At 46.6% G+C, this 121,896-nt stretch overlaps 3 protein-coding genes across 6 annotated transcripts; 2 read left to right on the top strand and 1 right to left on the bottom strand.

The window, feature by feature from the left end:
• Positions 1-1,973: 1,973 nt before the first annotated feature.
• On the top strand, positions 1,974-108,752 carry Aldh-III (Aldehyde dehydrogenase type III). 4 transcript variants are annotated; one of them, XM_077644263.1, is made up of 13 exons: positions 1,974-2,258; positions 2,730-2,776; positions 2,842-2,985; positions 13,683-13,778; positions 28,865-29,086; positions 48,622-48,785; positions 65,453-65,683; positions 72,820-72,946; positions 74,899-74,969; positions 75,149-75,264; positions 80,518-80,813; positions 94,442-94,503; positions 106,425-108,752. In XM_077644263.1, the coding sequence occupies exons 2-12, from the start codon at positions 2,756-2,758 to the stop codon at positions 94,475-94,477; spliced, it is 1,524 nt and encodes a 507-aa protein (XP_077500389.1). In that variant the 5' UTR covers positions 1,974-2,258; positions 2,730-2,755; the 3' UTR covers positions 94,478-94,503; positions 106,425-108,752. The 4 variants fall into 4 exon arrangements, with proteins under 4 accessions (XP_077500389.1, XP_077500392.1, XP_077500390.1 ...); XM_077644264.1 differs by having other exon boundaries at positions 2,017-2,258; positions 94,442-94,494; XM_077644265.1 differs by lacking the exon at positions 1,974-2,258 and adding an exon at positions 2,299-2,322.
• Positions 30,089-32,252, top strand: LOC144111119 (uncharacterized). The gene has a single exon (XM_077644262.1). It carries the CDS (start codon positions 30,215-30,217, stop codon positions 32,120-32,122), a length of 1,908 nt encoding a protein of 635 aa, XP_077500388.1. The 5' UTR covers positions 30,089-30,214; the 3' UTR covers positions 32,123-32,252.
• Positions 108,753-111,518: 2,766 nt separating the features above from the next.
• LOC144111123 (cytochrome b-c1 complex subunit 7-like) lies at positions 111,519-112,018 on the bottom strand. The gene has a single exon (XM_077644267.1). The coding sequence runs from the start codon at positions 111,894-111,896 to the stop codon at positions 111,570-111,572; it is 327 nt and encodes a 108-aa protein (XP_077500393.1). The 5' UTR covers positions 111,897-112,018; the 3' UTR covers positions 111,519-111,569.
• Between the last annotated feature and the right edge of the window lie 9,878 nt (positions 112,019-121,896).

Genomic DNA, 121,896 nt, shown 5'->3' with positions numbered 1-121,896 from the left:
GGGCCACGGGCTGCTGTTGCCAACTGCTGTTTTCTTTTCTTTTTCAGTTGTTCTTTCTGTAGTTTTAATTGGGGTGCAAAGGTAGCGGCGGCAGCAGACGACTGTATGGCGCGGTTTCCTGCCGAACGCCACGGGCAGTGTAGACTCGGCCGGAGGTAGCGTTCTGTGGCTACGCGTCCCCCCTCCAAGTTTAACCGGCACTTTTTTTTTCTTGTCTTTCTTTCAACTTCTCACCGTCGTTTCCGGCGGCTGTTAGATACCGCAGCGGCGCGCTTGCTTCTCGGAGCACGCGCAGCGCGCCTGGCGACAACGACGAGGAAACCCGTGAAAGGAAAGTCAGGACGGCCAAGGTCCGCGAAGGCAGGCTACCGCCAGCTCACGTTACCGTCTCCAGCGATCGGCGAGGAAGTGTGTACACAGCTCGGACGAACGTGCCATTAATTACGTGGCAGACGTCGCTTTCCGCCTTTTCTGAGGCTGCTCGCGTCGCTGGGGCATCGCTCTCTACTCGTCGTAAACTGCCTTATTTGTCGATGTCGTCGATATCATGTCTTCGGGGGCCGCTTAGATGTCCACGCATTGTCGCGAGCTCCGCTGGCGCGGTTGCTGCGAAAAAAAAAAAACGGGCAGCTTAATGCATACGACCCAGAAATAGAGTTCGCGAAGGCGCTGTCTCTCTCACGCACGTTTTTCCTCGTACATAAGTACTGCCATGAGCGGGAAAGAAAAATCCAGTTTTCTTTTCCAGAAACACAGCGTTCAGAAATGAAGTGCATGTTACCTAAGCACCGAAGTGTACTGCTTCACAAAAATACGCCACAAAGTTCAGCATCATCGTCATCAGCCTGACTACGCACAGTGCAGGACAAAGGCCTCTCCCATGTCTCTCCATTAACCCTGTCCTTTGCCAGCTGCGGCCACCGTATGCCCGCAAACTTCCTAATCTCATCCACCCACCTAACCGTCTGCCGCCCCCCGCTACGCTTGCCTTCTCTTGGAATCCGCTCCGTTACCTTTAATGACCAGAGGTTATCTTAATCGCCTTCGCATCACATGCCCTGCCCAAGCCCATTTCTTCCTCTTGATTTCGACTAGGATGTCATTAACCCGCGTTTGTTCTCTCACCCACTCTGCCCTCTTCCGGTCTCATAACGTTACACCTATAATTTTTATTTTCATGTCGCTGCGTTGTCAAGCTAAACACTTTTCGTTAGCCTTCACGTACGTTTCTGCCCCGTATACGTAGGTGAGTACCGGTAAGATACAGCTGTTCACTTTTCTCTTGAGGGATATTGGTAAGCTGCCATTCATGATATGAGAGAACTTGCCATATGCGCTCCACCCCATTCTTGTTCTGGTTATCTCTATATCACGATTCGGATCAGCAGTCACAACCTGCCCTAAATAGACATATTCCTTCAGAAGCGTGAATTGCTGGGCGAGTTGGTACATGTTCAAGGAAAAAAAAAAAAAACGAAGAGGACGCCGGACCAGGAGAACCGGCGACAGTCTGTGTGTGTCTTCTGGTCTTGCGTCCTTTATCGCAGTTTCTTTTTTTTTTCTCTTAAAAATATTCCTTTACCACAAGTTCATTTGATACCAGCGAGTTGTATCAAATTATCAATGTTGAGCGTTTTTGTTCGGTGCACCGTTAAAGAAAACGAGAATAGCGAAGAGACCGGTCGCCGCTGCAGCTGATGAGACGTGCAGCACGGCGCCGCGTCGTATCACTGTAGCAGCAGTACTGTGGCGAAACAAAGCGCTGTACAGGTAGCACGTACGGGCACCGCTAAACGAGCATCTCGGCGACGGCAAAGCTCGAGCCATTCGAGGCAGGGCACTGCCAACCGCCGCTGCGTGCGCTTCGTTGCAGAATGATTTGTCGCTGATTTTTTCGCTCCACCACCACCTAGGGGAAAAGGCAGAGGAGGTCAGTTGGTGGCCTTGATTCGCGCACGCCTCAAGCCGCCTTTGAAAACGCGCGTGTTCTCAGTGCTGACGTCGGCCGCCAGGCTCCCGCGAGGCGCTGCAGCGCCCGGCAGCGCTGATTAAAAATAGTGACAAACAAACGTCTCCACCTCCTCGATCGTTCTCGTCAGTTGCCTCAGTCGCATGCCCGCCTGTATCTGGGAGTACACGCGTCCGCGGCAGCCAATGTGCAAGTGCGCGACTGAACTGCCACTTTTGCGAAAGAGGTTTGCGCCGTCGAACGAAACGTCCGGTGATCGTCGTCTTCCACCCGACGGAATCGCCTCGAGGTGAGGGGGGCGTGCGCCAGTTCACTCACCGTCATGTGTACTACGTGAGTCGGCGTGTCTCGCGGTAACCGGACTGCTCGTGACGCGTGTTGTTCTTGTGATTGCTTTCGGTCTAGAAAGAACGCGATCTAGGTTACGGCGGCCTTGCCGTCTGGCGCGGCACTTTCTTCAACGGAGCGTCCGCACGCATGCCATATCTGCCTCGACAATATCGTTTCGGAGGGGGGGAATGGTGGCTTGGCGACCGCGTTTTGTTTTCCCTTCTTTTATTGTCGCCAGGCGAGTGGCCGATCGGGATTTCGCTTGCACACTTCCCTCGCAGCGCGCAAGAAACTTTCGCTCGACGCGGCGGACCTTTCGAACTCTCCTCTCCCTTTACTCTTTCGAAAGACTTGCAACTAGTCGCGTGCTCCGGCAGCCTTCGTAGGGGACAGCGGCGTTTCTACTTATGCTTTCTTTCTTTGGACGCAGCTCTGGGCCTTGGTGGCGGTGACGAAATGGCGAGCAGCTACTCCAAGGTATGTTGATCATCTCCCACCGACCTTTTAGTCCAGCCGCGTAACACTGCTGGTCTCTCTGCCAGCGGCTGGATGAATTGCGCCGCTCCTTCAAGCTCGGAAAGACTCGTCCCACGAGCTATCGCGCCGAGCAGCTCAAGGCTATGGACCGATTTCTGCGCGACTATCACGACCGTTTCGTGGACGCCCTCAAGGAAGACCTCAACAAGGTCAGTGGCCGCTGCTCTTGGAGTTAAGTTGCCTAGCTTGCATCTTTGGCCACTGATCCAGTGCTCTATAATGAATAGCGACCAGCAGAGACCATGTTTGTCCTCACCTACATTTTTTCAAGCCGATAAACAAATTTGTGCCTCCTGGCCCAAGACAGTGTGAGACATATGCTCATCTACTTGCTGGAATAGCAAGGTATTTCACTTGTGTTTACTGTGTTTGTTTTTCTCATGGGGGCTCTGAATGAGATTCCCTCCCAATCCTATTGGCGCTGGCGACACTGCCCAGATTAAAGGCTGGTATTCGCAATAGCTGATAATTGATGGTTTGGCGACATGCAGTGTGGTCAGGCAAGACAGCTGGAGAAGCTCCCACATTACTGACCAATGTCAGAAGAAAAATATACATTTCAGAAGTACCATGGCTCCCTTGTTCACACATGCCTCCACCTTGTTGATTCATTGGAAGCAACGGTGTAGCTCTCCCTAAATGTTTTTTTGACGCTGGTTGATGGCCTGTGATTTTCTTCAATACAGGCTAAGTAACAAATTCGTAGCACAAACAAGCCTGGTGGGTGTCTTCGAGCTTTAGGCATTTTTGTGAATATTTGAGTGTTGAATTTAGTTAGTTGAGAAGAGGAAACCTTTATGGTCACAAAAGTGGGAGTTCCCAGTTGCTCCAGTAGCCCCAAGGATGCTTGTGCTGGGATGGCACATGCTTCCATTGGCCGCAGCATTGCATGTGCCATGGTTTGATTCGTTGAGGAATAAGAAAGCAAGTAACGTATCGAGTAAAGGTACTGCGCAAAATAATACAAACACGGATGAGGAACGAGGAGGGCACAAGAACGGGCGCAAGTAACATAACGAGAAATGTGCTGTACTATCAAACTTGACCAATGCAGCCCACAACATTGTGCCATCACGTGATGGCACTCACGAAGGAGACTCAGAATGCAACGTACTCATTGCAGGAAGCTGCAGAAAGTGCTTTTCAGTGGTGTCAGACCACACTCTTTAATGCCCAGAGAGCGGTGTAATGATGGTGAGGCCATGCCATAAAACAAACGTCATGAGCAGTGCTACACAAAGAGGGTTGCTTGCAGCCATTTCCTGCAGTGGCGCCAAGGGAATTTGCAGTGCGCTGGCGAGTAAACCCCTTCCTTGTCAGCGTCTAAATGCAACACTCGGATACTTTTTATATGGCACAGCAAATATCCCTCGCCTGCCTTTGATGCCCTCAGTGGGCACCTTATGAGCCGGAAAGGAAGCCTCTCATCGAACGCCACCAAGCTTTCAGAAAGCACTGAACTGAGGCCACACTTCTTGAACACTTTAACCATCATGTTAAGTCCCCGAAAATGCACCGAGATCGCCAAATTGTTTGGTATTTCTTTTTTTCGAAAATGACTGTTTTCAGGCTTAAAACACAAAATAAGGTTGCAAAACAGTTATCATAGACTACCCTCTAGTGTTGAAAATTGCATACAACGCAATTTCCAACCTTTGGCAGTGGGAGCGGCACAACATTAAGCCGAATGAGTGTGACTCAGTCATTGGTAAATCTCCCATGACGAGTACAGTGTGGGGTTCAATCAATCAATCCTTTATTGAGCACCAGTAGAAGTTGCTTGGAGCACGGTGGAGAAGCCAGCAGAATTGCTGGCTTAGGAAGAACTATGCCCCAATGTACAGTGGCAGCAGCATAGGCATTAAGGCAAAAAATTAGTTTAAACTATACGTGAGTGTTTAGTGGAGAAAAAAAAAGAATAGAATAAAAATTTAAATAAAGGAACACTGTTGTTAGCATTCTCAATAAACTATTTGTTGCTTGCATTAGCAACAAGCAAGCTTTGCAATTACAGCACATGTGAACAGATATGCTTCAGATTGAAAAATACATATCACACACTTGAACATCAGAAATACATCAATATATGGCAATGTATAAGCAGAGAGAATCATCAGACGAAATACAGCTAGGTTATAGCTGTAAGAAGGCTGTATGAGGTAAGGCAGTGAATTTTCCAAACATGTGGTGTGAGTGAATCAGCGTGAATATTCTATAAATGAAGTTCATTTAACATATATGGTAGTTGATGTTTGAGTCTTTGCTGCCCGTATGCAGTTCGACTGAAGGGAAGATGCCATGGAGGTATGTACCGCAGTGGTCTTCTTTTTGTATTTGGTGTTAGTTTTTAAATTTGTTCAAGTAATCTGCTGTGAGCCTTTTTTTTTTTGATATAATGAAGTATTAGGGTATATTCATACAAGCGGTTTGTAGCCGCCGCGGTGGCAGAGTAGTTACGGCGTTCGGCTGCTGGCCCAAAAGACGCGGGTTCGATCCCAGCCATGGTGGTCGAATTTTGATGGAGGCGAAATTCTAGAGGCCCGTGTACTTGCGATGTCAGTGCACGTTAAAGAACTCCAGGTGGTCGAAATTTCCGGAGCCCTTGACTATGGCGTCGCTCATAGCCTGAGTCGCTTTGGGACTTTAAACCCCCATAAACCATAAACCATCATACAAGCAGTTTGCGGTTATAACTTTTGAGTTCATGTACACTTGGTGAGTCATAGGGCATGCAGATAGCTTTTTTCTGTAAGACTGCGATCTTATTTCGGTTTGTTTGTGCTGTAGTGCCCCATACTAAGTTCCCATGTGTCAGGTCACTGGCGATGATTGAATTGTATATAAGCAATTTGAGGTAAAAGGTGTCTGAGTTTGTGCATTATACCACAGCTTTTGGATAGTTTAACTAGAAGTGAATTGATATGAATGTTTCAGCAAAGTGCTCGTTAAATGTTACTCCAAGTATTTTCACACCACTCATGCAGGGTATTTTAGCAATGCCGAGAAGTAAGTGTGGCGTATTTTGAAGTGCATTATTTCGCGTTCGGAATACAGTTGCTTTCGTCTTTTCAGTATTTATAACCAGTGAGTTAGGTAAGCTCCATTCATGTAAGCATTCTAATACAGTGTTACCTGTATGGAACAATTTTTAGCTGTTAGCTCCAGTAATCAAAAGGCTAGTGTCATCTGCGTGTGTTACGAGTTTGACATCTGGGCTAATGTTTACAACGTCTTTGATAAATAGATTAAACAGTAGCGGTCCCAAGATACAACATTGTGGCACTCCTGTTTTTATGGGCAGGAATCTGGTTTTCATTTTGTTTATTTCTATGCACTGAGTTCGAAAACTTGAATAGCTTTTTATTAGGTCTAATGCTGCACCACGAAAGCCCTAGCGTTCTAGTTTAGTTAGTAGTATAGTGTGATTAAGCCTATCAAATGCTTTGGAGAAATCGACAAATATACCAAGTGTCAGTAGTTTCGACACAAAGCTATCTAGTATGATTTCTTTCTGTTGAAGAAGTGCGTGAATAGTTGACCTTCCATGTTGAAATCCAAATTGTGCTTCAGAGAAAATTTGAAATTTATCTGAAAAGTCTGATCCTTGAATAAAATAATTTTTCTATACCTTTGGAGAATACTGATAATGCTGATATGGTTGTATAGTTGGAAAGGTTATTTTTGTCTCCGCTTTTATGAACCATGCTCTCTTTGCAACTTGCAGCTTTTGAGGAAAGCTTCCAGTACACGGGCAGCGGTTATAAATATAATATGCCAGAATAGGTGCCAAGATGTCCAGAGCAAATTTAACGTGTCTAAGCTGGAGACCATCGATATTTACACTGCTTTTATTACGCAGGGAGTGAAAACATGAAAATACTTCTGCCTCTATAGCGGGATGGAAATGAATACTTTGCTCGTCAAAATCGGGGAGGTAATTGCTGTCGACTTGGTTAGCATTTTCAGATATTAAGTTCACAAATTATTTGTTAAAAGGGTTTGTAAGCATAGATCCTGACAGAACTTCACCGTTTATGCTTATTTCTAGTTACAGGTCGTGTGACTTGACGCGGTTCATGAGTAAGTTTAATTGCCTCCACGTTTTTTCCGGTCTGGATATTTTTGTAGGCGAGAATAGGTTATTTAAGTAGCGTTGCTTTGATTTACGAAGTGCTTTCACCAGTTTGTTCCTTACCTTTTTGAATCTTGCCAAATCGCTTACTTCCTTCATATGCATAAATTCTGCGATGAGTTTGTCTCTTTTACGCATCATGCTCAGGCATTCTTTTGTTACCCAAGGTTTTTGAGCTTTTGTGGCATTTTTTCTGGCTACTAGAGGAAAGCATTCATCGTAATACACTTAAATTTTGCAAGGAATCTATTGTACAACTCATCAGCGGTGCTTGCATGGTAAGCATCGTCCCAAATAGCAGCTGTTATTTCCTGATGAAAATTTTCAATTATAGCTTGATTAATGTTTCAAAATGAAGAGATAATTTCATTTTTATGGTTTTGCAGGGTTTTGTGCACAATAATGTATATAGGTATATGATACAAGTACAAATACCTTTATTTCAACATCAGGAATGTCAGGGGTGCACCCAAAAAGCCTATGACTGGCTTGACATAGGGGTGCACCCCCGTACACAAAAACCGGCAGCAACAGAACATGGATAAAACAATAAAAAAAAAGACTACAGTGCATAGGTAAACGTCTTATTCAATAAAAAATTAGTGGACATCCTCTTGCAATAATAAGTAAGTGAAGCCGGCAGAATTAACACGAAACGCTCCGGAACATTGAAGAATGCAAACCGAAGAATAACAAAAAGAAAAGAAAAAGGGAGAAAGGAGGAGAAAACTAGCAGCAAGAAAAAAAATCGTATCATCAGGTCCTCAGGGCTCATTGTGCTGATTAAGAAATGTTGGAATTATATGTCGGAGCATTTGACGACCGTAATTAGTACGAAAGGATGGCATATACCAGACGTCGTTGTTACGTGTTGGGTAGTAATTAGCTTTGGGCCATAAGTTAGCTGTGCCATCAAAGAATGCGTCATGATTTTTCCATTTTCTTTCATATCGTTTACTTAGCAATAAATTATATAGGTCGTTAATTGGATTTACTTTTGATGATGCGAAAAGAGTTTGAGTGTGAGCAGTAAACACGGCATTTGCAATGATACGAATAACCTTTTTCTGTATTTTCTGTAACCTATATGTATTTGACCATGTTGTTGTACCCCACACCAGATGACAATATGAAAGGTTAGATAAAAATAGTGCATTATAAACTAGAAGTCTAACACTCAGAGGTAGTAAAGAGCGTACTTTGTGTAACATGCCTACGCATTTTGCAAGTTTTTTAGCCAGATTGCCGATGTGTATGTCCCAGGAAAGATTGCACTGCAGTGTCACACGTGGACACTTTACTGACGCCGCTCTTTCAATGCTTTGAGAACCAAGCGTTAGTGTAGGTAAATGTTCTAGTTTAGGTCTAAAAAGTACAGCTTTAGTTTTGGTAGCGTTAATTTTCAATAAAGATTCAGCGCTCCATTCGACCAATTTGCACAGAGTATCATTAGCGTTTAATGTCAAGTCATTAACTGTTTTAGCCCTAAAAAATATACCGACGTCATCTGCGTACATTATACATTTAGCACTCTTGTCATTGTTCACAATGTCGTTAATATAGATGTTAAACAGTGTAGGTCCAAGAATACTGCCTTGCGGCACGCCAGAATGAATGGATCTTAAGTGCGATGAAGAATTGTTAATTTAAACCCGTTGCTGGCAGTGCTCTAAATATGTTATTGAAAGCTGAAGGAATGTGCCACGAAATCCATAGCGCTCAAGTTTAAGGAATAATATTGATACGTGGCGGCAATGATACGTGGCGGCTAGAAGCAGCAGTAGAAAGAGCAGAGGTAACCTGCTACGCAAGGAACCGATGGCTTGGAGAAGACTCTCAGCACACAAGCGCGCACCTCAGCGTCGTCTTCGTTACCAACCACTTCGTCGTCCTCCCAGCGTCCGTAGCAATATTTTGTGATTTATGGAGTCGAATGCTTTGGAGAAATCCACGAAAACCCCGGGAGTTAGTTCTTTTTCTTCAAATGACTCTTATATAATTTCCTTCATGGTTAGTAATGCTGTTTCTGTTGATTTTCCTGCAACAAAACCAAACTTGGAAGCTGATATGACTACGTGTTTGTTAATAAAGTTTGCAATGCGCACTTGTAGAAGCTTTTCAAAACATTTCGAAAAAACTGGCAAGATCGATATAGGTTGGTAGTTGGAGAAATCATTTTCGTCTCCTCCATTAAAAATTATGGTAATCTTGGCAATCTGTAGCTTTTTGAGGAAAGTTCCCGAGGAAAATGCCAAGTTTATTATGTATTCTAATATCGGTGCAAGTATGTGGTATGTGTACTTCGCTGGCAATATTTGGAGGTCGTCAATGTCCTTACTTTTACTATTTTTCAGCGACTGTAGGACCGACAGAATTTCGTTAGTTGTAACAGGGGCTAAAAACGCGGTTTCGCTAACCTTTTTACTCGTGCTGTTGAGGTATTGGTTGGGCTGCGTGCCCTCTGCAATGGGCACGAAGAAATTATTGAAAGCGTCTGCTAGTTGAGAACTGGACAAGTGAGTGCCATGTGTGACTATTTCATCTACTACAGTCTTCTCTTTTAGGTTCAGCAAATTATTGAGCCTCCCCCAAACAATATCTGAGTGCTTCATTACTTCGTCGTTAAATTGGTTACTCATATAGTTTCTTTTGGCTTGCCGATTGATACTGTTAGCTTTATTTCTCGCAGCCTTAAACTTCTTCAGATCGTCAATATCTTTTGTTTTAAGAAAGCGCTTAAAAAGTATGTTCTTAATTCCTATCGCCTTTAGGCATCCCTTAGTTATTCACGGCTTACGCGCCTTCGAAGCTCGGACTCTTGTTTTGTATGGAAAAGACTCACAATACAGCTGCTTGCAGGTGGAAATGAAAATACCATAAGCGTCATCAACATTAGTTTCCTCATAGACGCTGCTCCAGTTTACTTGCGACAGTTTATCATAAAACGTTCGTAAACTAGTCAGGGTTATGTCTTGAACATGCATAGCAGACCTTTTTGCAGGTTTGTTAGGGGGGACTGTGAGATTTGTAATTAAATAAATTGGCAGGTGATCACTAAGATCAGCTGCCAGTGCACCGGATATTGACAATTCATCACATGCATTAGTAATGAAGGTGTCTAGTAACGATCATATTTCGGGCGTAATGTGTGTTGGTTGATTTATGCTATTGAACAATGCGTAGGTCTCTGGTGTAGTGTAGAACTCTTGTTGAAGTGTTGAATTTTCAAGCAAGTTTATGTTCAAGTCTCCGCCTAATATAAGTGTGTATTTATGATCCCAGCTGAAGTACTCGTCTATGAAATGGAGGAATTTGTTACTGCTTCCTCTGGGTGGGCGCTATGTGACAGTAAAAAGCAAGGAATCAGATTTTAGGGTAAGCACCTCGTAGTCATCGGTTACAACACAGAAATTGTCAAGTAATTCACATTTTAAAAACGTTTTAGACAGCATCGCAACCCCCCCACCTCTCTTAGTTAGAGCTCCGGTTAAGGAAAAATGTGGAGTATTCAGGTAGATTGAGAACAGCAGAGTGGCTTTCGTACCATGTCTCAGAGATCATGACAACGTCAAATGTTAAGCTAAAGCTGGAAAGAAAAGCACGTATATCATCACTTTTGTTTCGCGCTGATCGAGCATTCAGACGCAGAAATGAAATGTTACCGCTTTTTGGCTTATAACGGGTGCTCAGCTCGTAAGGTGTCAAGAAATCATAACTTGAAGCGTTCACTGATGCCATGATCTCGGAGATACGGTATGTTGCAATCTATTAACGATAGCCATAAGAAAAAGCCAAAAGAGTTAAAAAAACGAAGCTTTGAAAATATGCAAATGTAAACTGCAATGGGCATACTTATAGCATGGCACAGAAACTGTTTTTTTGACCATGTCTGTGCACAAGTTGTGCAATTTACAGGGCACGGCATAAATTCACCAAATTTTCAATCTACATCGAGGAAACAGGCAGTACAGACCCTCCCAGTACAGCCGTCACACAGGTATTTACATACCTCATTAATGGTTAGTCTAGCATCGCTGGCAGAAACAAGGGTGTTTACTGCTGTTTACTGCTCCTGTTTATATGATGCAGGGCTCCAAATTTGTAATGAACAGATCGAGTATGGACGATGCTGATGCCGTGATATGTGGAGGGCAGTTTATTACACTTATCATGCTATTTGCTGATAGTGTGCTTAGTAACTACGTTTTCACAGTTGATATTATAAGAAGGTGGATATTGATGTCACCCCCGTTATGAGTGTGTATTGGTTGCAGGAAACATAGTCAAACACTCCTTCTAAATAATCAATTAAATTTTGTACACAGCCATGTGGTGGGCAGTGAACAACACAGATGACATTGGTTGAATGCTGGATTGTCAGTGTCTCAAATCACATGTTGTGCTTGAAAGCTCAAGTAAAATATAACAAGAGAGCACATTACGAAACGCAATAAAAACACCTCAACTTTGTTCTCGCAGCGGTTTAGGTTAAAAGAATTGCAAGCAGGTAATACCATAACATCACTATCATTAGTAAACCAAGTTTTAGTATGCATCACGATGTCAAAGATAAATGTGAATCTTTGTAACATTTCAATTAACAATTCGTATTTTTTCTGAGCGGACTGTGTGTTGACATGAAAAACTGTTAATGTGCAGTCTGTTTTCGGTTTAACATAGGTAGGATCGCAAGGAAACTGGTAAACTTCAGCCATATTAATAAATAACCATTTAAGAGCTACATCACAAAGCTTGCAAGGTCATCCGGCACCTTATCAAGCAGGCAGTGTGGCCTTCTGCCTTACGTACAGAAACCTTCCTGTTCCTGTGCCAAGCATATTGATAGTTGTTTTCCTTTGCCCATTTCTTCGAGGATGAGAGCAGCCCTTTATTGTCCTTTGTCATGTTCTCAGTTATAGACACTGATGCTTCAGTGTCCCTCAGTGCCTTGTTTTTTGATATCCAGTCATCACGCACTGATTGCTACAGGAACTGAACAGTAATACCCGGCTCTTTTCCGCCTTTCACAGGAAATCTGTGCATTGCTCCTACCGCCGCGTCAGTGAGTTCAGGGACCTTGATTATCTTCGCCACCTCATTAACATTGCTGAGCAAATCCTCCTTATTGGTCTTGGGAACACCGTGAATTTCTAAGTTCAGCCACCTTCCTCGCCATTCGTGGTCACTTACTGTGTCATGGAGCTTCGCTATCTGTTCATATGCACCTGGCCTTTCAACGCACGTGTTCAGCTTTTTTATGTCTTCATCTTGTCGTTTCACAGCCTTCAGGATTTCGTCATACTTCTCGGGCATGGGGACAATACTTGCCTCAATTTCATCGACTTTTTGTAACAAAGGACCTAGGGCTTCTAGTTGATGCTGGCGAGGATAGCCCTTCGAGCTCCTGACCTGGTATCCTCCTCCCCTCACCCTAGCACTTGCACATACAGATGACTCCCTTATTTAAACACCGCCTCTTACGCCAGAGCATTTGCCAAGATGGTACTGGTTGTCACACTCCATGCATTTAACATGATCCTTGGGAGAAAGCAGCTCAGTGCACACGAGACTTGTGCCATCAGTTGTCATGTTACGTGTGTCAACATTGTAAACACAATCCCCCTAGCAAGTTGCACAACCGAATCAAAACACCAGCAGCAGCGTAGCGGCAATTCAGGCAATGTGGTAGTGCAATCGAGAGAAAGCAAAGACTGACCAAACTGTAACAGTGCAAGAATTCACAACTGGTTCAGAAACCTGTCCGTCTTCCGCCGTCGCTGCTGCCAAAGTGTGTGGTTTCCAGATTTTTTCGCCAGTCGCAGGTTCCTCCGGTAGTTCCCGTTGATTGCGCAAAGGGGGCGGAAAATCATGATACAGGTGCACCCGGCTTTTTGCTGAATGCCCATCACTGCGCAGGCCGTGGATAGCAGCAGCTCGGAAAATGATAACATGCAGATAAGTGATCCACGTATGTGAGAGGGCAAGAATTCACAAGGGGTTCAGAAACATGTCTGTCTACCGCCGCCATCGCTGCCAAAGTGTGATTAAAGGGTTATATCGCATTAAGAACCAGCGCTAAAAAACACACACAGAGGACGAGACGAGACACACGAAGACACACGAGACGAACACAACCAACTCGCCCAATCCTCAGTTCTTAAAGGGTTAAACTGCAAAAAAAAAATCTGTGAATGTAAACAGACGAGTTACTGTTTCAAACTTGCACATCAAAAGCATGATACTGTTTGCCCAGGCAAAAATGCGGGAGCTACTCGTAATCATTTTCTGAGTGGTATCAATGTTGCAATCCCCACAGCAAAACGAGAGTTACAATAAAATGAAAGACTTTCTAAATGTGCGCCATCTGAAAAGGGGCTGCACATTATGTATCTGTGCTTCTGCTTGCAGTGAAGCATAGAATGAAACTGGTCATTTGTGTCAGCAGAATGCACTGGCCCTGCCTGTGACTACTTTCTTTTACTTCAAGTAGGACTTGGCTCCATCTGCATCTGCAAAAGCTGTACGTGGGACATTACTTTTCGGGAGCATTTCTGTGATACGTTTGCTCAAGGAAAAAGTTGCCAGTCTTGGCATCATTTCAGCTCAAATGCTGGCAGACACTGTCTTGCGTTAAGTGCACGACTGTTGTTTAAAATTAAAAGGCTTGCGGACCCATTCCTTGTTATGTGCAGTGTCAACTTGGCCTCTTTGCAGAACAAGTTTGAGAGCATCCTCTTTGAGATCCAGTACACCCGGAATGAAATCAAGGGCACTCTGATGGAGCTGGACCGATGGGTGAAGCCCGAAAAGGTGGGTTTCCCATCCTCTATTCGTGCACACCAGGGGAACCAACAGTCGTTCCCGAAAGCTTGATGTTCCGAGCTTGTTAGGTGCACAGTTACAGCAGAAAAGGAAGAGAGGATGGTGCTACTCCCTTTCTGCTCATTTTCTCTACAGCCTGGTGTTCAAAGTGCTCAATATCTTAGCACTGCTGTTGGAAATGCCTCTGGTTATTTTTTGAAGAAATCAGTGGATGCACTCATTTTTTTTGTCTGTTGATGCTGGAAACAATGTTAGGCGCATGCCATGGCAGTTGGATGCTGGCGAAATTGATTTATTTTCAATCATTAAAGACGTGCTGAAGCACCTTCTGAGGAGAGTACATAAACCCACTCAATCACTGCATCCTCGCATACTTGCACCCTCCTCCATTTCACTCTCCTGCCTCTGTCAGTTAAGAGATTGGTTCAGAGATTCTTTCAGGTGTCATGCAGCTACCATGGCCAGTGGGTTAGCAGGCTGGTGGGGCTGGCAGAGGAGTGCCGACCTTTCAGTGTGCAAAAAGTGACAAGAGGGAAGGCAAAGGCTCGCAGGTGCTGAAATTCAAATTTTGACTGCAGATAAGTGGGCTCCTACAAAGCGCATTAAAAAAAAATTCTTGCTGAAGGGTGTTTGTGAAGTGGCATCCTTTAAATACCCTTTAAGTTCACCCTGCCACACCTCAGGAAGCAGTGGGGCACCTGATGTGAGAGCATAATCTTGCATTGGACCAGTTCATTACTGGCCGGCTAATGCATGCATGTGCACTGTCGGGGCTGCTGTTCATCATCATGAAGGCGGTTTTCGACACACTCATTCTCTTCACATCAGAACAGGCACTGAAGGGAACAAAGTGTTGTGAAATATTTTGTCGACATCACAATTACGTATTTAGACATGTGGTGTAATGCACCGATAGGGCAACTGTTCACCACAGAACATGGCTTTGTTTATCTAAAATTTAAAGACCTGCCCAAATAAATGGTAATATATCTTTAGGCTTGGCCAATACAAATGAGTTCTTTTCTCCTCATTGTTGCGTCAGGGATCTGCAGAAGTGATTTGGTGACCATTACATAATTGACTTGTGTGTGTTTGTAACAGTCACCTCTATGATCAAGATGGTCTGTAGGATCATATCCCATTTGATTATTGCGTTACTTACAACTGAGGGTTTAATGAGAATGTGTACACAACGCCAGAAGGACAGTGCTTGTGGTTCTCGTTCTTTGCTGTTGTTTACCCAGGTGCTTGACTAACTAGCTCAACTGTCTGTATTACAAGGCAGCAATGGAGTAGGCTAGTTAGCTGTGCATTTTTGATGGAATGAATATGCTATGCTAGGACAAAACCGGGTATACGGGAAAAGCGTGCTTTCCCGGTTTGTCTTGTCTAATTTCTATTGTAGCATAGAACTTCAGAAAACAGCACTTGTTAACACTGGGCCACAGTGTCCTGTATTACTCCGCTGGCCAGCCACAACGAAATCAACCTTCTAATGTTTGACTTCACTGAACAAGCCCAGTATCAAAATCCTAGAGATTATCATTTTTTTTTTCTTGGGATTAGCTTCTTGCAGAAGTACTTGCTGTTGGGCTAGTTGGTTCATCATAAAGTTGAATGGCGCAAACGAACAAACACAGGAAGACACAGAGACAGGAAGAGCGCCTACTACCAACTGAGTTTATTGCAGAAAACACCACCTTTATACGCCATTACATTATCACCATCAGTCCGTTATCATAGCCAGGACAAGCTAACAAGAAAAAAATATAGAAAAAGGTTACATTTATGCATAAAAGCTAGAGAATCGCTACTCACAGAACAAGGCATGAAAAGTTTTACGAACATGATAAGATGGAATGACAAGATCTACACATGGCCATCTAAAATATCCAGTTTGACCGACGAAGTGCTTATGCACGTGGGCCCTCCTTTCTGTATGTGAAATGCTTCGATGACTTTGCCCCTTCCAGCACCGGTCTGCAATTTGTAAAGATTGCGGACCAGGGATCCAAAGTGATCAGGGAGGTTCCGCCTTTCATTGCTTTTTATGGTCCGTTTGTGCTCACTTGCTCTCTCGTTGAAACAACGGCCGGTCTGCCCAATGTAGACACGCCCACACTTGACACTTGAGCGGTATCTTGTAGATGACATCAGACTTGTATTCTGTACAACAACGGCACGTGCTAACATGATGAGTCTTACCTATACACTAATAATATTCTATTAGGAAGTGTAACATCACATCAATACCTGGGGGTTCACATTGCCAGTAATCTGTCTCGGAAAACACATAGTATTGATCACATAACGTCTAAGGCAAGTCGCACACTGGGGTACATTTGCCGCAGTTTTTCATTCACTGACACCAGCATAGTTAAAAATATTATTGTACACAACTTACATTCATCCGCAGCTTAAATATGCATCATCAGTTTGGAATCCCAGGCATGTCACACTCACGCAGACCCTTGTAGCAATACAAAATCGCTCAGCCTGATGCATCCTAAACAATATACAATAACTGCCAGTGTTACTAACATGAGGGCATTCCTACTGCTCCCACTGTTGTCCGTCATCATCATCATCAGCCTGACTGCGGCCACTTTTGGGCAAAGGCCTCTCCCATGTCTACCCAATTAGCCCTGTCCTTTGCCGGCTGTGGCCACCTTATCCCCGCAAACTTCTTTTAAACTCATCCGCCCACCTAACTTTCTGCCGCCCCCTGCTATGCATTGCTTTCTCTTGGAATCCACTCCATTACCTTTAAGACCGCTGGTTGCCTTGCCCTGCCCGAGCCTATTTCTTCCTCTTGATTTCGACTAGGGTGTCGTTAACCCGTGTTTGTTCCCTCACCCTCCCTGGTCGCTTCCGGTCTCTTAACATTGCACCTATCATATTTCTTTCCATAGCTCGCTGCGTTGTCCTTAACTTAAGCTGAACCCTTTTCGTTAGCCTCCATGTTTCTGCCCCATAGGCGAGTACCGGTAAGATACAGCTGTTGTACACTTTCCTCTTGAGGGGTATTGGTAAAATGCCATTCATTATGTGAGAGAACCTGCCATATGCGCTCCACCCCATTTTTATTCTTCTTGTCATCACTCTCATGATTCGGATCTGCGGTCACTACCTGCCCTAAGTAGGCGTATTCCTTTACCACTTACAGCAGCTCGATACCGATTGTGAACTGCTGTTCCCTTGCGAGACTGTTGAACATTACTTTGGTTTTCTGCATATTTATTTTTAAACCCACCGTTCTGCTGTCTGTCTAAGTCATTGATCATGCTTTGCAGCACATCTCCTGAGTAACTTAACAAGGCAGTGTCGCACTACACACCCACAATGCACATACTATAGCGCAACAGCACTGTATATATTCATTTTGTGAACGGATGTACGTACATACAAACAAACAGAAATGGAACAGATTGACATTGATCAAGAAAAGGAAACAACATTGGCTAGTAGCAATGCGGTTAACTCTTTTTTGAAAGTACCCAATTCGTGTTTTATTGCTGACTTTATGGTAGCTGTGCAGTTGTTACAGATATCTTTTAGTATTTCCACTTGAGATTCCACAATGCTGCATGACTGCTGAGGTTTCCACTGAGTTAAATGCTTTCTCGTCCACCCAGAGCAAAATATCCCGCCTGTGTCTTTGTAATAAAATATTTTATCACCACTCATACTTGACTTGCATACACTTTGGGTCCAACCGCCACCATACATTTCGTCTTGACTTAACTACCGCCAAAAAGTAAACATTCCGCACTGCAACGCATTCAGCTATTCATAGTTATTCCTTCCTCAGACCAGCTAAGAACGGAACTTATCTGCATCACTTACTAGTGAAACTAGCACTGATAATTTTAGAATAGCTCTTGAAGGTTATATTTCATAAGTTATTGTAGTTATTGACATCTTATGTGTAATTAGTGTGTTTGCTGTGCGTTGTATTCTTATATTCCTATTTCTACTTGCACTACTATGTAACACTTCTGGGACCGTTATGATTTGTATACATTATTTTTCATGTTTGCCTTTTCATCTTTGCTTAAATGTTTTTGTTATTTCTTGTTCAGTATTTTTTAGTATTGGTTCAATTTTTTGTGTGATTTGCCTCTTTTGTCTTGTATCATACTGCTGTCCAGATATTTGCTTGTCAATTTTTTAGTCCGCTTTCTTCATTTCATATCAACATTCCTTATGTACAGGTATCCGAAAACTTTTCTAGCCCACTGCTTTTCCCCCCATTTTTCTCAATCGCTCCTCAAACGCTATCTTACTGCTAGCTTCTCTGCTCTCGAACGACGCCCATCCCCTAACACCCTGTACCCCCTGATTTTGTGTATTGCAATGTGCTTCCAAAGCTAGCCTCCCTACACCGTGTTATTTGATTTCTAACCTTGCTTGAACAGCTGGTCTCATGCACAGGACCGCATTACCGAAAGTCAGGCTTGGGACCATCACCCCTTTCCAGATCCCTCTTACCACTTCATACTTATTGCAACTCCACAGGGTCCTATTATTCATGACAGCTGCATTCCCGATACTTTCCTGCTGGCTAACCTCAGCCTAGTGGCTCCATCTGGTTTTTAGAACGGAAACATTTTTTGTCAACAAACCGATGCTTCTTTTTAGATCTCGGAGCAATGGAATTGTCACTCTAATGAGATGAGATGAGACAAAACAAAAGCTTGACGCTTTATTTATGACCTGTGGACTTACTGAAAAACCTACTAACAAAACTGAATTCTCTCCGAGGCGGGAGGTCCTGCTTCGAAGTGTGCCTCCTTTTGAAGGAGTCTTAGCTTAGGCAAGAGTCACGCATGCTAAACTCAGGAATTTGTGTATGTAATGAGAGAGTATATTATGGCCCATATTGAAATAGCATTTGGTGCATGCGCACTTTTATACTAGCAGTATATTCCACGGCGTCAGAATATCATTAGCACTCATCGCAGCCTTGCTGAAAGGAACTACTAGAATGGAGCTGTGAGTTGCATTGAGGTGGCATGCCTGTTTTCTTTTTTTTTTTTTTCACTTTTGCCCCAGCTGTTTTCCGCAAATGTATTTATGGTCATAGATAAGACTGTTACATGGGAAAATGTAATGCGGGCTTTGTTCAGACCTAGCAGGATGGTCATGTGTGTATACACTAGGCCTGAGCAGATATGAGAAAATGGCTGGAAGGGAGAGCAGCAGCAGGTGGCCATTAGAAGATCGGTGGCAGATGTGTCTCCTGGCTCAATGTTTGCTCAACAGATTTGGCAACATTTTCATTGCCAGTATATTCTGATTAGCATTTTTTTTGCCAGTATATTCTGATTAGCATTTTTTTCCGGCAGAATTTTTTTTTTACTATAATAGTACTTTAATAGCTCAGCCCTCCATTTTGTCTGCCTATAAAAGCAGGCAGGCCCCTCCCATTGGCCCTGCTCCGCGCTAGCTGCCGCGATCGTATAGAGTTCCCAATGTCATCTCTGCCGCATCCTGCTGCGTTTGTCTTGGGAACCACTCTGAAATATGTATAGTCGCCGAGTGATTTTGAGTGTCGGGGGACCGCGAAAACGTCCAAAAAATCGGGCAGTCTTCTCAGCTGGAAAATCAAATTTTGACGAAAAAAATCGTTCCAGCTTTTATTTTGACGCAGTTCCCGTAGCGAATGCATTGCTGCGGGAACTGCACTGCGCTGGGCAAGCGCGTCGGTTCGCAATTAGGCCTAGCAGTTAGAGCCGGGCATTGACCTCGGAACCAAGGATACAACTTTTTACACACAGTATATGACAGTTTACCTATCATCGAAATGGCTGTAGGAAAGAAAGACTGGGCACAGCGGTGCGTTAATTGTAGCAGATGCTTGCTGTGGACAGCACCGCTTTTTTTTTTTTCTACTGGCCATCACCGCATAGCCATACACGTCCTATGCACTTAGCTGCTTCGTGTACTCGGGACGAAAGTATTCGACACAGGTGAGTTCCACAAATATTGACCAGATTTGTGCAGCGGACGACGTCCGTGATACGCGCCCTCGATGCGAAGCATGCGCAACGTGCCGGCCACCCGCGGAGAATCGCCACTTGGGGACGCTCCCGTTAAGCCTGAATTCTGAGTTATATTCGAACCGGCATTCCATTCTCCTTGAAGTTCGACTTCCAGGTGAAAAATTGTTATTGGGAATCTACTGGTATGTGCTGGTTTCTGCTGGAACCCTCAGGTTCTCGGACCACGCTGTACCAGGTAATCATTCTCTTAAATTCAAACACCCAAATAAAAGGTCTTGTAACAGTAGCTTGGTTTGGGCTAGTTGGTAACAGTTCTTAGAAAACATAGCGCAAAAAGGACACGGACGACACAGAAGTGGACAGGACAGGCGCTAACTTGCAACTTTATATTTCGAAAAGCCACCACGTCTAATATATATGAGCCGATCACCACAATCAAGCGATGAGCATGCGCAAAGAAGAGCACAATCAGGATTACAGCGTGTGAAAAATAAGCAAAAAATTTACGTTAAAATAACAAAATGAAAGCACGGTGCCGGGGGAACACTGAAAGAAAAGAGAAGAAACATCGTGTACTGAAACTTACTGCAAAAGCGCTTTACAAGCTTGTCAAGGTTAAGAACCAAACAAATAACGCAGCAAAAAAGGAGATAAACAGATCGACTAAAAGATGAGGGGAGTGTACAAGGCTCCACACTGAGACAAGCACGTGGTGAAGAAAGACAGAATGACAATGGGGAAACTACATTTATGGGCATGGCAATGGAAGTAAAAGATAGCAGAAATTTAGGTCAAAAACAGATAAGGGCTGTGATACTATACATAATCAAATGAAAAAACTTGAAAAAGTTTGAAACTAGGAAACAATGAAATATATGTATATGAAAAAATACAGAAAGACCTAAACAGAAAAAAGGATAAAACCAGAAGTATAAAACACGAGTGTAGAGTCGAGTCGATCTGTTTATCTTCCTTTTTTGCCGCGTTATTTGTTTGGTTCTTAACCTTGACAAGCTTGTAAAGCGCTTTTGCAGTAAGTTTCAGTACACGATGTTTCTTCTCTTTTCTTTCAGTGTTCCCCCGGCACCGTGCTTTCATTTTGTTATTTTATTGTAAATTTTTTGCTTATTTTTTCACACGCTGTAATCCTGATTGTGCTCTTCTTTGCGCATGCTCATCGCTTGATTGTGGTGATCGGCTCATATATATTAGACGTGGTGGCTTTTCGAAATATTAAGTTGCAAGTTAGCGCCTGTCCTGTCCACTTCTGTGTCGTCCGTATCCTTTTTGCGCTATGTTTTCTAAGAAAGGTCTTGTCTATAAATACTCAAGCAAGCGCTTATTTAGGAAAAAAAGTTATAGAAATGCTGTTTTTTATAACTCATAAACTTATGCTTTGTCAAAATAGTTGCTTGTCACTGCTGGATACGTCCGTTTTTATTTTATTCCTCATCTTAGCATGTATTGGTAATTTACAATTGTAATATTTGTGATATTTGTATGTGCAAAATTGTACATGTTCTACGACTATGCATATTGTTGTAGGTGGGGATTTAGAGGAATGGGCCATGGTGCATATTGTTGTAGGGGGAATGTAGGGTGATCGGCCATGTCGTGCTATGTATGCCTTTTGTCCTCCCCCTCAAGTATGTGTTCATGCTTGGTATAAAGATCTGGCTAACCAGCTGATGGTTCTTTGCTGGTTACACTGGCTCCAGCAGTGCACCTACTGGTTTTCTGTTGGTTATGGTGGTTCTAGCAAAGAATTTCTTGCTGTTTAGTTTGGAGAGCTTTTTTCTTTGTGTGGTAATATTCTTCAGCTAACAAAACGTTGCAACTAAATCTCTTCAACTATGAGTGCTAAAAATTCAATAAATAGTGTCAAAATTTAATGTGAGAACATTGCTTTTTAACCATTCCCCACTTACACCTGTGGAACAGCTATAATTTATTTCATTTCATTTTATTACCCTGAAGGCTCAAATGGGGGGAGGCGTCATTGAAACATTACATCGTGTCATACAACTTAACAATGAAAAAAGCAAACAGAAAAGTAATAAAACAATGCATGAGAAAGACTTTACACACACACACGCACATGCACACACACACACACGCATATATATATATATATATATATATATAAATTCAGGGAAAAAAACTTCTTGGCACGGTCAGTATCGAATCGAATAAATGGCAGCGGAAAGTAAACGAAGACATCGAAGAAACACACAAACGAGGACGATGCTGCACTGACAACTGAACGTTTATTGGAAAGGCCGCATATTTATACTTAGAGACCGGCCAGTGCTTCGAATGATATCTTATCGATTCCTGCTTGCATCCCGGCACAGATATCTCACTTCTTTTTTCGATAGGCCAACCGATGGCGTGCTGACGCATTGCTCTCCGGATTCACGGATGGCCCAGGCTTCCAGGATTTCTCTTGTCAGCTTGTCTTTGCTCTTTTTAACTACCTGCACGTGGTGAAGGTCAGCAGGGCTTGTTTGTTTTTTGCAAGTTTCGCAATCTCTGCAGTGTATCGCAAGGTTGGTGCCAGACTTGCCTGCTATGGCTGTTGCGTGCTCTCTTGCTCTGTCGTTGACGCATCTCCCGGTTTGGCCTCTGTAATGCTTCCCGCAGAATAGAGGGATACGATAAACAATGCCCAGAAAGCACTGAGAATACCTCGTTCTGTGTCCGATTTGGCAATCGGATTTGTTTTTCTGCCCATTCACTCGCGCACACATGCTTTTCGCCTTGTTTGGCGCCGTGGGAATGATCTTGATGTTGTGCTTCTTCCCGATCTTTTTGAGATTGTGGGTCAGCCCATGAATGTAGGGAATAACGGAAAACTTCTTTCTTTGAGTCGATGCTTCAGGGGCACTTTCCTTTTCCCTGCCAAGCTTCTTCGGCAGCACGAGGTCTTCTGCTATGCTGCAGAGCAACGCCAAAGGATATCCGGCTTCCTGAAGCCTAGCAACTTGCCTCTGAAGGCCCTGGCTCATCTGGTGTGGACACGACTTCTTTAGAGCAGATTGCAATGCTGCCCTCACAATTCCTCTTTTGACCGTCTTAGAGTGGTTAGAGCTGAAAGGAAGAAACTGCTTCTTTGCTCGAGGTTGGTATGTCCAACATAGGTGCCCCGGCGAGAACTCAAGGCGTATGTCTAAGAAGCGTAGGACGCCGTGCTCAGGAAGCTCCCATGTGAACTTGAGCCTTGGACAGCTATTCTGAAAGGTGGTCAGTGTGTTGTCTTTTAGGGTGTCCGTGTCCTCTTTTTTCTGCTCGCATAGAACCAAGTAGTCGTCGACGTACCGGACGATCCTCACGATGCGTCTGTCCTTGGTTGCTTCCTGTATTCTTTTGTCGCAGGCCGCGAGGTATAGATCACTCAGGGCTGGAGCGACTCTGGACCCGATGCACACTCCACTCTTCTGAATGTACAGGGTGTCTTCATGGGAAGCGATGGTAGACATAAGGTAGGCTCTCAACAGCTCCAGGAAGGAGTCCACTGAAACTCTTGCGGCGTTTTGAAACGACACAGCTCCCTGCTTTTCTATAGTGTCTCGCAGAACGCTCATCAATTCATCATGTGGGATGGAATAGTACATATCTTCAATGTCGAGTGAAAATCCATAAGAGATGTTCCAGTTGTTACTCTTTATCTCAGAGATTAGCTCTTCAGAGTTCTTGATTCTAAAGGGGTCATCCACGTTTACGTTGCTTAGTTGCTTGGCAAGATAAGCCGAAAGAAGCATCTGCCAAGTGTGTGCTTCTGACAGAATCGCCCGGAAAGGGATCCCAACTTTGTGCGTTTTGGCACTGAAAAACACGGACAGGGTGCTTTGTCTTGTCGCTTTTACCTTGAGGTGGAGCGGCCCTAAGTTGGCGATTTCGAGCATCGATAAAACCTTCTTTTTTGCTGTTGTGAGATGCTTTTTGTGTACTTCACGGAAATTCTTCTTCATGGCATCCAAGGCTCTCGTTTTGTAGCTGCAGGAATCCAACACCACAAAACCCCCTTCTTTATCCGCAAGGCACAGCTTCAAGTTTTTTCCTTTCAGTTCCTTTATGACTGGTTCGAAACTTTTCTTGCGTCGTTCACCTGCATTTGACCGACATAAAATGTCAATTCCTTCAGCCACAATTCGGCTGGCGTCTTCATCATCCGCTTTGGCGGCGACATGTCTAGCGATGGCGAGCTTCCCTGCAGCGTCAAGTTTAGGTGGAAGCGCGAACTTAGGTCCGTGTTCCAACACGTCATTGGTTAAAGATGATAACTGGACGTTCCCGACGGTGACCACGGGGTTTTTTCTTATTTGGACGCGTGTTCTCTGCTTCTCTGTGCAAGCCTTTACAAATGGGAGGAACCACACATTCCACATATGCTCGGTGCAAAATCGTGTGGAAGCGGAATAGTGTCGAAACGAGGTTTCGTCCGAGGCTCTCACCTTGAGAAATTCGTTGAACAGACGAATCTGCCTCCATACTTCTGAACGTAGTATCCTCATCATCTTTCTTGCATTCCCTTGTGTGGGCGAGATCATCCCGAAGAAGGCTCTTAGTTCGTGAGCCAGAAGATTGTTCTGAAGGCAGCGTGACAACATACGGGCCCGGCAGGTGAAGAGGGCGATGTATTGGCACAGGTGTTGTGGTTCCAGTTGATGCGGGTAACAAGTAGAAAGGCTCAAGTTTGTGGAGATTAAGGCTAATAAGGTGGATTGTTGAGCTAGTTGGTGCATGATCGAATAAATGGCAGCGGAAAGTAAACGAAGACATCGAAGAAACACACAAACGAGGACGATGCTGCACTGACAACTGAACGTTTATTGGAAAGGCCGCATATTTATACTTAGAGACCGGCCAGTGCTTCGAATGATATCTTATCGATTCCTGCTTGCATCCCGGCACAGATATCTCACTTCTTTTTTCGATAGGCCAACCGATGGCGTGCTGACGCATTGCTCTCCGGATTCACGGATGGCCCAGGCTTCCAGGATTTCTCTTGTCAGCTTGTCTTTGCTCTTTTTAACTACCTGCACGTGGTGAAGGTCAGCAGGGCTTGTTTGTTTTTTGCAAGTTTCGCAATCTCTGCAGTGTATCGCAAGGTTGGTGCCAGACTTGCCTGCTATGGCTGTTGCGTGCTCTCTTGCTCTGTCGTTGACGCATCTCCCGGTTTGGCCTATGTAGTGCTTCCCGCAGAATAGAGGGATACGATAAACAATGCCCTGAAAGCACTGAGAATACCTCGTTCTGTGTCCGATTTGGCAATCGGATTTGTTTTTCTGCCCATTCACTCGCGCACACATGCTTTTCGCCTTGTTTGGCGCCGTGGGAATGATCTTGATGTTGTGCTTCTTCCCGATCTTTTTGAGATTGTGGGTCAGCCCATGAACGTAGGGAATAACGGAAAACTTCTTTCTTTGAGTCGATGCTTCAGGGGCACTTTCCTTTTCCCTGCCAAGCTTCTTCGGCAGCACGAGGTCTTCTGCTATGCTGCAGAGCAACGCCAAAGGATATCCGGCTTCCTGAAGCCTAGCAACTTGCCTCTGAAGGCCCTGGCTCATCTGGTGTGGACACGACTTCTTTAGAGCAGATTGCAGTGCTGCCCTCACAATTCCTCTTTTGACCGTCTTAGAGTGGTTAGAGCTGAAAGGAAGAAACTGCTTCTTTGCTCGAGGTTGGTATGTCCAACATAGGTGCCCCGGCGAGAACTCAAGGCGTATGTCTAAGAAGTGACTAAACAGAGATCAACGTTTGAAACAATGTAATTTGACGTTTCGGCCGTGGAACGGCCTTCATCAGAATAACAGAATAGGAACGGAGGACACAGAATACGACGGAGGGTGCACAAAAAACGAACAAACATATGATGCACAGAAGATTAAAAACGCATCACACACGTAACTAGAACGCGAATGTGGGTCACAATGGCTGAACAGGAGGGCTATGTTGCGAAATTTAGTGCGTTAACAATCTTAGCTACAGAATGCGATGACAGATGATTAAACGTGTCATGATTACAGTGCAAAGATGAGAAAACAAAATTACTGGGCAGCAAAAACTTAATTAGCCAGAAGTTGTACACTCTAAAAACACTAAAAAACACAGGTCACGGTAAAGCAGCATAAACTGTAACAGCATTAGCTTTTATTACATCCTGACAAAATAACCCAATGACGCTATCTGCCTGTTCTGTCCGAGCACAAGAAGAAGCATACCCGTGCAGTGATGTAAAAAGGTGAACGTAGCGAAATTCTAGCTATATGATGCAGCAGCAAGTTAAACATACAGGCGCGATTAAACGCAAACGCGGGGTGCGATATACATGAACAAAAAGCAGGAACAGAATAGCACTTAACATCGGTGGATATCAGGGTGATTGAACTGGTAGGGTGCTCAATTTCCCCGTGCTTTCGTTCAAACAAGAAGATACTTTATTAAACTTAAAGATCAGGAAAGACTCTAATTTCTAGGTCGTGATTAGATTTAAATGCAGATTCTAGAATAGTAGCTGTAATATGATCTAATGAATGGCCTGGGAGCTGGACATGTCTTGATAGGGGCAGGTTTGGGAGGGATTTAACATGGGCTCTGTGGTTATTGAAGCGTAACCTAAAGGGTGTTTCTGTCTGGCATACATAGTGAAGGTTGCATATGGTACACTGGAGTAGGTAAATGACGTTCGCACTATCGCAGGTGAAGTCACCCTGAATTTTTAAATGAAAGTTAAAACCCGTACTGGCTAACGCTCCGAGACGTAGTCATATGCGGACAAACTTTACAGCGGCTCTTGTTGCAAGGGTGGCAGCCTGTGGGTTGCGGAGCAGTAGTTTTTGAAGAAGTTAGTATGTCCCGTAGATTTCTCGATCTTCTATAAACAGCCCTTGGTGGCTCTAAGAATATTTCCTTCAGGCGAACACTTTGCATGAGAATATTATAGCGTTTTTTTAAGATTGCTGAAACTTTTGGTGCGGATGCAGAATGAGCGAGGACAAGGTTGGTATTCGAGTAGGAAGTATCTTGTTTTTCTTTAGCGAGTAGAATCCTTCGGGATTGTGTATCTGCGCGCTCTATTGCATCATCGATCAGCTGAGCGGGGTAATTTTGTTTAATGAGCTGGCTGTGAAGTGTGGTGTAGTTGTTTTTAAATTCAGATTGTTTCGAGCAGATACATTTGAACCGAAGTTTTGACTGTAGAGGATGCTGGTTTTAACATGTTTGACATGGCTACTATCAAAGTGCAAATATTGCTGGCTGTCAGTAGGTTTTCGGTACACCGTTGTAGTCAATCTGTCTTCGTGAAGCGAAACGGTGACGTCAAGAAAATTCACTTTACCTCTAGAGTACGTATGGGAAAATGATATAGAATGATACGGGTTGTTGAAAACGGCTATAAATGAAAGCAGCTCGGCTTCGCCATCGGGCCAAATAAGAAATACATCATCAATGTAACGCCTATAGTAAAATGGTACTAATGACCGGCTTTTCAAAAATTCTGTTCCCAACAAACCCATAAATATGTTTGCATAATTAGGGCCAATGCAAGTGCCCATAGAAGTGCCACTAACTTGAACATAATGCTTTCCCTCAAACTCAAAGTTGTCATGTTCTAATATCAGTTTAAGTAAGGTGGCCAGTGTACCACCGTCGACTATCTTTTCAATGCGAGCTTCATTGTAGATGGCCACGACTGCCCGGATACCATCTGCATGCGGAATGTTCGTATATAGTGAAGTGACGTCGAGGGTGCCAAGCAAAGAATCCTGAGGAATGACAAGATCAACGATATCGGACAGGAAGTTAGTAGTGTCCTTTATGTAGGACGGAAATGTTGGCGGAATTCTATTAATTAGCGTATTGACGTAACAGGATAGATTTTCCGTAACAGTGCCGACACCAGAAACGATGCGTCGACCCGGAATGTTTACTTCATGGATTTTTGGTAACAAGTAAAATCTACCAGCAACTGGGCTTACTTAAACTGATATTAGAACTTAACAACTCTGAGTTTGAGGGAAAGCATTATGTTCAAATTAGTGGCACTTCTATGGGCACGCACATTGGCCCTAATTATGCAAACATATTTATGGGTTTGTTGGGAACAGAATTTTTGAAAAGGCGGTCATTAGTACCATTTTACTATAGCCATTACATTGATGACATATTTCTTATTTGGCCCTATGGCGAAGCCGAGCTGCTTTCATTTATAGCCGATTTCAACAACCTGCATCATTCTATATCATTTTCCCATACGTACTCTAGAGGTAAAGTGAATTTTCTTGACGTCACCGTTTCGCTTCACGAAGACAGATTGACTACAACTACACTTCCTTTCTTTCTTTTGTCTGTGTGTGTTTTGCACTAAATAAGATGAATATAATGGCTGAAAATAATAAACTTTTCTGGCGGTAAGCATGCAAAGAGCAGCCGAGGTGTTCGAGGTACAAGTCGAAAAAGTGAAAAATAAGAATGAGACAGAAAAATAAAGTGAGGGAGGGAAAGCCCTGCCAAACCCTTTAAGGGATATATGGTATTAGAATGTGAGTGTATGAGTTCCACATGTAATTTGCATATATTGTAGTGCTTTGTTGTTGCTCTAGTTGCTGCTTTTCTTGTGGAGTTCAAAGCTGCACAGGTGTTCCTACAACGGGCAGATCTGCATGGTCCTGGCGGATGACTTGACCATTTTATCATAGGTTGCAAGTGTTTTTTTTTTAAACATTTGTTTTTAACCCTTCAGAAAGGTTATAAAAGGAAAACACATTGTATGAATGGTTTATCCAAAAAGAATTAAACGTGATGTTTCGGTGCTACCATGGAGGCCAATGGTTCCAGTAGCTAGTGGCTCCAGCAGCTTCTGGGAATTTTCTAATAAACTAGTACTGCTGGAACCAGCATATTTCCAGTCAGAAATTTTTGTCTGGGAAGCTTAACGATGTCCCACTGTGCGAGTGCAGATGATGTCAATGGGGCATGTGGTGGTGTCGCAAACAAGTCCGAATTTTGGGTGAAAAGCCTTTCTCTGTTCTTCCGGGTGCTGTTTCATCATGTGTGCACATGCAGGCCCCCAAGAACATCATGCTGGTTATGGACCAGGCGCTGATCCACAGCGAGCCGTATGGCGTGGCACTGGTTATTGGCGCTTGGAACTACCCACTCCAGCTGACGCTGTGCCCGCTCATCGGTGCCATCGCGGCAGGCAACTGTGGCGTCATCAAGCCCTCTGAGCAATCACCAGCCACTGCCAAGCTGCTCCAGGAGATGGTTCCCAAGTACCTGGACCCCGTGAGTCACCCCCCTGGTCAGGCTCCCTGTGGTGTGCTGCTGATTTGTCGGCATGTTCAGTGTTGCAGGCTCTGCCCACCCTTTGCAGCAAAGGGGTGTTTAAGTGGGTTGTGACAGTGAGGGGGGAGCGGCCCATTAAATAGTGTGCAGTGCTGAGTGTGCCACATGCTATATCCCTGGCACATTGTAGAATGAAATGTGACCTTCCATCTGTTCACTTTGTGCCTGAGAAATCGGGATGTCCACTGAATGCCTGCACCATGCACTAGAAAGAACATTATAGTTAAGGGTTCGACAGAAACCCGTCTGGCGAGGGAAATTCAGCGTATCCAGAAATGAACGCTCACCAAAGTCATATAAGAAAAACGTAAAAGCATTAACGTTTCGGCACAGCTACGGGTGCCTTGTTCACAACAGGATGAAAACAAGATGGGCTGCTGCTTATGTAGGAAAAACGTTACGTATCGTGCGGATGTATATCTCTGGTAGATTGCCCCGTGTCCTGTTAAGGGGGGACGCGGCTTTCAACTCTCGAAAAATGGTCAAAAAAGTGATTTTTTGAAATATTTATTTTCTGCTTTTACAAGTCATATTTTGTGTGATTACAAATTTTCATCGTCGAAAACCATCAAGAAGTGCGCCAAATCATTGTTTTGATGGTCAAGGGTGGCGGAAAATTTCTTCCAAGTAGCGAAAAAACGCCGCTTTTCAAGCCCCGATCTCTCGGCAACCGCCCAACGTAGCGCGGCCATCTTGGTCTCTATGGAAAGCGCGTTCCTTCGACTTCAAATTTCCCACTTCAGCGGTCTCCTCAGAGCAGAAACAAACGAATAAAAAGCAAAAGTTTCACGGTCGCGCGGTGATTTCCGATTGGCTCCGCACGTCACATGACAGCAGCGCGCTGCGCAATTGGTCTCCTTGGCGGGTGCGTCGTCTGCTACGCGTGCCTCTCGACTCGGCGGCTCCGCTGCTCGTCGTGTCCGATGGGGTTTAGTCATTTGAGCAGAGAACCTCGGCTCGCCGTGACTGTCTCTTGTGCAGAGCTTAGTTTCGAATACGGATTACGCGGCCGCCATGTTCGTCAGTACGCGCGGAGCATAGTTTCGGAAGCGGCTTTCACTGGCGGTCATGGGTCGGCGACCTCTGAAGTACAAGACGGCGCGTGCCTATGGCACCTGTAAGCGAAAATCGCCGATGGTGAAGAAGAAGAAGTCGTCTGCTTCAATTACTTCTGATGTGCAGCGCACTGACGAAGTTACGGGCTCGCAGGCGAGTACTTCGTGCGCGGCTACGACAGTTGGTGGCGCCGCTCCAGAGCCGCTGCCGAGCACTTCACACGCGGACGAAACATCGTGTGCGAACACGGGGGACTCTTCTGAACTTTCTACTTCGCGCTCAGCATCGCCGGAAGCATCAAGTGATGAAGGCACCGCGCGTGTCGCGGGTTCTCTCGGCACTTCACGCGATGACGCCACGCCGTGCACGAGCACCGGGCGCACCATTCAGGCACACCTGGAGCCGCGTTTTGTGTCGGAAACATCAAGTGATGAAGGCACCGCGCATGTCGCGGGTCCTCTTGGCACTTCACACGACGACGCCACGCCATCCACGAGCACCAGGCGCACTATTCAGGCGCACCTGGAGCCACGTTTTGTGTCGCCAGAAGCATCGCAGGAAGCCGCCGCGAAAGTGCAAGCAAAGCTGAGTGCCGTGCCCGCGACCGCGCGCAAAATGGAACTGACGGGTGGCGGCGAGGCGCTTGCTACTACAGAACAAACGGATGAGTTTGTTGTTGTGCAAGTCACGGCCCTAAGCGCGCTTCTCGAGAATGCCAAGTGCCAGCAGTGCTCTCAGCCAGGACTTTCGGTTCAGCTGGGAACAAGGTTTGGGTTGGCAGCACAATTGGAGCTAACATGCGCTTTGTGCGGTACCGTCGCAAAGGAGTGGTCATCACCGCGGAAAGAAGGCCGCAGAATTTTTTATGTTAACTTGAGGGCTATACAAGCTGTAAAAAGCATTGGCAAAGGAGCAACAGCTTTGAATGATTTCTGGTCGATAATGAATGTGTCTCAAAGAGGGTTATACCACAAGACATTTCAAAAACATCTGAAATCTGAATTCCGACTGGCCAGTGAGACGGCTGCTGCCAAAAATTTTTCTGATGCTGTGGCAGCTGTGCGCACTGTTTACAGCGAGATGGACCCTACCTTTAATAATAATATTACAGTTGTCTACGATGGGACATGGTTGACACGTGGCCACACGTCCCACATAGGTGTTGGTACCGTCATTGGGTTTTACACAGGACTGGTGCTCGACTGTGTCGTACTTTCAAATCGGTGCCACGGATGCACGATGGGCCCCAAAGAAGGAAATGACGGTTATCAAGAGTGGAAAGCATCCCACATCTGCCAAAAAAAAAACACTGATGTTAAATCTGGCAGAATGGAAGTTGAAGCGTCCTTAATCTTATTTAGAAGGTCCCTTCAAAAGCATGGTTTGCGATACACAAACATTGTTTGTGATGGGGACAGTAGAACCTTCTTGGCCCTCTGCGAAGACAAGACATATGGTTTTATCCCCTTCACAAAGGAGGATTGTGTCAATCATGTCAAGAAAAGGATGGGCACAGCCCTGCGTGCCCTTGTCACGAAAAGCAAAAAGGGTCGGCCTATTGGTGGGAAAGGTGGCCTCACTCAGGCTTTAATTAAGAAGTTAACAAATTATTATGGCAAGGCCCTGCACGATCACGACAACGTTGAGGACATGCAGAAAGCTGTGATGGCAACTTTTTATCACGTAACATCTACCGATGAACGCCCACGTCACAAGCTTTGCCCCCAAGGACCACAGAGTTGGTGCCAACACCAGGCTGCAGAAGCAGAGGGCAAACCTCTGCCCTCCCACAAGTACCAGCTTGCAAGGCATGTCACAGATGCATTGTTGCCTGTTTATCGGCGGCTATCGGATGTCCAGCTCCTCAGCCGTTGTCTGGGGAAAAAAACCCAGAATGCGGCTGAAAGCTTCATTCAGTAATTTGGTCGCTGCTGCCAAAAGATAAAAACGCATCTTTGACTGCAACAGAGACAGCTCTCAACGAAGCGGTTTGCAAGTTCAATGTAGGGACCCGCCGTGCTTACACAGAGTACTGTTCGACACTTGGGCTGCAAACTGGCCAACATGCTCTTCGCAGAGCAGCGGAAAAGGACGCCTTGCGGAAAAGAAAGTCAGCGAAGCACTTCAATCTCGAGGCAAGGCATCCAAGAAGCCCCGTGTTAAAAAGGACACAAAAGACTACAACCCCGGTGCCTTTTGATGAATGAAATACAAGGTGCAACTTCGGAAGCCATTTTCTCAAAACTGTTTTTTTTTTTGTCATTTGCTCTGATTGTTCCGCTGATTTCTTCGCGACTGCTGGGGCTATTTTGATACGGTTTTTTTCGCTGCATTCCTTGAGAAATGTTTCAGGTCGTGACATTCTTGGTTTTCCGGCATCCCGTTTGCTGACTTACTGATTCGACTAGTTGTTCACTGTTTAGATGCCCATTGTAATGTCTGCTCATAAAATATTGAAACTAAAAACTTTTATATTGTAAATAAAAAAATCTAAGAATGTCACGACCTCATCCATTCATTTTGGAATGCAACACACTTTGAAGAAGTCTTCTATCTTATTTTGTAAGTCGCTCAAGCCTGGTACAAGATGAAAAGGAGGAAAATTTTTTAAATAAAAAAGTTGTTGAGATATCAGTTTGAAATTTTTATGGTGATATCTCAGAAACATTACCAGTAACCCTGCCAATTTTTATCAGAATCCATGAAGAAATAGGAAAGTTGATCCCGAATGCCACGTCCCCCCTTAATCGCTTGGCTTGTCATTTGTATGTGAAGGGATTCCTTGAGCAGGCGAGTAGACAATGATTTTTCTTTCTCAAGTATGTGCGTGGAATCCTAGTCAGTCAAGTGGCCAGTGTTTTGCTGCTGTTCGGCGAGAGCGTTAGAAGTCACTTTTTTGTTACTGACTTCACTCTGCTGTTCTTTGAAACGTCTCTTGAGGTCTCCTGTTTCGCCTATATAGGCTGCAACGCATCTTTTGCAAGGAATTTTGTAAACTACCTCAGGGTAGCTTGTCTTTTCAAGTGGGTCCTTTACTCGTACCAGATGGTTTCTGAGCTTCCTGGATGGGACATGGGCAACTTGGATATCATAGTCAGCCAATACCCGGCACAACGTCTCGCTGACACCAGGGGCATATGGGATGGCTGCACATGTTTTCTTTTTGGCTGCTCTTATTTCGGCTGGAGGGGCCGCAGCATGTCATTCTTGTGACTGGAGAACTTGACGCGGGTATCTGTTCTTTGTCAGCTCCTTTCTTGTGCGGCGAACTTCACGCGTTCTCTTGCATGGTCTTGAACAAAGCTTGAAGCCCGATTGTGAAGTGCTGCGGCAACTGAGCGTTTTTGCCCTGTTGGGTGTGCAGAAAGAAAATTCAGGTACTTCCCTGTATGGGTGGGCTTCCTGTACACGCTCATCGTGATGCCGTTTGCTGTTCGCTCGATGAGGACATCAAGGAATGGGGGGCGCCCATTGTTCTCTTTTTCCGCAGTAAATTGTACGCTTTCTTGAAACGAGTTTAGGTGCCGTAGAAATTTTTCCTCATCCTCGCCGAACACCAGCAAAACAATGGGCCACTTGACTGACTGGGATTCCGCGCGCGCTTAAGGAATCCCTTCACATACAAATGACAAGCCAAGCTATTAACAGGACACGGGGCAATCTGCCCGAGATATACATCTGCACGATACGTAACATTTTTCCTAGCAGCAGCCCGTCTCGTTTTCATCCTGTTGTGAACAAGGCACCCATAGTGGTGCCGAAACGTCAATGCTTTTGCGTTTTTCTTAAATGACTTTGGCGAGTGTTCGTTTCTGGATATGCGGAAAGAACACGGCACCTCTGCTTTGCCTGGATGCAGCCATTGCCAGTCCCTCAACTGCCACTTCTCTGCAGCTTCATTCAGTGTGGTCCCACTTTGAGTGGTGGGCGCTGCCATTGCAGCCGTAGTACAACCTTTATCCGTAAAGTTTCGAGACTGATTTATTTTCTTCTCTGGAAATGATTCCCCAAAACAAATGTTGGTGCATATGTGTAGCGCCATCTTGTCGGGATAACCTGAGCTTTTTTTTTTCCTTTATTTGTTTCTTAGAACATGTCTGAGGGGGGGCCGAAGCTAAAGGCGTAACAACGCCTGACGGGGCCTCGGCCCCCCAATACAAATTCATCACACAAAAAATGAATTACTACAGTTCGGCAAGTGGCATTGCATATTGTGAGCCACACAAATTTTGGATCATCAGAAAAGGAAAGTAAACAAATAAGATCACATGAAAAACACATATGCAAATGCACATTCACTGATTAGAACTTATGTTGTACAAAATGAACATTTTTTTTTAGAAAACAAAAAAAAAGCAGACAACAACAGAAGTGGCAAAGCTATTGCGCCAGGAACGAAAAATAAAACAAAAAATACGTCTCATTTGACAGAAAACAAAGGAACGCACAGAATATATATTATTGTCTTGCGTTTCTTCTTGATAGAAAACTACACGCACACGAAATCACACACTGTCTTCACAAAGCAAAGAAAATACTAACAAGAATAAAAGCGCAACAACACGACACAAAGAAGGAGGAAACCGACAGGACAGGCGCTAACTTGCAACACTTTACTGTCTTCATAAACCGCCGCGTATATATCAACCACAGGGGGGGGGGGGGTAAAGACAGATAGGGGGGAACACAGTTGAAAGCACGTGCGTAGAAAACTCGAATATGGCACAACAAGAACAGGTGATTCCGCAGATACTATGCCATATCTAAAAACTGACATTCTTTTTTATACATCACGATCGACGGGGTGCTAACACATGCACTCCCACTCTTACATATTCTGTGCGCTTCTATCAATTCGCGTGCGATCGTGTCTTTACTTTTGCAGATTACCCTTGTTTCCAGAAGTTTTGCTCCACATGCCTTCTTTCTTCCTTCTTCTTCTTTCCAGCAATCCTTACAGTGAATCGGTAGATTTGACCCGGTCCCATTCTTTAATGACAGACTGTGTTCTCTCAAACGGTCATTAATACATCGCCCCGTTTGGCCGATGTAAGTTTTACCACACGTCAGTGTGTATAGTGTGTATAGCATCCCACTGACGTGTGATGATGATGATGCCGGATGATGCCTCCGGATGATGCCTTGGTTCAGGGGTTGAATGACTGAGGTACAGTTCGGCGGGAAGAACTTCAGCTCCACACTTGAGAACTTGACGTTGTCAATGCGTTGCGCTGAATAATTGTCCAAGAGCAAACAAACCTTTCGATTTTGTCTGCTCATGTCGCGGTCAAGTGCCACCACCCAGTCAGCAAAAATGGCACGGGTCATCCACGACCGGCTGTTTGCCATGTACTTGACAGGTAGGCTCCTGTTCCTTTTGAAGCAGCGCGGTTTTGCACTTTTGCCAATAACTAACGGGGGGCGTTTGTCAGACCCATCCAGATTTGTGCACAGCAGCACAGTCGCTTGTTGCTTGCTATGTTTGCCTCCGTGGTAACGCTGCCCTTTAAAATCAAGCGTCTTCGCTGGCAGCATCTCATAGAAGAGGCCCGTCTCGTCTGTGTTATAAATATCAGATGGAGTGTAACTGCTCATTATGTCAGTCATGTTGTCCGCCGCCCATGCTGATGCGCCGTCAACGTCCGCAGATGACAATTCACGGCACAAAACCTTGCCGACGATGTTATGCCTTTTTTTAATGTGATTCAGCCATCCTATGCTTGCCTTAAAGTTGTTCAGCCCTAGCAAACAAGCATAATTTAGGGCCTTCTGCTGTACAATTTTACTGCTCATGGGCATGTTTGTTGCTTGCGTATTGACAAACTAAGCATAGACAGCCTTGTCGAGCTCTTCATACGTTGGTTGCGTCACTTTCTTGTGCTGCGCTGAAGTGCTTGATGAAAGTGCCTTCCTAATGTTGTCCTTATTCTTCAAAATCGTCGATAGCAAACTCGGCGCGATGCCAAAATCTGCGACAATAATTGCCTTCTTCTTAATAAAACTTAAAAGGAGGATGCCGACCAAAAGTAAAAAACAAAAAACAACAAAATGACGTTTCGGCTCCCGTACGGGAGCCTTGTTCACAATGAGAAGGATTAGAAAGTGCATCAGGATTAAATACGTTTGAAAAGAGGGTGCAGGGAGCGTGCGTATACAGGAGTTAGATTTCCAGTGTTGCGATTGAGGGTGCGATTAGTCGTTTGAATGAATAATGATTCGAGGTGAAGGCGACGGTACAGATTCTTTTCAGTTGCCAGCACGTGTGCCCTACCCCAGTCAATATCGTGGCCAGTTGATACGGAGTGTTCGGCGATAGCATTAGAGTTCACTTTATTGTTTTTAACGTCATTACAATGTTCTTTTAGGCGTCTATTAAAATCACCAGTCTCGCCGATGTAGACGCTGTCACAATCAGAGCAGGGGACGCTGTAAACAACGCCAGGGTACTTTTCTTTGGGGAGAACGTCTTTGACGTTAACCAGCGCATGCCAAAGTTTCCTTGTGGGGACATGGGCAACGTGAACTTGGAATGTGCGCAGAATACGCGCCAAGGCTTCGCTTATTCCAGGTGTGTAGGGAACAGCGGCACGTTTCAGAGGGGACAACACTGGAGTTTCACGTGTCGGGCAAGATAACTGCTTTTCAGCGGATGCCACAAAAGCAGCTGGGTACTCGTTTCGCGCGAGTTCTTGCCGTACAGTACCAAAGCCGACTGCCCGATCTTCAGGAAAACTGCATATGTGTTCTGCACGTTTGAACAAGGTTGTGGCAACAGATTTCTTTTGATTAGCCGGGTGCACAGATTTGAAGTTAAGGTATCTTCCAGTGTGGGTGGGTTTCCTGTAGACGCTGAATGATAGCTTTCCACTGTTTCGTTTTACCAATACGTCCAGGAAGGGCAACGCGCCATTAATTTCTTCTTCGACGGTGAAATCAATCGCTTCTTCAATGGAATTTAAATGGGACGAAAAGGCCAGCAAATCACCTTTCCGAATGAGGCAGAACCAGTCATCTACATATCTAAGAAAGATTCTTGGCGGTGATGGGGATGTTTCAAGGGCACGGCGCTCAACAAATTCCATAGTCAGATTCGCGACAGTCACTGAGATAGAGGCGCCCATTGGTGTGCCCTGAAGTTGTCGGCAAAAATAGCCTTGGAAGACGAAATAAGTGTTGTCCAGGCAGAACTGTAAGAGCCTGCGAAGATCTGGAATGTCAATGGGGGTCCTTTGTGGTAAACAATTGTCAGCTTCAAGGGCAGCAGAACACACTTGTACGGCGAGGTCAACGGGAACGCATGTGAAAAGCGACTTGACGTCAAACGAAACCATGTACTCGTCATCGTCCGGTGATACGTCGCTTACCTTCTTGATGAAGTCAGTCGAGTTGTGTACGTGTGTTGAGACGAGACCGACAAGTGGCCTGAGGATCCGGTGAAGGTAGCTGGATAAACTGTGAAGAGGAGAACGACTGTAGTCTACGATGGGCCGCATCGGCATACCAGGTTTGTGCACCTTTGGAAGCCCGTAAAGAGGGGGGGCGGAAAAATTCGTGCACAACAGTTTGAAGTAAAGTGCTTTGTGAGAAGGAGCAACGAATTTGAACACGTCAGAAAGAAGTCTTTGTAAAGCGCGCTGCACCTTTGCGGTCGGGTCCTTGTCGAGACGGGAGTAGGTGGCGTCATCTTGCTGTAGGCTTTGCATTCTGCTTATGTAGTCATTGCGGTCCAGAAGAACTGTCGTGTTTCCTTTGTCTGCTGGAAGTATAACAAGATCCATGTTCTTGCGAAGGCTCCTCACAGCTTCACGCTGTTCAGTGGTCAGTGGGGACGTGTGATGCTGCGGGTGGTACCTGGAGAGGACGCTGACAGCACGAGTCCTTGCTTCATCTCGGCGCGAAGTTTCAACCTGGTTAACCGCGTTTTCCACGGCACACACAAGTTTTTTGGCATCCAGGGTAGGTCCAGTGTTGAAATTTAGGCCCAGGTTTAAAACAGGAAGCTCGGCGCTGTTGGGTTTATAAGAAGAAAGGTTATGGACAACCGTTGAAGGCGCAGCTTTCTCTGTAGTTGAAGGGAGCGGAAGGAGTTGACATAACTTGTTATTGTGTGCACGGTCAGCGGACCGGGACACCATGGTTGCTTTATGATTGGCATGGAGCTGAATGCTATTAAATTCCTTCGGGTAGCGGGACTCCAGGCGGCGGCGGGTGAAAAAGGCTTCATATTCCATTGCTCTAAGCTTTTCTTTGCATTCAAGTATCCTGGCTTGGAGGAGCGAACGTTCAGCCTTCGCAATAACGCTCAGCCCGAAGGGTGTGCAGACGGGACGAATCAAACAAAGCGATCGTGGAATAAGTGCTAAAGACTTGCACGTCAGGTTGAATTGAAGATGGCCTTTGAACGATGCGACACGGGTGACCAGGGACACGTACTGACGGATGCATGTGACGATGGGTTGGCCGTACGCGCGGCGAAGGTTGATGAAGTCGAGAGTTGGACGAAAACTCGTCTGGTCGGGGACGATCATAATAAAACTTAAAAGGAGGACGCCGACCAAAAGTAAAAAACAAAAAACAACAAAATGACGTTTCGGCTCCCGTACGGGAGCCTTGTTCACAACGAGAAGGATTAGAAAGTGCATCAGGATTAAATACGTTTGAAAAGAGGGCGCAGGGAGCGTGCGTATACAGGAGTTAGATTTCCAGTGTTGTGATTGAGGGTGCGATTAGTCGTTTGAATGAATAATGATTCGAGGTGAAGGCGACGGTACAGATTCTTTTCAGTTGCCAGCACGTCCCCACTGACCACACGTCCCCACTGACCACTGAACAGCGTGAAGCTGTGAGGAGCCTTTGCAAGAACATGGATCTTGTTATACTTCCAGCAGACAAAGGAAACACGACAGTTCTTCTGGACCGCAATGACTACATAAGCAGAATGCAAAGCCTACTGCCAGATGACGCCACCTACTCTCGTCTCGACAAGGACCCGACCGCAATGGTGCAGCGCGCTTTACAAAGACTTCTTTCTGACGTGTTCAAATTCGTTCCTCCTTCCCACAAAGCACTTTACTTCAAACTGTTGTGCACGAATGGTTCCGCCCCCGCTCTTTCTCTGTCCCTTTGTCCCGTTTTGCGCTACTCTCACTTTCCATGGATCTTTACGGGCTTCCAAAGGTGCACAAACCTGGTATGCCGATGCGGCCCATCGTAGACTACAGTCGTTCTCCTCTTCACAGTTTATTCAGCTACCTTCACCGGATCCTCAGGCCACTTGTCGGTCTCGTCTCAACACACGTACGCAACTCGACCGACTTCATCAAGAACGTAAGCGACGTATCACCGGACGATGACGAGTACACGGTTTCGTTTGACGTCAAGTCGCTTTTCACATGCGTTCCCGTTGACCTCGCCGTACAAGTGTGTTCTGCTGCCCTTGAAGCTGACAATTGTTTACCACAAAGGACCCCCATTGACATTCCAGATCTCCGCAGGCTCCTACAGTTCTGCCTGGACAACACTTATTTCGTCTTCCAAGGCTCTTTTTACCGACAACTTCAGGGCACACCAATGGGCGCCTCTATCTCAGTGACTGTCGCGAATCTGAGTATGGAATTTGTTGAGCGCCGTGCCCTTGAAACATCCCCATCACCGCCAAGAATCTTTCTTAGATATGTAGATGACTGCATCAGCCTCTTCGGAAAGATGATTTGCTGGCCTTTTCGTCCCATTTAAATTCCATTGAAGAAGCGATTGATTTCACCGTCGAAGAAGAAATTAATGGCGCGTTGCCCTTCCTGGACGTATTGGTAAAACGAAACAGTGGAAAGCTATCATTCAGCGTCTACAGGAAACCCACCCACACCGGAAGATACCTTAACTTCAAATCTGTGCACCCGGCTAATCAAAAGAAATCTGTTGCCATAACCTTGTTCAAACGCGCAGAACGCATATGCAGTTTTCCTGAAGATCGGGTAGTCGACTTTGGTACTGTACGGCAAGAACTCGCGCGAAACGAGTACCCAGCTGCTTTTGTGGCATCCGCTGAAAAGCAGTTATCTTGCCCGACACGTGAAACTCCAGTGTTGTCCCCTCTGAAACGTGCCGCTGTTCCCTACACACCTGGAATAAGCGAAGCCTTGGCGCGTATTCTGCGCACATTCCAAGTTCACGTTTCATTTCATTTCATTTCATTTATTAAGTCCTCAAAGGCCCCATTTAAGGGGTATTACATGAGGGGTGGGCGGGGAGTACGGCAGTTATGACAAAAAAAAAAGATTTTCGATGGCAGTCTTGAATTGTTGAAGATCTTCAAGGGAAGCGATATGGCCGGGAAGGTTGTTCCAGTCCAGGGCAGTACGGAGGAAAAATGATTTTTGGAACGTTGTGGTATGGGCGCGCTGGGGGTAGACTGCTTTGAGATGGCTGTGACGGGATAAACGATGGGCTGGGCGGATGAGTGCGTTGTTCGGTGGCAAGCTGTGAAAGAATGTATGATAAAGAGAAAGGTGAGCTAGTTGACGACGGGATGCTAGGGTACGAAGTTCAAGTCGAGATTTTAGTCCAGTTACACTAGCGCGATATGAGTACTCTGAAAGAATAAATCGCGAAGCGCGATTTTGAATAGATTCCAGTAAATTCTACAGGTTGGTTTGGTGAGGATCGAATATAGAACTGGCGTACTCTAGTTTAGGTCGGACAAGTGATATATAGGCAATTAGTTTGACGGAAGGGGGTGCTAAGGAAAAGTTACGCCGTAAATAGCCAAGGACGCGATTGGCTGAGTAGCTATATTAGTAACATGACTGTGCCAGGATAGGTCACTGGAGATATGGACACCTAGGTACTTAATATTGTCGGTTTGAGTTATGGGACAACCGTAAAGGAGGTAGTTGGGAGGTGAGTAGTTACGTCGGCGGTGAAAAGAGACTAAAAAGGTTTTATTGACATTTAGTTTCATGAGCCAGGTATCGCACCACTCTTGCACTTTAACGAGGTCGTTCTGTAGGACGGCAACATCTGATTGGTTATTTATGGAGCGGTAAATCACACAATCGTCGGCAAACAGGCGTATGTTCGATGACATGTTATTTGGCAGGTCATTAATATAAATTAGGAAAAGAAGGGGGCCTAAAACAGTACCTTGAGGAACACCCGACCGGACATGGGAGAGAGCGGATGAATGGGAGTTGGCGACAACAAACTGGAGACGATTGGTTAGAAAACTGCTGATCCAGGTGAGCACACAAGAGTCTAAATTAAGGCATGACAGTTTGAGTAGCAGGTGACGATGCGATACTTTGTCGAATGCTTTCTCGAAATCTAAAAAAAATGCGTCAGTGGGTGTATTAAGGTCAAGGTTGGTGTGAATGTCATGAAGGAAAAGAGCAAGCTGTGATTCACAAGAGTGACCTTGACGGAAGCCATGCTGATTGGGGTGAAAAAAGTTGACCGATGAAAGGAAAGATGCAACCTGGGAATAAATAATATGCTCCATGATTTTTGAACAAACACTTGTGATAGATATTGGTCTGTAGTTGGTGGGGCATGAACGGTTACCTTTTTTGAAGACAGGAACGACCTTCCCAATCCTCCAGTCAGCAGGAGTGGCACCACTAGTTAGCGATTGCTGAAATATGAGTGACAAAACAAAACTACTGACTACTTTAGTATTTTTAAGCACTTTGGCATTAATGCCATCTGTTCCCACGGCGGATGAATTTTTTAGTTTGTCGATTACATTAGAGATACCGAACAGGTCGAAAGTTATGGGATACATTTGAGGATGAGCATAATTCGGGGGTGAAGGGAGGTGCACAAAAGTCTTATTGGTGAAGACAGCGCAAAATGCATCGTTTAGTACACCAGCAACTTCGTGTTCAGGAACATTGTAGCCGTCGTTATGGAACAAAGAAATACTGGTTGAAACTGAAGGATTGATTGTTTTCCAGAACTGTTTTGGGTCGTTACGCAGCATAGAGGGCAGAGTGTTGTTGAAAAAGTTGTGTTTGGCGGTATATAAAGATTTTTTGTACTCGCTGGCGGCGCGAAAATACTTATCCCATGCAGCGTCGTTGTTTGAATGCTTTGCAATGCGAAAGAGCCTTTTTTCTTGTTATTCAACAGGTTTAGTACAGAATTGAACCATGGCGACTGTGCACGCTCTGTTATTGTGATAGTGGGGATGTACTTTGCGATTAGACGGAGCATTTCGGTTTTAAAAAGTTGCCAGTTAGTATCAACAGGACGCTCTTTATAACTGGCCGCGAAGGTGTCGCAAAAAGATGCCAACTCTGTATTCATACCTGCATAATCACCTTTACCATAAAGAGTCAGTTTTTTCTTGTTTTTTTTTTGCTTTTGAGTGAACTGCAGTGGAAAGAGCCACAGATTACAGCGTGATCGCTCGGGGACGGGAGAAAGATAAGCGAAGAAAAAATATCGGCGTGGGTTGTTAAAATGAGGTCCAGGATATTAGAGGAGTGGTCTGTAATGCGTGTAGGTTCTGTGACCAGCTGTGATAGACCGAAAGTCAGGCACGTGTTCATGAATTCACATTCGTTGTTGCACTTTGACAAGGTGGAAGCAGGGTTAGTCCAGTTTATCGAGGGATAATTGAAGTCACCAAAAAGAACGACGGGGGTCTTATGATACATGGTTGTTATAGCTTGCAATGATTCGTAAAATAAAGCTAAGAAAGAGTCGTCTGTAGTTGGGGGTCGATAGCAAACACCAATTAGGAAGCGCGGAAAGGTAGCATTGCAACATATCCAGATTATTTCTAAAGGGGACGAGATATTAACGAGCGTGCAGTGCAGCGATCGGTTTGCGGCGATTAGAACACCGCCACCGCGCGCATTGCCGGGTCTATCTTTGCGAAAGATATCAAAGTGAGGGAGTGAAGGCAATATTTCGTGATCAGTTATTGATGGATTTAGCCAAGTTTCTGTAAGTAGTACTAAGTCACTCGAAGAAGAAGAAATGAGGCTGCAAATTTCATCACGTTTCGGTATAACACTGCGGATATTAGTGTACAAGAATTGCACCGGGGAATAATTGACGTTGGTGATTTCGCGTTGAACTTGCACTTCGCGCTAGGATTTTTCGACAACGTTTTGGCCAGCGTGATCATAAATGTATGTTTTGTTGTTTGCGATAAGCTTGTCATTTCTTAAGTTGATTTTAAGGTTACGTTCCTTCGCAAACTGAAAAAGCTTTTTCCGCGCAAGACGAGTTTCAGGCGAGAAGTCTTCACTGACGCTGTAAACGGTTCCCTTAAAATTTTTGCACAAAGAAAGCACAAGGTCTTTGTCTTTGTAGCGCTCAAACTTAACGATGATTGGCCGCTTTTTTTCTTGTGTGGGCACGTGCAATATCTCGTGGCTGAATGTCGACATCAAGAAACTGATGACAGTGGTCAATGATCAACTTTTCGGATTCAGACCAGGATTCGCTTGGGCTGTCCGTCAAACCAAAAAACACTAAGTTGTCGCGACGAGACCTATTTTCAGTATCCACAACGCGGGCAGTCAGAGCAGATACCTGAGCCAAGCACTGATTTGTTGCCGATTGAACTGCGCTCAGGTCGGACTTCAAGGCTGTAAGCGACGTAAACTCGGACTCAATTTTTCCTAGCCTGTTACTCAGGTCCTCGAACGTTTTGCCGTGGTCAGATAGCTTTTCGTTAATTGATTTAAGCTCGCCGAGTATGGTTGACTGCCCGCACTGTAGATCCTGTAACATCTTGACCAGGTCAGGAGATGAGATAGCGTCAACACTATCAAGAGGCCCGGGGTTCGTCTCTACATCTCCCGCTAACAACAACAAGTTCAGCAACATCCGTGTACAGTCATATGCAATTTTGCGCCAACAGCGTGGGCTCGGCAACACAACAATACCCCTATAGCTAGATTTCGTAGCAAAAAGGCAATGCCGGTTGGTTACCTGTAACATGAGGACGAAATGTCGGTAAGCTGGAGCCATCACTGTGCTGCCGAGCCCACTGAAAGGCGCTTCCGGGTGAACTGGCTTTATATCCTGATCGGCTGTGACGCTTGTCGAACGGTAACGGTGAGGCAATCGGGTTTCCAGATATGGGGATGATTGTTGGTCAGGCTGGGTTGGTCGTGACGAGTTGCTCCGCAGTGCGCCGTAATCCACCGGTAGTAGTTCGAAAGGGCACCACGTTCCGGGAGGTCGAGACAGCAAGGTAGGTGACAGGTAGTCTTTCGGGCTGGCATCAGCAGGGCAAGGCGGAACACCGGCCAGGCAGACAAAGAGCGGCAACCAAGGTACCGCGCTGAGGAACTGTAACATGAGGACGAAATGTCGGTAAGCTGGAGCCATCACTGTGCTGCCGAGCCCACTGAAAGGCGCTTCCGGGTGAACTGGCTTTATATCCTGATCGGCTGTGACGCTTGTCGAACGATAACGGTGAGGCAATCGGGTTTCCAGATATGGGGATGATTGTTGGTCAGGCTGGGTTGGTCGTGACGAGTTGCTCCGCAGTGCGCCGTAATCCACCGGTAGTAGTTCGAAAGGGCACCACGTTCCGGGAGGTCGAGACAGCAAGGTAGGTGACAGGTAGTCTTTCGGGCTGGCATCAGCAGGGCAAGGCGGAACACCGGCCAGGCAGACAAAGAGCGGCAACCAAGGTACCGCGCTGAGGAACTGTAACATGAGGACGAAATGTCGGTAAGCTGGAGCCATCACTGTGCTGCCGAGCCCACTGAAAGGCGCTTCCGGGTGAACTGGCTTTATATCCTGATCGGCTGTGACGCTTGTCGAACGATAACGGTGAGGCAATCGGGTTTCCAGATATGGGGATGATTGTTGGTCAGGCTGGGTTGGTCGTGACGAGTTGCTCCGCAGTGCGCCGTAATCCACCGGTAGTAGTTCGAAAGGGCACCACGTTCCGGGAGGTCGAGACAGCAAGGTAGGTGACAGGTAGTCTTTCGGGCTGGCATCAGCAGGGCAAGGCGGAACACCGGCCAGGCAGACAAAGAGCGGCAACCAAGGTACCGCGCTGAGGAACTGTAACATGAGGACGAAATGTCGGTAAGCTGGAGCCATCACTGTGCTGCCGAGCCCACTGAAAGGCGCTTCCGGGTGAACTGGCTTTATATCCTGATCGGCTGTGACGCTTGTCGAACGATAACGGTGAGGCAATCGGGTTTCCAGATATGGGGATGATTGTTGGTCAGGCTGGGTTGGTCGTGACGAGTTGCTCCGCAGTGCGCCGTAATCCACCGGTAGTAGTTCGAAAGGGCACCACGTTCCGGGAGGTCGAGACAGCAAGGTAGGTGACAGGTAGTCTTTCGGGCTGGCATCAGCAGGGCAAGGCGGAACACCGGCCAGGCAGACAAAGAGCGGCAACCAAGGTACCGCGCTGAGGAACTGTAACATGAGGACGAAATGTCGGTAAGCTGGAGCCATCACTGTGCTGCCGAGCCCACTGAAAGGCGCTTCCGGGTGAACTGGCTTTATATCCTGATCGGCTGTGACGCTTGTCGAACGATAACGGTGAGGCAATCGGGTTTCCAGATATGGGGATGATTGTTGGTCAGGCTGGGTTGGTCGTGACGAGTTGCTCCGCAGTGCGCCGTAATCCACCGGTAGTAGTTCGAAAGGGCACCACGTTCCGGGAGGTCGAGACAGCAAGGTAGGTGACAGGTAGTCTTTCGGGCTGGCATCAGCAGGGCAAGGCGGAACACCGGCCAGGCAGACAAAGAGCGGCAACCAAGGTACCGCGCTGAGGAACTGTAACATGAGGACGAAATGTCGGTAAGCTGGAGCCATCACTGTGCTGCCGAGCCCACTGAAAGGCGCTTCCGGGTGAACTGGCTTTATATCCTGATCGGCTGTGACGCTTGTCGAACGATAACGGTGAGGCAATCGGGTTTCCAGATATGGGGATGATTGTTGGTCAGGCTGGGTTGGTCGTGACGAGTTGCTCCGCAGTGCGCCGTAATCCACCGGTAGTAGTTCGAAAGGGCACCACGTTCCGGGAGGTCGAGACAGCAAGGTAGGTGACAGGTAGTCTTTCGGGCTGGCATCAGCAGGGCAAGGCGGAACACCGGCCAGGCAGACAAAGAGCGGCAACCAAGGTACCGCGCTGAGGAACTGTAACATGAGGACGAAATGTCGGTAAGCTGGAGCCATCACTGTGCTGCCGAGCCCACTGAAAGGCGCTTCCGGGTGAACTGGCTTTATATCCTGATCGGCTGTGACGCTTGTCGAACGATAACGGTGAGGCAATCGGGTTTCCAGATATGGGGATGATTGTTGGTCAGGCTGGGTTGGTCGTGACGAGTTGCTCCGCAGTGCGCCGTAATCCACCGGTAGTAGTTCGAAAGGGCACCACGTTCCGGGAGGTCGAGACAGCAAGGTAGGTGACAGGTAGTCTTTCGGGCTGGCATCAGCAGGGCAAGGCGGAACACTGGCCAGGCAGACAAAGAGCGGCAACCAAGGTACCGCGCTGAGGAACTGTAACATGAGGACGAAATGTCGGTAAGCTGGAGCCATCACTGTGCTGCCGAGCCCAGGTCCCCACAAGGAAACTTCGGCATGCGCTGGTTAACGTCAAAGACGTTCTCCCCAAAGAAAAGTACCCTGGCGTTGTTTACAGCGTCCCCTGCTCTGATTGTGACAGTGTCTACATCGGCGAGACTGGTGATTTTAATAGACGCCTAAAAGAACATTGTAATGACGTTAAAAACAAAAAAGTGAACTCTAATGCTATCGCCGAACACTCCGTATCAACTGGCCACGATATTGACTGGGGTAGGGCACACGTGCTGGCAACTGAAAAGAATCTGTATCGTCGCCTTCACCTTGAATCATTATTCATTCAAACGACTAATCGCACCCTCAATCGCAACACTGGAAATCTAACTCCTGTATACGCACGCTCCCTGCGCCCTCTTTTCAAACGTATTTAATCCTGATGCACTTTCTAATCCTTCTCATTGTGAACAAGGCTCCCGTACGGGAGCCGAAACGTCATTTTGTTGTTTTTTGTTTTTTACTTTTGGTCGGCATCCTCCTTTTAAGTTTTATTATGATCGTCCCCGACCAGACGAGTTTTCGTCCAACTCTCGACTTCATTGCCTTCTTCTTCCCGCTTTCCGCTACGGCGATAATTCTATCCTTTTCTTGTAGCGAAATAAACTTTCGCTTCTTCGTTGTCCGCGACATGGCAGAGGCGATCGACGAGATCAGACTGCAGCGAGAGATCGACGATCAACACACACCGACACATGAGAAAATGGGTGAAAGGGCTGCGGAGAAGGCGGGGTTGGGAGGCTGGCGACTGGATTTGGATTCGTCTTTGGCTGTCGTACGGCCGGCGGCCTTCGCACGGCGCCGACAAGTCCCCTCGCTGCTTCCCTATGACGAATAAGTGACTCCCAACCAAATTTCTAATAAAGAATACATGAAAATGTAATAAACATACATTCCGTGCATTATTTAGCTGCTCCAAGCCACTGCTTTAGCAGGGAGTAATCTCATACAGCACCCAACTTTTGAAGAATGGCGGGCCACTGACTGGTGAAGGCTCACGAAAAATTCGTAGAAGCGAATGCGTGCTCACAAAGTAATTCGTTTTCGAGGGAATTTTTTTTAATACATTAACTCCTATGGCGATCTCGCGGGGAATGAAAAATACTTCGTTGTGGCGAAAATTTCGTTGAAGCGGCATTCGTTGTGCCGTGATTCAACTTTAGTAGTAGTAGTAGTAGTAGTAGTAGTAGTAAATGCTGACTCGAAAGATGCGGGTTTAATTCCGGCCGTGGCGTTTGCATTTCGGTGGTAGAAGGCCGTGTGCCATGCAGGCGGTTAAAGCTGTCTGGAACTTTGCACTTGGGCATCCCTCAAAGCTTGAGCCACTTTGAATTTTAAGCCCCATAAACCAAGTCATGTTACAGCGACTCCTGTGATGTAGGACAGGATGTGCGGAGAGAAAAAGAGGGAGAAAGTGGCAAGGAAGACCACTACCGAGTGCATCATTCGACATAAAATAGACCCTCTTGAGTGACACTGCTTTGGATGCCATGAAGACACTGGGCCCTGTGAATGCACAAACTATCTGGTGGACAAGTGCAGACTTCACCACACAGCCCCCAAAGAAACCAGCAGCTGAGGCCACAAGCAAGAGCGTGCAAAGACGAGATCCAAACATGTGTACCACTGACAGTACATGTCACCAGAACAGAGGCAAGTGGCACTGCTTAAATGCGAGTTACAAGCTGTGTCTGTTCGATTTTAGTCAAAGAATATGCTCTGGGGGTTTGTGTTATTTCATTTTCTCGTTACTGTCCTCAAATAGTTGTGATAGTGGTAGGAACTTGAGCTGTGTTTGCGTCCTATGTGACCAGCAGGGACCCATTTATTTGTGAAATGGGTGTCCCTGGCCGCAGGAGTGCTTTGCAGTCATCGTGGGGGGCCCCAAGGAGTCTGAGGAGCTGCTGAAAGAAAAGTTTGACTACATCTTCTACACGGGCTCCACCCACGTGGGCAAGCTCATCTATGCTGCCGCCCAGAAGCACCTCACACCTGTCACCCTCGAGCTTGGTGGGAAAAGGTGAGAGCTCACCTTTACATTTGGACCTGCTGCAGTGTCTCAATGGATTGGGGTGCTGATCCCAGGGTCATGGGTTCAAATCCCACCTATGGCAGCCACATTTCGGGGAAGGCCAGCACATGTTAATCCTTGATTAGCTGCAAGCTGTATGCATGTTTGGCGGGTATACGAATGATGAAATATCACTTGAAATGACTCTGGAAACTGAATAGCATCACAACTATTGGTTTTGTGATAAAAAAGGGGGTACCCATTTGTTCCTCTTAAAAATACCACACGTGTTCCATGTCCATGCCTCAGTGTTTAAAGAACTTGCATTAGAATTGAAAACTGCTTCAGTGAGCACTGTGAGCACTCAACAATGTTTCAAAATTTCTTTTTCCCTCCAAGCTGGGCCATGTCTTACTCTACACCCACGCTTGTAAAAGCACACTGAGCACTCAGGGGGCCTATTAGTGAGATAAAACACGCTGAGTGGTTGTTTGATAGTACAGTCGAGCCCACCTATGGGATCCTGATGGCCGCACAGAATGCCTTCATTTAATACTAGGTTCGTAGGAAGTGGACTTGATGCGTTACAGCCAAAATTGAAAGTCTCTAAGCGTAAGCCCTTTATGTCCATCTGCTTATTTGAGCATACAGCGTAATCCACTTGTAACGATACTGGATATAATAATATATTGCTTATAACGATCAAATTATTTAGATTTATCAATTCTCCCATTGCCCCTATGTAAAAATAAACCGTATATAACAATGCAATTTTTGGTGGAATAACAGATACTATAGGATCCTGGCCACCCAGATGGCCTTTACTAGCAAACTCAAAGCATGGTTACGGCTATGTAACGTGAGGTTCAGCGATAGCTGGTGTAGTGGTGACGTGATGCACCCCTGCACTGGCAGGCGGCTGTTCCAAACAGAGCCACCTATGCGACCCAGGTTGACCGTGATATAAGGTGATATAAGGGTGCGCTGGTTACGCCCTCTGGTTACGCCGGTGGCAAGCCAGGGACTGGTACCTATCTCTGTAAAATAAAATACTTCAAGTGAATGAGGTAAAAACTCCCTGAATGGGTCGACCGGCGTGGTGAGGCAGCTTTGCCTTGGGAACCAATCTCTATCCTCGTCACAATCGCTGGAGGGAGGAGCTTGCTTGGCTGCTGCCACGCAACGCTGTCTCACACAGATGGTTGAGAATTCACTTTTTTTTTTACCGTTAGCTTTTTGATGGGAGCTTCGGAGGGGGTGGCTCGCTCAGCGAACTTTGCAAAGTGCCACTCTGTGCACTCTTGACAGGAGCACCGGTGGCTGTGGCTACATGCATGGATGTGTTGTTTTTGCTTTTTTTTTTGCCAGTCCAGATACAATAATCAGTTATACCGATTGGATTTTCTGGTTTTCTCAATATCGTTATAAGTGGATTGTATCCAAGGTTTGTAGGAAGTGGACCTCCTCCTGTGTTACAGCCACAATTACAAAGTCGTACAGTTTAGGCTCTCTATCCTTGTTCATGCTCCTTGCCGCCAGCAACCTGGCAAGGATTGCCTTGGAAGCGATCACAGTGGCAGGCTGCCTCCTCGTCATAACCCTTCAACTTTGCATGCTATTATTTTCGTCGCTATACGTCTTTTTTATGTCGGCATCATCTTCCGCACAAACCAAGTCCCAGGCGACAGCAGATCGAGCCAACTGCACATCAGCAACGCGTTGCCACAAATCATCATGCGTCCGATAACGTCACGTTCGAAAGCACCCTCTGTAGGTTCTGGGTTCCTAAATGTTCTCTCACGGAAGCAATTCTTGATGCACTCTGCAGTCAGTTCCATCCATAGGACCTTATCAGTTCAAGGCGGCAAGCTGAGAAATTCGAACCCGGATGTCGCTGTTCCTGGTCGGTCAATTCCTGTGACTATGCGCTGGTAAGCACTTCCGACAGGACACCTTGAACACGTGAATTATGCCCACTTCAGGTGGCTAGTGTTCCTCGTCGTGTTCAGTGGCAGAAGGGTGTGGTCACCGCAGTGAAGGAAGGTAGCGAGTGGTGCACCGCACAGTTATTAACACGCGAAGGACCTTCCTTGGTTTTTTAAAAAAGCATGCCATCATCGAACTCAACAAACCCCCAGCAAACAAGTTGCCTGTCATCCCCATGCAACTTTTAACTAATGCCTAGTGGTGCACTTCTCCAATGAAAAACAACGCGCATCATCATCATCAGCCTGACTGCACCCACTGCAGGGCGAAGACCTTTCCCATGCCTCTCAGATTGACCCTCTCCTTTGCCAGCTGCGCCCACCGTATGCCCGCAAACTTCTTAATCTCATCCGCTCACCCAACTTTCTGCCTCCCCCTGCTACCCTTGCATTCTCTTGGAATCCCCTCCGTTACCCTTAAGGACCAGCGGTTATCTTGCCTTCGCATTACATGACCTGCCCACGTCCATTTCTTCCTTTTGATTTCAACTAGGATGTCATTAACCCGCGTTTGTTCCCTCACCCTCTGTGCCCGCTTCCGGTCTCTTAACGTTACACATATCATTTTTCTTTCCATGGCTCGCTGCATTGTCCTTAACTTAAGCTGAACCCTTTTTGTTAGCCTCCATGTTTTTGCACCGTAGATGAGTACCAGTAAGGTACAGGTAAGGTATTGCTCAAGAGCGATATTGGTAAATTGCCATTCTTATCCTTCTGGTTATTTATCTCTAAAATCCGGATCAGCTGTCACTACTTGCACTTAGTAGACGCATCCCTTTACCACTTCCAGCACCTCGCTGCCAATTGTGAACTGCTGTTCCCTTGCTAGACGGTTGAACATTACTTTGGTTTTCTGCATGCAAATTTTTAGGCCCACCGTTCTGCTCTGCCTTTCTAACTCATTTATCATCATTTGCAGTTCACCTCATTCAGCATCGTTCAGGCTTTTGTGTCCTACGTGTAGCTTCCACAGCACTGCACCTTGCAATTCTTTCCGATGACAAAACGGCGACCGCCAGTCACTGCCCTTATGCTCATGCACAAAAGGCTGCTAATGCGATGCTTACTGCACGTTCCATCAGCGCTAGGCGTCACATTTCAAGGTATGTGTTTTTATGACCGCATCTAGTAAAAAGTTTTTTTGGTACTTCACACGTCCCGGTATTTGTTTCTTTTTTAAATTTTTATTGTTGCTGCTTTTTTTTTTTGTCACAGCATTATTTTCATAGGAAGTGGGGATGGGGTGACACAGAGGCTAGAAGACTCATTGCTCTCTGCTCCTGCAAGAAGCAGTAGTCTTCGACTACGGTGCCACATTTACAGCACCTCCTCGTTTGCTGTAACCGAGTTGTGTAGTCATCTGTGTTCATTGTATCGTAGATGCACTGCCATTGCTCTAATACAGATTTTGATGGTAGCACCGCCCTCTTTCGTAATAAGCAAGTGTTCGTTATAACTGCATGTAATGCAAAGGCAAGATAACCGCTGGTCGTTAGGGGGAACGGAGTGGATTCCAAGAGAAGGCAAGCATGGCAGGAGGCGGCAGTAAGTTACGTGGGCGGATGAGATTAAGAAGTTTGCAGGCATGCGGGGGGCACAACTGGCAAAGGACATTGGTTAATTGGGGAGGCATGGGAGAGGTCTTTCTTTGCCCTGCAGTGGGCGTAGTCAGGCTGATGATGATAACTGCGGCCGTTATAAGCGGGCTCGACTGTATTCAGCACGCTGACATCCAATATGTAGGTGCTGATGACCATTTGACGGCAGTTGAAGCAAGTGGGACCACAGGTGTCCCATTGTCCTAAAATGGGTTGAATAACCCTGAGTGGCCTAAATTGATGCCTCCACTATGATATCCCTCATAGCCCATGTATGACGCCCCATCTACCATCTGTCCTCGTTAGGCTTAGGTGGTAGTATTAATTGTACAGCAACAGCTGTTAGCACTGTGTTTCCATATATGTGGAGCTGTTGGCGTAACTTATTAGGTGTGACACATCATGCTGTTTGGCCAGCATGGAAAGGCATTGCATGTGACGTCATGACAACGTGCCAGGCTGATTGGTCCAAATGTGATGATGTCACTCGTGACATGCAACTCTGGCTGAAATTCCTATGGCCACAAGGGAGCATGTCTGATAACTTAGTTTTTCAGCTATGGAGTTCGTGTGGCAGCTGTATGGCTGGGCTTGACTGTTACACCCTCACTGAAAATCTTGGTCCAACTTGTGCGGCCTTGGCAGTCTGAGTTATTCTTTGCACCCACCACTGATGGAGCCGGTGCTGGCATCCTGAGTGCAGCTGTGGACATCTCTTTCTATTCTAAAAGTAGCAACAGAGTGCACTTGTGGCTCCAAGGCAAGGATGCATGCATAGCTCGGTAGACTGAAAGCAGGAACAGTGGTTCTTGTATCCTTACTTGAATGACAGGGCTTAAGCAAGATAATAGGGGAGGTGTAAAGAGCTAGTTAGTCACTGCATTGCCATGCGTTCCTTATGGTGACACTTGGGTGGCTGGTGCGTCATTCAAGATAGCATGCGACGCAGACAACCGCTGAGCTCGGGGTGCAGAGTAAAAGTGGCTCTTGCGCTCTTACATCAGCAACCCGGCTGGTCGACTTGCACAGCATGGTTGCCAATCTTGAGGACCTTGGTGCTGGTGCTGTACAGGGTTGGCTGGCGGTCACGGGCAGAAAATCCTTTCCTGTGCAGTGCACATCACTTGACAGCTGCTGCTGTGGGTGATGGTGAATTCGCTGAAAGCCATGAACGGCTGGAGTGTATTTGGCAAGCACTCCAGCATCATGAATAGCAGTGTGCCAGTGTCACTGTCGGGAACAGTTGTCTTGCCAGTACTCACCTCTGGGGCGGAAAGAAGCTTGGATGTTAGCAAGAAGGGGCTACAGCACAGAAGACAGGCAGTTGAACGTTCTCCAGTAAATGCGGTGAGTGCAAGGAAGTAGTCTTTTGTGCAGTGCTACCAGCGGTATCTTTGCCATTCAGTTCACTACGAGGAAAGAAGGCCAGGTGTGCATCGACACAGTGAGGCTAGGCTACACTGCCGTTCACTTCCTCATCAGGGTGTCACAAGTTTGACTCGAGGGCAATTTTTAAACTCACCACGGTGGTTAGGGCACTCGGCTGCTGATCCAGAAGACCCGGGTTCAGTGCAGGCGAAATGCTGCGCAATGTTAGTACGCTGCTCTAAAGGGGTCAAGATTTTTGGAGTCCTTCACCATGGTATCCCATACAGCCCATGTGTCACCTTAAAAGGGAACAATACTGAGTCAGGCTAGACTGATTGGCTAACGTAACAAGATAGCAAGTAATTCATTTTTAACCAAAATAGAGCTTTACTTATTTCAGTTACTTACCGTATAAATGTGTGTAAGGGCCTGTATGGGCCGCACCATTTTCCCCAAGGAAATATTGAAAAAAAAAAAAGATCCCTGTAAGGGCCGCACTCAAACTTTCCACAACCCACACCGGAATAGCCTTCAAAATGCATGCGCACAGGAGCTTCCAGGTCCCGCGGGTCATTATCATCGTTGTCAACTATTTTCTCCGCCATGAGCTCCCGCTATCAATATCGGCATCAGTATCACCAGCTCCAGCTTTTTGTGGTGTAATGGAGGAAGGAAAATATGGCTGTCAAAGGCACGGGAGCTGTGGTAGCATGTTAGCTCACTGTAGTTGTGGCTTTTATGTGCTGCCGTCAAGCATTGCAGTTTTAGCATGATGGGCAAGCACCTTAATAGCTACACGGCTGGGAGATTGCTCTCGAACACGGCAAGCATGCAGCGGGCAGGAAATTCGGCGTGGCGGAGAAGTGTGTCCGACGATGGTGCATCCAAAAGGATGCATTGAGGAACACAAGCTGCAAAAAGCGTGCATTCCGAGGCAAGCCTAGCAAGTTTCCGGAACTGGAAGAAGAGCTGCTGTGGTATGTGACAGAAGTGCAAAACAACGGCTTTGCGTTGACAATAAACATGCTGTGCAGCTTCTTGTCGGATGAGCGTGCACCAGAGCACTGCACCAGCTCGAAGTCTGAAGACTCCGCGAGTGATGATTGGATGCAGAACAAATGCCACTCATTCCCTGATTTTTACTTTTAAAACATTTTTTTCCACACATCGCGTGTATGGGCCTCACCGCAAAAATGGGCCTTCAAATCTGAAAAAAAAAAATACAGCTCTTACATGTGTTTATACAGTGTTTTCTGTTACATGTTTAGACTGGAGATAAGAGTGGCATATTTCCTCAAGAGCATATCTTGGGGCTCTCAAGTAGCACTACTGTCAAGTGCCAGCTTTTGTTGCGCACTTTCTTTAGGGCCGGTAAAAACTGTTGTAAACATGTTGCAAACATTACAGCTGGTGTTTTTTCAAGGTCGTCTGCAATTTTTTTGACACCTTTCCCTCAAAACCACTCAAAGCAATTAACCAACCTTTTATAATTAAAAAGTTCTGCAGGCTTGGGCACACAACTATCAACAGCAGCACTGTTTGTTAACATGCCTGGGCCACTCTTATTTTCTTTTTAACTTGGTAGGGTTACATTTAGCTGGGACACTAAGTACGTAATGCAGCTCAAAGGGTGGCGATACATTTCGCAAAAAATTCATGCAAGAAAACAAAGCGAAGGGGAAGTACACAGTATAAAGTGACAATACAAGGAGCATCAGTACGTTCAGTGAAACATGGTGCAGAGAGAAAAAGGAGAATGATGTGGGCTCTGCTACAACAGAGGGAAACAAAATTGGCAGTAAAGATGAAAGTAAAGGCCATCATGCTTGGCACATGATGACCTTAGCTGGCTATGTGCCGTTAAACCCGACACAAACAAGCAAAGACAAGGAACGCTAAGTAACTTTGCTGGTGGAGCCACTGAACTTTTTCAGAACTCCATTTCATGCATAGCAGTCGACGCTGCCAGAGCTAGCGTGCCTGTTCACACAAGCCAAGTCTGCGTCCACTAAGAATGTCGCACAACCAAAGTGTGCACAGGCGTATTTCCTTGCAACAAATTTTGATTACCATGACTGGCAGCCTCCTGCCACAATTTCGTTCTGCGACTCATCGCGAAGTAAGGATGACGTACACGGCTGGCAGGGCAAAGCGCTTTAGCCTCATCCGCACCTCAAGTGGTCGACCGTGATTCCCTGTACTAGCACTTGGTTTTATACAGCTCTTTTTTGTCCTTCCAAATACACATCAGGTGGTTTTGAGAAGTGTTCTGTTCTAAGCAGCAGACAGACGCTTCAGTGGAAACAACGCAAAAAGCTCTTTATTCGAGGCAGCAGCGTGCTTTTATAGATAACGCTGCATGCTGGCCAGGCACACATCATTGCTGGTAGAATCTTATCAGACCGCCTGGCCGATACAGAACATTCCTTTCTCCTTAATTAAAGCTACACGCATTTTTTTCTGCGCTCATAATTGGAGGCTTGATAGCGATCAGGAGGACACCTTGTGCAATTACTTCTTCGCAAATGGGCCTCTTCGGGTGATGCCATGGTTGAAGCTGCGGTGATACTTGAAGGCTGCACTGCTGAGTGTCTTGCCTCGGGCTGCGATGCCGGTTCCTCAGCTGAAGTGGCGTCATCTAAGCGAACATCCCCAAGCTTGTCCTTAGTAGGACCACTAATCATGGAGTCAGCAGGGAAATCTTTTCCCGAGGGTGTTGATGGAAAGTCTCGCTGAATACGGGCACTTGAGGTGGTCTCAGGATGCGCTTCTTTTGCGGCGTCCAGATGGAATGCTGTCTTTGGGCCCGAAATCCAGCTGGGTCTCAAGTGGTCGATATGCAAAAAACGAAAATGGTCACCGACTTCGACTACAAACGTAGAGTCGCTTATGTGTTGCATTACGACAGCTTCCTCCCATGACAGGGTTTTCCCTCTCGTAGGCTTGACGAGAACTGACGCACAGGCTTCCATCTGCGGGTCCCTTCCTCGGCCCTCGTTGCGATGGCTGGCGTCTGTCTTGATGGCTGCGCATATCCTGCACAAAACTTGGCTTCAGGAGTGAAAGCTTCACTCGAGGTTGTCGTTTCAGGAACAGCTCAGCCGGCGTTCTTCCTGTTGCGGAATTCGGGGCGTTCCTGTAAGCAAGCAAGAAGTCGTTAAGTCATTGATGCAGAGTTCTTTTTTGGCCTGATAGGTTATCATGAAGCACTTGCTTGAGTAGAGTGGCTTTTGTTGTTTGAACTAGCCTTTCTGCTGCCCCGTTCGATGAAGCATGGTACAGTGGCGTACGCGTGTGTCGAATCCCGTGAGAAGAGGTGAAATTGGAGAACTCCTGCGCAGTAAACTGAGGTCTGATGCAGATTGCTGGTCACTGGCCAAAGTCAAAAGATGAAAAGACGTTTCGGGAGCACTACGGCTCCCTTGTTCACTATGAAGCAATCGGTGCACGGATTCGTCCTTTTGTAGCACCCAGTAGCGTTTTTAATGATTTAGCATAGATAGGATGTAGAGTTCCGTCGTTCCTGTTTAATGTGTTAGACGATGTCTGTATGATAAGGGACTCAAGATTCTGCCGTGCTGATGTGTTCTTTTCTGTTGTCAATATCTTTACTTGATCCCAGTTAATCTCGTGGCCGGATTCTTGCACATGCTCGGCGATGGCGTTAGATGCTGCTTTCCGGTTTCGGACGTCGTTCTGGTGCTCTCTCAGGCGTCTCCTGAAGTCCTTTGTTTCACCGATATATATTGATGAGCAATCGGCGCAGTCTATCTCATATACAACACCTGGAAATCTTTCACGAGGGAGCTTGTCCTTCACATTCACTAGTTCTGTTCGCACCTTGCCAGCGGGGACGTGCGCAATGTTGACGCCATGCTTGCGGAGAATACGTGCAAGCGCTTCGCTAATTCCCGCCACGTATGGGACAGCAGCTCGTTTTTCTTTTGTTTTTTCTGTGCTCTCGCGTTCTTCGGAGGTAGGCTGATTCGCTGTCATTCTTCTTTCGGTGTTCCTGATGAAGGAAAGAGGGTAGCCGTTTCTTCGAAGATCCGACTCTATTCTTTTCATTTCGCTCTTTAGATCGGCATCTTGACTGCAGACCTGTCTGGCACGGTTGATCAGGGAGACAACCACAGACCGTTTGTGAGCGACTGGGTGCACAGAACTGAAATTTAAATATCTTCCAGTGTGCGTAGGTTTGCGGTAAACATTAAATACGAGGCCATTCGGAGTACGGGTTACCGTGGTGTCCAGGAATGGGAGGCAGCCGTCGGTTTCTTCCTCAAAAGTGAACTTGATTGAGGGTTCAATGGAGTTCAGGTGGTCTAGAAAAAGGGCCATGTGCTTGCGCTCTAGGACACAGAAACAGTCGTCCACATACCTTAGAAATATTTGTGGTCGCGGCTGGAAAGTGGTTAGGGCTTTGTTTTCGATGACTTCCATCGTGATGTTCGCCGCTGTCACCGAGATTGCTGCGCCCATTGCTGTTCCGAAGGTCTGTTGGTAAAAGGTGCCATTGTAAGTAAAATAGGTGTTAGCGAGACAGAAGCGCAATAGCTCGCACAGCTCTGCTGCGTCGAAAGGGGTCCGATCTTGCCATGAGTCCTCATCTTCGAGACGTTGCCTGCAAGCTTCAACGGCCAGATTGACAGGAACGCTGGTGAACAATGAACAGACGTCGAAAGACACGAGCATGTCGTTGTCTTCAGGGACAACGGCTTTTACCTTGTCGATGAAATCGGACGAGTTCTTGACGTTCGTTTCTGTCTTTCCAACCAGTGGAGCCAAAACACCGTGGAGGTACTGCGACAGAGAGTGCACAGGAGACCTTCTGAAGTCTACTATTGGGCGTAGAGGGGTGCCTTCTTTATGAACCTTTGGAAGCCCGTATATGGCGGGTGCCGAGCCGTTCGTGCAAAGCAGCTGATAGTAGAGGCGCTTCATGGATGGTGGAAGGCCCTCGAAGATTTTTGCGAGCATTTTCTGAAGAGACGTCTGCACCTTTGACGTGGGGTCTTTTGGTAGTTGGCGATAGGTATTCTCGTCCTGTAGCAAGGCTTCCATTTTTTCTTGGTACGAAGAGCGGTCAAGGATTACCGTGACATTGCCTTTATCCGCAGGAAGGATTGCAATTTCATCATTAGCCTGTAGGCTACGAATTGCCTTGCGTTCGTCTTGAGGCAGGGAGTAGTCTGGTGACGTCTTCTTCATACGAGACAGCACACCTATCGCCTTCGTCCTTACTTCGTCTTGAACGTCTCGGTCCAGGAGTCGCACCGCTCCTTCGACGGCACAAGCAACCTTTCGTGGGTTCGGAACTTTCCCTCCGAGACAGCGACACTACTTCCTTCAGCGACACTACTGTAGTTTATAGAAATGAAAAACAAATCTGTCGCGAGATAGTTGAAGCCTTCTACATTGCTAAGGCTAAGGACACGTGTGTGGCTAAGCCGTCGGTAAACCTTCACGCTAAGGAATTTGCCTTTTTAGATAACTTGTTAGTAAGACCCTGACATTGAAAAATTTTTTTGTGTGCCCTTTCACTGATACGGCTTATGTCCGCGCGCATCTCAGTGCGAGTCTTCGTTGTTTTCTTCCTTTCAATAAAACTTCAGTTGTTAGTCCAGCCTCGTCTTGTTTGCTTCTTCCTTTGTGTCGCATCTTCTGGCTGGTTTAAAATGAATCCTTGAAGGTCTTCTGAGAAGGCAAATGAGGCACAGTTATCTTCTTTAGCTCTTAATACACTGGCGCGTCGAGTACGTTCAGAAACATCTTCAGTTTCTTGTCTGCAGAGACATCATTTATGTCTGCGTAGTTTTCGAAGTGTTCAAAATATGACCGTATGTTGTCAATTTTCGGGTTGTATTCCGTCATTCTGCCGAGCTTCGGACCATGTCCGGGTTCTGCCATAATGAGCAAATTTCGATTTCCTCGATGTGCCTTGTCTGTACTGCCGGTTCTTGTTCGCTTGCTCCAGCCAGCCTCAGAAGTCCATGCAAGGGCACACATCATTGCTGGTACAAACCGCAGCGGTTGCCAAGGGGTTGAGCATCCGCCTCGCATGCGGGAGGTGCGGGGTTCGATCCCCAGTGCCGCCGGGTACCCACCGGTGATACAATGAGCACAAGCTTTCCCCTGGTCTGGTGCTCGGCTTCTTTAGGGTGAAATGCTTGGGAAATGAGTCTTCGACCCCACCTTGAGAAATAGAATATACCTTGTGCCATAGCGCTCTCTGGCCTTAGATGCCCTTGCGCCATAAAAATCCATAATCATCATCATTGCTGGTACAATCTTATCAGACCGCCTGACTGATACAGAACAAGAAGAACGAATGATACGGAGTAAAATGCTTTTGAGGGGATGCAATTCCGCAGTCTCCGCAGTGTATGAAACTGAGTATAGTAGTAGTTGGCTGCATCTGCACTATTGAATTTCGTATGCCTTGGGGCTGAGATCAAAGCCATAGTTGCTGCTCATACGTGCCGCATGACCAATTTCACTGTCTGCCACCAGGGTTGCCATTTGAATTGTTTACTTGCCTTGCTGCTGCACTGAGTGCATTCCGAGCATCCCAGGTATTCGGTTTGAGACACTTACACTGAAGCCTGGACATCATGAAGCATTGCCTGTGCTCTGCTTGTGCAGGATCAGCATATGCTAAGCCGCCGCTGGACAAACTCATTAGAGACAACAAGGAACGAGTTGTGGGCACAGAAGCAACTAGCGTAAAAACCTGTCTATAATACGAGGTGTAATCTGGGGATAGAAAAACTGAAAAAAAAAAGTTTTTTATCCGTGTATAATGCGAATGAGGAATGCATTTATTTGCACTTTATTTCGCTCTTCATCTGATAACTCAATGGACGCTTGTGAGGCGTACCATGCTGCGCGTTTGTGCGTCTAGTGCCACCCCATGCCAAGCGTCGGCAGTGGGCACGGGTCTCCGTGTGCCTGTGCTGGCTCACTGCCCTTCTTGAGCTGGCACGCTTGATCAGAGAATTTCACACCGTTAAGAAACGAGCAGCTCAGACTTGCTGTGGCACTGGCTGGAGCCATGCAGTCCTCTGATCGTTGTAAACTGGTGTGCCAATTGAGGTGCATGTGTGGGAGTGCAGTGCGGTACTGATCTGGGCACCGCGTTGGCCACGATCGCATCTCATGCCCCAGAAATGTCCTCACGGTAGGTGGCATCCACGATCCAAGTGCAGAGTTTGGCTGGAGAGCCCCGTTTCAGATGCAGACTGTCCTGCCTCGTCCAGCCCATGCAGCAGCGCTTGATGCTACCATTACTTTCTTTTTAAAAACAGCTGCGTACTGGCTTCGTGGTCCCAAAGTTGGGCAGGGCACACAATCGTCCTGCATGGGTGTTGTGGCCGGGGTCCGTCTAGTGAGGTGGCATCGAAACTGAAACCATTGAAACAGAACCGACACTACCGCTTGATAGCGCCTGCTCTTGCTGGAAAGCTGATGATGATAATGCAGAATGATGTAGTGAGTCTGGAACTGCGAATTTTGGCTAAAAATTGTTTGGATCATTATATAATGCGAGGCTGAAATTTCACATACTAAAATTCGGGGGGAAAAAAAACTTCCTGTTATAGGTAGGTTTTTATGTTTAGTTTTCCAGTGCAAGACTAAAGAAGCTAAGAAGGACAAACAGTTTTCCACGTCAAGGTGTCGCACCTGGCTCACACTTGCACCGCAGTTGAAAGTCAATCACTTTGGGCAGGTGCAAGGCCTGAAGCTCGGCACCCTAGCTCTCATCAAACTTAGCATGTGACTGTCAGTGTGTGCTGCTGCTCCTACTGCTATTGCATATTTTTTTTTTCAATATTGGTACTGCCAGCCCTATCTACCGTAACTTCTTTGAAACTTGAACTTGAAATAAACAAACAGTTGAAAGTTGGCGCCTGTCCATTGTCTCCTTGTTTTTTTGGGTGCGCAAATTTATTTGCGCACCCAAAAAAGCTAAACCAACTAACCCGGCAACATGCCTTACTGAGCTCATCATCATCATCATCATCATCAGCCCTACTACACCCACTGCAGGGCAAAGGCCTCTCCCATGTCTCTCCAATTAACCCTATCCTTTGCCAGCTGCATCCACCCTTTGCCTGCAAACTTCTTAATCTCATCCACCCATCTAACCTTCTGCCGCCCCCTGCTACGCTTACTTTCTCTTGGAACCCACTCCGTTACCCTTAAAGACCAGCGGTTATCTTGCCTTCGCATTACATGCCCTGCCCAAGCCCATTTCTTTCTCTTGATTTCGACTAGGATGTCATTAACCCGTGTTTGTTCCCTCACCCACTCTGCCCGCTTCCGATCTCTTAACGTTACACCTATCATTTTTCTTTCCATGGCTCGCTGCGTTGTCCTTAACTTAAGCTGAACTCTTTTCGTTAGCCTCCACGTTTCTGCCCCGTAGGTGAGTACCGGTAAGATTATGCTGTTGTACACTTTCCTCTTGAGGGAAATTGGTAAACTGCCACTCATGATCTGCGAGAATTTGCCATATGCGCTCCACCCCATTCTTATCCTTCTAGTTATCTCCCTCTCATGATCCGGATCAGCTGTCACTACCTGCCCTAAGTAGACGTATTCCGGCACAATTTCTAGGCTCTCGCTGCCAATTGTGAACTGCTGTTCCCTTGCTAGGCTGTTGAACATTACCTTGGTTTTCTGCATGTTAATTTTTAGACCCATCGATCTGCTCTGCCTGTCTAACTCGTTGATCATGATTTGCAGTTCACCTCCTGAGTGACTCAGCAAGGCAATGTCATCAGCAAATCTCAGATTATTTAGGTATTCTCCATTTATTCTTATTCCCAACTGTTCCCAATTCAGGCCTCGAAATACCTCCTGCAAACATGCGGTGAACAGCATTGGTGAGATCGTGTCTCCTTGCCTGACGCCCTTCCTTATTGGGATTTTATTGCTGACTTTATGGAGGACTATAGTAGCTGTGCAGTTGCTATATATATCTTCCAGTATTTTGACATAAGGCTCTTCTACCCCCTGGTTACGCAATGCCTGTATGACTGCTGAGGTTTCCACTGAGTCGAATGCTTTCTCGTAATCAATGAATGCTATATATAGAGGTTGGTTATATTCTGCGCATTTCTCTATCACCTGATTGATGGTGTGAATATGATCTATTGTAGAATATCCTTTACGAAAGCCTGCCTGATCATTTGGTTGATTAAAGTCTAACGTTGCCCTGACTCTATTAGCGATTACCTTAGTAAATACTTTGTAGGCAACGGATAGTAAGCTGATCGGCCTGTAATTTTTCAAGTCCTTGGCGTCTCCCTTCTTATGAATTAAGATAATGTTTGCATTCTTCCAAGCTTCTGGTACAGTCGAGGTCATAAGGCATTGCGTATACAGGGTGGCTAGTTTTTCTAGCACGATGTCCCCTCCATCCTTCAACAGATCTGCCCTTACCTGATCCTCCCCAGCTGCTTTTCCCCTTTTCATTGCTTCTAAGGCTTTCTTTACTTCATCATTCGTTACTGGCGGGATGACGCATTGCTGTGCACTGCTGTCTTTCTCATTAGCGTTCTGATTACATTGGCTACTGTACAGGTCTGTGTAGAACTCTTCGGCTACTTTAACTATCTTATCCATATTGCTAATGACATTGCCCTGCTTGTCTCTTAATGCATACATCTGGTTTTTGCCTATGCCTAGTTTCCTCTTCACTGTTTTTAGGCTACCTCCGTTCTTTAGAGCATGCTCGATTCTCTCCATATTAAACTTCCTTATGTCGGCTACCTTGCGCTTATTTATTAACTTTGATAGCTCCGTTAGTTCTATTCTATCGGTAGTGTTAGATGCCTTCATGTTTTGGCGCTTCTTAATCAGATCTTTCGTCACCTGAGATAGCTTCCCGGTATCTTTTCGAACTGTCCTGCCGCCTACTTCTACTGCGCACTCCGTAATTATTGATGTCAAGTTATCGTGCATTGAATGAACATCAAGATCATCTTCCTCAGTTAAAGCCGAGTATCTATTTTGCAGCGCTATCCTAAACTCCTGTGCTTTCCCTCTTACGGCTAACTCGTTAATGGTCTTCTTCTTCGCTAGCTTCTTCCGTTCCCTCTTCAAGTCTAGGCTAATTCTAGACCTTACCATTCTATGGTCGCTGCAACGCACCCTTCCGAGGACGGCCACATCCTGAATGATGCCAGGTTTAGCGCATAGTATGAAGTCTATTTCATTTTTAATCTCACCATTGGGGCTCTTCCAGGTCCACTTCCTGTTTTCTCGTTTGCGGAAGAAGGTATTCATGATCCGTAAATTATTTCTATCCGCGAATTCGACTAATAACTCTCCCCTGCTATTTCTAGAGCCTATCCCATAGTCACCTACCGCGTGGTCGTCAGCCTGCTTCTTGCCCACCTTCGCATTGAAGTCGCCCATCAGTACAGTGTACTGCGATTTTACTCTATTCATTGCTGATTCTACGTCCTCATAGAAGCTTTCAACGGTCTGGTCATCATGGCTGGATGTGGGTGCGTAGGCCTGCACCACTTTCAGCTTGTACCTCCTATTCAGCCTAATTACTATAGCTGCTACCCTCTCGTTAATACTGTAGAGCTCCTCTACGTTGCCAGCTATATCCTTATTAATGAGGAAACCCACACCTAGTTCTCGTCTACCCTCTAACCCGCGATAGCACAGTATGTGTCCGTCCTTTAGTACTGTATACGCCTCACCTGTCCTCCTAACTTCGCTAAGCCCTATCACATCCCATTTAATTCCCGCTAGTTCCTCGAACAGCACTGCTAGGCTAGCCTCACTAGCTAAAGTTCTAGCGTTAAACGTTGCCAGGTTCAGATTCCAATGGCGGCCTGTCCGGAGCCAGAGATTCTTAGCACCCTCCGCTGCGTCACAGGTCTGACCGCCGCCGTGGTCAGTTGCTCTGCAGCCGCTGGGGACTGAGGGCCGAGGGTTAATTGGTTTGATCGTAGAAGGTTGTGGCCAAGTACTACACCAGGGTGGCCAAATCCTGCTCTGGTGAGAGAGTGCTTTGTCGGTTCTGGTCACCGAGATAAGGCCGCACTCCAGGCCTGGTTATGCAATTCCATCGACACGCGGATTTTTTTTTTTTTTTTTTAAACCCGGTGGAGAATTGCGCGGCCCCAGGATTTGAACCCCGGTCCTCTTGCACGCGAGGCGGATGTTCTACCTCTACGCCATCGCTGCATCCCTTACTGAGCTAACTAGATTCATCTCACAAGTTGTTTGCAGCACTATGAAAGGTAAAGCTGTCTCGTCTATTCTGTACCAACAAAGACAACAAATAGCCCCTAAAATATATGAGCAGCGTTGTCACTATTTTTCAAACAATTATTGCTATAATTGAAAAGGTAGTTCAGGGTGAATTAGCTGTGGTTGAATTCCAGTGGTTGAATTAGCAGCGAAAGTCCACACAAGCACAGCACTGCAGAGGTTGCCAAGTGGTGCGCAGCAGCTGGAGAGTGCTGGTGCTCATTTCTTCCCAGTGATTGTGGAGTGAGGGGCACATAGGAGTACTCTTCTGATTGGCTTAGATTACTGCAGCACTACAAACAACTTGTGAGATATGTGGGGCCTTTGGGGGAGGAGAACAAATAAAAATGCGTCGGAATGTGTAGAATAGAATAAGCTCGGTTTTAAAGGAAAGTTCTTAGCCAAGGCAGAAGAATGCAGCAGCTGTGTCATTGCTTGCCCCGGGCAGCCCCGTGTATGTGGATGATGCGGTGGACCTGGACGTGGCATGCCGGCGGCTCATGTGGGGCAAATTCGTCAATGCGGGCCAGACATGCATCGCACCCGACTACGTGCTCTGCCACACGGCCATCTACACCCAGTTTGTGGACGCCTGCAAGAGGATCATCACAGAGTTCTACACCGAGCAGCCCAGGGACTCAGCCGACCTGGGCCGCATCATCAACACCAACCACTGCAGGTGGGCCTGTATTTATTCCTAACTGGAGGGGGCCTGCTCGCTATTAACGCAAATGCACTAGTGCGATGGGTGAACCCCGAGCAAGATCTTGCAGTGTTTGCGGATGCTGACACAGAAACAGACGGGACATCAACTCATGTGTCTCGTCTGTTTCTCTGTCTGCTGTTTTATTCACTCTAGCTAACGTGTCGCAGCCAATGTCTCTTGAGTTATGATAGAACGATTCCTTCCTGATTTGGCTTGTATGATTTGCATGCTGTGTAGAGCTTGCCTCTTTTTTATTGAATTATTTAACCCATTTGACAGAGCATTTAAGGCTGTTTCTCCTTCCTCATTTCCTGCATACTTAATGGTTAGTTTTTTAGTCCTTTTCTGCCACTTTGAATCAACGCTCATTCTATATAAGTAGTTAAAAACTTAAGCTGCTCTGCTGTTTTCATCCAGTTACCTCAAGCCCATGTGCCCCTGTACTGCCTGGATTGTGGTTTTGCCGTAGTGCTAATCTTCCAACAGCTCTCTGATTTCTTTCTAGCCTCGACTGAACTTCTGGCCTTAGGCTCTAAAGTGCGTGCTCACAAGTAAGCCCCAGTTAGCATTATTCCTTTCATAGCTGTCGAGCCTCCGTGATGGTTTATGCTTCATTATTGCAGCATCTCTTTGCCCTTTCTCTCAAGTAATTTTTTCGTGCTTTTTCACACCCCATTTTGCCAGTCTCTGTATTTCATGGCCTCATTTTGTAAGCACCTGATAAGTGGAATCAATGAATATCATCCAACCTGTCTTAATTGCTTTAAAAGTAAAGCCTAGAGTGTTTTCATTGACTCCACAGAATCTACAGATCTCCCTGGCTATCACCTGTTAGTACAACATTGTCAGCATACATGGTGGGTGAACAGCACAACAAAGGCGAGACAAGGGCAAGGCAAGACAAGACAGCCTTTGTCCCGCCTTTTTTGCGCTGTTCACCCACCATGAATGCTTACCAACTCGCCCAAATCTCAGCTTTACTCAATGGATAAGAACACAGATAAGGGGGGACACCCCTCATAGAACTGTTTTTCTTATTTCTTGATAGATATTCATGAAACATACCCAGTTTATGTACTTCAATATGCTGATTTCAAATATGCTTTTATTTTTTCTGTGAAATAAGTTGTTCTCAATATATTGTGTAATCTTTGTTTCGAACATGCAGGTAATCTAATTTTGTAACGGTAAATGCAATGGTGAAGTTCAGTATACAGACATGATCTATAATGTCCATGGAGTGCAATAAGACAAAAATGGCCCATTTGAACAGAAGTTACAGCACATTAAACTTTACCAAGGAAAATTCAATATGTCATTTCAGACGAAATGTATTGTTTTAAAATTATGCTGATTGGCAACTGGGCTTTATTTAGTCTTATTTCACTCTCTGTGAATTTATCTTACTAAAAAAAAAGTAAATATGAAGCTAGTCCGCCTAGAACCAGATATCATCCCTGCACTATTGCGATGTGTCAAAATTGGTGTTTTGAGAAAACGACAAAAAACGTTTCCAACCATCTTTATGCGACAGGAACAACTTCAAACTCATAGCAATGCACCAGAGGCATAATCAGGGTGCATTGCATCTCTTTGCTGCCTTTTTGCCATCATAACGATGCCCACAGATAACTGTTGCTTCTTGGTGGAGCCTCAGAAACAGACGCGACGAAAGGCTCAGTCTTTCGCGTTGTCGCTAGCATCAATTCAAAACGAAGTATCGCTCGTTCACGGGCCCTAGTTTCGATCACATTGCTATCGGTCATAATTCCAGCATCGATGCATACGCGGCTGGTGTAGACTCGAACTGCACATCGTTTTTGCCCGGGAGCAGAGCCGGCGGCACTGGAGGTGCACCGTCGTCCATGGCGCGGGTCCGCGACGCGCTTCACGGTCGCTCACAGTGCGGTTGGCAGCGCTCCAGTAACACTTTGACCTTCGCCCTGCTGAAGCTGCATCAATTCCAGCGTCAATTCGAACTGCGTTTTCTTCGTTTTTGCTCGGGAGCGGAGCCGGCGACAGCACTGGTAATGCGTCGTGGACGGCGCGGGTTTGCGACGCACTTTCACGGCCGTTCACGATGCGGTTGGCAGTGCTCCAGTAACACTTTGACCTTCGCCCTGTTGAGGCTGCGTCAATTCGAACTGCGTTTTCTTCGTTTTTGCTTGGGGGCGGAGCCGGCGACGGCACTAGCGATGCGTCGTTGTTGATGGTGCGGGTCCGTGGCGCGCGCCATCTGCACTTTGATCTTCGCTCTGCGGAGGCTGCGATAGTCCAGACTCCTTGTGCCTTTTGCGTTTTCTCCGTTTCCGGGCGCCGAACTGATTAAACGAGTGATACTTCATTCACACACGCCGCGCGGCAGACTCTCTCAAAATGGTGCCGTGCTTCAGGAGCAGACAACATAGAGGCTAGAAGGTTTGTCTAGTGTCGTGAACGTGCCAGCGGAGAGGAAATGATTTGCAATGACAGCTCACAGATGGCGCTGCAGCTAGTAGGTGTGTTGTGCGCGTGCTCGGCAACAATGCCGGGAAACGCATTTCGCTGCGCGCATCCCGCTGTAACAGCTGCGATATTCGTCTGGCCAAAGCACAAAATATAATACGAGTGTCCATATGTTCTGCGGTACATGCGGCGTTGGTCAGCAGCGAAATTCTCTGCAAACCACTTTCGATCCTACTGCTTCAGGTGGGCACAGACTGTTGAAGCTGCGAGCGGTTATATTTTTGCTTGTTTATGCTTTGGTTAACCCATTTTCACGGGAAAAGGAACAAGGAAAAACTGCCCAACACGACATGCGCAGAAACAAGAAAGGCTCGTCATCCAATAGATTGAGCGCGTCTTGTATAACGATCGAGCGAAATTACGGCCTCACGTGTGCAAGGCACCATTCGTGGATGGTCGTTACAGCCCCGAATACATTAATATAATCACATAAATAAGGGAACAGAACACATTAACGCAATGTTTATTTACAGGAACATTTTACTGATGCAGTTTCACTGGCATCCCTTGTAAGAGCGCGGGAGTGCTTGTCGCAGCCGACTTCTTGGAGTTCATGCCCTTGTAGAAAATGTAAAAACGACATCATGCTCCCAGCATGCAGCTCGTTTCTGCTGAAAAAGGCAGTGAATGCAATTTCTAGTTTAGTTATTAGCACTTCAATGCACTTTGAAGCGTACACCAAACCTCCATGGTCAGCCTGCCTCGTCAGTGAGGCATTCTCATTTTTATCAGCCTGTAGGGGCAAAATAGCCAAGGCAGATGCACATGCGGGGCATGGGAATCTTTTCAGTGATTTCCTGACAACGTAACCAGCGACATAAAAAATGAGTCGGCCGTCGCTTTTCTTTTCTACGCAGCCTTTATGGTCAAACATGCTGTCCTGCTCTTGCAGCACTGCTGAAGCATGTGCGAGGTTTCCCTCGCACATGCTTCACCTAAAAACAACCAACCTCACAACGGCACACAACCTCAGCTGGTGAATTTCCGTTCCTTGGCGGCTTTGCAAATTGTAGAAGGCAAGGTTATTTACTATAAGCAAAAATTGCTCTGGAGAGGGGTGGTCATTGCAGTCGAATGATTGTCTTACAATTCCAAATAAATTCTCCACACACACGAAGTCACACGAAGTCCGAGGGCAGTCCCTGCATTGAGAAATCCACCGCCGTACTGAGCGGCATACCGTTCCCATTCATTCAAGAAGGCTAGAAATTCTTCTAGAAATCTCGCACTTGCCGACTCTGGGCAAAGCCCTTTGGAGGGCACCCTTGATGTCATGACAAATATCAAACGTTCCATGAGCTTCACAAATCGTTCTGTTGGCTCAATTGTACGGAAAATTTTGTCTACCTTATACTTGTAAAAAAAAAGTCCTTTCAATACCTCATCACTGAGCAGCTGGAAGGCAAGGTAGACACGCATTTTGTCAAACGCATTCAGCTGCAAATGGGATAAAGTTAAATGTGGCATGACTTTCAATGTAAGCGCGTCTCTGTCAAACTTCCACGCTTCTTTGATAACGTCGACGTACGCATTACCACCTGGGATCAGGACTCCCTTAGAAGTAAATGCATTCCTTATACATTTTACGATGTGAGGAAAATCAGAAATGAAATGAAGGTTCCTTCTTTTGTCCACGGGATGTTGAACCTTGCACTTGATTTCCTGGGCTGATGCTGGAAAGATGGAAATGCACTTCGATTAACACAATAAACAATATCGTGGGCGCAATGCAGACACAGATTAGCGAAGCGGAAGCACACCAGAAAGACGGGCTTTCACTCGACGAGCGACACGAGGAGCTGCGACGGTGGCATCGGTCTTCTCTGCTCGCCTGACTCGCCTGCCGCGACCAGCGCCACCTACGCTAGCATCGAAACAGGCTTCGGCGCGGCGGCTGGCGAGGGTGCCTGCTCACGACCTAGCCTCTATACAGACAAGCCTAACCCGAGGCCTACCCAATCACGAGCGCCATTTGATCACATGGCTTTTCTAACCAATGACAACGCGGCACGCAAGTTGTTTTCTTTGCGTCCGTTTTGTGTGCGAACAGAAGAGTCCCAGCGTTGCTTACCGATTAAAAAAAAGAAAAGCTGGAGGCACGAGCTTTCGAACGAGACCAAAACGATGTCAGGGGAGCGTGTAGGTACCGAGCGACGGCGAGGCATCATTTGACCTCAATTTAAAAGGCAACTCGTGCTCCTTCAGAAATTTAAATAGCTATTACTAAGCAAATACTGGCTATTTCTTTCTAAAAATTCGACGTCAGGCGCAAGATGACCCCGTGAATACGAATATGGCAATCCGAAATGCAACGTCTTATCAGTGTACACATTCCTACTATCACAATAACAGAGCGACCTAGTTCCCCATGGTATAATAAAACACTAAAAAGATTAAACAACAAAAAGAAACAATTATTTCGTACAGCTAAAGCTACTAACGTGGCGCACGATTGGAACAAATATTTCACTGCCTCTGCTAACTATGACGCCGAAGTGGCCAAAGCTAAGGGTAACTTTTCTAACACCTTGCCTAATATGCTGCGTAATAACCCAAAGCGCTCCTGGCAAACTATTACTGCTTCTACGTCTAGCGCAATTTCATTAACTGATCATTCTGGACTTAAATATTCTCATTTAGATGTTCCAAACATCCTAAATGATCAGTTTTGCTCTGTATTTACTGATGAACCTCTCGATAACCTCCCTGAAGTCCACTGTCTAAATGATTCTCCTATGGCAAACATTATCTTAGAGCCCGGTGGAATATTAAAAATCATAGAATCATTACCAAATTCATTATCTGCTGGTGTTGACGGAATCAACCGGAAAATCTTGAAAAATACTAAAGTTCTTTGTAGTGTCATATTATCTCTGATTTTTCAGCAGTCGCTTTCTTCGTCCTCACTACCACGCGATTGGCGGATCGGGAAGGTCATTTCAGTCTACAAAAAAGGTAACCGGTTATCACCACTTAATTACAGACCTATCTCGTTAACAAGTGTTTGCTGTAAAATCATGGAGCATGTAATATATTTCGATACTGCCAAATTTCTATCATCGCATAACTTTTTTCATCCTAATCAACATGGCTTCCGCAAAGGTCGTTCCTGTGATACACAACTTGCTCTTTTCCTTAATGACATACATGCATGTCTAGATCATAACATTCCTACGGATGCCATATTCATAGATTTTGAAAAAGCATTTTATAAAGTCCCTCATGCACGCCTCATTCCTAAGCTTTCATGCCTAAACCTTCATCCTTTGGTTCTGGATTGGATTCGTGCTTTCTTAAGGGACTGTTATCAATTCGTTCACACTAATTCTCATTCGTCATCACTTTGTCCTTTTCTGTCTGGCGTTCCGCAAGGATCTGTCTTAGGCCCCCTTCTATTTCTTATTTATATAAATGATTTTCCCTCTAACATCAGTTCTAACATACGACTATTTGCTGACGATTGTGTCATTTATCGCCCAATAGTCAACCAGTCCGACATTACCATCCTCCAAGAAGACCTGCTACACGTACAAGAGTGGTGTTAAACCTGGCTAATGTCATTAAATTCTGCTAAAACTTTCCTTCTTTCATTCCACCCCGGCGCAACCACCAGGATGCAATTTATAGAATTAACAGCCTTCCCATTAAATCAGTAGATTCTTTTAAATATCTCGGTATTCATTTAAGTAAAAATCTAACCTGGTCGCAACATGTTCACCATGTAACAAATTCAGCTAATCAAGTTTTAGGGTACCTGCGCCGTAACCTTGCCTTAGCACCGCGTTCCATAAAATTGCTTGCTTGCTTTGCTAACCTGATTGACACACTCGAATCAATCCAGAATCGCGCTGCAAGATTTGTTTGTTCTAATTTTTCATACCACACTAGCGTTTCCACACTAAAGTCTCAGCTTAATCTCCCCACATTGGCCTGTCGTCGCAAGGTCGCCCGTCCTTCCTTATATCATAAATTTTTCCATACCTTTAATCACGAGGTTATTCCTATCACACATGCTCATCGTATTTCCCGTAATTGTCACCCTAACGCCGTCTACCCTGTGAAAGCCTGCACCGAAACATATCACCAGTCTTTTCCTCTGAAAACAGCCCGAGACTGGAATGACCTTCCATCCAAAGTGGCAACCATCATCGACTACAGCAGGTTCAAAACCGCCCTCGAACATCATCTCTATTCATGCTAATTGTCTTCTCAGCCCACCCCTCATGTAATGTCCCTCGTGGACCTTTGAGGAGCAAATAAATAAATTGAAAAACCCATTTTTTCGCAAATTTTCGGCCTGAAAGAGCCGTGTCCCCCCTTAAATGTTCAGTCCCACCTGTCCTATGCTGCAATTGAACATGTAAGATCCCCATGCTCAAAATTAATTTATCCTTGGTTTGCACTAGAATTTAATAACAATAATAATCTTTATTCCCATCGTGGTAAATACAGAAATGATGCAAGTGGCAGAAAAAGTGGAGATGATCCGCTGAGTTCTTGCCATGTTTGAGGCAACGGCATGCAGCGAGAAACTCGCTTAGTGGGACCAATATCACTTGCTATCTCTCACCCTCTCTTGATTTTTGAAATACATTCTCCCTCAGGCGGATAGCCAAGCTGCTGGAGGGTGTGCCCATTGCCTTTGGTGGGGAGGTGGACGTGGACAGCAAGTACGTTGGCCCAACACTGGTCACCGAGGTGAAGCCGACCGACGCCCTGATGCAGGAGGAGGTACGTCATGGCTCTGCAACAGACAATGGGCACACACAGGAGAGAGCTGTTTTTCTTTTTATTCCCGAGCCATGCATTCCTTGTTTTCGGCGACTGTTGGCTTTGTTTCGCTTGTGAATCCTGTGGTCCCGTGCCCTGGGTTTTCATTTTCAAACCAAGTGGGTGGATCAAGTCGAGAGTCGGACGAATAAGGCTCCCTTGCGGAGAAGAATTGTTTGTTGTTCTTTTCTTTTGGTCGGCGTTCATTTGTAAGTTTTAAAGGAGTATAGACACCTCACTTTTAGGTGTGTGTTTCTGTGGACACGACGAAGCATGGTGCATGAATGACGCTTTATTGAAGAAGGCGAGCGGTTATATAGGCAAGCGGTTAGATAACAGAAATGGGGGCTGCTTCTGTCCGGCTAGGCGCGTGTGCATGACTTGCACTACGTCACATCTCCCCTCTCTCTCTTTTTTTTTTTTTTTAATCGTCGAATCAAGTAGAGTTTCAGAACTCAGGCGCCGGGTATCTTCGTGGTGGTTGGCGCTTCCGTTCACTCCTGCGGAGTTGTGTAGATTCGGATGTGCCTGTAGTGTCTGGGACTCCCACAGCTGGCAGCGGCGCGGGAGTCTTGTGGTCTGGAGACGAGGGAGGAGGAGCCGGATTGAGGTGTTCTCTTGTGCGCTGAAACTGTTGACCCTCTTCCGTTTTGACGATGTAGGCACGAGGAGTCTCAGCCCGCTGTACGACCGTGACAGGGGACCATGATCTTGAGGGCACATTGTACATAGTTGCGGTCGAGCCAGTGCGAAGCTCTGGAAGAGGCCGTGTACCTCTGTTGTAGAAGCAGCGTTGCTTGCTCCTGATGTCTTCTAGCCTTCGTCGCACGGTCTTGGGTGGCACTGTTTGTGGCTGTAGGTGGCTAGTTGGTACAGGAAGCAGCGTTCTTGTCTGTCGGCCCATGAGCCTCTGCACAGGGGACTTCAGAGAAGAGTCCCGAGGTGAATTTCGACACTCAAGCAATGCGGCACAAAACTCAGTGCTACCGAAACGGAACCGCCTTAACAGCTTCTTAGCTTCCTGTACTGCTCTTTCTGCCATTCCATTCGAGCGGGGATAGTACGGACTAGACCGGACGTGTTGCAGGCCAATCTTATCGGCGTCTGTCATGGCTCTGGTCCGATGAAATTACCCGGGCCTCCCGGATTGCCGTGCTTCTGCCGTCGGTTACGTTGCCCGGTTGCGTTGCGCGATCGCTAACCGGCCACTTCTGACACCATGTGGACACGACGAAGCATGGTGCATGAATGACGCTTTATTGAAGAAGGCGAGCGGTTATATAGGCAAGCGGTTAGATAACAGAAATGGGGGCTGCTTCTGTCCGGCTAGGCGCGTGTGCATGACTTGCACTACGTCACAGTTTCCTTGTTTGTAATGATGCGTAAGGCATTATTATACATGGATTACCACCTGATATTCTCCTGCGACCGCTAAATACTTTATAATCTCATTTCTTTCTTGTGCTGTGTCAGTTTCGGTTTCAACAGCCGAATGAGGACTGTGACGTCAACGTGTGCTTACAGGTCACATGAGATATGAGAAAACTGCAATATAATCACTGCTTCCACATTTGTTGTCATTCCAGGTCTTGACGAAGGCTGCCTTCAACACTGCAGTAAATTAAAATGATGAAGCAGCAATTATATGGGCATTTTTCCATGCCACACGTGACACAAAAGCACTCTGCTAACACAGCCATCGTTAGCTGTTTGAACCGAAATATCATGACGGAAAAATTTTGATTATAAATTATTTAGTGGTCATAGGTGAATACTACATGGTGATTCATGCATAGTAGTGTCTCCCACATCATTGTAGAAAATAAAACATGCCACCAAAATTAGGTGTCTATACTCCTTTAATATAACGACTGGGTGAAGTCCCCCTGACGAGTGGCGGTTGCCTGTTTCAGATATTTGGTCCTGTGCTGCCCATTCTCAGGGTGAACAGTGCCGATGAAGCGATCGAGTTCATCAACGAGAGGTTGGTGATGGCCCATCTGCGATTGAATTGTTTTGCTGCAGGCCTGTTTCTGTACAGTCATTGCTCGCAGCCATTAAAAGGTCACATGCTCTCTCTTAGTGCATTTACTCATTGGGGCAAGCACATGGGGCTCCTTGCCTGTAGGCTGCTTGGCCCCACACTGTGCTTGGTCATTGCAGGGAAAAGCCGTTGACGCTGTACGTGTTCTCTTCGCGGCAGAAGGCCATCGACCGTTTCATGTACGAGACAACGAGCGGCAGCATCTGCGCCAACGACACCCTCGTCCACCTCTCCGGTGAGCTCGCGGAAGAACACTGCAATGCCATGAGAATGTGGTCAGATGCATAGGGCCTGCAAGCAAGCTTTCAATATTGCCATGAATCTTTGTAGAGTTTGTTTGTTCCTTCTTCAAAGCTGCCGCCACATCGCTTTATCACTTTATTTGTGGATGCAAGATGCTACCGGATTTATCACGATTGGTCGCATCCAGGCGGAGCCGATTCTACCCTGTTCCCATCTGTTCTAGTAGCTTTGCACACTTTACCTCGAAAGTTCGCTATCAACTTTAAGTTGAGCACGGCTGAGAGCATCGGGCATTCTGTTCAATGACCGCCGAGCACGCTTGTTGCTTTCGCCGCCGCCGAGTCATTCACTCCATTCTGGGCGCAGGTCAGCTCAATAAACAGTTTTCTTTTAGAAGAACTTTTGGCTGCCCTCCTTCCTTCTTCGACTGTTGTCACCACTACGTGACATCTGGTGGAGGTGCAGGGCACCGTGGACCTGCATTGCTACCGAAGATGGAGGGCGACATTCAACCAATGGAACGATCAAGCAAAACTACGGTACGTGTTTTTCGTCCTGAATGGCCCAGCTGAAACCTGGTACGAGAACCACGAAGCTTCCATGCGAACGTGGAAGGAATTTAGGAAAGAACTCCTGAAAACATTTACAAGTGTTGTTAGCAAAAAAAAGTACAAATTACTGCTCGAGACGCGTATCCGTCTGCCCATTGAGACAGACCTAGCGTACGTCGAAGAGATGTGCCGTCTGTTCCGATGCGCTGACCCTCACCTGACAGAGGAGAAGAAGGTGCGCTTCTTGAAGCCACCCGAGGTTGAACTGGAAGAAATGCTTCACGATGATGTTGTGGTGGTAGGTGCACATTTATTGGACATCCCGGTAGCTGCGGCGGCTGAGACGGTGGAGTGGGCTGTTGACCTTGCTGGCTAGGTCAGTTGCCGAAATCATTCTGTGTTGCACGAGCAAGAGCTTCTGGTTTGCGAGAGGCAGGTCGCGCCAACTTCATCTTCATCAGCGCCGCTGGGGATGCCAGCGCCGCTACAGATGCTGCCCCCCCTAGCGCAATGCGCGATAAAGGAAAAAAAAAACAACGGTATGTACAAGTTTGTATGGGTGAATCAAGTCCAGGACACGGTTAGGTTCGTGAAGGCCGCCAGGTGGGAGAAACAAACTCAGGTGGTCGAGCCTGGCTGCTACGCAAAGGGCGACGGGAGCCAAAGGATGAGGACGGTGGCGCAAGGAACAGGCGGGAGAAGTTGAGGCGAGCTAGGCGTTGGGTTGAAGCGGGCCGGAAAATGTCATTGGAGGAAATGCACCCGCGGCGGGAGTTACGGCTGCCGATATTGGCTTTGCGCTGGCCCAGAAGGTGCAGACGAAGGGATGGCATGCGTAAACTACTGCCATAGAAGAGGAGGGGATGCCTCAGCCGCTGGCGACGGTGAAAAGACTGAACACGACAGTGGGCTGAAGGTGTTCAGCGTGGGATTCGGGCGTTCGCATAGGGAAGTGGTCGACGGGGCGGAGCTGCTTTATGCAAAACCGAGCTCGCTGTGGCAGTGGAACGGGTGGCTGGGGACACAAGAAGCAAGTCCAGGGCGTAGTTGTCGGAATGGCAAGCATACGGTAGGGCTGTCTCGCTTCTCGCGGAGGCACAGGCACTGGTGAAGGCGCCAGGTAGACAGGGATGTGGGGCAGGCGGTGCGGGTGGCGCGTGAGGTGCGACAAGGTCCTCGGATGGCGTGCATGCGGGCCTCGCGACAGGAATGACAGTTGTGCTCACTGTGGTCGGACTTGAGGGAGCAGGCGAACGTGGTACTAGAAGAGAGCCCGGGTCGAGAGAGGGTGCTGCTGGTGATGGCCGAAGGGTAGGCGCCACAGCTGGGAAGCAGGGGTGGGCAGGAGGCGCCGTGGAATGGGGGATCACAGGTGGATGGCCGTCCATAGGGGCCGGCGAAGCGAACTTGAGAGAGACCGGGGTGTTGTTTGAGGCAGCTGGTTGAGAAGGTTGGCAAGAGACTGGCGCGTCCTCGCGTGGCACTCGCCGAACCGTGAGTGGGGGAACGTAGGGTGGCGACGATAGTGGAGAGACCGGTGGGGGGTGGGGCGCTGATGTAGGAGCGGGCGGAGGAAAAGCCGAAACAGCTCGAGTAGGGAATGCGGCCAGGGGTGGTGGTTCGAGTGGCGCTGTAGTTTCTGAGTCCGGAACAGGAGCGCAGAGAGTCGGCAGGAGCTCCAAGCCAAAATATGCCGTCAAGCCCTTCGTGAAATCGGCGTATATGTCGGGACCGAGAGGCGGCAACCGCAGCTGTGCCAGGAGACCGGGTGGTAGTTCGCGGCTGGCGTGCTGATAGCGCAGCAGCTGGCTGGACACATTGTGGACATGAAAGTGCAAGTCCAGCAGCGCCAGCCACAAAACGGAGTCCCTGGCATAAAACGCGGGCATGCCGGGCAGCCGAGGAAGGAAGGGGCGTTGATACAGCTGAAGGAGCTCACTGGATGTGATGAGAGGTGCGTACATGGCGATGAAAAGCTGCCGAAAGCCTGGTGCGAACAGGGGGCGTGCAGCGGCAAGGCCAAGTGGAGGGACAGGACGGGCAGGAGCGGTGAGCCGGTGGGAGCGGCGTTGCGTGCGTCGGGGCTCACGTCCGGTGTCATCAGATGTGGTGGTAGGTCCACATTTATTGGACGTCCCGGTAGCTGCGGCGGCTGAGACGGTCGAGTGGGCTGTTGACGTTGCTGGCTAGGCCAGTTGCCGAAATCATTCTCTGTTGCACGAGCAAGAGCTTCTGGTTTGCGAGAGGCAGGTCGCGCCAACTTCATCTTCATCAGCGCCGCTGGCGATGCCAGCGCCGCTACAATGTCACCTATCCATCGAAGAGTCCCTGGGTGGCACCGGTTGTTCTAGTGAAGAAGAAAGACGGCGCACTTCAATTCTGGCGTTGACTACCGCCGCTTAAACAAGTAGGACGTCTGCCCCCTCCCCCGCATCGATGACACACTGCACTGGCTCTGCAACACCAAGTATTTCTCATCGATGGACCTCAAGAGCGGCTACTGGCAACTTGAGGTCGATGAAAGAGATAGGGAAAAGACCGCATTCATCACCCCGGATGACCTCTTCGAGTTAAGGTGATGCCATTTAGTCTCTCTTTCGCACCAGCGACGTTTCAGCGAGTAATGGATACGGTAAGGCTAGTTGGTAATGCATTGTAAGACGAAAAGCGTGAAAAAAAACGCATGGACGCAAGACTGACGCACTTGTACTTCGTCTTTCTTGCGTCCGTGTGTTTTTTTCACAAAACCAGTTGTTGGGCGAGTTGGTGCTGACGATGATCCATAACAGCGCGACAGACGACAGCGCTGTGTGTTGTGTCTCCTCTTCTTTGTCCCGTCTGTCGCGCTGTTATGGATCATCGTTTTTTTCACGCTTTTCGTCTTACAAGTTCAGCGATCACCACGTACTGTGCTGGCTTGCCAATTTGAAGGACCCCTCCGGCCGCCTTGCTCGATGAAGTCTGCGCCTCCAAGAGTTTGATATCACTGTCGTTTACAAGTACAGGCGCAAGCACTCTGATGCCGACTGGCTTTCACGAGCCCCTGTTGATGCACCGCCGCCAGACGACGATGAGAACGTTTTCCTGGGACCCATCAGCCCCAGCTCTTCTGCACAGCAGCAACGCTCGGACCCCGACCTGAAACGCCTGATCGAGTACTTGGAAGGCAAGGTTTCTTCACCCCCCGCCTCATTCTAGCGAGGACTGTCTTCCTTCTGCGCACATGATGTCCTCGTAAAGAACTTCACTGCGAACAAAACAGCCTGCCTCTTTCTTGTACCTGCAAGTCTCTGCGAAGAAGTTTTACAGGCTTCACACGACGAGCCGACAGCTGGAAATCTCGGGTTTTCTCACACTCTTCACTGCATTCAAGACAAATATTACTGTCCCCAACCGAACGGAACAGCAGCAGAAGTCGCCAAATTTATTGTGGAGTGCATTCTTCTGCGACACAGCACCCCTGATGTGCTCATCACGGACAGAGGAACAGCATTCACGGCAGCACTGACGCAAGCCATCTTGTGTTACAGCCAAACCAGCCACCAGAGGGCAACTGCATAGCATCCGCAGACCAACGGACTGACCGAGCGCCTGAACAAAACCATCGCCGATATGCTCGCCATGTATGTCGATGCCGAACACAAGACCTTCGCCTACAACACCGTAATGCATGAGACCACCAGATGGTGCTGTTTAGGCTCGTTCATGGCAGGGAGGCCACGACCACGCTAGGCGCCATGCTGCCCAATGTTACCGCAGAAGACAATGTCGACGTCGCCGCCTACCTTCAGCGTGCAGAAGAAGCCCGAAGACATGCCCGATTATGGATCAAAGACCACAGTGGATCGACTGCAGATGCTACAACCTACGAAGATTCAACGCAGAATACAAGCCAGGAGACCGAGTCTGGGTTTGGACGTCCATTCACTGCTGTGGATAGAGTGAAAAGCTTTTGCACCGCTATTTCGGCCCGTTCAAGGTTCTTCGTCGGCTAAGCAAACTGGATTATGAAGTCGTCCCTGACGCCATGACTGCATCCCAGCGACGCTGCGTATGACCAGAAGTTGTCCATGTCGTCTGTCTAAACCCCTGTTATGTGCGCTAACTCTGTGTTTCACACTCGGTGTTTAATTTTGCACAATCCATTTTATTTGTTTTTAGTCTCCTTATTTGTTTTAAAGCATTTTGTCGATGCTTCTTTGAGAGGGGAGTAATGCCACGAATCTTTGTAGGATTTGTTTGTTCCTTCTTCAAAGCTGCCACCACGCCGCTTTATCACTTTATTTGTGAATGCAAGGCGTGACCAGATTGCTATCGATTGATCGCATCCAGGCGGAGCTGATTCTACCCTGTTCCCGTATGTTCTAGTAGCTTTGCGTACTTTATCTTGAAAGTTGATAAACTTTAAGTTGAGCACGGCTGAGAGCGGCGGGCAATCTGTTTTACGACCGTTGAGCACGCTTGTTGCTTTTGCCGCCGCCGAGTAATTTAGTCCATTCTGGGCGCAGGTCAGCCCCAGTAAACTGTTTGCTTTTTGGAGAACTTTTGGCTGCCTTCCTTCCTGCTTCTACTGCCATCACCAATACGTGACAAAATTGAGGTGGAGGTTTGCTGTGCTGCTACTAAAGGGAGGATGACTGGGCTAGGTGCAGCAGTTGGGAGATGTTTTGGCTGACTGAATTGTGTGGGTGCAGTGGACACGCTTCCCTTTGGCGGAGTGGGCCAGAGTGGCATGGGTCGCTACCACGGCAAGTACTCGTTTGACACCTTCTCCAACAAGAAGGCGGTGCTGGTGCGCTCCTTCAACCCCATCGGAGAGGCGTTTGGGCGCCGGCGTTACCCTCCCCTTGACGACTTCAAGGTGGCCTACTTCCGGCAGCTGCTGCTCAAGCGCAGCTCCCCGCTGGGGGGCCTGCTCAGCTGCTCCCCGTACCTGCTCGTCTTTGTGCTGGGCGTTGCCTCAGCCTTCCTGCTGCGCTATGTGCTGCACGTGAGTAGTGGCTGCTGGGGTGCATCGCTGAAAGAGGCAGGAGACGTTTGGTTAAGGCATTGGCATTAGACGGCCGCCATCACAATCGTGGACGATGGCAGTTGCTCGGGAAGAGTAACTGGGGTGTTTGAAACATCGCTTAACCGCTTGTTAGGCTCGCTATATCAGAGGCAACACGCAAAAGTTAGTGTTATCTGTGATCAACACACTAAGTTTGTAATATCCGAGGTCACATGCTAAGGTTAATCCAGGATTAACACATGCAGGGTTGTCATATCCTGCTTTCTGCAGGCTACTCACCCGCGGTGCTCGCTATTTCCACTTGCAGAGACTCTTCTAATGATTAATGCATTAATGACTGCTTCTTCACAGATATCATCCACTTTTTCTGCATTCGCTAGGATCCCTTTGCCTTGTCATGGCACCAAGTGTACATAATTGCACTCAATAATGGATTTGTGCTTATATCAGGAAAATTAGCTGCAGTTCTGCATAAAAGGAACTAGAGTCACGATAATGCTGCCTTGTGTAAACAATGCGGACTGGCATAGCACGGACTGTCCAGTGTGGCGTTACGCGTCGTCTCCTCAGCAACCGCTGGCCTCTAACGTTGTGCTGTCAAGTGGAGCATTCCAGCAAGACGGCAAAAAGCTTTGCGTCGCGAGCGGCGCTTTTAATTTCGAAGCATACTATGGCGAAAGTGGACACTTTCCCGCGCTTCCCTGGTGCTGTGGCCAACGGCAGAGCGCGCGCTTCCTACGGTTCGCACGTGTGCCGTTTGACAGGCAGCGGCTTCCCCTTGTTTTCCTGTGTTTCCGAGTGGACAGCTCCAGTAAGGCGGCAGAAAACGTTGTGAGAACTTGCAATGGTCCCAAATGAACTCTTCCTCTCTGTGCATCTCCTTGATGGAAGCGTCCATTTCTGCTGCGGGGGTGCACGCACGCAATGCAGGTGGCGCAGCTTTGGGAGAATGGGAAATAGTTTCGTGCCTTTTCCCGATCTGCTGACGCTAGCAGAGCAACGAATTCTGTCCATACTTAGCTGCGCCGTTTTGAACCAACTTAGTTTTAATGACTGCTGTGGTGCTCACGCAGGCAAGCTGTGTGCGACGTGTCAAGCGTGATGGCCTTCAAGTGCATTATGATCCATAGCACAGCAACAAAACAGGGGACAAACACATTAGCGCTTGTGTTTGTCCCCGGTATCGTTGCTGCGCTATGGATCATAACGCATACCCACTAGCCTGAACCATCACCTTGTTAAGTTATACTTTAAGTGCACTTTCGTCCAGGACTAGACGAATGTGAAACATTTCGAGTTGCAGCCTTTATTAGGCCCGTCGAAAGTAACCCGAACGCAGCGTACTGTGCGCTATGCAGAAAGCAGTTTTCGCTCAGCAACATGGGAAGAAGAGCGGTGACAATTCACGCTGAAAGTAAGAAGCACAGACTGGCCATTACCGGAGCCGGGACACCCTCTGTAGCCTCATTTTTGACCGCCGACCACCGTTGTGACAATGCCAGGCCAGTGCTGTCAGTTTCTGCGCATCCTTCAAGTGCTTCGACTACTGCGACGGACGTCCAACCTAATCGTACAGCAAAGGATATCTTTCAACGTGACTTAGAGGTCATAAATGCTGAAGTGATGTGGTGCCTCAACGCTGTTATGACACACACATCACTCCGTGCTGCCGCGGCATCGGCTCCTCTGTTCCCTTTGATGTTCCCATCATCAGCTACAGCCAAGAAAATGCAGCTTGGCAAGGACAAGGTAGGATATCTATCTTGTATGGCATCGCACCTTTCTAAGCGAGTAGCTCATGTCGGAAGTAAGCCAAGCCTCCCACCTCGTTGTTGTATTTGATGAATCGTTAAACAAAGTTGCGCAAAAAGAGCAAATGGACGTGTTGGTTTGCTTTTGGTCAGATGCAGAGCAGAGCGTGAAAACTCGCTACCTGACGTCATGCTTTGCAGGCGCACGCGGGCAGAAGAATTGGTGTCCACTTTTAAACTTCCACAGATGGACTCTCCCGATCAAAAATTCTTCAGATCTCAATGGATGTGCCAAATGTAAATATAAAATTTCTCCGTGAGATCAAACAAGAACTTTGTGAATCCAGCGACGGCTGTCGTATTCTCGAAGTTGGTAGCTGTGGCCTTCATGTTGTGAATGGTGCTTTCAAAACCGGACATGCGGCAACAGGTTGGCAACTCGTGGAATTTCTTTTTGCTTCGTACAACTTATTCAAATGTGTACCTGCCCGACGTGCTGAATACACACGCATAACCGGGAGCAACATTTACCCTATGAAGTTCTGCGCTGTGCAGTGGCTTGAAAATGTTCGTGTAATTTCAAGAGCTATTGAGATTCTGCCGTACCTAAAATTGTACGTCGAGTAGTGTCGAAACGAGAACAACCGACCGACCAGCTCCAGTTATTGCGAGATCAAAACAGCCATTCGCCATCGTCTGCTGTCCGCAAAGCTAACCTTTATGCTTGGCATCGCGGAGGAATTGTAGCCGTTCTTGGCTCATTTCCAGACCGATTCGTCTCTGCTTCCATTTCTTGGCGCAGCATTGGAGAACCTTCTACAGTCACTAATGAGTAGAATAGTAAAGAAAGAAGTAATAATGGCGGCGGACAGTCTGTTGAAGTTGATCAAGGTGGACATGGACCTTACTGCGAACGTAGTTGCGACCCCCAAGTTTGACCTTGGGTTTGCTACGAAGAATGCGCTCCAAAAGGCCCCGAAACTTTCAGGTTTGGTATGCTAGGGTTCAGAAGGGACTGTGCCACTTTCGTGAAGAACTGCGCCAAAAAGACCGGGGAGAGGTCGCCGTTGAGGTTCAAGCTGGCGAGGAGATCGTCATCTCTGGATCCCGCGTGCGCGCTGATTCCTGATCTCGGGGAACGGCGTCTAAATGGCGCACTTGAAGTTCTAACGGAGCACTAGTGGATGACAGGAACAGAAGCTGACTGGGCAATGCGGTCCTACAAGCATGTATGCTACCTAGCCTCGACGCAAGCAGCATTGAAAAATTTCACTAGGAGCACGCATCGGCTGGATGCCCTTTGGGCAGGCATCTGTGGTTCGAACAAAGAGCTGTTCACAGTGGTGAAGGTGATTCTGTCTCTTTCGCACGGAAATGCGTCTGTCGAGCAGGGTTTTCTATTAACAAGGAATGCCTTGTTGTAAATCAGAAGGAGCAATCTTTGGTTGCCCAGCGAATCGTGTATGACGCCGTAATGTCGACAGGAGGAGTTGCCAACGTTCAGCTGACCAAGAGGATGCTCCAAATGGTTCGTGGGACGAACGCACGGTGGAAAGAGGAGCTGGAGAGGATGAGAGCAGAAAGGGCCAATGCACTGAGGAAGGAACAGGAAAGGAAGCGCGACTCATGTTTAACTGCGCAAAGAAACGAAGACAGAGAACAAGAAGGCACGACACGAGCGCTCGTGTCGTGCCTTCTTGTTCTCTGTCTTTGTTTCTTTGCACAGTTAAACATGATTCCCTACCAGCTCGCCCAGTTTTCCATTCTTATTAAGGAAGCGTGCCACCGCTTCTGTGAAAGAGCTTAAGCTGAAAAAAACAGTGTTGGCTGACGCTAAGATGCAAGTGTCGCTCATCCAAATGAAAATAAACTCTCTAGAGCAGTGAAACAACACTGAAGCATTGTGCACGAGCTTGAGGTTGACTTTCCAGTGTTACTTTGAGGTTTGTCGCTCTTTCACTTCTCCAAACTAAGGTTTCTATAATCTACAGTTCGCCTGAATAGACTTGCTGAGAGAGAATCGCACTTGTGATGCTAAAGTGCACGTCCCACACCATTGCGGTTACTATCAGTAGACAGAAATATCTCGCATTTGAAAATATTTGTTTCCGCATGCATCTTCCTTTTAGTTCGTATTTGAAAATGTTCAATTCGATTCACAGTTTGTTATAGCATTTTCTCGAAGATATTCGATTTGTTATGCATTTTGCTAATCTCTCCCCTTTTTTTTAAATGAAATAAACACTACTCCTTACTATTCAAATAGGAATAAATCGTTTTTATTTTTTAACATGCTTACTGGAGAGTGATACCATCAGGCGGCTTTGTGTCAGCTTATTTTCGCATAAAACAAAATACTGCGTTGTTCAGGGAATTTCTGAAATGCACTCAGGGAAAACCTGGAAAACTCAGGGAATTTGGAAACATCAACTTGGTAGACACCCTGAATAAAATTGTGCAGGCAGTTTGGTTTTCCTCTGGATGGTGTTGACTGAACGCGTTCTGCATGTTACTACCTTGCAGCACTGCCAAAGTTGCAATGAGCACGAGGCAATGTTCTGACGCTGCAGAATGCAGTGCAAGTATTGAATGGGCACATAGGATAGCGTACGCTAAAAAAAATAGTGTGCTTCCTAGTGTACAAGTGCCAAACGCTATCTCAAATCAAGCCTTGCCGTACGTTTGTGTGTGCAGCTCTGGCGTACTCTAAAATATTGTTTCTACAATGGCGCCGCCCATCAAGGCAGAAGTTCTCGCTTCATACTGAATTCATCATTGTAACTGCCGTTTTCAGCACGTTTGCTGGCCATAAATGAGGCACCATAGTTTTGCCTTGTCTCATATGGCCTATAACAGAGCTACTGATTGTTAAGTTTGCTTTTTTTTTTTTTTAATGTAGAATGACGATTCTGCCGTTTAGGGCCTAAAGAGGAGCCTCAGTTTGTTGGCAAAAATGGTTCCCATTCTAGCGGCCAGATGGCATCAGTAGGCTGAGCTTATCGTTGAGTCTCCATTTGCATACAGTGAACTATGCATACATTTATGGTATGTAGTCAGCATTGATTTATACTCTTCTCCAACAATATCTGTGTGTGCTGCAAGGAGATGCATACGAAGAGTCATGGAGGTACACTTTTAACGCACTCTCCTGATTGGCTGTGGCAGTTTGTAGGAACTTATGAGATGGAATATGGATCAGTGATACAGTGTGATGCTGACTTGTAGTTACAAAGCCGTGTTACGCAAAAACGAATTTCATCATAAGGTTCATATCTAATTCACAACACACAAAGAAACAGTGAAGGAGAAAGGTGTTAAAAATGAATGATCCACAAAGAAACTGGACGAACTTGGCTCCTGATAGCTGCATAAAGCCTCTTTCTGAATCCCAGTGCCTTCGGCATAAGACCAAATTTAGGTCACTTTGATCTTATCCAGTTTAAAGCTCAGGCATTCAATTATTATAGAAAGGAAAATAGTTCCTTCAGTGCAGTAAGGTTTTGCAATTGCTGTCATCTCTCTTTCCGTGGAGGCACAATTCACGCCTTTTCAAATGCACTCTTTTTCCCACGCTGCGAAAAATATTACAAACGGTTACATGCACTGGAAGGGTTGCTTTGCCTGCAAGCTTCTCAAAAGTGCATGTATTTTGCCGCGACGCGGTTAAAATTTGTTGGGCCACAGTGATGAGGGCAACTGCATTGTGGGAATTCTAAAAACTGATATGGATATTGCTTACGGTGGGCTACACAGCTCTTCATAAATGTGGAGAATAACAGCAACCAATGAATATTAGTTAGCCACCCTACTAGTGAGCGTCTAATTCAGAAAACCAGTATGTGCTCTGAGGGGGTGCCTTGCTCCAGCCACTCTGCAGCATGGCAGAGGCCGTGCAGATGCACTTGCCGTTTTCACAGCCTTCTCCGACACATTTGTTGAAGGAAAGTTGAAATGCCAGCCACAGAGCGGTCGGCTTGGTGGTCATACTGCTGCAGGCAGGTGACTGAACAGTTTTAAATTTAAATATTTGACTTACCGTATTTATGTGCACGCTTATTGTCAATCAGTTGCTAATACAGTAAAACCTTGTTGATACGTTCCCACCCCACCTCGTACGCTCAAAAGCATGCGCATTAAAAGTGTCCCATACAGTTCCACTATCTCTTCTAGTTAATACGTTCCCGGAGATAACAAGATTTCCCAGCTATTACTTTTAAGCTTCTGACAAATTGTGGTTGTATCATACATTTATTAACCAACCGCACATGTGCACATACAGTAAAAGCTCGTTAATTCGAACCCGACGAAGACAGGAAAATTGTTCGGATTAAGCGAAGTTCGAATTAGCGCTAGAGTGAGCGGTCATAGTGCCCCGCTGCACGGGCAGAGCCCTAAGCAGTCACATCTAGACTAGTTACCACGAGCTAGGTGCTACTACACGTTTGTGGCGGGCATATTCTGAGAATTTAATTCACCCTGTCCTAATGGCAAATGAAATACATCGATCGGCCAATTATGCGCCAGGAACAAGTACTGGAATGCATTCGCTTGAGCAGCGAGCGTTAGTGCTGGAATATATGACGCTATTTATGCTCCAAAACATGTTTATATCCAGGGAAGGGTTGTCAAAATTTAAGGTAAACGGCAAAATGTATTTGCTTGCGTTTCTTCTGCTGAGACTCCAACAGCATCATCTCCAGCTTGCCCAAAGCTCCTGTGCAATGCCAGAGTTCTAAGTGGCGTGTTGCAACATCGAGTCCCGACATTACTTCACGTGCACTTGACGGTGCCATAGTCTCGTTGCCGCCGTCGGACCCGTCACTGTCGACGGTTCTCACCGCGCGTGAGCCCTGCAACGTCAGCTGGGAGCATGCAGCCTCAATTATATCGGCGTCACTCAAGGGCTCCAACGTCTCCACGCTGCTGTTCACGTAGCTCGCGCTCGCAGCACCAACATAAGCCGTCATCGCCCGAACCGCCGTACTACGTTGTTTACAATGAAAATCTGGAACAGCTCGTGCCGAAGCATCAGCGGCGCGGGCGAGTGCTCCGGCAGCAAAAACCTGCTACAGCATGTGCCGGAATGTGGGCTCCGTGAGCCTCATGCACTCAGACTTTTTTCTTGTCCATTGTTTTACATCTCTGCTAAATTTGGAGTGTGTTTTACTCTCTGTGGGTCAACTTCTATCTACGAGAAGCAGTGTGAGCCAGTTGCTCCTAGTTCAAATTAAGCGTAGCGGCTGCCGACTTGTTCGAATTATCGGGAGTTTTCCCCCACTGAAATACACAGGGCTGTGCCGGGACCCGGTCGTCAGTTCGAATTAACGAGCTTTTACTTTATATGCGTGGGCCAAGCATGAGGGCACATAACATGAAGAACTGGAATGCAGCAGCAGTTATCCGCCGTGGTGGCACCTCTGCAGCACCGACAATGCAGAGGAAAAGCACCACACACACACACAAAAAAAATGCAGCGCGCTAGCATTTGAGGTGGCCGTTTTGCGGGGACACGACATGAAGAGGAGAAACGCTGAGGTTTCTTTGTGACAAAGCATGTATGAACTACAGCAATGCACTTGCATACGAGCGAGCCGGCTATGGAGAATGCAGCTTAAAAAGCAAAAACTCTGCGACATCAGCCGCCACAGTGGCTTCTCCGCAATACGGAGGTGCAAAGGGGGCGAAGCATTCGAAAAATGATGAGGAGATCTTGGTTAGTTTCGCCATTGCCATCGACTGACAGGACGCATTGCGAAGCCCTTTCTATGGTTAAGATAGCGTAAATGCGGGCTGAATTCTGTGAGCACAAGAAAAAAATCTGTTCAGATCTTATGGCAAGAAATGCTAGTTGAATTTTTATGAAGTGAAGTTCTCAATAAATGTATGTGCACCTCATTCAACAGTTAATTTTTTCAAAATTAGCCAATTTGCATCATATGTTTTCTCAGATAATACGTTTTTCTCTGCAATTTTTTTAACGTATTAACTGGGTTTTACTGTATTTTATTATGCAGCAGCAATTACATATTTCTTGCTAAGTATGCCAATTTTCCTCCCATTTCTGCAGTGTCGGTGCACCAGGAAGAAAATTCTGGTATTTCGCAATTTTTTCTAGCACACTGTGGTCAACAACAGTGTGGCTGCAGAGCATGAGTCATGTGGCCACTGTATTGTGGTGCAGCCTCCAGGTAGGTGACCACATGAGCAGGGCATTCACTGGTAGCATTGCTGCTCGATCTTAAGTCGTTTGCAGCTGCGGCAATCTAAGTCACTCAGAACAGCATACAGTGCAAAATGTGCATCTCTCCCTGGGAAGGAAAGAGTCATTTTGAGTCATCTCTCTGCCAAATTGGGCAGAACTGAAAATCGGAAAGCATGCAGAAAGAAAAAACAGAAAAACTGACCCTAGGGCTCAGTTAAAAACATTGGGCAAGACCCGTCATCATTGGTTGCCATTGACAAGTTGCAGGATTGTGTAAGTTAACCGCAGAGGTTTTTGCCAACAGAATAAAATCTCATTCACAGAATCATTTGCACTCCCTCGTCTGCCCACAAATTTGCATTTAAATATAAAATTTCAGAAGTTTAAAAATATAATTTCAATTCGAATATCAATTTTATCATATTTGCTCGCATAATTTGCACACCAACAATTTATTACCTGGGTTTATAAAAAAAAAAAATTGTGCTCGCACATTTTACACTCCCTGCTGCTGCACCAGATGACCAGCATGCTGTATGCGGCTGCGAAAGGTGCGAGGGGACACTTGCTCCCCCAAGATTTCGAACTGCCAGCCATTTTCCCACCTCTTTCCCACTGGCGGTTGATTTCTGGGACGAATATTTGCAAGAATAGACGACCAGTAACCTGCAACACACGCGGGAATTTGAAACTACTGAACCGTTTGGTGTTCGGTCTGCCAGTATATATTAGGACACAACAAAAACAGCAGTTGGCCCCTGACCGCTGACTGTGCAGTTCATATTGCAATTTCTGGGGCAAATGTGTAGGCGTTAAGACATCTGTAGAGTGTCTTTTTGGAAGCCTTAATTTAGAGAAAAAGTTTGGAAATTATGAGAGTAGATATGGCAATTGAAGTTTTACATTTTTTGATTGAAATAATTTAAGTTTTAAATTTTAAATTGTTAATTTGCAATTTTTGAATAATTTATATTTAAATATTCTTCTATATCTCAGTTTAATTTTAGTTTACAAGAATTGAAATTGGCCAAAGCAAATAGCCAAAGCGCCATCTATTGCAACAGATTTGGCGTCATCGGTGGTTCATGGAATCTCCCAAAGATTCCTTGCAGCTATCACACTGGCCTTTAGTAGCCATAGTTATCACCAGCTGGTTGCTGCTTGCCGTTAAGCCCACTGTATCGTCGTCTATCATGCTAATTGGTGGCCTGGTGGCCTCCTCTTTCACAAAGAGCACAATTGACTCAGAGACCTTGTACCTGGCCTGTGCTCCTGAAGTGGCTGTGTTCGACAGCTTTGCACAGGCCGACTAAGTGGCATGCAAGGCACGCTGTTACCAGAATTCTTGATGGGCCCCGCAACAGTCTTCCACTTTAATCCAATTGTCTGCCTTGTCCAAGCCATGCTTACGGTAAAAATCACGTTTGTAATCTTGGAGTACTGGGGAAAACATGGAAGCAAAATCATGGAACATATTTTGTACTCACATGTTGCTGCCTTTCTAACTTCTGTAAATTTCTTCCATCCTAATCAACATGGATTCCTCAAAAAGGCCGCTCATGTGAGACACAGCTTGCCCTTTTCCTGCACAATTTACACTCGAACTTGGACCGTAATATTCAGTGTGACGCTGTGTTCCTTGATTTCGAAAAGGCGTTCGATAAAGTTTCTCATGGCCGCTTAATACACAAACTCTCCCGTCTGAATCTGCACCCCTTCATCGTTAATTGGATTCGTGCCTTCTTAACTGACCGTCATCAGTTCGTCTATGCTAATTGTCACTCATCATCTCTTTCACCCGTGAAGTCTGGCGTTCCACAGGGAAGTGTACTAGGTCCCCTTCTTTTCCTAATATATATTAATGATCTTCCACTTAGTCTTTCTTCAAACGTCCGACTGTTTGCTGATGATTGTGTCATATATCGCCCCATAACAAATTCTTCCGATATCGTTGCTCTTCAAGAAGACCTTTCACAAGTGCAGCATTGGTGTGACACGTGGCTCATGTCTCTTAATGTTTCAAAGACCTCACTGATTTCTTTTCACCGTCGCCCCAACTTCATCGCGCCAGTGTACACTATTAATAACTGCCCAATTTCTTCGGTCAATCATTACATATACTTAGGCGTCCATATCTCTCATGATCTAACTTGGACTCTTCATGTCACCAACATAACTAACTCTGCAAACAGTGTCCTTGGATATCTTCGGCGCAACCTTGCTCTAGCACCAAGTTCTCTCAAATCGCTCGCTTACAAGACTTTCGTCAGACCTAAACTTGAATATGCTCATTCTGTCTGGGATCCCCATCAGATTAACCTAATTAATACCATTGAGTCAGTTCAGAATCGTGCCGCCAGGTTCATCTCATCTGTCTACTCCTATCATACCAGCATCTCAGGTCTGAAATCACGATTGCAGTTGCCTACGCTAGTCACCCGTCGGAACGCAGCACGTCTCTGCTTATTTCATAAGTTCTTTCACAACTTTTCAGAAGCCAACCGATTAATTCCACGTGTGCATCGCATTTCCCGCCATAACCACCCGAACGCTCTTTACCCTGAACGTGCACATACCACCACATTCCAGCAATCATTTTTCTTAAAAACTGCCCGTGACTGGAATAACCTCTCCGCCGAAGTGGCCACCATCATGAATCATCGACAGTTCAAGACCACTATCGAGGAAGCCTTTTCATCAACATAATTTTTGTCCATTTTTCATTAATGTATAATATTTTTTGCCGTGTTATCCCCACCCCTCATGTAATGTCCCGAAAGGGACCTTTGAGGAAAAAATAAATAAAAAAATAAATATCTTTTAATGTTGGAGGCATACCGTTGTTACCTGTTGACAGAACTTGAGCTGTGTTGAAAGGTGTAACATAGTAGATATCAGAATGGAAGCCCGCCTGGTCTGGATGGTGCATGATGAAAAAATGAGCTGTGCCTTCACACACAAGGCTCCCGATAGAAGCCGAGACATCGTATCATCTTTCATTTGGTCAGCACCGTTTATTTTTTTCGTCATAGCAGAATGCTGCCATGATGTAGACTGACTTCACAGCACGAAACAGACAAGTTTACGAAAGACACGAAACGACAGGGACTTACTACCAACCGATTTTATTGAGGCTGACAGACATTGATTTTATAACGAGCTGTCAACACATGCAACCAAGCAGCCTTGAAAGGCTAAGCATGTTTTTGTCAACCTGAATGATGACACCAAATGAGAAACTGTAATCCAGAAGGCCAGGTTGGCGGCAGGGGCAGGGTGGCGGGATGACAAAAGTTGTATAGAAACAGGCTTTCCGTGGGAAGGCGATCTGTGAAGCAGAACAACTCTAAACAGGGCTTTGTAAAAATCCAAGGGCGGGGTGAGAGCCGGCTACAAAAACAACATAATAAAAACAAAATCCTTGGCGAAACAAAGGCTTAGTAGGATAAAGGAAGGCAACATAAGAAAAACATGGTTTTGGCAAAACGCTGGATGAGATGAAAAGAGCGCTACGGAGCGGATGCAGAAAAAACAAAAACAGAAACCGCAACAAGCAGAGCAGGTGGACAGAGCCCAGGGGTAAACAAGATGAACATGAAGCTGCAAAAAGCGTGAATCTAAAAGAGTAAAACGATAACAAGCACAGGGTGTAAAGAGCCCTCGGATAAAACAACACAGCGAAGTCATACAGTAAAAACGGGCGGAAAAATAAAAATGAAATGAACCTGAGTCAATCAAAAAACACAAGGCTGCATCAAAAATTACATCACAAGTGGCCTTCGAGATAGTTGAGTTCTTTTTCACTCAGAGAGAAGGAGACAGTGCTGATGCACTTGCTGCCTGCTTTCGTTATGAAGAACGCTTCGATAATTTCTCTGCAAAAGTGGCCTGCATGTCTTCTTGCGGTCACATTGCTTGCAGTGCTCAGACAGATTTCGGCCTGCGTTGTTCAATGTCTCAGTAAAATCAGCTGGTCCCTGTCGTTTCATGTCTTTCGTCCTTGTCGCACTGTGAAGTCAACATGAACGGTTAGCAACTTGCCCAAACGAGAATTCTGATGTAGACTGAGCCAGTGTGACTCAACGGAGCAGCCTATTGATTGTCTCAGCATTGCAGTGAACTCAGAGAGTCTTACTCAGACTTTCCTCATCATACAACACAGCTGTGTCAAGTTGTGCAGAGTACTTCACATTGGATTGGAAAGCCGCAATAAGAAGTTTGTGAAAAACAAAGTAAGAGTCCCCTCTTATGCTGCCTCCCGTGGCCTGAAAAGACTGATGGCATCTTTCTAAATGTGTTAATGCAACAACAGTTGCAGATCATTACCCTGGCTTGGGCAAGCAGAGGGCCAATATTGAATTCCAATGGCAGATCACAAGCACTCTGAACGGATTGCGTAGCGCCGGCGGAGATTGCTGCCTCCCATTCTGCGAATGGAATGCGTGCACTCCAGGGGGGCACTTACCGCATTTACACGACTGTAAGTCGACCTTTTTTTTAACTCAAAAATCCGAAGTTGAGGGGTCAACTTACAAACGAAACCAAACCATGGCACCATAAGTAAAGGCGAGCCCATCAAGATATTTGGGGTGCTACAGTATGGTTGCATTTTTGCTGCACGGCTCCGTCGCATCACTCTTGGTGTTAGCCTTGAGCAGCTGCTATGTCAACGCGCAGAACCGCCACCCCTTCCCCAGACATGGCTGCAGATTGCGGCTGCTGATATGCAGCGGTGTCCGAAAACGCTATCGCGTTCTACTCTTAAAGAGGAATCTTAAGAGTCCTCAAAGTTTTTTTTTTTTTTACTTTCAACTGCACACTCAACGCTCAAGGGAGTGACGATAGTTGATAGAAGGGCAGCTGTTCCAATCGCGGCAGCACCGCCACTCGGAATGGCAGCAGTGCCGGGGAGTATTCTCTTTGGCTCCAAGTTTGTTTTTAATGTAGTGCTTCATCAATCATCATTTCTGCTCCGGGTGCGGTAAGCATCTAGCACTCGTTCACGGCTACATTCAAGATTGCTGTCATTCTTTACGCCGAAGAAACGAACAACTGCACGCCAGGCTACAAGTTTGACGTTCACAATGGGTGATACTGGTGTGGCAGCTGCAGCGAGGCGAAATTTTCAGCTGTTTCAAGCAATGTCATGGTGCGGCTGTTTGCGAAGTGCAAGATTTCGCTGCACGACGATGTTAGAACAACGTCCTGTAGGACCACAGCAGCGATCACAACGGCAGCACTAGTGAGGACGATGGCGCAAGTGTGGACGAGTAGTACAGTAGCACAGTACAGTAGTAGAGTACTACAGTACATCATCTGTCTAAGATAAATGCACGTTCAGTGCAGTCATGTGCATACGACCATTCCAAGAATGACAGATGCTAGTGCAGTAATTCTGGCAACAGAGAGCAGAATTCCTCATGCTGTTTGCCGCAATGAGCAATTTAATTTATGCGCTCCCCTCACCCTCGAGAGATTTTGAGTGCAGGCCATGCAGAAAAGAGGTGGCCCGTGCATCTTTTACATAAAGGGGTACTGTGCATGGCACACCTTCTCACGGTTGCAGTTGTGCTGTGTGTGCACTGACTAACCAGCAGCAACTAACCCTGTGTTTTTCACCACTGAACGTAACATTCTCCTGTGCTTCCTGGCAGGGTGGCAAGCTGCCGCTGACGTGGTGTCAGAAGTGATGATGCTACTGCATGGGGTGCGTAAGGTATACATCTTTCCCTCTCTCTAACCCACTCTCATCCACCCAAGCTTTCCTCTGTGGCTGCTAATTGCTATCCTTATTTCAACTCTAGTCCACCTGTCGCAGGTTTGCTGAGGACAGGCACCATGTATGAGCCTTTTTTCCACGGAAGTTCACTGGGCGGCCCTGGGCCATTGCAAAATTTATTTTGCAGTCTGCTGTGTTTATGCAATTCAATGAGGGGAGGAGAAATACCAGAGTAGTGTTTTTGGCACCTGTTCATTGCTTGATGTGCATGTTGCACATATTTATTTATTTATTTATTTATTCATTTCTTTACCCTCAGGGCCATTAGGCATTAGAGAGGGGAATGGGAATAACATAAAAGTACAAAAAACAAAAGCAGCAGCTAAAAAATTTGATTGTAGTTACAGTGCACACTGGTATAAAATCAGTAACAGCATTAACAATAGGCAGCATTACACAAAACAAACCACAAAAGAATACAGCAGCTAATACATTAAGACATATTTATAGACAGAGCCTTATATAAAATTAATAACAGCGTTACAAAAGGCAGCAGTATCAGTAATTTCAGCAATATTGTGGGGAAGGTGATTCCAGCTGACACAAGTTCAGGGTATGAATGAATTGAGAAAACATCTCGTGTGACAAGGAGGGATCCAGACTTTGTGGTAGCGATCAATGCTTGCTGAAATATATGCTGGTCTTTTTAATAACTCCTTTTTAAGATAAGGATTATGATAAATTTTGTGAAAAGTACTTAATGAATCTATTGACCTGCGATGGGAAAGAAGCGGTAGGGAAAGGTTAGCTTTCATGGCAGTTACACTACTAGTACGATGATAGTTGGAAAGTATGAAACGACAACCGCGGTTTTGAACTGGTTCTAAGTCAGAAATGAGAGATTCGACCCCAGGGTTCCACACTGATGAAGCATATTCCAATTTAGAGCGGACCAATGTTTTGTAAAGTAATAGTGTTAATGAACTCGGTGCACATGAAAAATTTCTGCAAAGGTATCCAAGGATGCGGTTGGCGTTATTTATAATGTAGTCAACATGAGTTTTCCAAGACAGGTTAGAAGAGACGTGTACACCCAGATATTTATAAGACGACTAAGTTTCAAGAGTGATGCCATTAATGCAGTAAGTAGAATGTGTAGTAGATAGACGAGAAATGGGCAAATGCTTGCATTTAGTAATGTTTAGCTTCATATTCCACACTGAAGAACAGATACATCGTTATTATCATTGCTGACCACAAAAGAAACTGCTACCGAGTGTTGTTACAACCCTAGAGAAAGGGAGGAGCTTCCGCCACACGGAGAGAGGCCTTTGTTATGCATAGATGGTGAACTGTCGCTGCCCATGGCAGGAACCACTGTTGTCTTGGCTTCATTGCTAAAGTAGAAATGCAAATAATTTGTGCTTCTGCTTCTTCCAGTGTTGCTTGAATTCCTTGCATACTTGAAGCACCAGCACTTATCCAGCACATTTATCAAAGCAGGGTCAAACTGTCTGTTGCCAGAGACAGGAGGCCTGCTGAAAGATACATTTGTGCAGAAGGTAACCCTAATCGCAGAGTAGCCAATCTTTTCCATGGTCTTAGTGGTGCATTGGCAGGCTGTTGAGCAGCTTTTAAAGTGGTTCTAGGTTTACTGTATGTGCCTTAATGTTTGCACTCATGTTTTCCCTTGGACATTCAGAAATCATGGAAATTAGCTAGGCTTAATTCTAATATGCTTAACCGTTTCGTTCTTGATAAATATGCCGTTTCTTCACACTTCAGCAGTGAAGACACCATTGGTGACAAACTCCTGGAAGTTAGCAACTTTTATCCGACGTTTTTGATGCCTGGGCATGACAAGATTAGATGCGACTCACGTAGTGGGGTGCAGTTTAATTAATGCAACCGCAGCAGTACGTGTTCTATGTTGCAGCTCATTTCCAGTGTGTCTGCCTGCTTCGAGCATTGAAAGCTGAAGAGCATAGCTGTTGCCGCTGTGAGTGGGAAAATATTCAATGAAGATATGAAAGAATGCAGGGAACAAATTGTTAGTCATGCTTGAAAAAGAATACCTTTAGCACAAAACAACTAAGAAAGGACGAGGACAGAACACCAGTCATGCATTAGGAAGTTTCAGAACGTGCTAAGTAAACACGTTGCTCAGTATGCATTCATTACAATCATCAGGAACAAGTGGATTTATAAACAATGGCAGCACTTAATCAGAAAATACCTTCCGTCTTATGATTTTTATGCACAATATTATACTTTTCTTGAAAGTGGGCACTTGTTGTGCAGTGTGTGTGCGTGTGTGTGCTGTGCAGAGGGAAAAAGCATCAGTAAATGAAAACTTCTCTCATCTGACGATGAAGTGATCCAGTAGCTTTTAAACCGTTATCAAAATGGGTGCTTTTTACCACATCACTCTCTGCAGGTCACTTCGGAACATCTGAAAGCCTAGGCTGCACTAGTGTAGGCCTCGAGTAGTTCTTGGCAATTTTAAACTTGGGTGAACTCCTTTTATGCGATGCCACAGGCACTCATATTGTCTGCACCACTTGTGAGCTTCGAGAAAGTGTTCTGAGAGGACCTCGTAAAATTTGGCTGGGTAGTGAACGTGAGAAAGTCCACAAAGAAGCACAGTGCCTGGCCTCTTTGAGGCCAGTGCAGGTGTCTCCTTAGCACTGACACATTCTCCAACTGTTTGCACTCAGATCACATTTCCAAAAAATGCTTAAAATATAAGTGTTATTAATGGAAAGCATAGTGGTGGCAGAAAGTTAGAGGGGGGGGGGGGGGGTTGAGATTAAGAAGTTCGCGGACATAAGGTGGCTGCAACTGGCAAAGGACAAGGCTAATTGGAGAGACATGGGAGAGCCTTTGCCCTGCAGTGGGCGCAGTCAGGCTGATGATGATGATGATGATATAAAGCATTTTGTTTCAACGACCTAAACCAATCATGTCCTAAAAAAATCGATTGTCTGACCCCTGTTCATGAGCATGATTAACAGAATTGAAACAGACTATGCACAAGCTTTTTCGATGCAGCCAATCACTCCTCACTTGTGCATCATTATAAAGCTTCCATTTCAGTCAAGTTTTAATGCATTAACAAACATCTTTGAACAGTGCAAAATAACAAGAATATAAACAAGAAACGTAAGTAAAACATGGAAAAAATAAATAAACTGGAAAACAAACTCAGTTGCAATTAAAACAGCAGCCAAGGAAGGATAGCACACAGCAAAAAGACACGACGCCAGACTGACTTACAACTGATCTTTATTTGAGCGCTCAGAAGAATATGTACACAAAAAGGGGGAAGGTAAAGGGAAGGCGACAAGAATAAAACAGTGCACAGTCGAGATGAAACAAGTTGTCAGCATCATCAGATAAAAGCGAAGTAATAAGGGAAAAACACGTGTAAAAAACGGGAAGTGTAAAGCGCCAATCCAGATGAAATGTGAGAAGAGATAAAAATTAAAACCAAAGTATGAAAACACGTGGCCAAAAAGAGACAAAGAAATAAGACCAAAACAAAAACTGTTAAAAGGGGTGCAACAAGAACCATCCTCAGCCATAAAGTGGAGCATTAAAACTTGTAAAACTGTCCAAGACGAGGGCTACGGATGCAGTGCTGATGCAGGATTCTTTTTTATTTATTTATTTATTTTTTCCTCAAAGGTCTCTTTCGGGACATTACATGAGGAGTGGGGATAACATGGCAAAAAATATTATACATTAATGAAAAATGGACAAAAATTATGTTGATGAATAGGCTTCCTCGATAGTGGTGTTGAACAGTCGATGATTCATGATGGTGGCCACTTCGGCGGAGAGGTTATTCCAGTCACGGGCAGTTTTTAAGAAAAATGATTGCTGGAATGTGGTGGTATGTGCACGTTCAGGGTAAACAGCGTTCGGGTGGTTATGGCGGGAAATGCGATGCACACGTGGAATTAATCGGTTGGCTTCTGGAAAGTTGTGAAAGAACTTATGAAATAAGCAGAGACGTGATGCGTTCCGACGGGTGACTAGCGTAGGCAACTGCAATCGTGATTTCAGACCTGAGATGCTGGTATGATAGGAGTAGACAGATGAGATGAACCTGGCGGCACGATTCTGAACTGACTCAATGGTATTAATTAGGTTAATCTGATGGGGATCCCAGACAGAATGAGCATATTCAAGTTTAGGTCTGACGAAAGTCTTGTAAGCGAGCGATTTGAGAGAACTTGGTGCTAGAGCAAGGTTGCGCCGAAGATATCCAAGGACACTGTTTGCAGAGTTAGTTATGTTGGTGACATGAAGAGTCCAAGTTAGATCATGAGAGATATGGACGCCTAAGTATTTGTAATGATTGACCGAAGAAATTGGGCAGTTATTAATAGTGTACACTGGCGCGATGAAGTTGGGGCAACGGTGAAAAGAAATCAGTGAGGTCTTTGAAACATTAAGAGACATGAGCCACGTGTCACACCAATGCTGCACTTGTGAAAGGTCTTCTTGAAGAGCAATGATATCGGAAGAATTTGTTATGGGGCGATATATGACACAATCATCAGCAAACAGTCGGACGTTTGAAGAAAGACTAAGTGGAAGATCATTAATATATATTAGGAAAAGAAGGGGACCTAGTACACTTCCCTGTGGGACGCCAGACTTCACGGGTGAAAGAGATGATGAGTGACAATTAACATAGACGAACTGATGACGGTCAGTTAAGAAGGCACGAATCCAATAAACGATGAAGGGGTGCAGATTCAGACGGGATAGTTTGTGTATTAAGCGGCCATGAGAAACTTTATCGAACGCCTTTTCGAAATCAAGGAACACAGCGTCACATTGAATATTACGGTCCAAGTTCGAGTGTAAATTGTGTAGGAAAAGGGCAAGCTGTGTCTCACGTGAGCGGCCTTTAAGGAATCCATGTTGATTAGGATGGAAGAAATTTACAGAAGTTAAAAAGGCAGCAACATGTGAGTACAAAATATGTTCTATGATTTTGCAGCAAACGCAGGTGAGTGAAATCGGGCGATAATTTAACGGGGATGAATGGTGACCTTTCTTGAACACTGGAATGATTTTGCCGATCCGCCAGTCACATGGTAAAGATCCTGATGATAGGGATTGCTGAAAAATGAGTGACAAGATCATACTGCTAATATCTTTAGTATTCTTGAGAACTTTAGAATTTATGCCGTCAATACCAGGGGACGAAGTATTGGTTAGCAAGTCAATAATTTTGGCAATCCGGAATTATCACAGAGGGTAATGACAGAAGGTTCATGAGGCATAATGGTTTTCCAAAATCGCTTGGGGTTATTTTGTAGCATTGATGGTAAAGTGCAACAGCTTCCAGCACTTCATGTGTTGCCTGATCGCTCTTTTTGGCCAAGAAGGTAGACTCCCGCAGCAGCGGGGCACATCCAGTGGGCTTGCAATGCTCGCAGTGGTGGGCTGCATTCGTGGCTTGCGGGTGGCATCGCGCCTGTGTGATTGGTTTGGTCACACTTTGCAACAGTCTAGTGCTCACCATCTTCAGATATGTGGACGACTTTCTCATTCTTTGTGGAAAAGAAATCACACACGAGTCGTATGACTATAAGGACACCATTTTGGAGGCCTTTCGAGCCAGTTGTCCCGACCTTGCCTTCACGACGGGACTCGCTCAGGAACGGAGTATCGGTTTCCTCAATCTGGTGTTGAAGTTTAGCGCCAAGCACGTCTGCTGGAGGTACGAAGATCATACTAAGAAGCAGTTCTTACCGTACGCATCCAGTCACTCAAAAATTGTTAAGCAAGGGGTAGCAACCGAGGCGCTGTGCTCGGCTCTTGAGCGTTCATGTGAATACCAAATGAGTCAACGCTTCGCTGCTCAGATCGCCAGACTTCAAGAAGCCGGCTTCCCTGTATTACTCATCTCTGCTACCTGTGAGCGCTGCTCCAGAGGTATAAGCCAGTTCCAATGGCCTAAACAGCAGCCCTTCCACAAACGTGAGCTCGCACATGCATATTGTGGTCATTCCCTACACACATGGGCTACTTCAGTGTAAATGAAGGTGAATAACAGAAGCAAAGAACCCAAGTGTGATATGTGCCACTAAAAGCTGTACACTTCTTGTAAGGTACGTGTTGTCTACAATATCCCTGTCTCATATGGAAAAGTCTATATTAGCCAAATGGCTAGGTGCTTCAAAGTACGTGCCATGAAGCACGCATGATGTGACAACAACGCCTCGGGGGACATTTGCCTCACCACTGCGAGCCCACCGGATGTACACCGCTGCTGCTCGAGTCTACCATCTTGGCCAAAAAGAGCGAGCAGGCAACACATGAACTGCTGGAAGCTGTTGCAGTCGACGACAAAAGGGAATCCTGCATCAGTACTGCATCCGTAGCCGTCGTCTTGGACAGTTTTACAAGTTTTAATGCTCCACTTTATGGCTGAGAATGGTTTCTGTTGCATCCCTTTTAACTGTTTTTGTTTTATTCTTATTTCTTTGTCTTTTTTTGGCACGTGTTTTCATGCTTTGGTTTTAGTTTTTATCACTTCTCACATTTCATCTGGATTGGCGCTTTACACTTTCCTTTCCTTACACGTGTTTTTCGGTTGTTACTTCGCTTTTATCTGGTGACGTTGACAACTTCTGTTTCATCTCGACTGCTTACTAGTAAGCGCAAAAAACGGACAAGGGACGGAGTAGAGGACACAAAAACACGTTCACAAGCTTGTGTCCCCTATTCCGTCCCTCGTCCGTTTTTTGCGCTTCCTAGTAAACAACATGCATCACCAAATAGCCCGGCAGCTTGGTCTCGACTGCGCACTGCTTTTTTCTCTTTTCCTGTCACCTTCCCTTTACCTCCCCCCTTTTTGCGTACATATTAAAGCGAAAGCTTTATTGATCGCAAACTCGCGATTTCGCCGTGGCGGTACTCCATCGAGACACATGACGTCATGACGCACGCCTCGCCGTGGCAGGTGTGCTTCGCGCGCTCGTCGCGCCATCTGGCGTGACGTCACACCACGCCGCTCGCCACCGCCGCCGTTTGGTAGGACGTGATACCGCGTTCCTCGTTGTTGCGCTCGCCTCCGCTCGCTTCGACAGCTGCATCGCATGCGTGATAAGATGTCACAGGCTGCCGTGCGCCGCAACCACAGTTGAGGCGACAGTATGGACGGCGACAGTTCTGATAAGCTGGAGGAGGTCTGGAACCGACAGCGGAACAAGATGAAGAGGAAACGAATCGCCCAGGAAACAGACGAACAGCGTGCCGAACAAATGGCTGAACGCTGCCGTGAATATGCCGCCACGAGACAGGCACGTTTAACGTTTGGGGTCTCGACCGCTAGCAGCAGCGACAGAAGCCGGAGGAGAGACCCGAGTCTTGCTTCACTGAAGACGGCCCGTGATGAACGATGGAACGCGACCAAGAGACTTCAGCGGCGAGCTCAAGAAACCGAAGAATGTGCCGTTAGCCTAGAGAATAGGTGTAAGAGTGACACGACCCCTTCAATCCTTGGATAGCCTCGGTGCTGAAATCACACTGGACGTTTATGTCTGTGCTTCATACGTTGTGGAATATGTGAACAAGGCCAACCGGGGAGTTTCACACTTGCTTTCGCTACATATATCCTGGCATAGCCGAGCTAAGCCACTGCCATTTTTCTTATGAGCGCTCAAATAAAGATCAGTTGTAAGTCAACCTGGCGTCGTGTCTTTTTGCTGTGTGCTGTCCCTCCTTGGCTGCTGTTTTAATAGCAATATGAACCAACTGCTGGGGATATCCAGATTATCCTGCAAACTCAGTGTAGTTCTCCCCCACCCCAGTTCAATAAACAGTTCCGGAGTCTCTGCCTTGAAGCTTCCAGGATAGGGCTTCACCTGGTGTGCACGGGAGCACTGCCACATTCCAGGTGCGATGGTGTCAGTGCAGCATCAACAGCCTCTGCTGTGGTCTACGGCACCTCCCTCTGGGCCTTCCTTGTTCTTAAATTCTGTGGTTTCAAAAGTAAAATAGCGCAACAGAAGCCACTGGCCCTGCATTCTATTCACACCCTCCAGTGTTTAATGATACCCGGGAAGTGCACACCCCTCAGCCGAGAGCGGGTTGGAGCATGCACAGAAATCTTGCCCCTGGAGGGAGTGCCATCTGGCAAGCTGTTCTTCTTGGTGGACACCAACCACTCTACAGCACTTGTTTCACTCTCTGTAGTCCACTGCACATTGCTCCACCTAGGTTGCGTTTACAGCCATTGTCTCGAGTCATCAGCCTGACTACACCCACTGCAGGGCAAAGGCCTTTTCCATGTCTCTCCAATTAACCCTGGCCTTTGCCAGCTGCGCCCACCTAACCCTCTGCCGCCCTCTGCTACACTTACCTTCTCTTGGAATCCACTCGGTTGCCCTTAAGGACCAGTGGTTACCCTGCCTTCGCATTACATGCCCTGTCCAAGACCGTTTTTTCCTCTTGATTTTGACTAGGATGTCATTGACCCGCGTTTGTTCCCTCACCCACTCTGCCCACTTCCGGTCTCTTAACGTTACACCTATAATTTTTCTTTCCATGGCTCACTGCGTTGTCCTTAACTTAAGCTGAGCTCTTTTTGTTAGCCTCCATGTTTCTGCCCCGTAGGTGAGTACCGGTAGGATACAGCTGTTGTACACTTTTCTCTTGAGAGATATTGGTAATCTGCTATTCATGATCTGAGACAACCTACCATATGCACTCCCCTCCATTCTTATCCTTCTAGTTATTTCCCTCTCATAATTTGGATCAGCTGTCACTACCTGCTCTAAGTAGACCTTTACCACTTCCAGGCTCTCGCTGCCAGTTGTGAACTGCTGTTCCCTTGCTAGACTGTTGAACATTGCTTTGGTTTCTGCATGCTAATCTTAAGACCCACCGTACTGCTCTGTCTGTCTAACTCATTTATCATGATTTGCAGTTCATCTCCTGAGTAACTCAGCAAGGCAATGTCAACAGCAAATCGCAGATTATTTAGGCATTCTCTATTAACTCTTATCCCCAACTGTTCCCAACTGAGGTCTCTGAATACCTCCTATAAACAGGCGGTGAATAGCATTGGCGAGATCGTGTCTCCTTGCCTGATGCCCTTATTGGAATTTTATTGCCGAGTTTATGGAGGGCTATGGTAGCTGTGCAGTTCCTATATATATCTTCCAGTATTTTGACATAAGGCTCTTCTACACCCTGATTCCGCAATGCCTGTATGACTGCTGAGGTTTCCACAGAGTCAAATGCTTTCTCGTAATCAAGGAAGGCTATATATAGGGGTTGGTTATATTCTGCGTATTTCTCTATCACCTGATTGATAGTGTGAATATGATCTATTGTGGATGTGCCGGCGGAGCAGGTTTTCCAGAATTCATTTTAAAGCGTGGTCTGCGTATGAGACAAATTGTGAGCTTGTTTTGGACTCGAAATGTGTGTGGCACATTGTGCATTCTGGCTACTTTGTTGTTCACCTTGGTACATTCAGTTCCTGCCTTTTTTTTTTTTTGTCAGGCTCTACAGTTCTATTTTTGATGGAGAATTTTGGCTACTGCCATTAGGTCCAAACAAGGAAATACTTCGGGGTCTTATAGTCAGATACAACTCAAGAACATGGCAGCTTTTCCTTGTTAAAGGATCGGCTTCCAGCGAATGGCGTTGGCCAATTGGCGTGACAATGCAGGGAGTGGCGCCACAATGGGAGATGATTATCCGCTTTCATCTGCCACCCCGTTTTTTTCACACTAGCAGGGTCATGAGAATCGGCCAGTGCCATTCGCTGGAAGGGGGTCCTATGACGGGGAAAATCTGCTGTGTTCTTGAGTTGTATCAGACTCTAGTGGTGCATGTGAGTACTTGTTGCTGGTCCCTTTTCACATCATACCGGTGTTGCCTGTTGTCCCTGTGCAAATGAAGGTGTCACTGCCACACCAGGTGCTGTAGAGTGCACATGGAACACCCACGCTCTGTTTTGGGTGGCTGAAATTTCAGTATCAAGCCCCACGAAAATTCGATGTTGTTGGGTGCCACTTTTGGTACGAAATTCGAGTAGCATAGCGCATAATCTTTGCTTGCATGCTGTATGCAGTTGAATGATAGGTGTTTGCTGCTTCCTTTGTAATACCGCTTTCAGACACCATGCAGGGGTTTTGGCCACTCTGTCGTAATTCACAGCGGTGACGGGCCCCTTCTGCCTGCAGTGTGTCAGCTTCTCTCCTCACATGCTGTAGCTTTTAACACGGCAGCATTAAATGTCCCGTGTCGCAGAAAAGCTGGTGTCATTGGCCATGGGTGAAAAACGCTGATGGAAGCAGAGAATTAATAAAACTCAGCAACTGGTTAAGTGACGTTTAGATTGATGCCAAATTCCTGAGGGAGGTTTCTGTAATGAAAGGTAAGTAATTGAGCTGAAAAGAAAATTGGGACAAGTTGGGTGGGAATCGAACCCAGGACCTTTGGATTGCGAGACTGGCGCGCTACCCATAACACCTGGGCTCCATGTACGTGAAAACTCACGCGAAGGCGGCGGCGACGGCTGGCGTTCGCTCCTTCGCTTGTGGGCAACCTCCATGCAAGCGAAGGCGGCAGGCGACGCGAACCCGCGACGTGCGCAGCGGACTCCGTGATTTGCGCACTCAAGCTTAGAAACATGCCCGTAACCTGTTCTGTCTCTTAAAATTTTGTGAGTGTGCCTCATAGTCAGGGCCAAAGGAATATTTCCTCTACGGCAGCGGTGTAGCGGCAGTGGAGATAGCCAAAGGCGTGCTTGCGGAGACAGTCACATCACGGGTTCACGGGGGAGGTGTGCTTTCGTTCGGTGCCTGTGCACTCCGGCTTAGTAAAAATACTCCCATAAACTGTCACCGCAGTTTTATTGTAAGTGAGCAAACTATAATTTACCAGTGAGAATGCGCGCCACGAGTGTTTCTGCACAGTTGGAGCGCAGCGGCACGGTGGATCGAGCGCCGGTACCTGCGGCTCGACACGCATCTCTCCCTGCAGTACGCCCGCTCGCGTAGCCCGCTCCAAATGCTGTTAGCCCTCCGCACCCAACAAGTAGATTGTTTTAATTATTTAAATCATGCGGGTCTGCCTGTCAGCTACAAAACCAAATATTTTATCGACGGTGGCGATGACCAAGACGACGGGCGGGTTTCGTGAGATGTACCCGTGAGAAACCATGGACAAACCGGAAACAGCTTTGGGGGGCTCTGATTGGCCAGTCGCGTGGGGGACTTCCGGGCGACGAGCGAAATTTTCTGTGGGTGCAGATCCGAGCGACACGGCAAGTGACACATGCATTTTGCTTCGCGCGACGGCGTCGCTTGCCGCCGTCGCCTTCGCGTTCGTGTGAGTTTTCGTGTACATGGAGTTCAGGCTTAAGGCAGGAAGGCTCATTGGTTCAAGCTGAGTAAAGTTGCATTCTTTGACTTAGTGAAGTGTCTGAGAGCAATTTAGTAGGCAGTGCGAATAGGACCTGATAATGCTGTCGTGTTCTACTCTTAAATGCATAGCTTAGAGGAATGTAAATGAACAGCCACACGCTATTCATTTACATTCCTCTCAGCAGGGCACTCTGCTATCAGTGATGTTATCAGTGCACCTTTTATGGCAAGCATCATCATCATCAGCCTGACTGCGTCCACTGCATGGCAAAGGCCTCTCCCATGTCTCTCCAATTAACCCTGTCCTTTGCCAGCTGCAGCCACCCTATCTCCGCAAACTTGTTAATCTCATGCGCCCAAAAACACCGTGGAGGCTGTGGTATTGGGGCATGATGTTGTCATGACAACAAAAAGCATGCAGTGAGCAGGGAAAGTTCCAACGAAACAGCGTAAAACACTACAGCTTGAAAAGAGTCTTTTGTGTGATCCTTGCTTTTGCTTTGTTCCTTGCAGATGCTTGGCACTGAAATCTGAACCACTGGGGGAGCCACAGGAGGAGAATGCGTTGGCATCTCCGGAGCAGCCACTGTAGCTTCTGTTTAGGGCTGGCTGTCCACACTGTGACAGCTCTGTTTGCTTCCTTGTATTCTGCATAACTTTGTTCACTGCTCTTGTTTGCCCACTTGTGGTAGTTTGTGAGAGACATTGAAAAAGAAAACAAATCTGATTTTTGCACCCACAGGCCACATTTGTACTCTGTGATGTATGCCGAACAATGTGCAGGACACTTCACAATTTTGCAAAAGCCTTTTGGCGATAGTCCCAGGGTGGATGCCCGAGTGGCTTGTAAGTGGCCCGTGCAGTTTTAAAAAAGGGTGACGGTGTACGTAGAGAACAGTGCTTTTTCATTCAGAAGAAGCCCAGAGCACGAGAGCTATTTAGTTCTTGCACCACATACGCATCACTGTCAATATTTTCTACTGTTTTGACTTAAGCTGCATTGCATTCCTTTGGCACCTTTTTGTTCCAGCACAGCTATGCACATACACAGGAACATGTTCGAGGCAAAGCTTGCATTCCCATTGTTGGATGTGGACCAGTATTATTGCTTGCAAAAGTTCTTTGCTCGCAGTAAATTTTCATACCTGTAGAGTGGTGGTTCGTTGGGTGTTCTTGAGGATGAGGTGAAGTGTGCCCCTGAGCACATGGTTACAGAAATGTCTCCTCATGTCGTCCCTGTGTATGCATGCTCACAGAGCGCCTTCAGTGGTTGGTAGCAGTGGGCAGCTGGGATCCCATCCTCTTTGCAAGTACCTTTTGCAGGTAATTTCACGAGCCAGTTACAAGTTGCACACTTCCATTGGTGAATTACAAACACTTTCTTGGCTGCGATGAAACGCAAAGCTCTCTCGTCCAATCAAGGCCAAGGAAGGCAACGAAAAGTTCCTCAAATATTTGAGCAATGCTGAGACTATTTTTCAAACATATATTGCAGTAATTGAAAATGTAGATCAGGATGGTGTTATGCAAGTACTGCATTTAATGGTTAAATTAGCAGCTGGACACTGGTGCTCTCTCCTTCCCAGTGGTGGAACCACCAGTCATGGGATGAGGGGAATGGAGGAACATGTTTTTTGAAGTGTACAGCCTTTACAGTGCTGCAGACAACTTGCCAGATCGATAATCGTCCTCTGCAACACTGCATCCTGTTCGTCTTGGTCAAGGCATTGATTGTGGAAACCATGTTTCGCTAGTATGCAGTCTCGCTGCCTATGGAGAGGCACTGCCATAATTCACTGGTGGACATCCGTAGAACAGGTGTCTCCGTTTGTCATTGTGATGGAGACCACGATGCACCTATTAACCCCAACACTGAATAAATATGTGATGCATCATATAAGTAATTTTCTACAATTATGTCTAATTGGGGTTCTTTTCCTTCCATTGCTACATGTTTAAAAGCTATGTTTCAGGTGGAGATTACTGGTCAGTGGCTTTTTTGCGCTGGAGGATTTTCCCACGTACTGTACACTGTACTGGAATTGTGCGGTGTTAATTTTAGTTTTTTTTAGTTTTCTGTTAGGCCACATTTGTACTCTGTGATGTATGCCGAACAATGTGCAGGGCACTTCACAATTTCGCAAAAGCCTTTTGGTGATAGAAAATGAGGACGGTCATTTACAAGCCCCAGGATAGATGCCTGAGTGGCTTGTAAGTGGCCCGTGCAGTTTTGAAAAAGGGTGTCCGTATACGTAGAGAACAGTGCTTTTTCATTCAGAAGCCCAGAGCACGAGAGTTATTTAGTTCTTGCAGATCCATCAAGGGATTACAATCTCATTTTTGGCTGTGTAGGTTTCACTCTGCTTAAATGTCACTGTGCTCAGTTCTGAGATACCCATTGCTTGAGAACCTTTGCCCGCATGTTGTGAAAGCTTCCAGCTGTCGAAAGTTCTTGTTGCAGCCTTCGTGGTGTTCGGGAGGGCATTAAAGATGGCCACAGTGCATGGAAAGACTGCTCTCTGTTCCCTCTTCATTCACGAACAATGTGCTCCTGACCAGTAAATGGACGTGGTTGAACACATGGCCACATTTGGTTGAGCCCCACAGCTACCGTATCTGGCTCCCTCTGGGCAAGTTCAGGAGCGGACTTGGGTGCAATGCAGCATAACAGCACAGGGCACTATTGTGAACCGGCAACTTTACAGACTCAAGACACTGCCTACCAAGTTCTCGAGCAGAGATGTCCTGGGGCCATTATTTTGGAGGCTTGTGTGTGATGCACACAAAGGGGCAGCACTGTTTGGCTTGTTCACTTCAATAAAGAGGCCTAATAATGTTGCAGCTGTGTGTGTGGCATTGCTGAACTGGTGCTGCCTGCAGTATGTGTGCTCTTTCTGGGACAGACCTTGCACACCAGCATTGCAGCTTGACATGTGCGAAAGGATGTTGCTTGCAATGCTATACTTAAGTCTGCAATGAAGCACCGCCCACATTTACGCACAAATTCCTTCACTACAAAAATAGTAGTCTGTCATTAAAACCCAAAGAAGAAAAAAGAATTTTGATACTTGGCTTGTTTAATCGTCGAATATTAAAAAGCTGATTTCGTTTGCGGTTTTGATTGGCTAGCAGAGTAATACAGGATGCTGCGGACTGTGGCCCAGTGTTAATTGAGCACTATTTTTTCTTAAGTTGCATCCTACTATAGGTACCGGCCACATTATAACCTGGGCTAGTGCCGTACATTACATGCCAGTCGAACGCTTCTCTTTTCAACATTCGCTTTGACCCAATTCCAAGCACTCCACCATATCAGATTATTCAACATGTCCTAGTATTTGATATTTTGGTTGCAGCAGCACGCAAGTGCAGGCCGATCTATTTATCTGTTTATGATAATGTTTATTGCTGTTGCCATTATCGTAACAGTCATTACTAGAATGACTATCAAAAGAACCAATGTACTGCGGTGCTCCGAGGCTTACAGTGGAAAGCAGCGGGGCTGATTTATCCAAGGCATTGGGGTTTAAGGACGGTGAAGGGAAAGTAGATTTTAAGCGGGTAGAAGTAACCAAGCAAAGGTTATCTGATTGGTGGCTAAATTCAAGAGAAGAGTAAGGTTTCATAAGTCGTAGCTTGAGCCACTGCCCGATTTAAAGGGTTCAGCCTTATCCATCCATCCAGCGCCGGACTATAAAAAAATGTGACGTAACCGCATCTCAACTCTTTCCTTCCTCCACAGGAACAGTAAACTAAATAAGCTGTTCGGTGTTTGGCTGTGTTAAACAAGCCAGAGGTATCAAAATTAATGAGCTTGTTGATTCGTCTGGTGGTTAGCTTCTTTCTAAGTAACAAAAAAAAAGTTTTAACGGACTACTTTTTTGTCGTAGAGGAATTTTGTGCGGCGGTCCTGAATGTGGGAGGATGAGAGCACTTCATCCATTCCTCCATACGACTTCATCGAATTCGAACCCGGCCGCATTTTGATGGAGGCGATGTGCAAAAGCGCCAGTCTGCTGTGCGACGTCAGCTGCTTACGACGCCATTCAGGTGTCCACCGAGATGTGAAACCACGTGCGAGACTACTGCTACACTTGGCTTGGCTAGTGTTCGGCTGGAAACGTGCGTTTTGCCTCGGAATCAGCTGCGCGGCGATGCATGTCCTTCTCCGTGCGCAGATTAAATTATTTCAGTAGTACGTTTTTTCTAATTATAAATTTAACGCCAGTGATTGGTCGATATTTTAGGCTGGTATGGAAACTTGCATATATGCTTTGAGGTTTGTCGCTAAAATGGTCGGCTGAGTCCACATCCTTATGCCCAACAATAGCAAAGACAAATATTGCTGCAGCGTCTCTTTTCTCTCTACAGTAGGCACGATGCTCACACGCAGAGTTTCGGCAATCTTAAACCACTACAAGGGCTGGAGGAAACGGTACCCCCCACCACATAAATCTCTCTCCAGGGAAGTCGCCTGGAGGCTGCTACAGACGGGCTCATACCCGAATCTAAATACACTCAACAAAATACAACCCACACAATACACAGACAAATGCCCATGGTGCCATGAAACACCCACACTCTATCACATAACGTGGTTCTGCCAGAAAATGAAGGTGGCACCAAAAATACCAAACCCGAGTGCGGAGCAATGGGAAAGAATGCTCTCCAGCGACCGTCAGGACGTCCAACTTGGGCTGATCCGGCAAGCACAGCTGGCAGCGGCATCCAGCGGAGCCCTGGACTAGGGGCAGACGACCATTGCTAAGAAGACTGACGACACATCTGACTCCACCAAATTGCTCACCTACTCAGAGCTCAATAAACGTTTTCTTTCCTTCCTTGCTATAAACTATTGGAAAGCTGGCACCACTGCATTGCCCATTTACAGTTGGCGGCGAACTAGGACCGTCTGCCTCCCAATAGGCCCCAAACTAGAGCCAGCAGTTGGTTTTCAAATGGAACCAGTTAAGCCCGGTTGGCCGCCCAGTTGAAGATTTTCACCTGGCAGTAAGCCGTGTTGCCCCCCTTCTCCAACCTAGCACCTGGGGCACACCACGAGAATGGGCATCTAGTTGCTGCTGAAAATGTGGCCAGCAAACAAGCATTAATGATCAGAGGGGTTGTTCGGGCGAGTTGGTTTGCCATGGCGGAACTTATAGCGCTCTTTCTTTGTGTCTCTGACAGTAATGCAAGAAGAGACTTTGACTTTTCAACAGCGAGCCATAAGCTAAGCAACGGCTGGTTGTCGCAGTCCTCACTATCGCAGGACATCTTCGCCAACTTGTAGCACAGCCCCTGTCCAACTGGTAACTTTAACACTGTGGCCAAGACACAGCCAGTATAGCAACTATTCATTAAAACCTGTCCTTTCTCCCTTCTCTGGGGGCAAATTTGTTAAAACTTTGCTTCTACATTATTATTCACCCCCAAAATTCACTGTTTCGCCCAAGCCTACTGCTTACAACGGTTCCAATCGCATGCAACGTCGGCTCCCGGTAGCGCACAATCCACTCTTGCAGAAAGCGCACACGAGAGCGACATCCTGCATCGCGCTCAACCACCTCAAGAGCGAACACATGCGTCCACGAAAACATCATGCCTCCATCCGGTTGAAACACTAGTCCATTTATTAGTGGCAACGTCTACCGGGGAGTCTCAGTGGGTCCGGTACCACTCCTTCTTCTCGGCCTCTTCCTTCTCGACCTCGGCGATGTAGGGCTCCAGGTAGGGCACGTCGTCCTCGAACTTGGTCCACTCGTTCTCGGGCAGGATGGTGTGCGAGATGCTGCACTGCACGGCCCTCAGCACGCGGTAGTTGCGTTCGTCCTGCAGCTTCCTGGGCAGCCGCCGCACCGCCTCCATCGTGACGGGGTCGTCGCGGTACAGGTCGTTCTTGAGCAGGCCGTACTTGTAGTACTTGCTCGACTTGAACATGTAACGGGCCCACGTGCTGGTGGCGGTCACCGTCTTGTAAGCGCTCATTTCAACGGCTGAGACGCAGAGGCTGCGAAGACTTTCAACGACGCACGTCGGTCGCAGCTCAGCTCACCTTTCCAATGCCCTTGCTGCAATGAAAACCACTTTGGATTGGATTGGATTAGAACGCAGATAATTGCACAGTAAACTTAATGTTGCTAAAGTTGTTTAAACCACGCAAGAATAACTTTTGCGGAAATATTGATTATAATAAAAAACAAGTTGCAACTTAACATAACTGCTGATGGTGATGCTAGCTCCAAAGCTTTTCCGTTATCAATGGCGCAGTGTTTGAAAAGGTTTGCGCCGGTACAGACGACGCGTGTCGCACTGGTTTTGATAACAGAGCATAGCATGCGAAACATTCCGCGCAATCATGGGCGTCCGGAAGGGGGGACAAGAGGGGGCGGCTGCACCCCCCTGGAAATTTGGACAGCTAAAAAGTTGATTAGCGCACTCAAGTTCCTCACATCCGCAAGGCGGATTTATAGTGGTGGCGAAGGCTGGGCCGAAAAGTGGTTTAGCGCGACTGCAGCACAACCAGAGGATGGGGGGGCAAAACACTCATATAAATAAATGATAAAACTACAAAATTGGAATGTAATCTGCCAATAGAAAAGAAAAAAATATATTAGCACCTTGTTTTATGAAAGAGGTAAGTCATTTTATTAAAACCTGGCAAATTTTGTATTTTTGCAACACTCTTGACCTGGCCCCTATTCATGAGTGTGCGGTGCATTACAGCGCGTCTTTGCAGGCCTTGTTTCGATACCCGGCTACAGTGTACTAGAATAGGGGCAGTGTGTTCAGGCGGCGGAGCGCGCCACGCACCGTCGTGAAGCCGGCAGCGTAGACAGGTCCCGGATGTATGTGGTGGCGCTGCAGTCGCACCGGCTGTACGGACGCGTTCTCCGTGTGTTGCGGCGGGTTGCAGCGTGCTTCTTGAGCTGTCTTGAGCTCCACCTTGCTTGTGAAGAAACGGGGTGTTTCGGCCGCACGGGCAGTGCTAGCAGTGTGATGTTTTGCTGCGGTGTTCGCGAGTGAGAGCCAATGCCTAATCGCCGACGGCAACGTCATTGCTTTGCGCCGGGGTGCGACACCGGCTACAAGTGGGCCCAAGGCGAGCAGCCTTCCCTCTTCGCCGTGCCGAAAGATGAAGGAAAAAGAAAGGTTTGGGAACGAAACCTGCACCGAAAAGATAAGGTCCTTGATGAAAGTTGCTCGGTCTGCGAGCGTCATTTCGATCCTTCTTGTATCCTACGGGATTACGTCCACATTATAGAGGGGAAAGAGGTACGCATTCCGCGAGGAAAGCCAGAGTTGCTGCCGGATGCCGTACCTACGCTCCTACCAAACACGCCGGGCTATTTATCGAAGAAGACGCCGACGCCTCGGGCGCCAAGAAAGCGGAAGAGCCCTACGGTGTGTTCTGCTGATCCCAAGAGGCCTTGTACTGAACAAAACAGTCACAATGACGCTGTAAAGGAACTCGCTTCACTTGACACGCCATATTTGCAAGGCGACGCACTTGAACCGCAGCATCAGTCAAGAGAAGCACGACGAAAAAGGAAATTGCACTTGAAAGTTAGCCGTTGTTCTTAGCAGGCTTGTGCAACACATATGCTGACGCTCCTTTGCGTTTTTTTTATCTAAATACACGGCTTTTTTTTTGTGCATTCCAAAGCCAATTTTGTAAATATAATTCAAAAATGAATTAAGGAATTCATTTAAGCACATTAATTCCGCTGTAGGTCTCCGTTGTTTGGATTGGAATGTACTCGCTCTTTTTCTGTGTTTAATCCCTTTTACTTGGCCTCTTTCCTACCTGTTTTATTCCTTTCATTCAAATGTGTGATGTTGGTGTGTCTCAGACTCGTACATGAGCCTGACGTTGGGGAGCTCTTCATGACGTAAATAAAAGTCACGAATAAACTGTGCAAATCCAGTCATTGCGGGTAATTCGCGAAACCGGAGGATAGAACGAGGGACAAATGTTTACCATGTTTACCGCGAAAGAAGGTAAATACCAAGCAGGGAAGGCCTTTGGCTTTGGGCCGTGTACAGTTTTGTGTTTTCTACAACAGCGGCTGCATTTTTATGAGTGCGAACTGCGCAAGAAAATGCACCTGGAATCCGAGTTGCTTCAACTCAATCGAAGCCCTTTACTACGGTGCTACTTGAAGCGCGAGTGTTGCTTGCGGATATTAAACCCATTAATCAATGTTTTTTTTTACGTTCGAATAACTTCTGGTTACGTTGTAGCGTGGCTCAACAGATTTAACGGCTTTACCCCACTATTTCGGTGTCTCCAAACCCTTTGCTGTCAGGTTTGTTAATAAATCCGTCTAATGAGCGTTGTGATGCGCTAAAGTACACATATAATTAATCTCTTATGTGAACGTCAGTTCCAAGCATGCATCTCCACATCCTCCGAGCATTTGCACGTCTGTTCGAGGCGGAGGATGATTACAACACTTCTAAAAACGCGCAGCGCCAGCGCTGCGCCGTTGGTTCCGTACAGCCCATGCTCCTGTAGCGCCATCTCGTGCTTTCTGCATGAAGCGCCTCAGCGGCAAGCGCTCCTGAACACACTGCCCCTATTCTAGTACACTGTAACCCGGCCACAGTGGCGATTTCTTATCGCCAGCTGTCTGCGATGGCGCGCCTGGTAAAGCGTATAAATTTAGCTCGCCGGTCTCAAAATGCTCCTTTTGCGAAGTTTTCGTCGTCCTTGCACGTCGCTTCTTTGTCACCGTTCGGTAAGATTTGCACCCCGCTGCACCGCTGCGGCAGTTTTCTCGGTTTTGTCGTTTCCTTCGGCGTGCGGCCAGTGCGAAGTCTTTTTCCGTCTTTGTACGCTTCGCGCTCTTCTTTTGAAGCGCTTAGCGCTTCATTTCAAGATGAGCTTGCGGCATGTGAAGAAACGATGCTCCGTGGTACACTGCGACAGCGTGGATAGTACCATTGGTGTCACGCTACACCGATTCCCGCTGGACTTTCACAGGTGTGTCGTCTGCTCTAGGTATGCGCGATAGCTTCGATATGGTTTCGCCGGGCTGTTCGCTCGTGTTTCATAGCTGTAACCCGTTCGTGCGTACTTGGCTTCATGTATTTTTCAATGTATGGTATTTGCTCCTACGTTGAGCACGTTTGAGGGTGCTAAAGCTGGCTTTAACATTGCCTTGCAGATGTAAACACACCTGCTATATTCTTTCAGCTGAAGAAATTAATTGTGAAGAATAATCCCAGTGTGCTCTATGGTCTGTGTTGATGCGCCTACTTATGTCATGTTATGTTTGCTTCAATTGAAGCTCTCGTAGCATTGTTTTCTATACTTTTCAATTTCCTAACTGACAACGTTCGTGGCACTTCAGGGCTTTTTCCTTCTGCACTGTGACTATTGAGATGATTAGCCAACTTAAACAATACTGCTTGTGCTGCCTGTGACATGTATTTTTTGTTTGTGTGCCAAGGGTGTGCTTTGTGACTGTATTTGTTTGGTTGCTGCAATAAACAATGAATATGAAACTATGAAAATCATACTTGCCGTACACTCTATTGCGAACTGTGCACTTGAGCCAGTGTTTTGTGCATCATACCTTGCTGTACTCAAAAGCTCTCAAAAGTACTAGCACCAGTATTTGCACTACGAATCATGCATGCTTCGCCAGTGTCTGGAAGTGTTGCTGCCTTTCTATGCTGCCCCTCCTTTACCAGTCACTTTCATTGCGTTCCCAATTGCACATTAACAAGGCCATAACTAGCAGGAACTCGAGCACATTTGACTGGCAAAGGTTGGGGCGCGCTGAAAGGCAGCAACCTTCGAGAGATACGGGCTCGAAAACGCGGTTTCTACAGAAAGACCGCTTTATAATTCGCGCCAAAAGCATACGTATGCGTGACGTCATTCTACGTCACGTATGCGTAGTTTGCCCCCCAAAATCCAGGGGGCGCTGGAGTGCCCATGAGCCGCCATTTTTTGGACCAATGGGCGTCTATGGAGCCTTCGCTACCAGTATACATCTACCTTGACATCCGTAGAAGCGCCATTTAGGATTGGGAGCAAAACTTTGCACTCTGCACACTATTACGTAATCTTGCTGGTGATGGCACGGCAGTGAAAGAATGACAGGCTGAAGGTAGCGAACAATTCTGAGAGGAACGCTTGAGGTTTTCTATCTTGAACTTCGAGATCTACGCAGTATTATCACGAGACTTCCGCTTTCTCATAAATTGCCGGCTACATTTAGGAAAAAGTCTCGACCGCCACACTTACTAAGAAAAGTGTGACACCTTCCTGTGGTGTCACATTTGGTTGTAGGCACTCTTTTCCGAAATGACGAAATTTCGACCACCCCGCCACCCAAACCAAGCCTATATAAATCCGCCCCTCGAAAAGCTTGTACGCTTGTAGTGCACTGAAAGCCGAGGCCAGTAGTGTCATTATGCGATCCATTTAAACGAATTAAGATAGGACCACATAATTATTTTGGTCCCAGATAAATGCAACCACAACTAAATTTTGTGTATGGCTACCTATCAAAATAGGATAGTCAATTAAATCAGCTTTTTTATTAATGGAAGAGTGTAATTCGTAGGAGTCTATGGTTTGCTTCATTTTCTGGTTATGAAAATGATTGTTAAACGCTTCGGACAATTTATGCAGTGTAAACACCCAGAGAGCCCCACTGCCATGAAAACGGCTGTAGTGCGTCTGCGGTATGATTTGCTGGAGAAAAGGGAAGGAGGCAACGTTTTTTTCTCATATGTAAAAGGTATTCGAGAGAGACACCAAAAATGGAGGCCCGCGCGCTTTTTCCGTACTGTAATGAAAACAGATATAAAGGAACGCCGCAGCTAGACTTCGGAGAGAACGAGTAAAGGCATATGAAACGGCAAAAGAATGACGGCCATAAAACATAGCCGGCACTCTTCGAGAATGGGCGCTGGCAAACGCCAGCACGCTCTTAAATTTCGTGCTCTTAGTGACTAGCGAGTCAGCGACTTAATAGGGATCCGAGGGGACCGACAACGAGCAAGCGGCCGCCACACTACAGCCTCAAACCCAGCGCCCGGCCAATAACACTGTGATGACCCCCATAGCATCACATTACATGCTAAGCATGGAGCCCCAGCTCAGACTGGACTGCATCCGTTTACATGTGCTTTTAAGCACTTGATTAACAAAGGACTAAGGGCGGTCATTTCCAGTGGCCCGCCCAAAGCATCAATTCTCCAATCCAAAATAACATGCGAGATGGGGACCACCCCTTTGGGTTGGGCTTAGCCTCGAACCCAGAGTCTGTTAACAATACAAACTAAATAAACAACAAAAACGCCACCACTCTCTCTCAAGTGAGAGTATACACAGGCTCTCTCTTCGGAGCTAATTCACTAGCGCCTGTCTTTCCACATTCTTGGCGAGTACTGCCTGTCCGCCATGACAGGTGTCCGTCGCGGCCCTTCTGGGAAGCTGTGGGTGCCTTCCCGGCGATAGCCCACGACAAAGGGGGGGGAGGGAAAGAATGTCGTCTTCGCGGTATCGCATAGCGTCGGCTGTGGTACGGCGCGCTCTGGCCCGCTGACAGCTCCCTTGTCCTGGAATGTAACCGGAAATTGGGGAGGATAAAGCCTGTTTCCCCGGGGCGGCGGCGGGTCCGGTTTTTCTGGTCGTCACTCAAAGAGCATGGCTGGGTAATTGATGATGCCGCTGTCACGGGTCTCCGTCTACGCCGCGCCGTCGAACGTGGATCCTCGTAGCACACACGGAATGTCACAACACAAAGCAAATTAAAACCAAATACACGGCGCAGTATGTTCGTACACCGTGACCAAATACAAGATCCCTCTTTCCTGAAAAAGGCATCCGAGCCCTCTCCTGTCGGGAGCCTTTTCTTTCGCCGCCCCGCACATCGCCGCCGTCATCCTCGCATTGAGTGCTACTGCGACGCGCCTCCTCATTCGAACCGTGAGTGGTGGACTGATGGCTGCGTCAATGGCGAAAGTGTTGGGGAAAGCGCCGCACGCCAGGGGCGCCGGTGCGCTCAGCCAAAAGGGTAAAAGCAGCCCCGCTTCCACGCTTTGGGTCACACCAGCGAAGTGCCGCGTCCGGGCACGCGTCGTTCCGCCGTTCTCAAACGACGCCATCGTTAGCTGTACTGAAGGGCGACCTGTTGCAGACATACAGCGGAACCGGCGAGCATGTGTTTCGAGCCGTCTTGAGATGGGTGTCTGTTTCTTTGATCTGTAGAGGCATCTTGTTTTCGCCTTCGTCGCTCGCTATAATCAGAGTACGTTCGTACGTATGCTGGCCACCGAACCGGCAACCATTGTGAATGTGCATTTGGATGAGTGCCCCTGCGGCGTGAGAGGCCTCGCCACAGCGGCGATTCCGACCATCTTCCCACAAGAGGAGCCGACACGGCCACGTGTTTCCCAGCACGTGCCTCTTTGTACAAAGAAACCCTTTAGGTGGATTCTTGGCAGGCTCGTCTCCGGCAGAGTGGCGCCGCTCTATCTTCTGCGGCGTAGGTGTTATCCACTAATAAAAATGAATGTAGTCCAAACAAGCATCGGCCTTACAAACACATTAAGAACATTGAATTAATGTTCGACCAAACAAAAAGTAACATTGCTATAATGTTTTGGTGCTACCTGGAAATTTCACAAGTGGTCATCAACAAAGTCAGGGCACGACAAAGATGATAGGAGAAAACATGGAAAGGAAGGACAACCATATTCCAAACTAGATGAGGCCTGGCAATTGCTACCGCGCACTAAAAAATCGTAAGCTACTGCATGCCCGTCACATCTTTGCACCATATCCACTGATACTGATCCCATGTAAGATCGAAACATAACAATGTTACTTTTTTGCTTTAGTCGATCGAGAGTTAATTGTAAGTTCTTGATGTACTTTTTCTAATGTTTGTGCAATGTTATATATTTAACGTTTTTATCGCCCTATATATAAATCAATAAAAAGTAAATGCAACATTCTCGAGAATGTTAAAGCAACCTCCCACGAGCATGCGGGTCCACCAGTGGTGACGGTACACAAGTTGACATTTTTCAAAGACGAACTACGGTGGCGGCACTTGATCTCCACACATAGCACAGCATGTAAATAATACGTTCGTCCATTATGATAAATCCAGGCGCTCACAAACAACGACACAGAGGGGACACAGCGCTTTCCCATTTGAACGGGTACTATCGCGTCAAGCCTATACACCAGTTACCAACGGGTGGTTGGTGAGTAATAGTGACAAATGGGTAATAAAGAAAAGTTCCTAACAAAATATTGGAGCTGTGTATAGAATGCATGGCGGGCACAATATAAGAGATTTAGTTGCAACGTATTATATTACATTATATTATATCGAGTATTATATTTACTGTAGGAACAGTGATAAAATGTCTATGACAACAATATTGCACTTTTGTTTATATTTATGATTCCAACATTGTGATAAAGTTTAGAGGGGACTATAATGCTCATTTGGAACATTAAACTAATATATTTTGGCTCAAAATATAACATTGTATGGTAATTTTAACAATGTTAACATTAAAGTCACCATATAAAAATAATGTTTACTCTCAACATTGAACTAATGCTTTCTTTATTACACATAATGGTATTTTATAATGTTCAACATTAATGCAACATTCCAATGTGGCATTTAACGTTACTGCCACTATTCTAATGTTCGGTGTGACCCGCGACCCATCCACCTCGTATGAACGCTATTGTAATCGAGCGCCCTTTGCATGACGTCCTTTCCGTGCGTATATCTTTGTTTCTGTGAGTGCGGCCATGTACTGTGCGATGTCAGTGCACGGTAAATAGACCCAGGTAGTCGACATTATTTGGAGCTCTCTACTACTGTGTCCCTCATAGCCTGAGTCGTTTTGGGACTCTAAACCCCCAAAACACACAAAACAAATTTTACGACCGGAGTGGCGAGCTTCCCCTCTGAAGTCGCGCGGGTTCCTTTCACTCACAAAGTGCGCACTCGGGGACATTGCGGCAAGTAAGCCCTTGCACGTGTGCGCGTCTCTGTGTTTGTTTGTGCTTCGGTGTTTTTAAGTGGCCGGTTGTCAACGGAGCTTAGAACAAGCAAGAGAGCGGACGTTAGGGCGACGAGCGGCGAGCAGTGTGTGTGTACGCTTGTGCGGATGCGAGAGCAAGATCGAGCGAGGTGTATGAAGCTGCGAGCGTGCATTTATCCTGTAAATAAGTTTTCGTTGTATATATAGCCGCTTTTTGTTTTCAACGTATGCGTTGAACTGTTTTTCCAATCAATGTGTATATATTTTCTAACACTATCAACCACGAGGAACTCCATAGCCAGCTTTGTCTCGCGCGGTCCCGAATGATGGACATCCGAAGCTTCTTCAAGCGTCAGCGGTTGTCTGACGAAGCGTTATCCAACTGCGCCCCTGAAGATTCTGCTGTGACACGTGACAACGGTGTAGTGACAACGGTGTAGTTGACCAGAGTGATGCAAGCTTTAATCACCGGACAGCTAGTAGCTGATGTCGTCGACTCCATGGAAGGGAGCTCCAGTGACGCAGCAGGCCGAGATGATTCCCTTTCTCCTTTCTTAGGATTGAAGTCCGGATTTGACCAGGGCGATGCAAGCTTTCATCAGCAGCCAATGTCGTCGACTCCATGGAAGCAACTCCACCAACAGCGAGCTCCAGTCACGCAGCAAGCCGAGACGATTCCCTTTCTCCTTGCTTAGGATTGAAGTAGAGTTTCTAGGCAAAGCTAAACTCACTGGCATCCCGGACTTTTCGAAGTTACGTCTTCTTAGTAAGCCATGGTCGCCAAATGTTACATACGGCTTTAAGAAGGGTGTAACACCTGGAAAGAGGCCTTTTCGCTACCAATGGCTGGGAGATTACGCCCCTTGGCTTCGGCTTTTGCGTACTCATCGACAGCGAAAGGCGCCCTTTGTCGTTTTTGCGTCACTTTTCCTCCGCGTGTTCACCGGGGTACTCAAGGTAGTTTTATCGTGCGAGCTTTCAGTAACTACAGAAAAATGCACAAGGCGTGCAGGGATCACGTAAAATCCCAATGGCACCAGGAGGCAATGACGGCCTCACAGAACTTTATGGATGTGATGAAAGGCAAGCAACTACCCGTTGTACAGCAGCTGAACAGATCAAGCAAGGGACCATAGCGCAGAGTAGACAGGACACAGAAGAAACGAACAACACGAGCGCTAACTTCCAACAAATTTTATTTCACACATGCAACATATATACACATCAAAGACACGTCATCACTTGTGCTAACAGTACCGTTGCCTCAGAAACAAGAGTTCTTTATCACATAAAAAGATAGAGCCCGAAGCATTTATCCTTTCAGCTTCAATTATTAATCATGTGGTCATGTCGCTACTTTTTGCTAGCACAGCAGTTTTTTTTTCAAAAATTGGTTTGCACGTTTTAGATGCGCATGAACGAATGTGGTCAACAAGTGATTTCTCTTTCCCGTTCTTGACGTCGCGTGCGTGTTCCATCAATCGCTGATTGAGGCATCTCCCCGTCTGGCTGATGTAATGGCCCCCGCACGATAACGGTATTTTGTATACGACACCTTCAAAGCATGTCGCATACGGCTTCTGATGACGAGTCGTGCATCCACGTGCTCTGTTGTTGGTTTTTACAATCTTGCACAATGAGGCAAGTTTCTTCGGTGCCGAAAATACGACAGTTGCGTTTGCGCGCTGCACGCAATTCTTTTCAGATTGTGAGAAATCTGATGCAAATATGGCAATACAATAAAGCGCTTCCTTGATCATGTGCCAACAAGTCCAAAAAGCCACGCTATTGAGCTGAACAGCAAGTTGATAGAAATCGTGAGGAACTAGTAGAATTTCAAAGGTCGTCCGTTTCTTCGAGGATGGTTCACAAACCCTTCCTCTAGTGTCGTTCGGCTTGGAAGATGGAAGGAGGCGAGCTTGTAGATGATGACAGCAGAGCATATATTTAC

This window comes from Amblyomma americanum, chromosome 11, assembly GCF_052857255.1.
Source record: "Amblyomma americanum isolate KBUSLIRL-KWMA chromosome 11, ASM5285725v1, whole genome shotgun sequence".
In the NCBI taxonomy this organism is placed as follows: Eukaryota; Metazoa; Arthropoda; class Arachnida; order Ixodida; family Ixodidae; genus Amblyomma; species Amblyomma americanum.
Note: the sequence above shows the minus strand (reverse complement) of the source record. Positions and strands in the feature narration are given on the sequence as shown.

Bases quoted from the DNA above. Each gene is read 5' to 3' on its own strand.
- Aldh-III (XM_077644263.1), top strand. From the start codon at position 2,756: ATGGCGAGCAGCTACTCCAAG. The intron at 13,779-28,864 runs GTGGGTTTCCCA...GTGCACATGCAG, and splicing joins GATGGGTGAAGCCCGAAAAG to GCCCCCAAGAACATCATGCT. The intron at 75,265-80,517 runs GTGAGCTCGCGG...GTGTGGGTGCAG, and splicing joins CACCCTCGTCCACCTCTCCG to TGGACACGCTTCCCTTTGGC.
- LOC144111119 (XM_077644262.1), top strand. From the start codon at position 30,215: ATGGGTCGGCGACCTCTGAAGTACAAGACGGCGCGTGCCTATGGCACC.
- LOC144111123 (XM_077644267.1), bottom strand. From the start codon at position 111,896: ATGAGCGCTTACAAGACGGTGACCGCCACCAGCACGTGGGCCCGTTAC.